Source organism: Sarcophilus harrisii, chromosome 4 (assembly GCF_902635505.1).
Source record: "Sarcophilus harrisii chromosome 4, mSarHar1.11, whole genome shotgun sequence".
Lineage (NCBI taxonomy): Eukaryota > Metazoa > Chordata > Mammalia > Dasyuromorphia > Dasyuridae > Sarcophilus > Sarcophilus harrisii.
In genome coordinates this window covers 169971987-170116165 of record NC_045429.1, presented here as the reverse complement: position 1 = coordinate 170116165, position 144179 = coordinate 169971987, and the positions used below count along the sequence as shown (strand labels likewise).

At 35.0% G+C, this 144179-nt stretch overlaps 3 protein-coding genes across 11 annotated transcripts; 1 reads left to right on the top strand and 2 right to left on the bottom strand.

The window, feature by feature from the left end:
* Positions 1-35788: 35788 nt before the first annotated feature.
* Positions 35789-38953, bottom strand: LOC116423595 (collagen alpha-1(I) chain-like). The gene is made up of 3 exons (XM_031968595.1): positions 38945-38953; positions 36656-37297; positions 35789-36282 (listed from the first exon to the last, which is right to left on the bottom strand). The coding sequence occupies exons 1-3, from the start codon at positions 38951-38953 to the stop codon at positions 36154-36156; spliced, it is 780 nt and encodes a 259-aa protein (XP_031824455.1). The 3' UTR covers positions 35789-36153.
* Positions 36667-53895, top strand: RNF146 (ring finger protein 146). Of its 7 annotated transcripts, XM_031964303.1 has the most exons (5): positions 36708-36752; positions 37939-38027; positions 39708-39794; positions 44983-45132; positions 52107-53895. In XM_031964303.1, the coding sequence occupies exons 4-5, from the start codon at positions 45122-45124 to the stop codon at positions 53164-53166; spliced, it is 1071 nt and encodes a 356-aa protein (XP_031820163.1). In that variant the 5' UTR covers positions 36708-36752; positions 37939-38027; positions 39708-39794; positions 44983-45121; the 3' UTR covers positions 53167-53895. The 7 variants fall into 7 exon arrangements, with proteins under 7 accessions (XP_031820161.1, XP_031820164.1, XP_031820166.1 ...); XM_031964301.1 differs by lacking the exon at positions 37939-38027 and having other exon boundaries at positions 36667-36752; XM_031964304.1 differs by lacking the exon at positions 37939-38027 and having other exon boundaries at positions 36671-36752; positions 39728-39794.
* Positions 53896-56943: 3048 nt separating this feature from the next.
* Positions 56944-110253, bottom strand: ECHDC1 (ethylmalonyl-CoA decarboxylase 1). 3 transcript variants are annotated; one of them, XM_031964307.1, is made up of 7 exons: positions 110166-110253; positions 109767-109878; positions 102128-102349; positions 99986-100128; positions 87763-87815; positions 86372-86452; positions 56944-57902 (listed from the first exon to the last, which is right to left on the bottom strand). In XM_031964307.1, exons 2-7 carry the CDS (start codon positions 109876-109878, stop codon positions 57494-57496), a joined length of 1020 nt encoding a protein of 339 aa, XP_031820167.1. In that variant the 5' UTR covers positions 110166-110253; the 3' UTR covers positions 56944-57493. The 3 variants fall into 3 exon arrangements, with proteins under 3 accessions (XP_031820167.1, XP_012404777.1, XP_031820169.1); XM_012549323.3 differs by lacking the exon at positions 109767-109878 and having other exon boundaries at positions 110166-110229; XM_031964309.1 differs by lacking the exons at positions 109767-109878; positions 110166-110253 and adding an exon at positions 107114-107137.
* Between the last annotated feature and the right edge of the window lie 33926 nt (positions 110254-144179).

Sequence of the window (144179 nt, the reverse complement as noted above, 5' to 3'; positions counted from 1 at the left end):
ATTGGTATTAGTACCCCAGCGCATAGCACAGTCTTTGGCAGGTGGCTCTTAATAATATTTATTAATTAATTGACTTCTAAAAGGATGACCTTTATAGAGATTCAAACTACTCAGAATAAGGTAAAATATCTTGTCAAATAGAACTCTTCCAAAGGCAAATGACCTGAAACAACTTTGAAAATAGTTGTTTCCTTATACCCTATGAGGTCTTCAGATAGAAGCTGGATAGCCATGTATTGTGGATATTGTAAAGGATTCAGATATAGGTTGAACTAGTTCAGTAATTGGGTCATTTCCAACTGTGAAAGACTATGATTTTGTGAAAAATTGGAGACATTCCTATTCAGAATAAACTTTTTGTATGAATCTGATATAGTCACATAAACACAAAGATAAACCAGTTCTTCAGCTTACTAAGTTCAAAGGGTTAATTACATGAGTGAAGTCAAGCATTATTTAAATGCTTACTTTATGCAAGTGTTGAGAATACAAAGAAAAGGAAAAAGAATTTCTTCTTTCTAGAAGTACAGAGTCAAGCCGAAATGCAATTATGTGCAGATGAATTATATACATTGTAAATTAGAGATTCTTTCAGGGAGAGAGTACTAGCATTAAGGAAGACCAAGAAAGGCTTCTTTACAGAAGTGGGATTATAGCTGAGATGTAGAGAGAGCACCAAGGAATCCTGCTGAGATGAGAAGGGTAAATATTCTAGGTATGGAATTCAAGATAGTGAAAATATTTGAAGTAGATAAAACATATTGTATTAAGAACAACAAGGAGGTTATCACCAGACTGTAGAGTATGGAGGAGAGTAAAGTGTAAGAAGGTAGGAAATGGAGAACAGAACAAGGTGAGAAGTGACTATTCTCTCTCATCTATTCCTGATCATCAGGTAGTAAATGTTCTTCTCTAAGTGGATTGCTATGTGGTTACTGTGATCATTGTGCCATTAAAAAAATCAATTCAAGTCACAGCAGTCAAATAAACCAGTGGTTAATTAAAGGCCTCCAGGAACTATTTTGTATACCTAGTATCTCCTGAAAGGTTTTGAAACTATTTCAGAAAACTAGTGAGAAGAGCCATCAGAGTAGACAAGCTAGGAACTTAGCATCAATAGTTTCTTCAAACTTAAGAAATAATGTGAGAATTTCATGGAGGCCAAAGATCACCTGTAGAGGGCCACAAATGGTGGGGGAGCTCTGGGTAAGATATAACCTTCACCCCAGAAGGACCATGCTGACAATGTCTGGTTTGACTCCCCATCTCCCCTAAGGGCTCTCGGCCTTCCTGAGAAATCAAGGAAGGCATGACAACCTGTGTTTTACTTGAAGCAAAGGATACTCACAGTAAAGAGAGGCATTTACACATCAATAGCAGAGTGTTTATAGTTATGCCTTGATCAGTGGGATATGGTGATGTAATGGTTCTACAACTGGCACATGCTCAGTGTGCTATAGTGATGTAATTGTTCTAAGGTATTTAAGGGCTGAGAGGACTTGAAATAAATGTACTCCATCTTTGACCATCTTTGTGGTGGCTCTCCTGCTTTCATCACTCCTCCACCTAAGACCAAGACTTTTCCAGAGATCCTCCAGAGACCTATTCCAGACATTACAATCACCCATGGAAGTATAGAATACACCTGATATGAATCTAGGTCCTAATGTCCTACTTTAATGGGACCAGGTGAAGATTTCTCTAAAAGTCAATGAGATGGAGAAGACCAAATCCTAAGCCTAAATTTCAGGAAGTCATGTGATGCCTATTCTCAGAGGGCTGCAGGACAGAAAAGATCAGACCTTTGGCCTAAGCTTCAGAAAGTAACATAATCCACAGGAAATAGCATTACTGACCATTGGTCAATTGTTACTTCTTTTTCAATCTATCCAATGAACCCAAGTCTTTTGCTATTTAACTAATTCACTATTTCCAACTTGCTAGGCCAGGCACAATGCTGGAACATGGGAGCTGAAAGGTTCTCTGTCTGTTCAGCTGGTGTGCTTGGACCTGTACTTGAAAGGACTTTCAAGGACAAACAAATGCTTGCTGTTTCTATCTGAAGATGCCTCTGAGTAGTCAGTTTGGGTAAGGAGGCCTAGCATCCATCCCATACAGTTTATGGGGGCTCGTATGGGATCTGTGACTACCCAGAGAGATGGTTGGTGTTCTGATTCAAGAGAGGTGCCAGGTTGGGTTTTCTTTAACCATCCTTGAGATCAGACTTTCAGCCTCCTTCTCTATGAAGTATGGGCTTGATGAGAGGCATCCACATACAAACAGGAGCACAAGTCTTGCAAGAAGAAGAAGCCCGAGAACAAGTGGCCAGTCAGGTAATTTGTGTGTGTATAATCCAGAGGGAAAGAGGAAGGGATAATCCAGAGATTTGAGTTGCTAAACTAGAACTGTGTCTCCAGGGGACTGCCTGTGTCCTTGTGCTGTCTTTAGGCTGAGGGGAACTCTGGGATCATCAAGGCTTGGTGATCCAAGACTAAGTAAGATAGAAGTCCTGATAAATGGCACAGAGCAAGGACACTCTGGATGACTGCTGAATGGGGCAATCCCTCCAAGACTAGGGATCCGAATGGAGAGGTTGGCTCTGTGTACTTACAGGATCTCAAGCCATGAGATTAGAGCTGCTCTCCTCAGAAGGAGAGGGAAAGAAATAGTTAAACCAAATCTTGGGAGCAAAAGTATACCTGATGAGATATTGCTGCTTTGTGTGTGGGGAAGCAACAATACTCTTCCATGTAATTTTTGTCTTGAGTCTGTTTTTTGTATTTTTATGCAGAATGTCTGTCATATCTGTTCTGTGAGCAAAATTTTGTTTAACAACAACAACAAAAAAAAAAGCCCGACTTTTTCCTGTAGATTTTAGCTCTGGCCAAGCTGGGGGCTGCAGAAAAAAGTTAGCTAATTTTTGAGAGCAATGATTGGGGAGTTTGGCAATTGGTCATTTCAAGATTGCAAAAGCCCATAACATAAAACAAATTCTATATGAGTGTTAACTATTTCATTGTATTTAAATGCTTCATATTTGGTAGCTTTATATGGGATTTTAGATGTGACCAACATATAATACCAATGTTGAAAAAATGAATTTTTTGTGTGTGTAAAATAATTTGTAAGCAAATTCAACTAAATTAAGGCCTCCATGAGGAGTAGAATACATAGAATAAAGGGACACAGGGGAGGAGGGATGAGTGAAAGAGAGAAAGAAAATATACTCAATCAGTTCAATGAAATTTGTTATTTGAGATAAGATAGCAAAAGCAGTTTTTGATATAAATTGAGATTTGGGTACTTTGGGGGAAACAGAAAAGCACTTGGCTGCTTTTAAAACCTAGAAGCAAATAACCTAGTTTGCAATCCTTTTCTGATTCATAGGGGAAAAAAAAAGAGTAAAACCCTATCTGGATCAGATTTGCATTGACCTGAGAGTATGCAGCTCTGAATGGGAGGAAGTAAAAGAGAACAAAGAAAGTTAATGTCAATCAAAGAAAGTAAACAGATAGGAAGTGAAGAAGAGTCTTATTCTGGAATTCCTCTTAAATTGTAAATTTGTTAAGTTTCTTAATACTATTTTGTAAGGTTATCTCTGAGAAATAACTTGAGTTACATAGATCCCAATGAAGGAATGATTTACTGATAATCCACAACTTTGTTTAGTAGGAACAACTTATAATGATTGGCTTTTACATCAAGAATGTTGAACTTAAGACTATCTCCTCAGATATCAACATGAATTGTAAGTTTTATATGATGAATCTCTATTACAATTATATGAGGTGATCACTATTAAGTAGTATGTGCTAGAATTGTGAGTTTGTTTACTTCAAGCACAAGATCTTAGAAATGTGTATGCAAACATTGAAACGTTACTACTGGAATTTTAAATCTGTATTTGATTTGATTTTAAGTTTAAAAAATAGGTATGAAAACAACATTCTGGTAGCTTACTTTAGAGGGTCACATGTTTGTATTTCCTAATTAGGTGAAGTATGTTGCTTTCTAAAATTATTTTAGTAATTTGTAAAAATTATGAACTATGCTTTAAAATTTTGTCAGCTCTGCTGGATATATGTATAAGTTTTATGAAATTTGGTCCACGCTAACAAAATCCAACAGTCAGAGTTACAAAGAGAAATTCCATTTAAAGTAACTACTGATAATATAAAATATTTAGGAATCTATCTGCCAAGAGAAAATCAGAAACTTTATGAGCAAAATTACAGACCACTTTTCACACAAATTAAGTCTGATCTAACCAATTGGAAAAATATTAAATGCTCTTGGATAGGGCGAGCAAATATAATAAAGATGACAATATTACCTAAACTAATCTATTTATTTAGCGCTATACCAATCAGACTCAAAAAACTATTTTAATGACCTAGAAAAATAACAACAAAGTTCATATGGAAAACAAAAGGTCAAGAATTTCAAGGGAATTAATGAAAAAATCAAATGATGGTGGCTTAGCTGTACCAGATCTAAAATTATATTATAGAGCAGCAGTTACCAAAACTATTTGGTATTGGCTAAGAATAGATTAGTTGATCAGTGGAATAGATTAGGTTCAAGGATAAAACAGTCAACAAATATAGCAATCTAGTCTTTGATTTGAACCCAAAGATCCCAGCTTTTGGGATAAGAACTTACTGTTTGATAAAAATTGCTGGAAAATTGGAAACTAATATGGCAGAAAACTAGGCATTGATCCATACTTAACGCCATACACCAAGATAAGGTCAAAATGGGTTCATGACCTAGCATAAAGAATGAAATTATTAATAAATTAGAGGAACACAGGATAGTTTACCTCTCAGACCTGTGGAAGGGGAAGGTCTTTATGACCAAAGCAGAACTAGAGATCATTACTGATCACAAAATAGAAAATTTCGATTATACCAAACTGAAAAGTTTTTGTACAAACAAAACTAATGCAGACAAGATTAGAAGAGAAGCAATAAACTGGGAAAATATTTTTACAATCAAAGGTTCTGATAAAGGCCTCATTTCCAAAATATATAGAGAATTAACTCTAATTTATAAAAATCAAGCCATTCTCCAATTGAAAATGGTCAAAGGATATGAACAGACAATTTCAGATGAAGAAATTGAAACTATTTCTAGTCATATGAAAAGATGCTCCAAGTCATTATTAATCAGAGAAATGCAAATTAAGACAACTCTAAGATATCTCACTATACACCTGTCAGATTGGCTAAGATGACAGGAAAAATAATGATGATTGTTGGAGGGGATGGAAAACTGGGACATTGATGCATTGTTGGTGGAGTTGTGAACGAATCCAACCATTTTGGAGAGTAGTTTGAACTATGCTCAAAAAGTTATCAAACGTGCATACCCTTTGATCCAGCAGTGTTACTACTGGGATTATATCCCAAAGAGATTATAAAGAAGGGAAAGGGACCTGTATGTGCACGAATGTTTGTAGCAGCCCTTTTGTAGTGGCTAAAACTGAAACTGAATGGATGTCCATCAGTTGGAGAATGGTTGAATAAATTGTGGTATATGAAAATTATGGAATATTACTTGTTCTGTAAGAAATGACCAACAGGATAATTCTCAGAAAGGCCTGGAGAGACTTACATGAACTGATGCTGAGTGAAATGAGCAGGACCAGGAGATCATTATATACTTCAACAACAATACTATATGATGACCAGTTCTGATGGATCAGGCCATCCTCAGCAACGAGATCAACCAAATCATTTCTAATGAAGGAGTAATGAACTGAACTAGCTAAGAAATGACCAACAGGATAATTTCAGAAAGGCCTGGAGAGACTTACATGAACTGATGCTGAGTGAAATGAGCAGGACCAGGAGATCATTATATACTTCAACAACAATACTATATGATGACCAGTTCTGATGGATCAGGCCATCCTCAGCAACGAGATCAACCAAATCATTTCTAATGAAGCAGTAATGAACTGAACTAGCTATGCCCAGAAAAAGAACTCTGGGAGATGACTAAAACCATTACATTGAATTCTAATCCCTATATTTATGCACACCTGCATTTTTGATTTCCTTCACAAGCTAATTGTACAATATTTCAGAGTCTGATTCTTTTTGTACAGCAAAATAACGCTTTTGGTCAGGTATACTTATTGTGTATCTAATTTATATTTTAATATATTTAACATCTACTGGTCATCCTGCCATCTAGGGAGAGGGGGGGGGTAAGAGGTGAAAATTGGAACAAGAGGCTTGGCAATTGTTAATGCTGTAAAGTTACCCATGTATATATCCTGTAAATAAAAGGCTATTAAATAAAAAATAAATAAATAAAAAAATAAAAAAAGAAGGAAAAAAAAAAAAAGAAATTTGGTCCAAAGTTATTTAGATATTAGCTATATTGTGAATCTTAAAGTTTTTTTTTTCTTTTTTAAAAAAAGGAGATGATTTTTAAAAATAAAGGACAGGAAAGATTGATTTGCAAAAGCAATTGATAATTTGAATGGAACATCTAATTAGAATATCACAAGGTAAAGTAGGTTTTTAAAGTAACTTTAATTAGTATATATGTTATAATTCAAATGACTGCAAATTGCATGAGATTCCTATACATTTTTGTGATAAGCTATGTTATGTTTATTTGGCTATTACTTATGAAAAATTGTAAAATTGCTAATTAAATTATTTGGGATTATTGTAAATTGTTAGATATTATGTGGATTATGTAGACACCAGATGACAATAGGCACCAAATTTGGGGTTCAGTCATGTAGGAAATTCACACTGGCCACTGTTTTTGGCAAAAGTTGGATTTATTATAGAAACAGGCAAGTATCTAATAAAAATTCCCATTTGCCAGGAAAAAGAAGACACCTCATGAGGTTGGGGCATGTCCTTGGCTGGCAGGCTGGGTCCTGTGGGGAGGCTTGGCACCCTAAAAGAGTTAGCTATAAGGAGAAGTGGAATAGAAAACATAGTGCAGTTAGGGAAAAGGAAAAGGAAAGATCTGTCAACTTGGAAAGATGAAGATTTAACCCACCCTTCTCCCATGGGGTATGACTGCTTCTTAGAGGTAAGAAGGGGCAGCTAATTGGTGTAGTGGATAAAGCACCAGCCCTGAAATCAGGAGGATCTGAGTTCAAATCTGATCTCAGACACGTAACACTGTAGCTGTGTGATCCTGGACAAGTCACTTAACTTCAATTGCCTCAGCAGGGTAAAAAAAAAGTGAGAAAGCAAACCCATTCGCAGTAGCTCACCCCCCCCCCCACACACACACACAACACACACTTTGCTAGTTAAATGAAATTATTTTTACATTAATTATTTTTATTGTTTATATGAATAGCTTACATTTATATGGTGTTAATAACTGAATGCTTTTTTTATTTTTCAAGCATATTTTTGATGCTGTATCAAAAATTCTACTGCTTAACAATTCAAGAAACATTTTAAAGGTTTGTTAGAACTCAAAGGTCTCTGAAAATGATTATTTCTACCAAGGTCTCCATGTGACTTCAGCAAATTATTTAATATTTATTTAAATGCATAATGGTCTCCTTGTTTAATGAATATAACAAATATGAACTATAGCTTTCTAGAAGTATCTAGAGCAGAATTTTAACCCAATATCCCTGCACTAGCTTTGATTGTGTTTTGCAGGGGCATTTGATAGGTTATGCAAAATGGTTGACAAGATTTGGTTTCGTTTTTATATAGGCCTGAAATCTTCAAACATATGGAAAAGAGGAGGAACTGAATGAGAGCAGGTGAAGATTTCTCTAAAAATCTATGGGATGGAGCAGATCCAACCTTAGGCCTAAGTCATGTGATACCTATTTTCAGAGGGCTGTAGGACAAAAAAGATCAGAACCAAGGCCCAAGCTTCAGGAAATTACATGACCCACAGGAAGTAGACAGCATTGCTGACCATTGGAACATTCTCTACTAATAGACCAGGAACAAAATATCAGAGTAAAGATTTTAATAAGTTAAGAATAGCAAAGTAAATGACAAAGGGAAACCTCTTATATAACATACACACACACACACACACACACACACACACACACATCCCAAACCCAAACAAAACAAAAAATCTTAGACAATTCTCTAATTTGTGCCCCAAATGGAATACTTCTCATATTTCTATCTTCCAGAAATATTTTATTATGCCATTTCTATCTGTATCTGCCATTTTGGGCTTCTCTTCTAAGATCTTGTCATCTGATACAGACATTTTTCTTCCTTAAAATAAATTTAATTGTTTTCTATTTCATGGAACTGCCAGGACAACATGCCTGAGATTTAATCAAAAATTTGCAATTCATTTGTAGGTTCCTAACTAGCATTCAAAAGGGCCCCTCTGGGGGCTAACTTTTTTCTTATTAAAACCACGATCCTCTTCTCTTCACCCCAGACTCACTAAGGCTATTAGATTAGAGTAATAAATTCTTTTCTTTTTTTTTTTTTTTTTTTAATACACCCCTGGAAGCTTAGGTCACACAAATTGCTTTTAAACTTTAATAAACTTAAAGGAAGCAACTAGCAATAGTGACTATGGGTATGATGGCCTTTGTCCCTCACTATTTGTTAGAGGAAGTTCCTGGTGTCTAATTATGTAGTATGCAAATGGATATATTAACTACTAACAGCCTCCCAAATATCCAGGAAATCAAGAAGAGGTATATAAGGATAGATACAGAATAGCTTGACATACAAACAATTCTTTGCAGTGACCAAGAGTAGAGGGATATGCAGACAATCAAAACTCTGAAGCCAATTACTCATATCAGCCTCAAAGGAGCCCCTGAGACATTTAATGGTTTTATCAACTTTCAAGAGACATCTTTGTTTCAGAGACTCCCCAAACTTGATCATGGGCTCTCATGTTTCATGTTTTTTGAAGACATTTCCTTATCTTATTGTTTGTGCTCAGGATTTTACAGTTTTCAATCTGAAATAGGTAGTCCTTATATCTTAATTAGGTAAATGGACATTTGACCCTCTCTGTTACTAGATGTATATGTATGTATGAGTAAGGTCCTTAAAGGTTTCAAAATAATGTAAGAACAATTGATACAATTACCTGTGAAATCTGTTATTCTTTCTGATTATTTAAACTAAAGCTGAAACTCTTTCCTATGGTTTAGAGAAGAGAATTTTAGTGTTTTCAAGTTTTTTTAGAGGAATGTAACTTATTGCATGTTTTGTTACATCATTGGGTGTTATGGGCCAGAACTTGAAACAAAGTGTTAACTCATTAGAGTTGATGGAAACAGTGCTTGTGTGCTTAGGATTTACACCTTTGGGAGAATTCACACATTAGAGCTCACACCTTTGAGAGTTCACACATTAGCTCACACATTGGTGTTCACAAATTCAGGAGATTCACAAGTCAGAAACCCACAATCCCACTCTCTCAGAGGAGGAGTCAACCTTTGGGTTCACACCTTTAAGAGATCATATACAAGACGTTCTTAGAGCTTCAGTCAGTCAGTCAGTCAGTTTAGAAGATTGCCAGGAGTCGGAGTTGAGCTACAGGCAGAAGTTGGCAGAGGCAAAAGACAAGCTGCAAGAGCTCTTGGAACCAAGGAGGGAGAGAGGCCTCTAAGAAAGCTAACTGGACCCAAGGAAAGAGATAAGACTTGGAAGGAGAAAACAAAATTTTGAATTTTATGAGCTGGCTGCATTTGAGATGATTATTACACGGAACCAAAATTAAGGGTGCCTCCAGAAAACCTCCCCAAGAAACCTGCTCCCAGAGAGAAAGTATATTATATTATATGTATTATATTATAAAAAATATATTATATTTTATATATTATATATAATATATATATTATATATTTCATATATTATAAAAAAGAAGAGAACACCACAACTGGGAAGGTTAATTTTATTTAAGTTTATTCCTAATATGGAAATGATTGTACTGTGTGTCCTGTAGTACAAACATATTTTCTTATAAACAACTTATTTTATATGAAAAGCTTCTGGCCAATCTATATTAGTTTCTTCAATCTATCTTATAGCAGTTCATTGTGGACTGGTATTTCCATCTCAGACTACCCTAATCCCTGCTTATTAGGTTTGTTTTATTCTAAGTTTTGGGCAATTACAGCTGCTTCGACTAACTTCAGAGATATGATTTAACCCATTGGATCTTCAATCAGCTCAAACTCTTCCAAAATGGCCTGTAGGATGACCCAAGCTCAATACCCATTCTCAGCTGGAAATAGTTTTAGAGGATGAGATTACCCTCCACTCCAAAGGACTTTTGGCCCCATTTGTTTGAGAAGGAATTGGAACTAGTGGCGAATAGACACAAACTATCCAATGTCTGAGTAGGTCTCTGTAAGGAGTTATTGACCTTGTGAAAAGGAGAGATTATATGGTATTAATGCTCCTCCTCTGCTAAAATAGTATTTGGGATTTAGAATGGGGTTTATCAAGTTAAGGTTTGGGTAAATATTACTGAAAAAAATACCCACAAATGATTCAATTTGAGGCTTGTCTAATTATATAATGTAGAAGCTTGACTAGTCATGGAGAAGTAACTACAAGTACAGTACAATAAGTGATGTAATGGAGAAAGAGGATTTTATGGAACTGCCCATCAGAATTTGGAATAAAGTTTGGTTTGCTACAAGGACCAGACATTTAGAAAATGTAGATCGAAGTGTAAGTCGAACATATGGAATAGATGTAATAGGTATAGATCTCTTAAGAAGATTTGGAACCAAGCCAAGGACTTAAGGCAAATGATAGACACCATTGCCTGGGTAGAATTGGTAAAGTATTCTATAAAGAATCTGAGTAAAAAGCAATTTCTTTGCCTGTGCTATAAATTGCCCCATGCCCAGATAGTACCATTCCCTTTAGGTATGGAAAAACATGAGAATGAATTCAAATGCATGATCTTATTCCCAAAATAATACCCCTGGAGAGAAATGACCTATTCCCTTCTATGAAGGAATCAACCAACCTATGCCAGTCCTTTATCCCAGCTCTGGAAATCATTCTGTCATGGCAGAGTGAAAGATTCCAAAGCCTAAAGACTGTAGTGCCATGTACAAGATAGCTCTGACAATTTCTCAGAAATAAGCATATGGAGGCAGCACTCTCAAACCTGCTTTGCCTGGGAACTGAGTGGACACCTGGGCACTGATCCAGTTGGCCATTCCTTTTACCCTGACATTTGAAAAACACCAAAAATGAAGGGGATGTCAGGGGCCTCTCAGGACAAATTAGACTAAATTCCTTACTAAATATAAAATGACCAGAAAGGATCATTTTGTCTTTGCTTGAAATTCTCTATTGAAGAGGAACCCACTACTTTCTGAGACAGTCCATTATACTTTCAGATACCTCAATTTGTTGGAAAGTATTTTCATGTATCAAGTATAATCTGCCCCCCTGAAACTTTAACCTACAATTTATTGGTGCTGACTTTTGGGACTTAACAGAACAAGTATAATCTCTCTTCCACGGGACAAGTGCTCAAATACTTAAAGATAACTATCATTTCTCCCCTAAGTTTTCTCTTCTTTAGATTAAATATCTTTTTACTTGAATCAAGTTTCATTTGTCATGTTCTTAAACAAAAGAGAAAGTTATTCTACTTGATCAATCTTGGTTTTTTCTCTAACAGAGAGTGGCACCTTCTGACAATTTTTCTTCAAGGTACCAACTTCTGGTAGTTACAGAAAAACAATATATAGCAAATGGTATAAATTTTAAATTCAGAATTCCAAGAAAATTCTTTCATTGTTATTCTTTTTTTACCTCACTTTCAAAAACAAAACAAAACAAAACAAAACCTGATGACAAAGGAAAAAGGAATGTATTGGCAACATAGAATACGTGAATTATATGTATATGTATTTGCATGTTGTAGACTTATTCATCAATGCAATACAATGAAGGTTTGTCTGGTTCTGTGACTTTGGGCAAATCATGTAATTTCTCTAGCCTCAACTTTCTTATCTGTAAAATTAAATAATAGATCAGACGCTTTGTAAAGTCCTTCCCAGCAATAAAATTCTATGATTCGAAGTGTCCATTGGAGTCATGCTTATATATTCATAGATAATATCCTCTCTATATTATGGGGGGGAAATATTCTATACATTTTGGCATGTTAGTGTGAAAATGAAATGGCCAATCATCCCTGCTCTATGTCAAGTATTGTGCTAAATAATGGGAATACACATTTTTATTGAATTAAATAATCATTTACTTACTGTGTGTATATTATTGTGTTAAGCTGATAATTAAAAGGTAAAATAAAACTGAGACCTTTCCCTCTGGTGGGTTACAGACTGAAGCGAGAACTCATAAATACAATTAATCAATAAACATTCTTTAAGCACCTATTATTATATATTATGTACTTTATGTACTCTATTATATGCTGGTGTTTGAGAAATTTTCACATTACATAGATACCTAGCCTGTAAATTGGCAAGAACACAACTTCCTGTTAGAATACCCCCTTCTAGGTGAATGAACCCATGTCTCTGCTAAGTTGTATGTTGGGTCCCTTTTCCTCTTTCCTCATTTTAAACTCTCCACACCCCACCTCCCTGCCTTCCCCATCACTTACCAAAAACTTTGCACTGAACTGAATCCCGTTATTTTGCATGTTATTCTCAGCACCTGATCCTGACCCTGATATAGTGGCAAGAAAAACAAGCATTCTGCTCTCTCACTTTTCTAAAGGGAAGCAAACATCTTGGACTTATCTAAAGAATAGCAAACAAACAAACAATAACCAAAAAAAAAAAAAAAATAGAGCAGAAAAAAAAATGAACAGGCGAAAAAGAACCCAACCATAGGAACTTACTATGGGAATAGGGAAGACCGGGATTTATCTTCAAAGGAGAATAGTGAAGTTTTTTTTTTAAAAAAAAAAAGCCTCTTTTATCAAAAAAGTAATATCAAATAGCTACCTATTGAGAAAGAATTTATGGAAGAACTCAAAAGACTTCAAAAAAATCAAATGAGAAAGATTGAGAAAAAAATTAAACAAATAAATAAGAACTAGTCAAGAAAAACAAGATTATGAAAAAAAAAAAGGTAACTAGAAAAGGAGATACAGAATCTTAAAGAAGAATATAATTTTTTGAAAATTAGAATTGGGCAAAGGGAATCCAGTGATGCTGTAAGAGACCCAAAAATAACAAAACAATTTTTTTTAATGAAAAAATAAAAGAGGATGTGAAATATAAGAAAAACAACAGATCTGGAGAACAGATCAAGAAAACTTAAGAATAATTGGATTATGAAAAATAATGCTATAAATCACTATTGATTAGAGAAATGCAAATTAAAAAAAAAACAACAACAACTCTGAGCTACCACTTCACAGTTCTCAGATTGGCTAAGGAAAAGATAATAATAAACAGTGGAGGGGTTGTGGAAAAAGCAGGGACACTAATATATTGGTTGTGAACTGATCCAACCATTCTGGAGAACAATTTGAAGCTATGCCCAAAGGATTATTGAACTGCTTACCCTTTAATCCAATAATGTCTCTACAGGGTTTATATCTCCAAGAAATCATAAGAAAGGGAAAAGAATCCACGTGTGGAAAAATGTTTGTAGCAGCCCTTTTTGTAGTGGCAAGGAACTAGAAACTGAGTCCATCACTTGAGGGATAGCTGAATAAGTTATGGTATATGAATATAATGGAATATTATTGTTTTATAAAAAATGATCAGCAGGGTGATTTCAGAAAGGCCTAGGGAGACTTACATGAACTGATGCTAAGTGAAGAATAGAACCAAAAGAACATTGTACACAACAGCAATAAGATTATATGATAATCAACTGTGATGAGCTTGTCTCTTCAACAGTGAGGTGATTCAGGACAATTCGAACAGATTTGCGATGGAGAGAGCTATCTGCATCCAGAGAAACTATGGGGACTTAATGTGAATCCTAACATAGTATTTTCACTTTTTTGTTGTTGTTTGCTTTTTTTTTAATTTAATTTGTCTTGCAGAAATATTTTTAGAAGAATAGCACATGGTTAATCTATATTGAATTGCTTGCTATCTAGGGAAGAGGGGAGGTAGGGAGAGAGCAAGATAAATTTAGATGCAAGATTTTGCAGGGATGAATGTTGAAAACTATCTTTGTATATGTTTTGAAAAATAAAAAGCTATTATTATATAAAGAAAAAATAACTGAACTACCTAAAAACTGTGATTCTCCCCCACCCTCAAAAAAAAAAAAAAAAAAGAATCAACACAATAATTCAAAAAATAATCAAAGAAAATTATCCTGGAGTGATATAATATAAGGGGAAAGTAAAAATAGGAAAAATATGCCATTTACCACCTCAAAGAAATCCTGCATGAAAAACAAATAGGAATATTATTGCTAAATTTCAAAAACTCCAATTCAAAAAGAAATTTCTATAAGAAACAAATAAAAATAATTCAAATATGCTGAAGCTACAATTAAAATTGTACAAAATTTATAAGTAGCTACAATAAAAGACCACAGGTCATAGAATAATATATATCAACAATTTAAAGAACTAGGTCTGCAGCCAAAAATATCATAGTTAACAAAACTAACTGTAATATTGAATGAAAAATAAAATGAATATTTGACAAACTTGCAGATTGTCTCAACCAAACATATACTCAATAAAAAATTTAATATCTAAGAGCCAACATCAAAGATTAATTTCAAGGACCTCAACAAGGACATAATTTCAAGGACCTCAACAAAGACAAACTGTATTTTTTACATGGAAATGTATAACATATGTTTAAGAATGACATCAGTAATTGGGTAGCTCAAAAGAAAAACTGGGTCAGAGCTGAGTATGATCTGACTCCAAAAAGCAAAACTGTGTCGGCATAGGTAAAAATACTAATTATACTATATGAATGAGGTACAGAGGAAGAATTAACACAAAAGCATCAAAGGGGCGAGAAGGGCTGGTAGTTCTGAAAACCTATTCACATCAAGAATGGATTAAATAGAGAATATTTATATACACCATGAAGGGTATAGCATCCTTAAAAATCTATAAAGAAATAAAGGGGGAGGGAAAAGGATAGAGATATAGAAGGGCATATAGATTTATGGCAGTAGAACAAAGAGTGTAAATTCATGGGAAAGGGATAAGAATGGGATAGAATAAAGTGAGGCACAGAATAATGTTTAGATTAAGGGAGAGGGATAAAATCTATAGATTAATGGGAATGAGATAAAGAAGAAGGGAAAAGATAAAGGAGGGATCCTTGGGTGGGGGTAGGTTAAGTAATAGCAAGGCAAATTAAGGAGGAGAATTAAAGTAGAAGAATTAGCAGGAATAGGCAATGAAAAATATGTACACATACTCTATAACAAGAATCAGGAATAAAATTCATTAGAAAAAAAAGTAGGGCTGGTAATTACTGATCTCAAACAAAGTCAAACTTAAAGATTCAATCAAGAGAGAAATCTATATCGTATTTCAGTCATATTAATATTGTTTTAGATGTATATCTACATATATAAATGCACAAGTATATGTGTACATGTGCATGTGTACACATGTAGGTATGTGTGTAGATATGTGGGTACCTATGTGTATGTATATGCATATGTATATGTATCTATATGTATGTATGTGTATGTGGTATGTATGTATAAATATACCTATGCTTAACTGGAATCCATTTGGGGGAGGCAGAGGATTTGAAAAGGGGAAAAAAAGAATAAATTATAAAGTACAAAGCAGAGAACAAAAGAATAATCTACACAATAGCAAAGAAAAGATGAATAGTCAGGAATATATAATCTCTTCTATTACTATATATTCTTTCTTGAAGTGAATTGTTACTTATTTTGAATCCTCCCTGATGTTCTGCTGGGTACGTGACAATGTTTTGTTTGTTTTTAAATTTTTTTTCTGTCTTTTATTTTTTCTTATTTTCTATTTAGTTTTAAATTTTAAAAAGAGCAGCAACATCTTACTTTCTGAGTTATTATATTTACTTGACTTTTCAACTTACTGTGTTTCTCCTTTGGCCCTAACAGCTATAAATACCTCAAATATATATAAATACCTTACTCTTTCCCACTTCCCTTTGAGCGGATGAGAACACTACCTAATTGCTCAAGTTAGCAAACTGCTTTTTCTCAGGCAATAAATGCAGTTATAATCTTGGAAATTGTGATCTGCTTCATTCCAGGTTCCCCTTTTGGACCTGGAGTTTCTTCTGTTTTAGCAATTCACAAGGGTTTTTATTTAACAGTAATTAATAAAATAATAAATTAAGCTCTAGTGTGCAGCAACTGATTTCTGAAATGCTCATGTTGAAAATTTAACAATAGACTAGCAAGCCAGCTAGAGATGGCTCCAGCATATCCCTGTACCATATCTTTATTTTTCAAATTTTTGACAGCTATTCCTTTCCTACACATAAAAACAATGCTAAACTATTCAAAAGACTCCTGGCATACATAAGTAATCAACAATCTATGACATAATTACTATTACAATTTTCTGAGAGTTTTGACTCATAAACAATAGAAAATAAACTAGTTTGTGGTATTTTAGCAATAATCCCTATCATCAACAAGTTTTTTGTTAAGTGCCTACAGTAAGGATTGTTATATTTCTTGGCCAGAGTTGTAAAAGCAACTTTTGTTATCAAGTATTTTTTTATTATCATGGCCCGAGCTTGGGTCTTGCAAATGTCTGTTTTACAAGGGGACCTTCAAACCTGGATCTGCCATTTTAGGACTGATACTTACTCACCTAAAATCAGGAAAGAAGCAAGTCCAACTAAACAGAACATGGATTGGTTAACACATTTTTACTGTTTGTCTCTAAACTGAATAGCTGGAGCTGTACAAAGCAGACCTAGAGACAGGTTTTTAGAGATTAAGTGATTTAATTAATCACTTTCAGAGTAAGGAATACAGTATGAAAACTAGAAGCTCTCCTGCACAAGAAACTCTTGCCTATTGCAGTAAAAGTAGAAATTTTATACACAAATCATAAAGGGGAATAGAGGGGAAAGGGGATTTACACTACATACATTATCTGAACATGAATGGTTTCCCATGATAAGTCTTGGAGTGTAGGACAATATTGGTGTTCTCCAGTCCTCTTTTCTTTGCTTCTGTATAGGTTATTCTTTTGTTCTCTGCTTTGTACTTTTTATTTTATTCTTTTTTTCCCCTTTCAGCCCTCGCACCTCCTCCAAGCAGATTACAGTTAAGCATATTTATACATACACAAATACACACACATATATATACATACACACAGATATATAAATATATATACGCACACACAGAGCTTTCTGATAAAGTGGTAGTTCTGAAAAAATCTAGATTGTTAATATATTTATTATACATATATCAATAATTATAAAAGTTATAATTTTTTTCACAGATTTTAGTTGCAATGCACTCACAGAGATTGTTAGCCAGGGTAAGAGATGGGGAGAACTGTCTTTAACACCATTGTATTTAAATAGTTTAAAAGGACTAACTTGTCTTTCAGTAACTTTTAAGATCCTTTGTACACTATAATTGTACCTCAATTAGGTTTTTAAACTGCCTTTACCTCACAAAGAGTTCACCTTACAGTGGGGTTAGGTGGGATTATTTTCAATGGCTTTAGGAAATAAAAATACAAATGAACTGAGCTGGAATCTAGTAAGTATAGCAGGAATTTAATACCTTTGGCTTTCTTAGATTTATAAAATATACTATATAAACAATTGTTCAAATACTATTATTGTTTTTATATTTTAGAGGATTTTTCTTTCCTCATGATAAAAAATAAAAATAAAATGGCCCAAGATCCATTGATTAGGTATTGCTGTCAATCACACAATCTACAATGAAGAGATAGAGGGAAAACTAAAGTTTATAATGCTTACAGTACAGGCTTCACTGAACAAAATTCAGTGAACCTTGACTATCAATTTTAAACTATATTATGTAATTTTTTGGTTATATAAGCAGAATGGGTACAATGGAATTTCAAAGGATAAATGATTTGTAGATAAAAGAACAGGTGTTAGATGTATAACAGATAACACAGGAAATTAACTGAGTCTGTCTGTAGTTGATTGCTCAAGCTTGATTTTACTAAGGTTAGTTAACTAGTGACTTTATCTTAAGAAAATGGCAGTAAGAAAGTTGAGACAGAAATGCTTTTAGCATCCCTCCGTTGAAGTCTAATTTGCAAGTGTTTGAGAATTCATTAGCTAAAGAGCCTAGGGAAAATTTCACCCACTTGCAGACTAGTCAAATAAAGACTGTTGCTAAATTGAGAGGAAAAATTGGGGAAGCTTGCGTGCTGGTAGCAGCTTCAGTTTCAAGAATATAGATATGGCTTGTTCAGACCTGCTTAGAATGCAGTCAATTGGCAACATTTGCCACATTTCAATGTGCCCATATACTACCAACTGACTTTGTCTGAAAAGTAGGCAACTGAGTATTGAGTGCAATTTTGTGGGGTCAAAGACAGATAAGGAGCATTGTGTGCAGCAGGGATGGGTGTATGTAAGAAACTTAAGCAAGATAGAAGTAGTTGAACCAGGCTGTTGTTGTGCTTGTTTTAATTTAACTTATAAAAGAATACAATTTCATTAGGTTTAGTGTATTTAGTCTGCAGCAGAATTTTTTTGGGGTGGAAATTCAGTAAAATTGTACATTTCAATAACAAAGTTATTTTTTTCCTCCACACAGGGGTTCAGTCACCTTCTACTACCAAATAGTGTGAATATAGGTATAAGATAGTTGTTTGGTATAATTCTACTTTCAGTAGGTATGCTAAATAACAACACCCTGCCATCTCCAATGCAAACATGAAGTAATAGGTGTTATGGGCCAGAACTCTGAACTTCTTACAAGGTACTAAGTGGAACTGATGAGACAATGGTTAGTTTAGCATGGTGCTTAATAGTTCTCTAAATTCAGTATTGAAAAGGACTGGGAAACTCTGGAAATCTTTGAAGGATCTCCTTCAACTCTGCCTCAGTGAGGAACTCTGCCCCAAGGGATAAACAGTTTCACTCTTGTTATCTGGGTGGGGTGGCTCTGTCCTGAAACTCATTGAATTCAATTCAAATTCTAGCTCAAGTTGAAACCCAGTCAGGAGCCAACTTGGGACTCCACCCACAGGCCCCCTTCAAGTAAATCTCTCATTATAAAAAGAGCCAAACTAAAACCCTCTCTTTGCAGAGGTTCGGAACATGCCAGCTCCATGCTTGGCATGCTAAGGGCCTCTGTCCACTAGAATACTCTTTCCAGTGCCATCCTCTCTTTACCCTCACCTATTTCCCTAACCAGACTTTATGCCTCTCTGTCAGGATTTCTAACTTTACTCCCAATCCCCATAATAAACCCTTTTATCAATCTAAATTTTCAGGTCTGTAAATTCCTTTTCAGGGAGTCTCTGTGCTACCAGAAAAGAGTCCTCAAAACTCCCTATCCTTGCGTCGACTCTGAAGGGCTTGCAGGGGAGCCAAACCTCTCCATTTGGTTCCCTGAACCCCGAACCTGCCACTAGACCTTATCATTTAACTTCTTGACCACCAGAAACCCTAATTTCATTTTGGTTCCCTAAATATAAACCTCATCAATATGATTGATTTAATCTTACAACAAATAATGGTTTCCTAGAGATACAATGATTGGTTTATACTCAGTGTGGAGCATATAAGCAGGGACTGAGAGCAACAGAAGAGAAGCTCTCGGAGCCAAGGAGACAGAAATTCATTTCTACCTTTGGTCAGGCTGCTGGCGGCAGGTTCTCCTCCTGCATTTCTCCACTGAGACCAAGGCCAGATTGAAAGGCTTTCCAGAAAGCTGCCCAGCATCAGGAAGGAGATAATAAAGAATCTGGACTTTAACACCTGTGTGTTTTTGTGGTGATTACTGAACTGAAATGAAGGCTGCCCCAGAGACCCCAAGAAAACCAAACCAGAGTACACTCAAAATAGGAATTGTCAATAGCATATTTTACAAAGTACTCATAGATAGTAGCTTTCAGTGGCATATCTGAATATTGAACTGGTCTCAAGTTTAACATCAGAGAGTGATAAGGATAACATGAACAAGCAACCCCATGAATAGTGGTTAGATTCTTATTAGCTATACATAACTCAAAAACCAAAAAAGATTATAGAAACTAGATCTGTAGAGGGCTAGAGATAGTGGGGAATCCTGAGTGAGATAAGACCCTTAATCCAGTAAGGAACTTTGTTTGGTTTGGCTCCCCATCACCCTTAATGGTGTCTCAACCTTCCTGAGAAGTCAGGGAGCATGACAACCTGTGTTGTACTTGAAGCAGACTTATGCTAGAGTGGCAAGGAAACATCTGCACACAATAGCAAGTTGTTTATGTGGTCCTGCATGCACAGTCTCCTATAGTTATATAAGTGTATTATGTAAGCATAGGGTATATAAGGCTGAGGATTTTTTGAATAAACGTACTCTTGTTTGACCACCCTCATGAGTTCCACCTTATCACTCCTTACCCAAGATCAGGACTTGGGTTGGTACTGAAGTCCTCCTGTGAGCAGGTCCATAAATCCAATATGATAAATATAAAATGTATAGGGAAACTTCCAGAAGTCCTTGAACAAAATAGAAGTGAGAAAATATAAACTAAGTTTGATATGTTTTATGATGGGGTACTACCCTTCTCTCCACTGTCCCTTGCCTCACAATTGTACATACTGTTCTTAAGTATTCTGTAATTGATTATGAATATCATGATCCTTCTGAGGTCTATTCATACCTATGGCTCTTAAATCTGATGAATGTATAAATACTATACTAAAGGAATTTTTTGGGACTTTTAAAAAATGGCATTTGAAAAACCATTGAGAAATTGTGTTACTGGGTCATAACCTTTTGATTTTCTTTTCTTTTTTTTAATTAATTTTTATTTTTTTATTATAGCATTTTATTTATAAAACATATGCATGGGTAGTTTTTCAACAGGGATCCTTGCAAAAACTTCTGTTCCAACTTTTCCCCTCCTACTCTCCACCCTCTCCCCTAGATGGCAGACAGTCCCATACATGTTGAATATGTTAAAGTATATGTTAAATACAATATATGTATACATATTTATACAGTTGTCTTGCTACACAAGAAAAATCCAATTTAGAAAGAAGATAAAAATAACGTGGGAAGAAAAACAAAAATGCAAACAAACAATAACAGAAAGAGTGTAAATGCTATGTTGTGATCTACAGTCATGTCCCAGTGTTGTTTCGCTAGGTGTAGCTGATTCTATTCATTACTGATCAATTGGAACTGATTTGGATCCTCTCATTGTTGAAGATAGCCACTTCCATCAGAACTGATCGTCCTATAGTATTGTTGTTGAAGTGTATAATGATCTCCTGGTTCTGCTCATTTCACTCAGTATCAGTTCATGTAAGTCTCTCTAAGCCTCTCTGTATTCATCCTGCTGGTCATTTCTTACAGAACAATAATATTCCATAACATTCATATACAACAATTTACCCAACCATTCTCCAATTGATGGGTATCCATTCATTTTCCAGTTTCTAGCCACTACAAAAAGGGCTGCCACAAATATTTTTGCTCATGTGGGTCATGAGGGAAACCTCCTTTAAGATCTCTTTGGGATATAAGTCCAGTAGTGACACTGCTGGATCAAAGGGTATGCACATTTGACAACTTTTTGAGCATAGTTCCAAATTGCTCTCCAGAATGGTTGGATCTTTTCACAACTCCACCAACAATGCATCAATGTCCCAGTTTCCCCACATCCCCTCCAACATTCGTTATTATTTTTTCCTGTCATTTTAGCCAATTTGACAAGTGTGTAGGGTATCTCAGAGTTATCTTAATTTGCATTTCTCTGATCACTAATGATTTGGAACACTTTTTCATGGGGGGAGAAATAGTTTCAATTTCATGACCTGAAAATTGCCTGTTCATATCCTTTGACCATTTATCAATTGGAGAATGGCTTGATTTCTTATAAATATGAGTCAATTCTCCATATATTTTGGAAATGAGATCTTTATCAGAACCTTTAACTGTAAAGATGTTTTCCCAGTTTATTGCTTCTCTTGTAATCTTGTCTGCATTAGTTTTGTTTATACAAAAGCTTTTTAACATGATATAATAAAAGTTTTCTATTTTGTGATCAATAATGATCTCTAGTTCTTCTTTGGTCACAAATTCCTTCCTCCTCCACAGGTCTAAGAGGTAAACCATCCTATGTTCTTCTGATTTATTTATAATCTCATTCTTTATGCCTAGATCATGAACTCATTTTGATCTTATCTTGGTGTACGGTGTTAAGTGTGGGTCAATGCCTAATTTCTGCCATACTAACTTCCAATTTTCCCAGCAGTTTTTGTCAAATAGTGAATTCTTATCCCAAAAGTTGGGGTTTGGGGTTTTTTCAAACACTAGATCTCTATAGTTATTAACTATTTTGTCCTGTGAACCTAACCTATTCCACTGATCAACTAGTCTATTTCTTAGCCAATACCAAATGGTTTTGGTGACTAGTTTATAATATAGTTTTAGATCTGGTACAGCTAAGCCACCTTCATTTGATTTTTTTTTTCATTAGTTCCCTTGAAATTCTTGACCTTTTGTTCTTCCAGAAGAATTTTGATGTTATTTATTTCTAGGTCATTAAAATAGTTTCTTGGGAGTCTGATTGGTATAGCACTAAATAAATAAATTAGTTTAGATAGTATTGACATCTTTATTATATTCGCTCAACCTATCCAAGAGCACTTAATATTTTTCCAGTTGTTTAGATCTGACTTTATTTGTGTGGAAAGTGTTTTGTAGTTTTGCTCATATAGTTCCTGATTTTCCCTTGGCAGATAGATTTCCAAATAATTTATACTATCGACAGTTATTTTAAATGGAATTTCTCTTTGTATCTCTTGCTGCTGGATTTTGTTAAGTGATGTATAAAAATGCTGATGATTTATGTGGACTTATTTTGTATACTGCAACTTTGCTAAAGTTGTGGATTATTTCTAATAGCTTTTTAATAGAATCTCTCGGGTTCTCTAAGTACACCATCATATCATCTGCAGACAGTGCAAAGGAAACCAAATTACCTCATTACCTAAACCTTTAATTCCTTTTTCATCTCTTATTGCCAAAACTAGCATTTCTAATATAATATCGAATAATAATGGTGATAATGGGCAACCTTGTTTCACTTCTGATTTTATTGGGAATGGTTCCAGTTTATCACCATTACATATGATGCTTACTGATGGGTTTAAATAGATGCTACTGACTATTTTAAGGAAAAGTCCATTTATTCCTATACTCTCTAGTGTTTTTAATAGGAATGGGTGTTGGATTTTATTAAATGCTTTTTCTGCATCTATTGAGATGATCATATGGTTTTTGCTAATTTGGTTATTGATATAGTCAATTATGTTAATAATTTTCCTGATATTGAACCAAACCCTGCATTCCTGGTATAAATCCTACTTGGTCATAGTATATTATCCTGGGGATGATTTTCTGTAATTTTTTTGCTAATTTTTTATTTAAGATTTTTGCATCAATGTTCATTAGGGAGATTGGTCTATAATTTTTTTTTTTTCTGTTTTTGTCCAACTGGTTTAGGTATCAGTACCATGTCTGTGTCATAAAAGGAATTTGGTAGGACTCCTTCATTCCCTATTTTTTCAAATAGTTTATATAGCATTGGAGTTAATTGTTCTTTAAATGTTTGGTAGAATTCAGATGTAAATCCATCTGGTTCTGGGGATTTTTTCTTAGGGAGTTGATTAATAGCTTGTTCTATTTCTTTTTCTAAAATGGGACTATTTCATTGTTGGTGGAATTGTGAATACATCCAGCCATTCTGGAGAGCAATTTGGAACTATGCCCAAAAAGTTATCAAACTGTGCATACCCTTTGATCCAGCAGTGTCTCTACTGGGCTTATACCCCAAAGAGATACTAAGAAAGGGAAAGGGACCTGTATGTGCCAAAATGTTTGTGGCAGCTCTGTTTGTAGTGGCCAGAAGCTGGAAAATGAATGGATGCCCATCAATTGGAGAATGGTTGAGTAAATTGTGTTATATGAATGTTATGGAATATTATTGTTCTGTAAGAAATGACCAACAGGACGAATACAGAGAGGATTGGTGAGACTTACATGAACTGATGCTGAGCGAAATGAGCAGAACCAGGAAATCATTATATATCTCAACAGCGATACTGTATGAGGATGTATTCTGATGGAAGTGGATTTCTTCAACAAAGACAAGATCTAACTGAGTTTCAATTGATCAAGGATGGACAGAAGCAGCTACACCCAAAGAAAGAACACTAGGAAATGAATGTAAACTGCTTGCATTTTTGTTCTTCTTCCCAGGTTATTTATACCTTCTAAATCCAATTCTCCTTGAGCAACAAAAAAACTGTTCGGTTCTGCACACATATATTATATACAAGATTCACTGCAATCTATTTAACATGCATAGGACTGCTTGCCATCTTTAGGGAGAGGGCGGAGGGAGGGAGGGGAAAAATTGGAACAGAAGTGAGTGCAAGGGATAATGTTGTAAAAAACTACCCTGGTATAGGTTCTGTCAATAAAAAGTTATTTTAAAAAATAAAATAAAATAAAATAAAATGGGACTATTTAACCAATTTACTTCTTCCTCTGTAAATCTAGGTAACCTATATTTTTGAAGGTATCCATCCATTTCATTTAAGTTATCAAATTTACTGGCATAAAGTTGGGCAAAGTAACTACAAATTATTGTTCTAATTTCCTCTTCATTGGTGGAAAATTCTCCCTTTTCATTTTTAAGACTAACAATTTGATTTTCCTCTTTCCTTTTTCTAATCAAATTTACCAAGGGTTTATCTATTTTGTTAGTTTTTTCATAGAACCAACTCTTAGTTTTATTTATTAATTCAATAATTCTTTTTACTTTCAATTTTATTAATCTTTCCTTTTATTTTTAGAATTTCAAGTTTAGTTTTTGATTGTGGGTTTCTAATTTGCTCTTTTCCTAGCTTTTTTAGTTGCATAAACATTTGATTTTCAATAATGCCATTGAGAAAATGGCATAATCTCTTCATAGACCTTAAACCTTTCCAGAATTTGGGATATGGATAAATGTACTCTACTTACAGGTTTGAAAAGTAACAGGTTAGCATTTACATAGTGTTAGAAGATTTGAAAAGTGTTTTACAATGCTATTTTATTTAATTCTTACAAAACCCTATGGCAAAAATGCTATTGTTGTTCCCATTTTACAGATGAGGAAACTGAAACCGACTTAGATTAAGTGACTTGTCCAGGGTCACAAAGCTTTTAAGTGTTAGAGCAGGGATTTGACTTAAAATATAATGCCTATCTTCTATGACATTTAGCAGCTGATATAGTATGTGTTATTGTAATATACAAATTAAGTATTATTGTAATACATGAGAGTATTGCTGTAATACACAAGTATTTTTTAATTAATCACATACTATGTGCCAGGCACTGTGCTGAGCTGGGGACACAAAATCTTTTCTCTTAAGGAACTCACAGTCTAATTGGGAAGACAACACACAAACAACTACATACAAATAAAATATTGACAGGATAAATCAAGAGTATTTTCAGAAAGAAGACTCTAAGATTCAAGATTGGTAGGCTAATGGGAAGTCATTCTCTAACACTAATACACTATTTGTGAAGTTCCGAATTGATCCAACTATTCTCAAAAACAATTTGAAATTATGTGAAAAAAGTTACTTAAACAATCTTTTTATATAATAACTGGTTATTGACAAAGTAAAGTCCCAAATGTAATAAAATATTCATAGCATCACTATGTGGAAGCAAAAAAATGGAAACAAGACAAGTAGCCATGTCCTGGGAAATGGTTGAACAAACAGAATTATATGAATCAAATAGACCTTTATTGTTTCACAAAGAAACTATGAGTGTGAGGAATTCAGAGAAACATGGGAAGATTTGTATGATGAAGTGATACAAAAAAAAGAGAACAATATACATATAATAACTGCAATAAAGTAAATATAAAAAAGACTAATAGGCAGCTGAATTCAGTTTACTTAGAATGAATTCTTTTTGTTCTGGACAGCAAATGATGAAACATTTCTCCTCTTAGAGAAGTTCTGGGGAACTATGATTGCAGAATGTCATATACACTGTCAAATGAGGTTTTTGTCAAGTAGTTTTGCTCAATTGGTTTCTTTAGCACAAGCTCAGAAGGGGATCAGAGCATAGGGGAAGGGCTATATGCCAAGAACTGATTGTTATTTAAAAAATAAAAGGTACCAGTAAAACAAGTAAGTCATTGCTTACTTCTAAAGATAACTTAAAAAAAATAAATAAAAAGAGAGAACCTGCAATCTTTCTTTGGAACCATGAATTCTCTCTGTCTCCCTGTCTCTGTCTCTGACTCTCTTTCTCTTTGCCTTTTATCTCTGTCTGTGTGTGTTTCTCTTTCCATTTCTTCCCAGCTTCCTCCTCTTACTCAGTTCCAATAAGAGCATCCTGGAGATCTCAGGCCACAGATTTCTCACCCTACCCTCCCACCTCTGGTAGAAATACCTATTTGACTAGTACTTACATAAAACATAGTACATTGGTCTTGTAGAGTCTTTGTTGTATTTTTTTGTTTTTGCTTTGTATCTGCCTTTGAATATTAGGTGGGCAATTCTGAATTTCCTAATTTTGATGGCAGCCTTGAGAGTCCAGATATCAAGAGCTTTAGGTCATCTCTCTGTTGAGAGTTGATATCAAAAGAAATTTTCTACGTCAAAAAGGGTGACAAAGGAGAACAAATCCAAGCTCTGGGTTTATTGCCAGGAGCAATGATTCCCTGACCTGTGGCACCAGAAATGTGTAGTGAAGCTCAGAAAAATAGGGCAGCACAAAGTCCATAACAAAAGATTATCTCTAGATCTTTGCATGGGGAAAAGAGGAAAGACTTGCACTGGCAATAGCAATGCTCATGTCCCTAAACCAGGAGATTAATATCCATAAAACAGCAGCTAGGTCCATAGCAACACTGCACTTCTCCTTGCAGAGGGGAGTAAATCCAGGCCTCTACATGGTAGGAGATGGTATGGAGGCTAGGGGAGGGGGAGAAGAAACAGAGGGGCAGAGTGAGCCCCTTTATTGGCAGTACTCAGCACAGGATGGGACAGTGGCAATATCTGAAACAACTCTCAGGGATAGGGAGGAAACAACTCCACACAGCTTTATTAGTACAGTCATTAACAACAAGAAGAAGCATTTATTAAGCACATATTATATGTTGGGCACTGTACAGGTTTCAGTGGCAGTAGAAGTGGGTAGTGGCTTGAGTCAAATAGTGACAAAGACCCATTGTATTCTTTTGCTTACTGTAACCTAGAATTCTTGGCATCTGTACATTGCTATTAATACACATCCAGTAGTCATTGTACCATTTCTTCCCCCAAAGAGCTTGGAAGACCATGGAGTAGCTATGTTGGGAAGTAGCCTGCTTTCGATGACAGAGAGGAAGTAAAATAGCCCTCCACAGAAGAGGGACAATACAGAAGAGGCTTCTAATGGGACAAAACTCTGATATCACTCATCCATGAAGTATCAGGGAGGGTGATTTCTTAACTTCTAGGCCACCTAACAGATGACAGGTGATTTTTGACAGATATCTTGACTTTAGGACAGGCAACAAGAAAAAGGGTCTTTTAACTACCTGACTGTTGTGATGAGGTTAGATGACAACAAGTGCCACCACTTGCACTGTAGCCCTAATATTTCTGCTGCTGCTCCTACTGGTACTGCTTCAGTTGATCTTTCCCAAAATGGGAGGCAAGGCTTGGGATTTTAGATCTATGATTTCCCATATCCTATGTGTCTGTACTCTTTCTGTTTTTGTTTTCCTATTTCAGTACTGCCTATGTTAGTAGATGTCTCAGATATCAGGATTGCTTTGTAATATCTCTAACATCATTCAAGTGATGAAAAGTTTATTAGAAGATCATTTAAACCTTAGCACCAAGGGATAAAATGTGATAGAAGCAATATCCCAAAATTTTTAACCTTCCCTTCACTTTCTACTCCCTTCCAACCATGCAGGTCAGGCTAGTTTTTGCTTGTTTGTTTGTTAGACACTGATACTGTCTTTGAGATTTTACTGGATCAGGAGACTAAGGCTTAGACTACTGGCATACTTGCTTGTCATTTTGATCTAAAACAACCAGGATGTCATGGTCTAAGGCTACTCTCTAAGATGTTTGATTATAGAACAGCAAGATAATCAGCACTGTTTCTCAGTCTTCACTCTACTCTCTGGCTAAGTAGACTTCTTTTGTTAGTTGTTAGGAAGTCTCCAATTTCATTACAGAATCTAAAATACCAAGATACTCACCTGAATAAGGCCCTATCCAGGACCTGTTTATAGGCCAAGAACAACTAGGTTAGTTTGGTCTAAGTAAGCTAGGAGAGTGCCTCAGAATTAGAATCCAAGAGAGGAGCTCTAGCTTCCCATTTTTCAGTGGTGGTGGGGGTTATTTTTAAACCCAGGTGACCAAGAAGCTATACCAACAGCCTGAGCCCTAATGACCTGAACCAATTAAATATCAAGGACAATCTCTATGCCTTTAAAGGAAAACTATCTTCATTTGCATGGGGTGAGATCTTGGGATTTTACTCTCATTAGACCCCCATCCTTTGGTGCTGTTTTTAAGGTCTTCTAGCAGATATCTTTTGGTCACTTTAATTGGTTTATGAATGAAAAGACTGAGAGACAAAGTTTCTGGATAATTAATAATTAATTTATCAATTGGATTAGCTGATAACAAATTGATGGCTAATGGTTTCTTTTGCTAAGCAAAGACAAAAACCATGAAGATTCATGAATGCTTACATACCTTTGGAAAAGGAGGTGCCTCTAACAAATAAAAATCAACACTAATTGATGAATAATTAATGAAGGGGTAGACTTTCAAATGAAGAAGTGGGCTGAATGCTGCTGAGAATGTTTCTTGATCAAGAAACTTAGCCATCTCTAGCAGTCTGGACAAAGGAATCCATCTCTACTCAGAAGCCTGCGGTTAATTTTCTCCTTCAAAAACTGGATTGGTTATCTTAAACTTCAATGGAGAGGTGCAAGGACATGGATTTAGTGCTTTGGGGTTAGAATTAACCTAGATTAGGTTCTGTTTACACTCTAAATAAAATTAAGGTCTTCTAGTTGAGTGGGATCCTATCCAAAATCTAGGAGCCTGCTCCAAACCATGATGTAGGCAATTTCCTCTACCAACAATGTCTTTCAGAGACTGACTGATTTACAGTTTGGTCCCTACATGAGGACATGAAGAGAAAAAGCCTTGATATAATTTAGTGGTTTTTAAAATAATAGAAAAATAATCACTTTTCTTGTGGATTGTTATTGGATAACTCTGACATCATGGATGTAAGGATCCTGACTTAGAAGGCATTGAAGATAGAGAAAAATAAGCCAGTAAACTAACAAAAATAAAATATGAAAAAAATTTGTAATAGCCTCTTGAAGGAATAATTGAATAGTGAGAACAAAAACTAGAAATCTGAGGCCTCACCTCCCATTTTGAAAAGGACAGAATAATGGATTTAAATGATATGGTACATATGATATCAAATAATTGCAATTCACAGTAGGTCTCCTAATATGAAAAAGTCACTATGAATAAAATCTGAACTAAGCACATAAAGACTTTGACATTTGCTGATATCACTGATTTTCAATCACACTTTCTATGCAGAGGAACTATCCAAAAAAACAATACTAGTAGAGCCATAAAGGGATTCTTTCAGTTCTAGATTATAGTAAAATAAAAGGAGGAGGGGAGAAACTAGTGTCCATACTACTGTCCGGTGGTATAAGATTTGAGTCTTTGCCGTGCTGTTACCACAAGGCCCTGCTTTCATGGGGTTTAAGCAGACAGTTTCACCTCCTTGCTGTTACCAGAAAGCAAGTCTTCTCCCAACAATGACCCCTTGGGTTCTCTAAATTCTTTCTGGGAAGGAGTTCTCCAGTGACCATTGGATATTGTATTTGAAACAGTGTAGAAAAGTCAATCACTTCCAGATTATAGGAAACAAAGGACTACATTGGATCTGCTTTTGCTACTGTTCATGCCCATGTCCATTTTCTTGGGGTGGATGCCTTAGTTCATTTTTCTGCTGGGGTCTGAATCGTTGCTTGCTGCCACTACTGCTACTACTACTATAGCCTTTTTTGTTTCTACTATCATTGCCATTATACCTCCTGCAGCCACTCAGTCTCCTACCTGTTGCTACAAGGGTAAGGGAAGCTGTCTCCTGCCACTTCACTGGGTCCATAACTATGGCTCACTGCCCTTGGAATAAAGTATTGCTTCCTTGTGCCAAGACCTGAATGGAGTCATGGCTCCTTATGCCAAAGCAAAAATACTGTCCCAAGTAAAGGTACTGCTGGACTCTGACCCTATTCCCTTAAACAGGAGCCAAGAATTGTCCCATATGTCAAGACTTTATTTTGGGGATCAAGTATTGTCCTAAGTATCTAGTATTGGAGGACTAAGCACTCATTTTTTTTTTTTTTTTACTACAGCCTTGATCTTCCTATGCTGCTCCTGGTTATCTCTGTGCATCAGAAATGAATTTTGCATCATAGGGAAGAGAAGTGTAACCACCAGATAGACCAGATCTTTTAGTTCCAGTCTTTCTCAAGGGGCAATAGGGAAGGGAAGCCTGAGATTCTTGGATTTCATCCTTTCATCTTAGATCATTCCTTCAGGTAGTTTGTTACTTGTTTTGTTTTACTTTTTCTAACTTCATGATTTGTTTTTCTATTCCTCTTCTAATATGAGCAATGCCAGGTTTATCATATCCCTGAGGTTAAGTTTATATAGTGAAAGCTCTAAAGCTATTTGAAAGGTGAATAGTCCTCTAAAAGACCTTTGGGACCTTTCCACAAAGGATATGGTATAGTAGAAGATATTTATTAACATTTGGAGTCATGTGAGCAGATCTGTTTTTTTCTTAAGAGGAACTGAAATTATGTAGTTAGTGGGGGAAATGCAACTAGATGGCTACTTGGAGAGAGCACTGGTCTTGGAATCAGGAAGGCTCATTTATGAATTTAAATCCAGGCTCAGAACTTAATTAGCTGTTTGACCATGAGCAAACTCAGTTTTTCATTTATAAAATGATCTAAAGAAGGAAACGGCAAACCACTTCAGTGTCTTTACCAAGAAAATCCCAAATGGGATCATGAACTGAGTAACACTTAAAATTATCCTTGAGTTTTGTTTGGTTCAGAGAATTAAATCCATGATGTGGCTTCTTAGTTGCCTGGGTATAAAACAAAACAACTATAACAACAATAACAACAACAAAAAAACCATGAAGTCTTCTAGCAGACCTTAACAAAAGACAGATACAAAAAACACAGTCAACATAGGGAAACTTAATGGAATGAAATCAAGTTTCTTGATTAATATACTTGTTGAATATATTTCTCCTTCTATAGCTAAAATAAATCAATTTGCTAACTATCAAATGTTCCATGAATATAATTTCATTCAAAACCTAAATTGTGAAGGCATTGGCCCAAATCCGACTTCCAACAATATCCCCAAGGTATACCAACTCTCTACTGTGCAACTGATAAGCCGAATAGGAAGTCAATGAAATACCAATTAATCAGTGACAAGTATTAATGTAGCTCATATTTTATGTATTATGCTACCTAAAAAGACAAAATCTGAATCATTCCTGTACTCAAAAGACCTAAGAGTCTATGGGGAAAACAGCATATACATGTTTATGTAATGGGGTGTGGTTCCTGGGGATGTTTTGTTGAGGAATAGCCTTTTATGGGAGGAGTCACTTGAACTAAACTTTGGAAGTAGTTAAGAGTTTCTAAGAAGCCAGCCAAGGACTGAGTATTTTGAATATATCGGGAACAGCATTGTAAAAAATGGGAAATAGAATGTTGGATGTGGAGAGTATCAAGTAGTCCAGTTTGGCTAAAATGTAGTTTAAGAAAGGGAGGAATAGTTTAATGAGCCCAGAAACCCTGACTATGCAAATTTTCAATGTTAAAGTTTTAATTTTATCTTAGAGGAATTAAAAAATTAGCAAAACTTTCTGAGTAGTGGAATGACATGATCTGTATCATAATTATGAATAGAGAAAAACTGGGTATATCAAGAGGCTATTGTAGGCTGTTTATCTCAGTGAGCTAGTCTGATGCTTTAAGTCTGAAACTGAAATAATATGAGATACCCATGGGATATCCAACAGTTAATAAAAGGAAGTTTATCTAGCTATAGCATGGAAAGGATATATATCTAGGCTATAATTCTGAATTACATAAATTTATCAGGGGCTTTTTCCAGGGGGCCAAGAAGATGTCTCCTATTATTTTTGAGGACAGGTGAGTTAATTCATGTGGGATATAGTGAAATAGCAGTTTTCTTTTCGTGCCCTAGAGGTTTCACTCTACTTTGTTATCTAAGCTTCCAGAATAGACAAGGGTTAAGATGTTGGGGTGGTTCTTCACTTTAAAATTCTACTAATAAGTGAGACAGTTCTAGTCATGATAGTATACTGTGTACTTTGAAAGACTGTTTTTAAAAAGGCATCATAATGGTCTCTTCTATTTCTTCTGTTTGCAAACCTGGAAACATGAAAACACCTCTTGTCAGCAATGTTGAATATAAGTCTTATAGCACTTTAAACTATATCTGAAAGGCACTAATTACTCATGGACTAGCTTCTTTTATGCCTTTAGATTACCAGAAACTCCCATTACCCACTGGAATCTTAGGCCTCCAGACAAATCAAATTTCAATGATAGTTTATCTTCCTTTTAGGAAAAAAAGTCCTAACCTAATCCACATAGCAGTTTACTACTCCTACCTCATATAGAAGAGGTGGGGAACATCTGGCCTGCAGTCTGCATAAGGCCCTAGCTATCATTTAGTAAGGTAAGCTCAAGTGATGATGAGCTGAAAGCTACATAAAACCTCTTCCAACTGCTTGAGTTCTATAAGCTGTTAATTTTTATATCCCTCAAATGATGCTTAAATATCCAAATGGTCTTTGGCAAGAAAAAAAAAAAGTTCCTTAGCTTTCTGCCAGATAGACTATATGAACTAAGAGACTAATAGTTCTCCTGCCATATATAAGATAGCATAGTTCAGTGAAAAAACCACTGGCATGGGGAGAGAGAGGACCTTAGTTTATATCTTATGTCTGATGCCTACTACTTATTTGACTTTAAGCAAGACATTTTACCTCCTTATAGCTGTTTCCTTAACTGAACAATGAAAGTTTTAGGTTATTTGGCTTTCTTTCAGCTTAGAGTTCAGACTTTTCTATCCTCTATTTCTTTATTTGCAAAATGAAAGTAAAGCAGATGATTACTAAAGTCCTTTGTTATGCTGAAACAGATTGAGATAAGACCCAACAGAAATTTGGAAATTTATTGAAAAGGTCCTCCTGCAAAGGGGAAGGGCCCCAAATCTGAGCAGTTCTTAATGGAGAGAGGGTGAAGTTTATTAGGAGCAAAAACCTATTTAAAAAATTTGAGGATCCTTGTACCTAGAGGCTTAAGAGAAGGGGGAGCTTGCTGCCGTTTCCCAGTGTGGGGCTAACAGGTGTGCCTGCAAGGAGATTAAGCAAGGGATGTTGAGTTTGTGCTTATCCATTGTGCACAAGGAGTGCACGAGGCAGGTAGAGGTCTATCAGGGATTTTTACTAGGAGCCAAGAGGATGTCTCCTGTTGTCCTTGAGGACAGGTGAGTTAAGTACCTTGGGCTTTGATGAAATAGAAGTTTTCTTTGGAGCCAGGGGTTTTGTTGTACTTTTAAGTTATCTATGCTTCCAGCGTTAGGCAAGGGTTAGTTTAGATGTTGGGGTGGCATTTCATCTTAAAGTTCTAATAGTAAGTGAGACAATTCTAGTCATGATGATGTACTGTGCACTTAGACAGACTTCTTAAAAAAGGCATCATACTGGTCTCTTCTATTTCTTCTGTTTGCAAACCAGGAAATGATTAAAATTCACTTTTGGCAACATTTACTTTTAAAAGAAATGTAGGCATATTCAATTCACTGAAAAAAGCTAACATTTTTATCTTCAGGAATAGGTGATTCTCCTTCCATAAATGCCATTTACTTTGATGATTAACATCTTCACTCAGGGTCACCCCTACCCCTTTCCACTGCTGTGGGAATTACAAACTAGTGTCCTCCCTGGTCAAAGCCCTATTGACAGTGCTTTACTTCTTATGTTACTGTGGGAAAGAGCTACTCAGCTACCACAGCCTCCATGCTAATATCTTACTTCTTACTTTCCTTATGGTTCAGAAGGAACTTGGGACTCAGAACTCAAAGGTACAATTAGTACTATTTCAGTTACATTATGAGTAAAAAGTTTTGTGCGCTTGCTTGGACACTGAATAATACTTTTATAACATTGTTTCTATGGGAAAATCTTTCAAAGTACAAATAACTCATTAGCATACTGTATTTAATACCCATAATTATAATCCACTCTTTGCCTATGTTCAAGTGGGTTTGGGACCTAAAATGTCTACCTTGAATATTTACTCTTAACAAAATAATTTTCAAATAAAGACCGGTCTAGATTACTGGACTCATCTTTCCCTAAGCTATATTTTATTCTACAGACTTTATTATTTAGGACAACCATTTATTTTTGGAATTTTGTAAAAATAAAAATAGCTAAAAGCCAACATGTTATGAATTATTTTAACAAGCAGTACAATAAGGATATTTGGAAAACATTTAGATACACTTTTAAAAAAATCAAATGTTGAAGTTTGGAAAATATATCAAGGGAAAATAAATTAATGCAAAAGCAAAAAAATGAAAGATTAAAGCTCAGTTATATAATCTAATTTATTTCTAAGGCATTATATATTTGCCCAACTTTGGGATGTGATTTGAGAGCAATATGAAATGTTTCAAAATATTTCTTAAAATTACCTTCAATCAGAATTACTGAATATCTTGATATAAAATTTCTCATTTTTGAACATCGGGAATTAGATGATCATTTTACTAAAGATGAAAGTGCATCAGTCATTAAGTTGTATATGATATTTAAATTAACCTTTTTTGAGGGGATAAACCTGATTTTATGTAGTTTACAAAAATCAATAGGACTATCTTTTTTTGAAAATAAAATTTTCAGGTGTTACTAAACCAAAGTGTCTGAATGCTGAAGCCTGCTAGTATCTTTAAAAAAAAAAAAAAAAAAAAAAAGTTAAGATTTAAAAAACAAATCCTCATTGTTTTCAGTAAAGTTTAGGTACCCTCACATTTTTAGTAAATATGAGAAAAATTAGCAATGTTGTCGGAAAGTTGGGGAAACTTTTATGAGTTCATAACTAGCATTTAAAATAGGAAACTAAACATATCTTACAGAATATGTATCTTTTCATTTTTATTTGTAATCGAAATTATGTCAATTTTGCCATTAATTTACAGAATTCAGGATGGGAAAATAGAACCATTAAAGCAAGCACCTTTATATGAGCCAGCAAACTTCTGAAATATTATATAGTGATTTAACTCCATCTCAAATAAGATAATAAAAGTGCTTTGCAAATCTTAAAAGTACTAATATAAATGTTAAAATGTAAGCAAATCACAGCTTAGGGGGAAAATTGTCCTCTAAGATGAAAATAACAGTATTGATGACACAATTGGGAAGAATCACTGAACAAAAAAGTAAACGAAACTTTAAAATGAAAATAGAATTCATTGGAAATGAGCTGTTCTTGAAAGTTATTTATTTGTAGTTTGATATGCTTTTCTAAGACTGCTTAGAAGACACTAACCCCAATTTCACTCTTTTCTTGCCTTTTTTTTTTTTTAATACAATAAGATTACATTTAGTTTCAGCAAAAAGATTTAAATGTCTATTACAATGAATGCAGAATAATGGAATGGTCTGAGTATTAATAATTCTTCAGCTTATTTGCTTTTTGCTAGCAGCATTGATAAAAATGGTTACTCTTGAAGTATCAAAAATCACTGTTGGGCTGCATTCATACGAAGGGAAACCAAGCACCGGGGTCCCCACTTTCCGGGCCTAGTAGAGAACTCCAGGGTTAGCCTGGGCCCGAGGCGTGACCAGTTCAGCTCCCACCAGCCGCAAGGGGCGTCCGGACGGGTTCTCTAGCCTTGGAGCCCCAGCGCGGGTCTTCTGGGAGACCAAGATGGCCTGCAGGATGGACATCCGTAACCATCGCACTCGGCCTGTTGAACTAAAGCATTACAAAAATTCAGTCGGTGAAATGATTTTCTGGAAGGGGGGAGGAGTGGAAGCGAGTTTCTGAGACACCACGCAAGGCAATAAAGTCACGCGCGGGCGGCGGCGAAGGCGAAGCCATAGGCCAACAACCCGCCTTCGGTCCGTTCCCACCAGGCCGAAGTGTAGGATGGAGGGGGGGGAGGGGCGGGACCGAAAGAATCAGGGAGGGTAACCGGCGCGGGAGGCACGCGGGACTGCGCAACCGTTCCCCCTCCCCCCCCTCCCCCTCCCCCCCCCCCCCCCCGGTTCTCGCGCGGCACCGCCTCCGACACGCCCTCTTTCCCTTCCCCCCTCCCTTTCTTTCCGGGCGCGCCGGCGCGCCGTACCGTCACGTGACGTCTCCGCGCGTCCACGGGTTCCGCGCTGCGGGGTTGTTGGCCGGAGAGAAAAGACTGCGAAGTGGCTTCGGCTGCAGCCCGGAAGGTGGGGGCCTGGGAGAAGTCGGCGTGGCTTTTGGCGGGCGGGCAGTGGCGCGAGGGGTCGGTGAAGGAGCATAGGAGCAAACTTCCCCAAGTGTCACCTCTTTTCCCCCTCGCCTCCCCTTTCCGCACCCTTCCTTGTCCCGTTCGCCTCCATGACGTGCCGGGATTCGGGCGCTCGAGGCCGAAGTGGCCGGGTGGCTGGGGGCAGGGGGTGTGGGTGCGTAAGCCCGACGTCCCCGATGTGTCGCGGGCTTTGCCCGGCCGACCGGCAGGGGGGAGGATGGGAATAGAGCTGGGCGGTCTCTGGCCCCTGGCTTCTTTCTTTCCTTCCTGCTTCAGCGGGTTCCGAGGGCCAGAAGCCGGTGGCGACCGTGGCCTTGGCCTATGTATCGTCCCTCGCCGTCTCTTCAGACGTAGGGAAGACGCCGGCAGCTGTGGTCCCCAGTACGAGAGGCGGAGCAGCGGCCATACTGCCCCACGGGGGGCACCGCAGCCGGGGCGGTGTCGGGCCTCGGCCTGGGAGGACTTATTGGTGGGGGGGATACGCTATCTCATCCTGGGCTGTTGGGGTAGGGCGCGATCGGCGTCTTTGGGGAGGTCACACACCTCCCCTCCCCCCATCCCCCCAGCCCGAGGCTCGTTTCCGTCCCGGCTCAGGGTCTGTGGGTATTGTAACCGAGGCCCGGAATATGGTTCCGGTCGCGATCTTGTCAGTGATTTGGAGAAACTATTGCTTATTACCTCCTTCCCTGCTCTTCTCCTCCCTCCTCCCCAGCCTTTGCTACTCTGTGCTCTGCATCCACCCCAGGAGTAGAACTGCTCACCCGCCCACTTGCCTTTCCCGGTTAATCTGGCCTGCGGACTGGCAGACCTTTGTTTTGGTGGGAGTTGAAGCAAACAGCTGATAAGTCTTTGAGAAAACTACCGGAATATAGAATTCACTCGATGCTTCAAAATACAGTGTTTTTGAAGCCGAGGCGTTCACTAGGTGCTTTGCCGGGGATAGAGTTCTAGTTCTCTCATTTTTTTTCTCCCTCTCTCCGTTTCTCGCTCTCTCCTCCCTCTTGCTCTCTCCTCTTCGTTCTTTCTTCCACTCCCTCCCCTTTTCCCTCCCTCTCCTCTCCCTCTCTCCGTCTCCTCTCTCCACCTTTCTTACAAAAGAGTGTTGTTTTCTTCCATTGTTGTAGCTTATTTTGTTCTCTGAAGGCTTCTGGAGAGGCAGATTTTGAGGGTGCGGGGAGATGAAACAGTCTTCATGGGTAAAATCTGGAGATGTGTAAGTTTTTTCACGTACTTACGAAATGGATTTGAAATTCACTCAGTTTTGGCGATGCTTTCCTCCCCCCAGTATTCTTCTGGCTTTGTTAAAGTGGCCCCTTAAATCTTCTCTTTTGGAAGTGCATACGTGTTACTTTGTCTAGATCCTCATTTAAGCAGCATATGAATTATTGAGATGAAAAGGAATTGAGTAAAAACGTTAAACAATCAAAACTAAAAAAAATCTATCTCCCATATGTGATTCAGGAAATAGGCATTTTTCCTCTACATTTGTGAATGTATCTGTCCCTTTAAAAAAAAAAATAGAGCACTGAAATTGTGAGAAGTTGGCTCTGTGTTTGGTTATTGAAACTAGCTGGTTTATGAAGATTGCTTTTTAAATGGAATTATTGTTTCGGTAACAGTAGATAAATATATGTACTTTTCCCTCCTAAGTGGTATAGAAAATAGCTGCTATTGATATTTGATGAAAATAGGTCAAGCAAATCATTAAAAAATAAAAATTTGATGTTGATGGTACTTTTAAAAATGTAGTTTTAAACTTATTGATGCTAGTATTAAATGTTTTCATGTTGCTAAATCTGCTCCATGTTTTACTAGAGCATTTGAAATTGGCTAAAGTCTGAATTGTAGCTGAAGTAAACATAAATGAAAAAAACTAAATTTTATCTTTATGTTTTTTGTTATATTTGATGCCTTGGATGTTAATCGGTTTAATTGGATTGTGTTGATCAAAAAAGAACTTATAAATGAACTATTTTCTTCTTATGTTAACTAGGGGAATACAGTATTTTCCAGTGGATTAATCAGTTATAACTTTTTTTCTATGTACTCCAAATTAATTTCTTGTTAACTTTCGTTTAGTCTGACTCCTTTTTTTATATATTGATTTAGAATTGTTCTTCCTTTTCTTACAGGTGACATTAGTCTTTCAGAGGTCAATCTTTTTGCCCAAGGTTACACAGCTAGTTGTAGGAGGAGCCTTTCATATTTATAAAAATATCATCAAATTTTTTTTTTTTTTTTTTTGTGAAATAGGATATATAGCATTGACATTTTTGAGAGAATTCAAACCCTTAATGTCCCTTTCATTAGAAAGATTAAGATTGCAAGTAGAATGTCAAACTATAATGAAGAATTTTTTTTTTACTTGTTAATTGAAGTTGTGGCCTATTGTTGAGAAGTGGAATTGAAATTAGTTTTAATGCAAGATTTTTGCTGCAAAACATAATTTGTACATTAGCAAATGATAGTAAGCCAGTATTGTAGTAGAGCTAAAAAGGTAAACATTAGGCCATTCATTTCCATGTAAGAGGGGAGAATGAGAGAAATTTCAGGTTTACTTACCAGCCAACACTTTTGCTTCCTTAACCCTCTGTTAAAAAAAATAATAATAATAATCTTTGTTAATTATATCGGGTTACTCAAGATTGAAAGGCTAAATTTTGTTCGCATAATTTGCTTCATTTTTTAAACAATTAAAATTTGGAGGATGGGATATTTTTGGAAGTTGGGGGGGAACAAAACTTTTCCATTAGAGAAGTCAGGGGAAAGTTTTACAAATTACGTTCATTCATTTGGAAAATCAGATAATTTTACACCTGTCCATTAATTAGTAACATTTTAGAATAAAAGTAGTAATTATTTCTCTTATGAATACATTTAATTTTTCTGACAGAAATATCCTGAATTTTTTAGAGCTTTGATGGAAACGACAACATTATCATCTTTAAGTTAACTGGTGATATACAGTCAATAATGCTAGGTAAGTAATTAATCTTAAGTGGTTTGCTTTAGATATGACAGAGAGAGAGAGAGAGCGCTTTAGATATGACAGAGAGAGAGAGAGAGATTGATTTTTAAGGCAGAGAGAGATTAATTTTTAAGGCAGAGGCCAATTTACATATATTTTACTGTCTTCCCATTTGTTTTGTGTGTGTGTGTGTGTGTGATTCTATGTCAAGGAAAAAAGAAATCTAATTTTAATTTTCTCTTCTACTCTTCTATCAGCTTTCCTAATGATTCTATCTTAATATAGATGTAAACAGGCAAGAAAAGAACAGAAAAGAGATCGGGGAGCAGGAGTTGTCATATATAGCTTACAGATTTCTAATTAGTCCCTAAATCAAAATATTTATAATTCTGCTTTAGTAATTAAATCCAATTTAGCATTTTGAAATAGCATTAATGCACAAATGCTTTGGTTTGAGTTTATATTAGATAATCCTTCAAGTTCAAAGATCCATTCCTCTTCTAAGGTCATTTGTGGTATACTTAATTACTAAATTAATTTCCACCTTCTAGTTCTATATTTGTACTATTAATAGTTTTATTTATAAATGAATTTGTATATCAAAAGTAAATAAATCATTTTTGATCAAATAGTAAAAGGTAATTTTCCCCCTTAGTAAAGGGGTGGGATTTTGTTAATGTTTTCTATTTTTAATGATAGTGGCTTTACAGTGTAATCTTCACACTTGGCTCTAATTACTGACTTGTGACTTCCAATGAATCACTTGATTTCACTAGATTTTAGTTTTTCCATCTAAAAAATGTTGGTTGGACTAGATAATCTCATTGACCTCTTAAGATTGATTCTTCCCTTGATTAATTGACCTGCTTGGCAACTTCATGGCTTAGCATATTGAGTTCATTTTATAAATCACTTCATTTTTAAGGAGGTATTTTTAAGGGGTTTCAGCTTTTGATTTTTATGTAGTTTGTGTCATTAGATTGCATTATGAAATTAGATTGTATTATGAAATTAGATTGTATTATGAAAAATTGCATTATGAAATTAGATTGTATTATGAAAAAAATCTTACATTTAAATTCCACTTGTTCTGCGCTTCACTGGATTTCTGAAATCTTTATTCTATATCTGAATTATAACCTGGGATATGGATGTTGGAGAAAACAAGATTTGATAATATATAGGAGATTGAAATATTCTTGATAACAGATTGTGAATTGTGAACACAGATTTTTTTTAGTTCAGGGATTTGGCAAGGTCTTTATTCATTCATTTTTTTTTTTTTTTTCCCCTCAAATATGATTTCATCTATATGGAGAAATTCACATAAAAAAACTTCTACCAGTACAAATTGATAATTTTTCTATAACTTAAAAGAGTTTTAGGAGAATCCCTGGGGTATTAATAAAAGATTAGGTGATTTTAATCAGTCATACAGTCAGTATTTACCAGAAGTAGGACTTGAGCCCAAGTCTTCCTAAAACTGTACTGTGTCTTTTAAGTATAGTCTGTAGGTTTATATAAGCTGTGTTTTAGACTGCTAAAAATTTATTGGAACAAAAGCAATAAAGATCAAGTTAATGATGACCCTAAAAGGTATTTTGGGAAAGATAAATTAGATATGAAATAATTTTAAGAATGTGTCCAACCCTCTGTGACTATTGTAAGATTGTCCTAAATGATCTTGCCCTATGAAAAGAAAACTTCAGAACCACTAGCATTTGTTATAAGTCTAGCAATTACCTTGCTTTCCTCACTGAAATTGATAGTAGGCAAGTAAATTAGTTTCAGCTTCAGTTTCCTTATCTGTAAAATAATATTAGTATCGTTCATAGGTTGTTATGAAGACAAAATGTGATAATATGTGAAAAGAAAGTACTTTTCAAATTTTATATAAATGTTAGTGGCTGTTTCTGACTCTTGGTGGGGGATGTCTCTAAACAATGGTGGTTTATCTTGGTAAATCACTGCCCTTTGTTTTATAGATCTTAAAAAGAGGAATATCATCCCTTGCAATCTGAATTAGGTAGAAGTTGATTTGATTTTTTTTAATCTTCATTCTCATGTGCTGGATTTTACCCATTTGTTTTTAGAATGCGAGACAAAGTATTCATATGACCTTTTTTAGAAATATTCTGTGATAGTAATACTTTGAGCTAAATTGAAGATCTCAAGATTTGTGGACCTCCTAAGGTTCCTTTAAAGCCCAGCTTCATTTGTGGTTGGTGATCTCATATGGGATCTTGTAACTGAATGTGTGGGTCACAAAATTAAAATTTATCAGTAAATGTTTGATTTGTGTATACTAATTTTATGTGCCTTTATACCTGGGGTCACTAAAAATTTCTCAGATGAAAGAAGATCAGGAGTGGAAAAAAACTTAAGAAGCCCTTCTCTAAAGAATATTTAGAAATTTAAGAAAGCCACTTGATCATGGAAGTGTTCATCAGATTAGAAAATCTCATTAAATACCAAGAACATACTTAGTTTCAGTTTTTAAAGAACTTTTCTCCAGAAATGGTTAAGTATGGATCATTAGAAGTAGAGTAATTGAGTTAAGAAGTTTGGAAATAAGGACAAGGAATGCACAATTTGAAATACCATCAGTCTTTTGAAGATAGCCTTCACAAATTGTTGCTTTTGTGTATGATCAAAAAAAAAAATCTTGAAAATTAAATGTTAAAATTTTATCAATGAAAATGTGCTGCTTTAGGAGGGAAATGTTAGGGTATATCTGATAGCATTCATGGTTTCAATTTTTTTAAAAAAAGTGTTTTTTAAGGAAACCTTCTGCCTTTAATAAAATTGTTAAGGAAAGAGAATAGGGCTATCATTATTAACAAAACACTTAAAGCATTATGATATTAATCTGATATTGTGCAAAAACGAAAAGAATCCTACATAAGTTTTCAAACATTTTATCTATTTGATGCATATTTCCTTTAAGTGACCTAATGACCCATAGCCATTTGATTACTATACTAAACATAATTGAACTTTTTAACAATGACCTCAACTTTAGAGACATTAAATACTCTGCTTGATTTGTAATTCAGTAATGACCTTGAAGGGCTGTTGACATGTTTAAAAAAGAGTTGTTTGTTCACTAATGGTTCCATACTGTCATGCTCTTTTCATTCCTGTCCTTTAAAAAATAGTTTTTGGTCTGTTGACGTTACTGTGTCCTTACTTGTCTCACTTTCCATTCTTCCTCCCCTCTCCCAGTTTCTAAGGTGTTGTTGATTTCTTGCCAGCTGAGGAATGCGGTAATTGTTCTTCAGAATTTTGTGAAAAATAAGAGTGAATAGATAGTGAGAGATGGTTTATGTGGGCTCCACTATGAGTTAAGAGGAGGATTTTAGTACGCATCGTAAAAGCTCAAGTTTGCCTATTTTCTTTTGCTTCCAAGTTCTTTTGAAAGATTTTCAGATAAATAGTCTTTGGTTAATTAAGGTATTGCTGTATTACTACTGTATTATATATAGCCTCAGTAGAAATATAACAACAACGATGATTGTATTTTACTGATTTGCATGTATGTTTGTGTTATTTTCTCTACTAAGTTGGGAACTCCTTCAGGCCAAGAATTGTTTTTTGGTTTGTTTTTGATTTTGTGTATTTGTCTGTTTTGGAGTTCTTAGCCTAGGACTTCGTAAATAGTTGGTCTCAGCTTTTTTTTTTTTTAATCTAAGTAAACAACACTAATTCTTTTGAAATTTTCTTCTCTCAACCAGAAAAAATGGAAATATTTGTGAGACTTTTAAATATAACTTTTTTTTAGCCAGCAAAAATCAGTTTTCCCTTCTCATGCTTCTCTATTCCCTAATTGAAAATGAAACAATGGGTGTGAAAGAATGCTACAAATGTATCTAGTCAAACAAAACCATTGACCTTGTTTAAAAGAGAAAAACTGTACATAAATAAGTATGTATTCTTTTGATTCTGTATATTCTGAATATGTTCTTACAAGTCTCACATTTCTTAAAGCCATTATTTCTTATGGCATAGTAATATCCCATCACATTTATATGCCATATATAATTTGAAGATCCCTGAACATCCCTCCCCACAATAACATTGACATGAAATCAATTCACATAGTGAAAAACATATACCACATTCTATATTTGAAGTCCTTCCATCTCCTGAGAGACAGGAATTTTGTTTCATTGTCATTTTCCTGGATTGTGATTGGTTATCTTAATCATTAATCAATTAATCAAAGGATTTTTATCTATTCTAGTTCTGCTTGTTTTGCTTTGTAATTCCATATTTTTCTGAGTTTTTCATTTAAAGCACGATGATCTATTAAATTCATAAGCCACCATTTTTCTACTCATTCCCTATTTTATGGACACATTGTTTCTAGTTTTTATTATCAATAAAAATGCTGCTGTGGATATATTTTCTGCTTTCAACATTCTCAAATAGTATCCTAAGTAATGAGATCCCTTTGTGAAAGAGTATGAAGAGTTTAGTCATACTTCTTAATTTCAAATTTTTTTTTCCTAAAACAATTGGACCAATTCACGTGTCCACCTACAGTGTATTAGCATGACTTGTCTTTCCATATCTTCCAGTGTCTTTTCAATCTTTTATCCTCTTTGTCAGCTTATTGGGCATGAATCAATACTGCAAGAGTTTAATTTTCATTTCCAGTTATTAGTGAATTGGAGCAAACTTTTATATGGTTTTTGGTGGCTAACAATATTCTTGAAAACCATAGTCTTTGATCACTTTACTGGTGGAGAATAGCTTAATCTTTTGTGTCAGTTCCCTATAGGTCTGACTCATCAGAGATGATTAATGCCAAGACTTTTCCCCTCATTTGACATATTTGCTTATTCTATCTGTATCAAGTTTTTGTTACGCAAAAACTTTTGAACATTTGAAATTGTCTACTTTAAATTTTATAGTTCACTTTTTATCTCTTGTTTGCCTAAGAGTTTTCACTTTAAATAGGGTTGTCTGGAGAGTATTTCCTACATTTAAGTCACTTATCCATTTGAAGGCAAGTTTTTCAAATGTAAACATTATTTACAAGCAATGTCAGAAAGGAGCTACATTGTTTTTTATTGCCATTTTGTTTTTTGAAAAATTAATTTTTAAGGTGTTTTTGTTTGTTTGATTGGAATGTGCTAATGATGTTTTTTGTAAACGATCTTACATATTTCACTAATTTAATCTTTATTTCCTTTAGTTCACAGAGAAGTTAATCCAAGTAGGGTCTCCCTTTGCAACACAAAGAATGAACCAGTGGTGAGGAAAAAAGTACTTTAACTTAACTAACTGCCTGTGAAGAGGATGTTATATTCTTATAATAGACATCAGTGGAATCTATGATAGGAATGTAAGTATAATATCACTTTTTGTCTAAAACTAAACTTATACTTATTGAAATATATATGTGAGCTAGATTATTTACAATGAGAAACAGAATGACTAGCTGATGCTTTATTCTTTTATTTATGCATAATTATAACGTTTTATTGACAGAACCCATGCCAGGGTAATTTTTTACATTATACCTTGCACTCACTTCTGTTCCGACTTTTCCCCTCCCTCCCTCCACTCCATCCCCCAGATGGAATCAGTCCTATACATGTTAAATATGTCACAGTATATCCTAGATACAATATATGCATGCAGAATCAAACAGTTCTCTTGTTGCACAGGAAGAATTGGATTCAGAAGGTAAAAATAACCTGGGGAGAAAAACAAAAATTCAAACAGTTTACATTCATTTCCCAGTGTTCTTTCTTTGGGTGTAGCTGCTTCTATCCATCATTGATAATTGAAACCGAGTTAGATCTTCTCTTTGTCAAAGAAATCCACTTCTTTCAGAATACATCCTCATACAGTATTGTTGAAGTATATAATGATGTCCTGGTTCTGCTCATTTCACTTAGCATTAGTTCATGTAAGTCTCTCCAAGCCTCTCTGTATTTATCCTGCATTTCTTATAGAATAGTAATTTCTTATAGAATTATTTCTTATAGAATAGTAATATTCCATAACATGCATATACCACAATTTACCCAACCATTCTCCAATTGATGGGTGATGCTTTATTCTTATGATTTCTGTTGAGAAACTTTAGAGGTTTAAATATTTTACCAACACTAAATCTTGGAAATAACCTCTTATTTAAGATAGGTGGTAGTTTTTTTCATCCATTTACATAGAAGGTATGATTAGGACCCAGGAATTTTCCTAGAACTGAAAGTGATCTAATTTAGTTAACTCTTTAGGCAGTAACATTTATTCAAATAGGAATAGGTTTTTACAGTCTCTCTCGATAGTTTATATTTAAACTACTGGTTTGGTTTGGGGAAAGTTGAGGGTAATCTTTTTTTGTGGGGAGGAGGGGAAGGTTGGTTATCAGTCGTTCAAAGAAATTCAATGTCTTAACAGCAATATAATTGATCTTTTGTATTTGCTGAGTTGTATATTACTAGCTTTATTAGTGACACATTATGGCCTTTGGATTTCTTTTTAAACTTGTGCTGTTGGTTATTTCCTATTACTCAGTTTGGGGTCATAAGTGTGTTCCTTGCAATTGGAAGAGAGATGTCAGTGAGAGATTTTTTTTGTTCTTAATATAACTATTGAGTGTCTTGTGATTTATCTACCTTCAACTCTTGTAGAAATTAAGTGAATTTGAGTTTTGCACAAATGTGACTTGTTATTCCTGTGGCTATAGAAGGAAAACCAAGTGGGGCAGCTAGGTGGCGCAGTGGATATAGCACCAGCTGTGAAGTCAGGAGGACCTGAGTTCAAATCTAATCTCAGACACTTAACAATTCCTAGCTGTGTACTGAGCAAGCCACTTAACCCCAATTGCCTTAGCAAAAGAAAAAGAAAAAAAAAAGGAAAACCAAATTAGAGGAATGTCAAACCAAAGGAGAAGAGGGAGATCAAGAAGAATGAGAATTGATAAAATTGTTATTAGATTTGTCAATTAAGAGATGATTAGTAATAGAAGAGAAAGGAATGGTTTTGAGGTTGAAGTGAGGAAAGAACATATTGACTAATTATTCTCAGTTTAGTTGTCATAAATTTAGAGCTGGAAGGAAGCTTGGACGTCAAGTGGTCCGACCCCCTCATTTTACATATGAGGAAACATAAGTGAAATGACTTGATCAAGGTAAGGAATAGGGTTTTAATTTGAGCTCAAGTCCTCTGATTCTATATCTAACACTCTTTCTACTGTACCATTAGAAATATAGAAAGATAGCATGAAGGATAACTGAAGATCAGGTGAAGGATTTTTGAGGACGGGAGAAATTCAGTCATTATTTGTACTAGGAAAAGGGACTACTTTTCACATTTATATATTTTTTTATTTTTATACTATCATGAAGTTGTTTTTTCCCTCTCCCTTCCCTTTTGTATTATTTACTTCATTTAGTCAAGGGTCATGAGGAAATTATTTTGAAAATAATCAGTGGTTGCTTGTCTTCTTGATGAGGAGGGGAGGGAAGGGAAAGAATCTGAAACCAAAATTTTAAAAAATGGATATTTTAAAAATTGTTTTTACATGTAATTGGAAGAAAATATTAAATTTAAAAAGGGGGAAAATCAGTCAGTTTCTTGAATTAAATCTTTAAAAATGTTGAAAATTATTAGACTTTGACTAGCCATATCTGTAAGGGAATAATAATAGTATGATGGATTATTTAAAATGACCAGTGGAAAAAATACCTGACTTTAAAACCGTTTTGTCCAGTATATCTTAAGGATTTGTTTAATATGATAATTTGCCACCAGGAGTTTCTCATCATCTCTGCCAGCAGATGAGAGTAAAGGCATAGACAATGCCAGAGTTATTTTTATTTAACTTAGTTGTTTATTGCATCATAGGTAATGCCAAAGTTATTTATATTTGACTGACTTTCATTACAGCAAGTAGCTTTCCTAATTCTAATTTCTGATACTCAGTACAATTCATAATTTAAAATTTTTGTGGGTAATAGTCATTTGTATAAATAACTCATTCTTTTTGATCTTTGCAACATTTGACACTATTACCCAGTTAACTGCTTTCTCCTTTTACTTTTTTCTTTTTTTGTGGGTGGGGTGGAGAGAAGGATCACTGCTCTTTTCCTGTCTGACCATTTCTTAAGTCTTGTTTCCTGAATCATCATCTGTGGCTACCTTTTATGTACTCTCTCTTGGTCACAATATATGTTCACATGCATTTAATTATCATGATTATGTACATAACTCCCAAACCCACATAGATAGCCCCTATTTGTAACTCCAATTCTGCATAACCAGCTGTCTGTAAGATATTTTAAACTGAATATCCCTTAAGAATATAAAAATTAAATTCTCACATCCATTCTTGTCTCTCCATTCACATGACTACAATCCTAATTTATTTTCTACACTTCTACATAGGACCATTGAAATAATCACCTTAAAGTATCTGTTCCTTAAGTCTCTATTCTCTCCAATCCAGTACCATGCTTGGTAAATTCAAGTGGCTTGTTATTTCCTCTCTTTCAAATACAGACTTTTCTATTCAACATTTAAAGCCCTTCATAACTTAGTTCCAGACTGATTTTCAGGGCTTTTTATGCATCATTCTATTTCCTGCACTCTACACTTAAGCCAAACTGTCCTTGCTGTTCCTCTCACAAGATACTCCATCTGTTGCCTCTGTACTTTTGGGTAGGCTGCTCCTCATATTTGGAATGCACACCCTCCTCATTTCTGCCTCTTTAAAATGTTGATTTCCTTTTAAAGCTCTTAGTGCCATTTTCTAAGTGAAATCTTTACTTATGTATTAAGCTGCTAGTATCTTCCCTCTCAGTTTTGTTTCTTGCCCAAGTCATTTCATTTTCTTATCAAAACACGAGACAGCATTCTCTACAGATAGATAACAGCTATCTTAAAAACAAAAAAAAAACCACTATCCTTAACTCAGAGCTGCTTAATTTTCTAGCTAGAACCATTTCTCAAAGTGAAGAGTCAGAAAATGGAAAAAAAATTATTAGAAATTTGAAAATATATTGAGAAGCATGCTTGAAAATACGCTACATGAAGTATGAGGCATATAGGTGGCACAGTGTCAGAGAGACTTGAATTCAAATTTTACCTCAGATACTTAATAGCTATTTGACCTTGGGCAATTCACTTTGCCTTTGTTTGCTTTAATTTCTTCAACTGTAAAATGGGGGTAATAATGGTTAACTGGCAAGGTTCTTGTGAGGTTCCAGTGAGATAATATTTCCTAGCTCTTAGCATAGTTCCTGACACAGAGCAGGTGGATATTTACTGCTGTTAATTGTCATCATGATAAGCATGTATATTTGCCATTCTCCTTTTTTTAAACTCAGTATCAACAGCTCAAAAAAAATCAGACAAGTTTTTAAAGCATTTTTTCTATCCTTCTTTGCTTAATCTTGATTTTATTTGTTGTTGTTTACTATTACAGTCTTAAGTATTTATATAGTTGTAACCTCTTCTGTTACCCACTTAAAGTAATTCTTAAGGCAGAGATTCTTAATCTTTTTTTGTGTGCCTTGGACCTTTTTGATAGTCTACTGAAACTTATGGACTTCTTAAAACAAAGTTTTTAGGTCTAAAATATGTGGTATTGAAAAGTAATCAATTATATCGCAATACTTTGTCCAAAATTTTAAAAAATGTATGCATCCCAACATAAGTTCTGCTTTAGAGCAACCGACAAAATGCTACTTTTCTTTTAGACACTGCATGTGGCACATTAGACAAAAGTCTGTTTGCTGAGGCATTTTTGGTTTGAAATATAATATGGTCTTTGGGGGAAAAAAGGGACAATGTGGTATTGTGTTCTCAAGACCATAGTTCAGATTCTACTTTGACACATATTGGTACTGTGACCTTAGACAAGTTAGTTTATTTCTCAGTGCTTCAGATGAATCTCTAGTATTATAAATTTCAGAGCTGGGTTTTGAAGGATGTGTTAGATATTAAAGGGCATTGAAGGGGGGGAAAGATGAAGCAAGACGCTATTTAGTGTATAGAAATTGATATATGTGTCAAACACGATAGATGGGAAAATGTATGATAGATTTAATTATGCTTTGGCCAAAATAAACCCAAAATACTTGAAAGAAAATAATAAAAGATTAAACTACTAAAAGAATGTAGGCATATTTTAGAGAATCTTTTAAGTGTTGAACTGAGGAATATGAACTTTATTTAATAGACCATAGACAATCATTAAAAAAAATGTTTTTAGCATAGATTAACAATCAGATCTGTGCATTATTAAAAAAAGATTTATCTGGCAACAGTGTATTCAGAATAATTAAGTTTGCTGCTGTAGTTTTTAAAAAATGTAAACATCTGGTTGTTTTCTGTGTGATTGTTTTCTTAATATATCCTGGCTGAAGTATCCCCTAAATATCCATAATCTAATAGAAAATAGGTCACTTCCATTTAACTTTGCAACTTAATGGTTCATTTGCCCCTGGTTTGGAAAAATAATTATTGATCTTAAGAGTTTTCTTAGAGAGTCGCAGAATTAATCTTGGGCAGAGGGGTGGGGATCATGGCTCTAAAATGTATTGCATACTTTCTAAAAATAAAATAGGGGTGAGACTCCTTGTAGTCTATCTGTAACTATTTGATTAACATCATATATATGCTCAATGGCTAGAACTAACGTCCATCTCAAATAGTATCTGATCTGGACTTCCAATTTTTTCAGATAAGTATTGGGAGCTCCCACAGAGGAAACTCCTATCAATGTCTCTTACAATCTTAGAAATTTGGGCATTGAGAGGTTGTTACTTTCCCAGGATTATAGACATTATGTGTCAGAGACTGGCCTTGATTCCTGAGTGAGGTGAGCTTTCTCTATCCACTCTGCCATACTTACCTCAAATTTTGAAAATTTTTCTAATAGAAATAAATTGAATAAACTGTGTTTTGGAATGAATTTTAAGTCTAAATGATTGTCTACCCCACTATTTACATTTTGTTTTTGAATTGTGTTAAGAAAAAGATTCTAGGTCTCTTCAGAATCTGTATTCAGCCATGTTCCATCTCTTTTCCTCTTTCAGATATAATTTATTCAGTATTACTTTAAAATAGAAATATCCCGTATTACTCAGCTTGAATACTCAGGTAGCCTTCAAAATGTGCCTTTTTCTTTTTGATTGGGAAAAGAAACTAATTAACCTATATAACCAGGTTTATATTGTGGAACTTAAGCCCCCAAAGTCAAAACTTGATGTGTATGTACCTGTCTTTTATCTTATTTCATTTGCTATCTTATTGTTAAACTCACTTCATCCCCAGGCCAATTTCATTGGTTTAGGTCCTTTTGTGTATTGGAGCTCTACCTCTGCTGTCTGTCAACTTGGCTTTTTCTTCTGCTTCTTGTCTTAGAGGGTTGCCTGGGACATAATCTCTTAAATGACTTCTCCTGGGTCATTCTGTAGGATTTATCAGATAGGAATTAACCATTTCCGATTCACTCACTAGGTCTTGCCTCTTTATTTCAAGGATTCTAAATTTTTTTTAAATCATGGACCCTTTTGTCAATCTGAAGCTCATGAACCCCTCAGGATGTTTTTTAATATTTAATAAATATATTTATGATGTTTTAAAATACAATACACAGGATTAAGAAGGAAACCAATATTGTTGAAATTCAGTTAGCAAAATACTTTAAAAAAAAACTTCAGACGTATTTATCACCATTCTCCTCCTGCCTTATCACCTCTTTGCTTATAAGCTTCTTCAAAGTTAGTGCTGTCATAACTATTTTCAGTGCTATGTACATCTTAGGTATTCAATAGCCTGTGGGATAGTTACTGACAGATAACTATATTTATACCAGCAGTTATAAAAGTGGTCCTATTTTCCATGATCTTTAGCTGCTAGTCTCTGCTCTTTTAAAAAGTGCCCTTTGTATTTCTCCCATAGGTATTTTGTATACCTATTAAAGTACATTTTGTATACCTGTTAATGTACTCTCCACTTACCATTAGCCCGTTGTCTAAAAATTAAATACTTGGTGATTCATTTAATTGATTTAAAAGGTCATAAGATTGAAAAACTTGATTAGCAACCTATATGCATTTAAGTTTAGTTACTTTTCTTTCCCTTTCTCCCCCTTTTCATGTTAAATTACTTTATATATTTGTGCTCTTGGGTTTGGGGTGTGTGTGTGTATACACAATGTTTTGAACATGGAATGGGGAAATTCATTGATCTCAGTCGATTATAATGCATATAAGACTTTTTTGGTAGTTTTTATGACTGAATGATTTTGAAAGCAATTATTAATATACTATGATAATGAATAACTTTTCTCTTTTTTAGGATGGCTGGCTGTGGTGAAATTGATCACACAATAAACATGCTTCCCACGAACAGAAAGGCAAATGAGTCCTGTTCTAATGCTGGACCTTCTCTTACTGTCCCTGAATGTGCCATCTGTCTGCAAACATGTGTTCACCCAGTCAGTCTTCCTTGTAAGCATGTTTTCTGCTATTTGTGTGTAAAAGGAGCTTCATGGCTTGGAAAACGATGTGCACTTTGTCGTCAGGAGATTCCTGAGGACTTTCTGGACAAGCCAACCTTGTTATCACCAGAGGAACTAAAAGCAGCAAGTAGAGGTAATGGAGAATATGCCTGGTATTATGAAGGAAGAAATGGGTGGTGGCAGTATGATGAACGCACCAGCAGGGAATTGGAAGATGCTTTCTCCAAAGGTAAAAAGAGCACTGAAATGTTAATTGCTGGTTTTCTGTATGTTGCTGATCTCGAAAACATGGTTCAATACAGGAGAAACGAACATGGACGACGTAGGAAAATTAAACGGGATATAATAGATATACCAAAGAAGGGAGTGGCTGGACTTAGGCTGGATTGTGACTCTACTGCGGTTAACTTAGCAAGAGAGAGCTCTGCAGATGGAGCGGACAATATATCAGCCCAGGCTGGGGCTTCGGTGCTGCCTCTAGTGTCTACTTCTGTTAGACCTTTAACTTCACTAGATGGTCAGTTAACAAGCCCTGCAACACCTTCACCTGATGCAAGCACTTCTCTAGAGGACTCTTTTACTCACTTGCAAATCAGTGGAGACAGCGTGGCTGAAAGGAGTCACAGGGGAGAGGGAGAGGAAGACCATGAATTACTCTCTTCAGGCAGGGTACCAGCACCAGATACCTCCGTTGAGGAAACAGAATCAGATGCTAGTAGTGATAGTGAGGATGTATCTGCTCACCTTGCACAGCACTTATCTTCAACTCAGCAGAGACATTTGGTTCCAAATGTAAATCAGATAGCAACTGATAGACCTACAGCAGGGGGTGGAGCAGTGAGTGCCAGTGTCAGGTCTAGAAGACCTGATGGACAGTGCACAGTAACTGAAGTTTAAAGATGTCGTCAGCCACATGTTCAAGAATACAAATACATCTGTAATGATATCTGTAAATTTCTGCCTATGAGACATTACACTCATCCCCTAGTAGTGTATTTTGGGATTAGAGGGTGGGAAAAGGGAATGGGAAGAATTGGCCTTTAACTAAAACGTCTAATGTGTCTGGAAAATTTATTTAAAAGTCAGGAACTTTGGGTGTTGATAGTTGAAAGATACTTAGCAATACCCAATTTTTCTCCTAAAAGTCTTTTTATTTTATAGTGGGTTTTTTTTTTTGTTTGTTTGTTTGTTTTTGAGATCCTCAATCCTTTTGGCCACTGTGTATTTTTCTGTGCATTAACTGTCTTCATTACCTAACTGTTGCATTGTGTCTTATTTCTCTGCATGGATCGACGTATGGAAAGAACACTAAATTTGGGAGCAATATGAGATATTGGTTATTGATAAGAGCAGGATATTTAATGTGAAAATAGATTATGTTTGGAAATTATGAGGGATACTTTAAATAGACAAACAGCAACCATTTTATCTTCAAGTTCTCAAAATGCAAATGTAAACAGCTAATAACTTCTGTTCCAAAATCCTGACTGTAACATACATTGTAGTGTTCTCATAAGCTTTGCTGTCTAGTCCTTGTAGTTTGAGGGTTCTCCTAATCTGTCTCATCTTTTTTCTTTCCTTTTTTTTTTGGTTAGAAAATTTATAATTTAATAAATACTACAGTTTGTCAAAATAACCTGTGGCTGCTTGTCCTTTGTTTGAATCTGAGGGAGGGGTTGGGAGGGAAAGGAATTTTTCCTCTCAGAATTTGTTTCTCCTAAAGGTTGGTCTATGGAACATTGTGCAATAATAGGAATCTGTTTTAAGACTTGTAACAGAGCAATGTATAGTTTCTTTGTTGCTGTATTAGAAAATTTACTACATGAAAATGAAACCATTGTTTTTTGGAAGCTTTGATTTCAGAAAAAAACTTTTTATTAGGTGAAGTTTCTTGATGTAATGAAAGCACTGAAATAGGAATTAGACAGCTAAATCTTCATTCTATTTGCTGGATAAACTCAGTTGAGCAAGTTACTGAACTTCAGTTTTTTTGTCTATAAAATGAGAATGACAATACTTGTACAATCTCTCACAAGCTCATAATAATGAGGAAGTTATTTTGTAAATTATTTTTATTTGATTTCAACGTGATCAGAGATCATGATATAGCAGTCACATAAGAAAATCCAAACCTGGACAGATTCTGTTAGCCTAAAGTGTGTTTTTTACACATGAACTCTAATTTTGAATAAGCCACATTATTTCCATTATTTCCCCACCCCCTTGCCCATAATGGATGTATATAATTAATTAGGTTGGTAATCTTGGATCTTGTACTGCAGAGCCATTCTGATAGCTTTAAATAGTTCTGAATTTGTTTTTGTATTTTACCAACTCACATATTTAGGTCTTTGACTTGGCATTTTACATGGATATGAGATTTTTCATTACCTTTACGTATAAATAACTTTGGAAGTCCTCTTATTGTCAATCATGAGTCTTTCTGACTAACAATTTTTTATTACTACTAGAACTTTATTATATTTGACACAGACTTAGGAGTAATACTCCAGCAACAATTGAATCAAACCACAGAGGAGCTCCTACCAGTCTTTGGGGAAACTTCTCAGCCTTTTTCATGGGATAGAGGCAAGCCTTTTACAATCAAGTATCAAGAATTCTTCATGGACTATTAAATCCTGGTTCTGTTACTTAACTACTTTTGACATTTTACCTCTCTGGTTTTTAGTTTCTACATCTATTAAATGATATTGGAGTAATTGATCTCAATTTGCTTCCAGTTCTGTATCTATGATCTTGTGACCTTCCCTCACAGGATTTCTGCCTAGATAATATAGAGTGGTTTGCTGTATCTTATCTGATGTGCCCTATTTCCACTACTGAATGATACCCAATGACTTGGTGCCAGTGGAGACTTGTGGTGATTCCTTGTGCTCCAAACAATTACAGCATTTTCTGGATCAGACATAGATCAAAGCATTGTGATGTACTATTCCAACTCCTTTAGGATTCCTAGATTTCGAATGGACCTGCTTACCTTTGTAGATTACTTCTAGATTACTTTTTAGAAGGTCTGGTGGATCCTATCTGAGATGAATTAATGTTGGTGAAAGTTAATACAGACATATCAGCACTCCCAATAGGATTAATACAGGATGATATCTAGTAAATGTGATGGTGTGGAATATTTGGATGCCAGCAAGATATTTGTTAGTGTTTCTCTTAATAGCACTGTGGAGAAGATGAAGATGTATAAGATGGCTTACAGTAAAAAATTGTCTGCAAATTGATTATTGGGTCCCATATCAACCAAGAAAGAGGTTTTCTCAGGCACAGTACCTCGAACATGTATCTTGACCTGAAGTATCAATTGCCATCTTTCTCCTTTTGATCCCATTCTGTTCAACATTTTTATAAATAATATGGATAAAAACATGGTACTGCTTTCATGTTGGAAACGGCTGATAGCACTGTGAATATAATCACTGGTTATAGAGTCAAGAGACCGGAGTTCAAATCTACCTCAGACACCAACAGTACAAACAAGGCACCTAACTTGGCATGCCTCAGTTTCTTCAATTATAAAATGGAGAAAATAATTATACCTACCTTTTTATGGTTGTAAGAATCAAAAGACATTTGTTGCTTATTCAAAAGAAAAATAAGGAAGATAGCTAAAATATTGAATAAAAAATTAGGATTTGAAAAGATCTTGACAAGTTAGCACAATGAGGACAAAAAATTGAGGAACAAATGCTAAAATCTGTATTATGTTACAGGTTTTACTAGATAAAAATTCATATTAAAAAAGACCGAGGGGATTATTGACTGATTTTAAGCAGTCAAGTTTGACATGATAGACAAAATATTTAAATTTAGCTTATATTGCATTAATAGGAAACTAGGTTTGACATGAAAGTTGTGGTCCTATTATAATCTATACTAAACAGGCTAAATAGAGTTTTATTTCTGGGTATCATTTTAGGATGGGTATTGACAAGTAGAAGCATATTCAGAGGATGATGAGGAATTCAAAGCTATGCCATGCTATGCAAGTACTTAGTTGAAGGATCTGGGGAATTTCCATCATGGAGTTGTTTAATTAAAAAAAAAGGTTTATTGGGAGTGAGAATGGGAATATCATTAAATTTTTGAAAGGTAAAGGAAGGTGGGATTAGTCTTGGTTTAATATAGTGGTAGGGAGGGTATAAAAAGGAACACTTGGTAAAAAATTGCAGACAAGTCAGATTACAACTCAATTTAGTGAAAACTTCCAGATTCTTCCAGAAATAACATGGGCTGCTAGAGCCTATTCTCCATTTTTGAGTGAATGAAAACTTGGTAGGATGTACTCTAGCAGGTAGATAATATTCCTTTATGATTTGGGCTTAAATCATCTGAGTTTCCTTCCAGCATAGTTTTTAAGTTTATTCCTTGATTTCTCTTACATGAAGGCTAAAGTTTTTAGTCTTGCATACACTGTGGTTAATGGGATAGACACTGATGTAGCAACAAGCAAAAATACTCCAGCAGTGTGAAACTAGCATTTTATTTTTCAATAGGTTGACGAGATCAATGTAATTGTAGAGAATTTTTTTTTCCCTTATTAATCACTGGATCATAGAAATAGAGCTAGAAAGGATCTTAAAGGCCAGCATGTAGCCCCCTCTTTTTACAAGTTGACGCTGAGGTAATGGTTAAGAGACTGCAGGGTTATGGAAGTCACAGTTCTAATGGGATTTAGATTCTAATTCTAAAATTCAGTTTCCTATCTGTTCACAATGCTGATCTTTTTGACCAGATTTCTAAAAAGCTTTATTCATGCCCCTTGTTTGTTACACCAGTTATTAACCAATATGCCTCATCTAACTATTCCTTTGTAAAAACAAAACAAAAAGCAAAACTAACAAAATCTAATTTTCTAGTATAAACAGAAGATATTTGGCACATATAGCCAACCTATATTCTTCTAAGAGGAAAGGAATGAACATAATATTAATAGATAAGAAAGAATCGAAAACAGCTTTTAGTGTTCTCATCTTGGTTATTTAATGAAAAATAAAACAATTTCTCGACAACTTTCAGGATAAGTATAGTTTTCTGTTTTAAGATGTACTTTTAATCAGATTAGAGTAACAAATGATAATTTCCTCCCAATATAGAAAAATTGCTACGGCTTATGTTTAATACAATATAAATGTTATACTTAAGTTTTTAAAACATTTTTTAGTAGGAAGTGTTTATAAAATATGGTCTCTACAAACTACTTGTTAAATTTTTTGTTTTTAGCAACAGCTTCCAAATTAGCAGGTCCACCCCAAAGTGTGCTTAAAATGTCTCTTTCAGTCTCTAATGCCTCTTCTAAAGCAAGTTCTCTCCCTGATGAAACCACAGTCTTCAAAGCTCTAATTACTTCTGGTGGACCACTGATAAACTGTTGTAGCCATCTTCGTGCTTCTTCTAAAGATTGACTTTCATCAGATGATTGTAGAATTTCATCAGCTATTCCTATTTTCAGGGCTACTGTAGACTCCAATTTGAGAGCCCCACTCAATATTTTGAGAGTTTGTCTGCTGCCAACAATTTCAATCAGTCGGGCAGTTCCACCCCAACTTGGTATTATGCCCATTTCTTTATGGACAAATCTGATCTCACTTGATGGAGTCATAAGTCTATAAAAGGGAGAAAATAAATGACTAGTTAAATGTCTAAATCTAAAATGATTTTCATTTTTTAATTTTAAAAACAGGTTACTTTAAATTCTACCTTTGAATATGAGTCAAATTCTTTTTTGCAATATATAGATGAATGAGTCAAAAAAATTTGATTATGAAATCTGTCTTCATTAACTATGGATTCAGTATATACACACAGTATTACACAGTATTTTATCCTAGAAATACAATCCCTTTGAAAACAGTGCTAAATTTTTTAAGAAGAGCCTAATTTTTTTGCAGTGGTAGAGCTTTTGTGACTGCTACATTATTTTCATTTAGTTTTAAGAGTGTAATGGAGAGATTATATCCCAAAGAGATTATAAAGGGAAAGGGACCTGTATGTGCACGAATGTTTGTGGCAGCCCTTTTTGTAGTGGCTAAAAACTGGAAACTGAATGGATGTCCATCAGTTGGAGAATGGCTGAATAAATTGTGGTATATGAATATTATGGAATATTACTCTTATGTAAGAAATGACCACAGGATGATTTCAGAAAGGCCTGGAGAGACTTACACGAACTGATGCTGAGTGAAATGAGCAGGACCAGGAGATCATTATATACTTCAACAACAATACTATATGATGACCAGTTCTGATGGACCAGGCCATCCTCAGCAACGAGATCAACCAAATCATTTCCAATGGAGCAGTAATGAACTGAACCAGCTATGCCCAGAAAAAGAACTCTGGGAGATGACTAAAAACCATTACATTGAATTCCCAATCCCTATATTTATGCACACCTGCATTTTTGATTTCCTTCACAAGCTAATTGTACAATATTTCAGAGTCTGATTCTTTTTGTACAGCAAAATAACGTTTTGGTCATGTATACTTATTGTGTATCTAATTTATATTTTAATATATTTAACATCTACTGATCATCCTGCCATCTAGGGGAGGGGGTGGGGGGGTAAGAGGTAAAAAATTGGAACAAGAGGTTTGGCAATTGTTAATGCTGTAAAGTTACCCATGCATATATCCTGTAAATAAAAGGCTATTAAATAAAAACAAACAAAAAAACAAAACAAAACAAAAAAAGAAAAAAAAAAGTGTAATGGAGAAATGTAGAATAATTTTATAAATGTTTTGATTACACAAGGAATGTTAAGTATATATAAGAAGGGAAAAACTAGCATTGTTACTAGTCAGGACACAAAAAACATGACATAATAGACCTTATTTTTCTTTCCACCCCTACATTCACAATGATAGTATAACATGATTTCCAAGAACAGGGGTAAATCACATTTTGATAAGGAGCCATTTATTTTTAAAAAATCACTTGGGGAAGGTGGGCAAAAGGAAGAAAGGTATGCTATGCCAAAAAATAAGAATACCACGAACAGGAAATTGACTATGTGAGCCTGCCATGCCCCTTTTCACCTTAGAATTTATATTTCCATAAACAATTTTCTCACAGTATTGTTGATCCATCTTTGTTGGAACAGCTGATCGCCACCAAGAATCTCTACTTCAGACAATCTGATGCTTATAATTGGACTAATTCACTCAAATAGACTACCTCAAGGAAATGCATTTAATAATAAAACAAAATATGCACTCTACTCTCTTGGGCTTTCTTTGCTAGACTTATCTCCAGTAACGACGAATTTCAAGCTGTAATATAATATCTTAGTGTTATAATAAAAAGAAATAAGACAGGCAGCTAGGTGGCACAGTGGATAGAACACCAGCCCTTAAGCCAGGAGGACCTGAGTTCAAATTTGGCCTCAGACACAACACTTCCTAGCTGTGTGACCTTAGGCAAGTCACTTAACCCCAATTGCCTTAGCAAAAACAAAAACACGTAAAAAGAAACACTTGGAGATACTCATTTATGGGGAGTCTCTTCAATTTTGTTTCTGTACCCAGTGCACCCTTCATTTCTGTAGCAATCATTTCAATTGATATTGTAAATCAGAACTGTGGTTTTGTCAGTGAATCTTTTTATGACTACCATATTACAAAGAAACACTATCAGAAGAAAGACTTTTAAAACTAAGTATATGATTCAGTAAAATAGTACAGTTTTAAAATTGAGTCAACAGATTTCTGTTGTATATCAGGAACTATTAAATACTGTGGATTAAAAAAAAAAAAAAAAAAAAAGGGAAAAACTAGGCCCTGTCCTCAAAGACCTCAACTGTCTAATGGAAAGACAATACACAAATAACTCTGCACTGAGGCAAAGGATAAATTGAAGACAATTTTGAAAGGGAAGGCTTTTGGCAGAAGGTAAGAAATTTTACCTTAAAGGAAGTAAGGAAAATTGGGAGTCACTATACTTTTCAGTACATTTTATGATTAAGAAAACATGGTTTATAGAAAACTGCAGAAGTTTGCCTTTTTCTAATTTTCAAAGAAACCTTTGAGACAGATTTTGGCTATCAAAGTTTTAGCAGAAAGGGGAAAGGCAGGTACATGGATTGGTAGCCCCTTTGGGGGAATGTGTTTTTTTTTTTTTTTTTAATTGGTAGCAATTTTCCATCCTAAAATATTTAAAATTTAATCTTTATGAACCTTTGGAATTATAGGAACTCTGGCACTGATTTCTTTGATTTGTATTTGTCAGGTCTGCTGCTTTGATTTTATCATCCCATTTTCCACTTACTAAGATGGCAGAATCCACACATGGTGTTTTCCACCATCGATAATTAAAGCTCAGTAAGAATGCTGGCAAACATCTTTTTCATTTTCTCCAGTTCAGTTTTTAAGCATTTATCAGGTACCAGTTTAAGGGTGATCCAAATGCAAAAGAGTTTTACCCTATGGAAGGTCAAATCCATTGTAGTGTTAATTAAGGGAAGCAGGAGTACTACCAGACTTTCACTGATCATAATGGGTATATTCAAATTAAATTACTCATATTTGGGGGAGAGTTCTAAAAAGTCTGGATTTTCAGAAAGACTTTGTAGGAGATACAAATGATTGTAGCTGGGGTTAAAGGAATGCTTTATTCAGAAAAGGGCTAGCAAGCTCTAAGGAAGTGCAGGTATAATCATGGAATGCAGCAAGTTAACTGGTAAAGGGATTTAAATGATAAACAGAATTTTTACATTTTATCCCAGAGGCAACTGAGAGCTTCTGAAGCTTGAACTGGAGGATGAGAAATAGACTTCTATCAATTTGATAAGCTGTATGGAGGATGACTTCGAGAAAGGAGAGGCTTGAGGCAGGGAGACTGATAGGCAATTATTGCAATAGTCCAGGTAAGAAATGAAGAGAGCTGGAGCTAGCATGGTGGTAGTGTGACATAGAGACCAAAGTAGCTAAGAGGAGAGAGATCCACGACTATTTGTCACCATCATGTGATGTAACCTATATATATCTCCAGTTAATTGGAAAAGTAAATTGAAAAAACAATAACACCAACGACCTGATTCACAATCAGAACTGAGAAACACCTCTAAACTTGTCAAATATCTGAGGTTCTCCTTCTGCTCTAAACACTCAAAACTGCCCCAAAATATCTTTTAAATAGATTTTCTTGTAGAAAAATAAGAGGAAATTGAAATGACAAAAGATAGAAAATCATTTTTTCCTGAATTTTTGAGTTAGTATTCCTAACTTCTAATCAAATGATGCTTTAATCCCATCACCAAAAACAAACAACTTTTTCTCAGTTCCCAATTTAATCTAACAAATTCTTCCAACCTGAGAATTTAGAATAGTAAATTCAGCCACCTAGAAGAATAGAAACTTTGTCTTAAACATGTGTGAATGCCCAGCTGAGTATTAAACTACCACTCACAAAGAAAAATAGCTATTAAAACCACTTCAAAATTAATTTTTCCCTTTTTGTCTTCCTGTTTCCAGAATAGATATACTTACTGTTCAGAAAGATAGAGACATTACTTTTATGTAAAAGCAGAAAATATATAACTTAACTTGCTAGTTGATTAAAAAAATTAAATAATAATGGAAATGAAAGACCTAAGTGATATATTTTTTTAAAAACAGGATTCATGAGAGCATTTTTTAAAATAGCTTACTGTTCTAAATCACTTAAGTAAAAGATTATCCTTATATAATATGGCATCCTTATATGATACAAATTAATGAGGCTTAATAGTCTTGAACATTTTATCAAGTTCATTAAATCTATCCTTATACTATTGTAGCGTAGTCTGCAATTGATGACTACAGGAAGATGCAACAAAAAATACATAGTGATATGCCAATTAGGAAAATCACATGGATTATGATAAACATATAATGAAAGCTGTAGATTTTAAATTGCAGGGCAAGAAATTATTCTCATATGTATAATTAAAGGCACTCACAGAAAGGCAATATTCGTTGTTTTAACTATTTGCTAATGGCTAAGATGGACTTCGTTGCCCTCTGATATTTTCCATTTTTGAAAGCTAGGCTTTTCTGAACTAAAACCTGAATACAGAGATGAAATCTTTTAAAATTAAAAAAAAAAGTGTCTAGACAGCTTGAATATTTGTCCATTAGCACAACTGCTTAAAAGTTGACATTATATTCAAAGCTGGTCTCAGACACTTAACTAGCTGTGTGACCATAGACAAGATATTTAACCCTGTTTATCTCAGTTCCTCATCCATAAAATGAGACCAAGAAAATCTAAATAGGGACATGAAGAATCAGTCATAACTGAAATGACTGAACAACAAATTACTAATTTTTTTTTAAACGGCATCATTGCATTGATTTTTTTGTTTTGTTTTGTGAATAGATTGATTCTAAAAACTGGGATGAAAGTGTTCCTTTTAGGGGCAGTTAGGTAGTGCAATGGTTAGAGCACCAGCCCTGAAGTCAGGAGGACCTGAATTCAAATCTGGTCTCAGATACTTAATATCGCCTAGTTGTGTGACCCTGGGCAAGTCACTTAATCCCAATTGCCTGAGCAAAAAAAAAAAAAAAAAAGTCTTCCTTTAAAAAACTGGCTATTAAGGAATAAGGAAACTAATTTTTTGATTTAAAAATGTCCAGATGTAACATTTTGAATAACATTTCTTTGTCACTGAGGAGATTGGACTCTAATATATGAAATATCTTGCATATGGAATAATTGAATATAAGAGATGGAAGAAGCCATATAGAACACCTCATCCAATCCTCTTATTTTATAGATGATGTAATTGAAGCCCAGGTAGGTATTATGATTTACCCAAGGTCATAGAAGCCATAAAAAGTGTACAAAAGTGTAAGAGCTAGACTGGAGCCTGAGCATTCTCTTGATCCAGTCCTTTTTCTAGTTTGCAGCATTTATAATAAGTTATGGATAATTTTTTTGAGGGGAAAGATGGTGTCAAACAGTGACTTTTTCCTGCTTTTTTTTTGGGGGGGGGGGGTGGGGAAGTTGATTAGAGGCTAGGAAACAAAGCCAAATCCAATGTCTACCTATAGGAATGATCACATCTCAAATGCCTGGTAAAAATTTTTCCTTCTGTTCTTTTAAGTGTCTTTGTCCAGCTTTTATTCTTAATTAACACATTTACTTTTTATAAACTTCCTCAATGCCTTTTGGAGTTTAGGTGTATTAGAAATCCTATTTTTGAAAAAAACAACATTTAAAATCATGATTTGCTGATGTGGGGAAATAGATATTTCTGCATTGCCTTACTATACTAATCAAGAAGATTTAATTTAGATGCATTCATTTTTTATTTTAAAATTTATTTTTAGGTATGTGTATATATATGTATGTATATATATACACACTAATACACGTATACACATTCTTTTTATTACATTTATTACCATGTGCCAGGCACTGTGTACTAGGCATTACAAAGAAAAAACCAAAACAAAAACGATTCCTATTCTCAAATACCTTGCATTATATTTGTGTGAAAAGAACACTGACATCATAGTTATATATAAGAACAAATAAAATATAAGATAATTTTTGATAGGGAAGTCAGGTCTTATGTAGGAGGTAGCCCTAGATCTGAGTACTGAATGAAGGTAGAGATTTTGTGGGGTGGAGATGAGACAATACATTTCTATGGGAAACAGACTATTCAGTGTCATGAAGGCAGGCATTGGTTTGTTGTGTGAGGAAATGGAATTAAGTCTATTTGAATTGTAGAGAGTATCAGGGATATCAAAGTATAATTAATGAGCCTAGAAAGGTTCTAGTAGAGTCAGAGTGAAGTACCTTAAATGCCAAACTTGGGGATTTGTATGTGATCATAAAGGTAACTGAGAATATTTGTAACTTGAGTAGGGAGCAACATATTTGTGCTCTAGGAAAATCAACGTGGCAGCTCTGAAGATTGTATGGTCTGGGAGATGACTAGAAGCAAGATCACATAGGCAACTTGCAGCTAATCTGAGGAACTCGATCAGAGATGTGGTTGTGTGAGTGGAAAAAGGACAAATTTTAGAAAGTGGAGAAAAATGATTAGATGGAGGAGGGGGAGGCTGGAGGAAACAGCTGAAGACAAAATAGCAAAGTCAACCAAAGCAGAGGGTTTAGAGTAGAAAGAGAAATGATGAGTTCTGTTTTAATCTCTAAATTATCTCTAAATCTCTAAAAGGTACAGTGATAATTTATCCCAAATACTTAACTTTAACCTGAGCATAATTTATGTATTAAACTAAGAATGTCTCTCTGAATTCTTACTGGTATACTACCTAATCTTGATTTTATAAAGTTGCATGACAATTATAGTTATATATATATATATATATTTATATATAATTATACTATAATTCATTATCATTTTAACAAATAGAAAGAATCTTCCAGCTATAAACTATTTCTGAAATTAGTAGTTTTTTATTTTTTATTTTTTTATCTTTTTTTTATTTAATAGCCTTTTATTTACAGGTTATATGTATGGGTAACTTTACAGCATTGACAATTGCCAAACCTCTTGTTCCAATTTTTCCCCTCTTTCCCCCTACCCCCTCCCCCAGATGGCAAGATGACCAGTAGATATTAAATATATTAAAATATAAATTAGATACACAATAACTATACATGACCAAACCGTTATTTTGCTGTACAAAAAGAATCAGACTCTGAAATATTGTACAATTAGTCTGTGAAGGAAATCGAAAATGCAGGAGGGCAAAAATATAGGGATTGGGAATTCAATGTAAAGGTTTTTAGTCATCACCCAGAGTTCTTTCGCTGGGCGTAGCTGGTTCAGTTCATTACTGCTCCATTGGAAATGATTTGGTTGATCTCATTGCTGAGGATGGCCAAGTCCATCAGAATTGGTCATCATATAGTATTGTTGTTGAAGTATATAATGATCTCCTGGCCCTGCTCATTTCACTCAGCATCAGTTAAGTCTCTCCAGGTCTTTCTGAAATCATCCTGTTGGTCATTTCTTACCGAACAATAATATTCCATAATATTCATATACCACAATTTATTCAGCCATTCTCCAGTTGATGGGCATCCACTCAGTTTCCAGTTTCTAGCCACTACAAAGAGGGCTGCCACAAATATTCGTGTACATACAGGTCCCTTTCCCTTCTTTATGATCTCTTTGGGATATAAGCCCAGTAGTAACACTGCTGGATCAAAGGGTATGCACAGTTTGATAACTTTTTGAGCATAGTTCCAGATTGCTCTCCAGAATGGTTGGATGTATTCACAGTTCCACCAATAATGTATTAGTGTCCCGTTTTCCCACGTCCCTTCCAACATTCAGCATTATCTTTCCCTGTCATTCTTGAAATTAGTAGTTTAAATTTATTACACCATATTGAAGGAAAGAAGTTTGTTGAAGATGTCAGACAAATTTCGCACACTCTAATAATATGCCTGTGCCATTATTTATAGGTAGACAACCATCTAGAATTGTTGAAATGGAAATCTCAAGTAGTAAAAGGAGACTGGGATGAGAGAGAGGGAGAGGGGAAGCTAAGCATTTATATAGTTGGGATCCTTCTGTTGAGAGGGAAGGTGAAAGGGATGTGGAAAAATTGGAGATTTTAGGGGAGGGAAAGGACAAAATGTTTGACAGCATACACAGTCCTTTGCCAGTTGCTGGTGGGGGGAGAGGGGAGAATATGACATTTGTGCAAGATCGTGATTCTTTTTATAGATTAATCACAGGAGGACATTTCAGCCTTTGTAGTGAAGGATGAGAAGTAGGTAACTTATTGGAACTATAAAGCCATGATGTTTGTACTGTAGAGTTAGGATTATGTTGTTTCTAGGCTTGAATTAAAGGGTTTCGAAATCCAAGTGGTGTTAGGTGATAGAACTACATACACCCAGATTGTATAGCCTGGCATATAGTTCTAAAGCTTTTATATAATTATTATACTACCTCTTCAAGATCTATACAAGACATAATAGATAATGCTTTAAAAAAATTTTTTTATTGCTATCTTACATTTTTTACATTACCCTTACATGTGCCCCTGTATTCAACCCACTCTCTTAGAAAGCCATTTTCTTCCTCTCAGTGTTCATATCATTAAAATGAGGGATATATACTACAACCAAAAATCAACTACCCAGCAAAATTAAGCATTGTGTTTCGGGGAAAAGATGGACATTTAATGAAATAGGGAATTTTTGATCATTTTTGATAAGACGTAAACATAAAAAAGGTAAAAAGGGAAGGAAAAAAAAACATTTTTTAAATGTTAAAATGCTTATATCCCTACATGGGAAGATGATACATGTAAGTCTTGAGAACTTTATGTTTGGGCATTTAGAAGGGGAATATTTGGAGGGTATAAATTGAGTTTAACATGACGATATAAAAAAGAAATTAGGGATGGAAAAGGGATTCTACTAGCAGAAGAGGAAAGGGGAGGTAAAATGTGGTAAATTACATCAAATGGCAAGGCATAAAAGACCTATTACAGTTGAGGGAAAGAAAAGGGGGAATGAGCAGCATCTGAATGTTAATCTCATCCGATTTAGTTCAAAGAGGGAATGAGATACATATTTAGTATAAAAATTTGTCTATAAGGAAGTAGAAGGAGGTAAGGAGAAGGGAAGGCTTAAAGGAGAGTATACAGAGATAAAGGAGAGAACTAAAAAAAGGCAGATTGAGGGAGGTGGTGGTCAGAAGCATCTTAAGTACAGCATCATTGACTAAAATAATCTCTTATTCTCAATCCCAATTAACTGCAAAACCACAGAATATTAGAAGTGATTTTTTAAGCACATTCTACATAGGATATTCTGTTTACAGTTAGAGATACAAATGAATACAGTTTCTGTTCTTGAGGAGTTTACAATTTAATAAAAGGAAAGAGATTTTAGTTCCTTAAATCAAAGCATGAGGAAACAAACCCTCAGAAGTTAAGTAATTTGTCCAAGATTAAACAAGAATCTTGTCCTATTCCTCTATAGAATTTTTAATTCTACATAATGATTATTAGTGTGAGGATTTGGGAAGATTTTCTTGGGGGGGAGGAAGGACTGATCATGAGAGAAAGTTTAATTGTATTGATTTAATAAGCATTTATAATCATAGTGCTACTGTATATTGATTTTCATGATTTCTACACAACCTTCCTGAGGTAAAAGACCATATTTGTTAAATGGGAATAACTAAGCAGAGGTCAAAATAAAGGCAAGACAAACTGACTGTTGCTTCCCGGATAGGTGTAGTCTTTTAGATTCAGCAATGTATCCAAATACAGGCTCAAAGAATGGAATAAAGGCCCAGTTGAGCTGTTTGAGCTCAACATCATAGGGAGTTCTACTAATATAAGGAGAATCTGTGAAATAACTTCCATCAGCAGAATCATACCAGATCACAAGTGACCTAAAACTTAAATATTCATATTAAGCACCCACCAAAAATGTTGAAGAAATTGGGAATATTTTACCTGGTGAAGAGAAAACTAAGGATAGACATTTTAAGTTTTCAAAAATTTAAAGGGCTATTAGATGGAAGAAGGTTTAGAATTGATTTTGCTTAGCTCCAAAAGACAAAATCAATAGGCAAAAGTTTTAATAAGATTTTAACTAAATAAAAGGAACAATTTCATAGCAATAAGAGCTCTTTGGAAACTGCATGAGCTGTCCTGGAAGTCTTAAAGTGTCCATGATGTGCAAGGCATTATGCTAAGCATTTAACAAGTATCTCATTTGAGCCTCACAACAACCTTGTAAGGTAGATGCTGTTTTTTCATCCCCATTTTACAGTTGAAGAAACTGAAGCAGAAGAAGTTAAGTGACTTGTCTATGATCACAAGTTTATTTAAGTGTCTTATGACTCCAGGCCAAGGGTGCTATGTTGCCTTGTGTAATTTAGTTCTCATTTAGTGAAGAACTTTACACACAAGCTGGCTGATGATTACTGCATTGCAGAGGAAGTCATACTTTAGCTATGGTTTAAACTAGAAGATCTCTTGAGTTCTCATTCAAACCTGAGAATCTTTGAGCTTTGGAAATGAGGGGGAGGGTAACTAGTTCCTTTTCTCTCTTCTAAATGATCCTGTGTACCACACTTTCTACAGAAAACCATTATCGAAATAAATTCTAATGTATATCCAAAACTTTTATTTTATATATTTGCCTATTTTTATGTTTATTCCCCTCTATCTTCCCCACAACTCCCAAACACACATGAATGTAAGCTTGATGCCAGGAACTTTTTTTCTTTGTATCTCTATAATCTATCACAGTGTCTTTTTTTTTTTTTTTTTTTTTTTTTTTTAATAGCCTTTTATTTACAGGTTATATGTATGGGTAACTTTACAGTATTAACAATTGCCAAACCTCTTGTTCCAATTTTTCACCTCTTACCCCCCACCCCCTCCTCCAGATGGCAGGATGACCAGTAGATGTTAAATATATTAAAACATAAATTAGATACACAATAAGTATACATGACCAAACCGTTATTTTGCTGTATAAAAAGAATCAGACTCTGACATATTGTACAATTAGCTTGTGAAGAAAATAAAAAATGCAGATGGGCATAAATATAGGGATTGGAAATTCAATGTAATGGTTTTTAGTCATCACCCAGAGTTCTTTCGCTGGGCGTAGCTGGTTCAGTTCATTACTGCTCCATTGGAAATGATTTGGTTGATCTCATTGCTGAGGATGTATCACAGTGTCTTACACGTGGTATGTACTTAATAATATTGAGTTGAACTAAAGATATTTCCTCTAAAGATCAGTCACTTTTTTTCTACATTTAGAATGCAAAATGGAATAAATGTAGTATACTAATTTAAAAAAAAAACTTTTTGTTTCAATGGAATATAACATCATCACCATTTTCAGGAGTGGTTAAGAATAAGGGAGAATGAAAGGGGAAGCATATGTTCTAATTGAAAACTGATCATTAAATGAAAACAATGACTATATGTAGATCAGCATCATTTTAGAAAATCTGAGGAAAAATCATGTTTCTGGAATTTAGGGGAAAAAAAGTCCTGGAACTCTTTCCTCATTAAAAGAAAAAAAAAAAGGGGCAAGTGCCATACCTGCCTAATTGGAAAAATGTTTATAAGATATATGTTCATTGCTTTTTTATTTTTATTAAAGCTTTTTATTTTTCAAAATATATCTGTGGACAATTCTTCAACATTACCCTTTGCAAAACCCTGTGTTCCAATTTTTCCCTCCTTCCCTTACTCCCTCCCCTAGATGGAAAGTAGTCCAGTACATGATAAACATAGTAGAAATATATGTTGAATCCAATATATGCATACAATATTTGTATAACTATCATGCTGCACCAGAAAAATCAAATCAAACCAGTAAAAAAAAAGAGAGAAGCAAAATAAAATACAAGCAAACAACAACAAAAAGTGTTCGTTGCTTTTTTAGAAATATGTAATCTTTGACATATTTCATAAAGGAAAATGTAAAGCAAATCAATTCCTATTTATTGGCAGTCCCTAAAATGTTAATTATAACATCATGTTTTTGGTTGTACCTACTCTATTAAGGTATAATTTTGGAGCTACAAAATTGTATTTTTATTCAGAACAGGACATACTTAGGAGATTTTATCATGATCACAAAGGGGCTAAAGTTAAAGAGTCAAAGAAAAAAATCACTGGAGAGCCATGACTATTGACATTTAGGCATAAGTATGAAACTGAGTAACTTTTAAGGCTCCTGGGTTAGGTACCAGCCTAGAAATCACATTCTCAAAAAAAGCTTAAAATGTTTTTAATAGTTGAGCCTTTGTCTTCTACCAGTAACTTAGTATTTATAGAAATTGGCAAATATTTTGCAGGGGGGAAGGTGGTAAAAAAGGGGAGGGGAGGACAGCAGTAAGGCAATCAGAATTAAGTGATTTGCCCAAGGTCATACAGCTAGTATGTGGCCAGTGTCTCAGGCCAAATTTGAACTCGGGACCTCCTGACTTCAGGACTGGTGCTCTATCCACTACACCACCTCGCTCCCCCCCCCCCCCCCTTATTTTGGTTGAGGCAACTGGAATTAAGTGACTTGCCCAGGATCACACAGCTAGAAAGTATTAAGTATCTGAGTCTGGATTTGAACTCAGGTCCTCCTGACTTCGGGGCCAATACTCTAGCCACTGAACCAAATAGCTGTCCAACTGCCTAATATTTTTAAAAATACCTCTTTGAGAGTTGAAAAAATAAAAATACTGATTACAAAATTTTAAGTAGTTACAAAACTAGAAAAGAATACTGGCATTCTTCACTGATTATTTAGGATATATAAATCAAATTACATTCATAAACTTTTTTACCACAAGGGCTAACTTTATCATCAATTGTATGATATTCTGAATATGTTAAAAAGTATGACTGAAAAAATGGGAAAGAAATTATTGGAAATTAGTCACATTTTTCTGTTTCTTTTAGTCACTTGAATTTTTTCAGATGAAAGGAAGTCTATTACCTGTGATGAAAAGGATTCTAAGCAGCTAGGGATACTAGTTTTCAAATCATATGAATCATCTGAGTTTAAAAAGTATCAAGTTGTCTTACTAAAAACTAATTTCCTCATGGAATATTTTATATTAAAAATGGTCATGGAGTATATAACCTAATTTAGTATGCCAGAGTCTGATTTACCCTCAGTCTGATATATCTTATCAACTAGAGTTTGTATGTAGTTGGGAAAATATAAAATGTTTTAAGTTCCTGTTCTTTTTGGCTTCAGACATTAATTATATCTTATATAATGAATTTATCTCACAACTCTGTCAGTCACTAATGAAATAGAATGACACTGAATGGATGAGTGTGCCAATCAAGTAAGCACTTTTCAGCATTAAGTCAAAGCTGTACTCCAAGGAAGACATGCTAAACACTAAAAAAGGAGCCCGCAATATGCCTGAAAAAGATGCCAGAATGCTGCAGATGAAAACCTTTCTAGTGTTCTTTTGCAGCAACTATATCTTTATATAGACACATATGATATATAGATACACATATACACATATATAAACGAATAAATTAAAACATTTTTGAATGTATAATAATATATGTGCCAAGCACTGGGAATAAAATATGAGCAAAACAACCCTTGCTCTCAAGAAGCTTACATTCTAATAGGGGAAGACTAACCACATAAAGAATAGAAGATTAGGGGAGAAAATATGGCAACATGATTTAGAAATGGCCAGAAAGTGATGTGGAGGCCTGATTTCATGCAAGTGAAAGCTAAAAATCCCCTGTCAGAACCCACCATTCAAGGGGCAGAGCAGGTTCCCATGAGCGAAATGAAGATGGCCAGAGTATATGTGTAGCATGGTTTGGAAATGGGCAGTGAAATTCTGTATACTGTACATACATACACATGGGTGTACATTTGGAAGCTGACTTTCAAGATTGATTCAAAGTATCAGAGAAGATCAAGTGGAGCTAGGCTATTTGGAGACCCCACAACAAAAATAATTGTTATTTCTGAGAATAAAAGGATAGAAAATCTTCAGAGAACTCAGTGGGGCTTTATGAACTAAATCACCACAAATTTTAAAAGGTTTAATATTTTGGATGAGAGACAGCATGCTGCATAGTTGATACAGTTGAGACTTGAGGAAAAGATCTGGATTCAAGACCTTCCTCTGACACAAATTGGCTATGTTACCCTACATAAGTTACTTTACTACACATAATCCACAAGGAACACAAAGTATAAATTGCAGAAATTTCCTTTCCGGGGAGTTCTCTACACACTAAATTAAAAAAAAAAAAAAAAAAAAACCCTCAAATTCTTGATTTATCTTTATCATGTTTTGTATGTGTGTAAATACTTATGTACATTAATCAGAAACATACATACACAAACATCTTTCTAGACTTTATGTAATCTGTTATAGGATATATTTTAAAGAAAAAATGAAAAGCAAAATTTAAGTATCTTAAAAATCATTTTCTTGGGTTTTGGACTCAATTTATAGTCCTCTGGATTTTAATTATTATAATATAATAAGAGGCATAACTAATGGAGAGTGATCACAATAATCATTAAAAATGACAGTAGCAAGTACGGTTTAAGTACAATGTCTTCAGTTAGAAATTTTGAAGAACCAGCTATTAATGGAGAACCTATCTTTGAATTTTATGTAGAACATCTTCCTTGACAATAGTAAACACATCTCCCTGTTTCACATCTCAATAGATGGTGAATACAAAGCTGGCCTTGTACTACTGGACATTTTTTACCAATAAATTTGATGATTATATTGAAGATGTGTTATCTGTCTTAATTAGATCTGCAGTTGACACAAAACTTCACAGAGAAAAAAAACTATGTTAAATAACAATCACATTTGCAGAATATATGAGTATTAGGTCATGTACATACACACACATGGGTGTACACTTGGAAGCTAGCTTTCAAGATTGATTCAAAGTATCAGAGAAGATCATAGGTCAAAATTGACAATCACAGGTATTCAATAAACATTTATATTCAATATATTTACTATGATGTACTTGCTATTCAATACACTTAACATTCAATGCATTGTACTAGGAATGAAAAAATACTACTGTAAACTTTTTTATAATGTTTTATAATTTTTAAAAAAATACAGTGCTTCATAAAATAAAAAACCTAAAAAATAAACAGAGCACAGTATTATCTTCATTTTAGAAGAAAAGTTTAATGAGGTTAATGCTAATAACGTAGTTGACAAAGCCAAGACTAAACCTAGGCTAGGGCTTCTAATGTCTAACTAACTTAATTCTTTTTATTATATCATGTTACTTTTCAGATTAATATAAAGTATTGCATTTAGGAGAAAAAACAATCTACAGAACATGTTATATGATTAAAAATTAAAATCTGAGGATAAATTTTTACAAATTCCATGTTAAAATAATACATTTTCTCAGAATTATCGATCCTATATTGTTAAATGTGCCTCTAGCCTATTTCGTTACATGAGTCTTTCCAAGGAGCTCTATTTTCAAGCCACCTGCCTTTTGTGTCTTTGGTACAGAGCCTTCCAAAGGGAGATCTATGTCATCTCTGGAAAAAAGCCATTTGGCTCTTGGCCTCAGGAAACACTGCAGGGACTGCTCTGAAAGTCCTCCCAGGACCAGACCCACCTCAAACTACCAGGTCCTGATTCTTTCTAGACTTTGCCAAGTCATAGCTTCAGCTGTCTTGCTACCTGTGAGGTGTGTGCCTTCTAGGCCTTCATATAAGATCACCACCTGCTACAAGATTGGGCCTGAAGGAAAGGGCCTTGAAGTACCTAATCATCTGCCTCCCTCAAAAGACCTTCCTCAAGCCACCAATTCTCTACCTCAACTTATTTTATAATGATTAGCATAAATCCACCCCCAAATTCTTCACAGTGTAATGCCGGAGAAACTGAGGCAGGAGAGAGATTAGAGAGTTTTCAATATTTTACTAATTGGAGAGTATAATTGACTGGACAGGACTCTCGTCTCAAATTATCCAGTCAGATAAAGATATACTGGGACCACGGAATCCATGTTGGTCCCAGGGCTGGAGGAGACTGTCATAACCAGTAGCCAGCCTCCAGCAATGAATAGGAGAAACCCAATTTCTTAAATACCTTTTAGAAACAAAGAATAAAAAGGGCGTGAAAGTTTCTTGTCAGGATAGGGGAGGCCATAAATCCTAAAAACCTAGAGACAGGATGTCTGAATACCCAGAGATAAAGATGTCAGTGAGCTATCTTGGAATATTTTAGAAGGATATTGTAAATTCTTGAGGACAGGGAAGAGTCAGAAGGTCTGCTCTCTTGTTTATCTTGCTAACAATTTATAACCTTAGAGTAAACGGTTCCCAATCTTAATGGATCAGAAGGGGGTTATAACTAAAGGAATTTACTGAAACAAGGGAAACTAGTGCAGGGAAACTGAGTCAGAACAGTTAAAGAGAACTGTGGCAAAACAACAGCCTAGTGATTTTAAACTCCTGGATATCAAACAAAATCCATTTACCAAGCCCAATTCCCTTACCCTTATCTTGCAAATCCCACTCTTAAATCTATGTGACCCTTTCACTCTATCCTCTGTAATGACTGCTCTAAAATAAACAAATTTCCTTTCATATTAAACTATTTCCTAATGATATCACATCCTTGGCAACCTTTTACATACTAGTGGTATTTTCTGGTGGTATTTTCACTCATAATTCCCAATGTATGAGTTATATTGGGAGAATTGGATTACTGTTAAGTTTCTCACAGCCATTTCTAGACTTTCTACTATCAGTCAGTAATCTCTCCTTCTTTGAGATTTATTTAATGTATTTGGACACAACACCCATTCTATTTCAGAGGCTATTTATATAACAATTCCCCTAGGATATTCTCTTTCCTTTCTTAATGAGTTAAATGCCAGGCTCCAAGTCTCTCTCCCCTCCAACTCCTGCCTTCACACTAGAGAACTTAAATGTATATACTGATGCTCCCTTAGTCCAACTTGCCAGTTCCTTAAACCTAATTAATTTCTAAAACTATTACTCTACTCTACCTTCAAGGTCACATCCTTGAAATTGCCATCACTCACAAGTGTTCCTTCTCCATGTTCACGAAGTTTGAAATTCCTTTATCTGATTATCATTCCATCTTTCCCTCTACCTTGCTTAACTTTGCTCTTTCTCCTCACTGAGGAGAGAGAAAAAGAGGGAGAGGGAGGGAGGAAAAGAGAGAGTTTTTGTAAATAAGTCTGAATAGGCTTTTTTTTTTTTTCTTTTGGTCAGAAAACTAGGCAGGGCAGTCTTGAACTATAGCCCCACTTACTGAGGAGGAAAGTACCTTGTTAAAGAAACTTCTATGGTTTGAGGCTTAAAAGTATTTTGTAATCTTTGGATACATGCAAGAGAAAAGTGTCATCCTACACTTTGATACTAGCATTAAGGCAAGGTAATGAACCATTAATTGGTTGTATTAATGGGCTGCCTCTCCTAGGAGCTATTAGGAAACACTGCTGATCCAGGATTTCTGGAGGGGTTTAAGTGCTATCTCATTCATCAGTTAGCTCAGCATGTGGAATCACAGTAATTATTTGGACCTAAAAATACAACTAAATGATTGATTGGAGAATGGAAGAGGAGTTGGATCTTTACCAAAAAGGCCAGAAGTCAGTCAAGGAAAAGTGAGAAAGCCTTAAGCTAATGTAACTGACATCTAGCCAAAAGCCTCAGTCACCCAGTTTGCTAGATAATAGATTTTGAAATCACTCACTTGGCTTGGCACTTCAGCTAAAACAGACATAGATAGAAATCATCAATACAAAGACAAGAAAATAAATCTGGCTGAGAATGAGGTGGGAATTTTTAACTAGGGACAAGGGAAAATGAAGGAAAGGAAAGACCAGAGGTAATCAGAAACTGAAAGAGAAAGTTGGGGTAGGGGGTTGTATGGAATAGAGAGAGGTAAGGTGAAGAACTTACAGGGATGTATGAATTCTTTTTCTGTATTTTATTTTCATTATTTCTATGTTTCCCCTATGACCTGTATAATATGTTCAGGCTCATATCTACTTGAGCTTTGGCCAGCTAGAAACACATTTGCTTAACTTGAGCTGATGACATTTATTGGTATTTGACATTTATTGAAATTTAGTCTATTAGCTGGACCACTGTCTGCTTGATTAAGCCTGAAGGCCTGACTTTCTGTTTCCTTGAAATCAGAAGATTTCGGGGAAACAGAAACCTTCTATTCCAATCTCCCCAAATAGCAACAACCAATTAGATACCTCCCCCTCCCCTTCTCAATGCTCTCTTACTTGTGATGTAATTTCTTGTATAAAAGCTATGTATCTTTACTACTTTTTTAGCCCTCCTACAGTGAGCTTTCTCTTTTTTTTCTTTTATCTCGCGATGGGATGGCTCATCCTCCGGAGGTTTTCAATAAACAACTTTTCTGCCTTCTACTGAGTGATCTCTGAGTAGTCATTTTGGGTAAGGGTCTTCAACATCCCTCACAGGATTGACAAAAGAATCATTGTACCATATTTAATCACTTAGGAGAAATGCTTTAGAACCTTAGGTAGGGGGCAATTAAAACAAGTAAAGTAATAAAACACTAAGGCTCCAGAGAGGTTGAGATCCTGGTATGAAAACAACAGTAGGGAACATAGGAGTATCATTAAAAGAGTTATGTTGCCAACACTTACATAGTATTTTCAGGTTTGCAAACTGTTTTATTTATAAATTATGTGTGTCTGGTGTTTGATTATCATGACAACCCTAAGAGGTAAGTTCCATTATGTGATCCTCATTTTTACAGATGAACTAGATTAAGGGACTTATCCAGGGTCACATGCCTCGGTAGTGTTTTTGGTAGTATTTGAATGGAGGTCTTTCTGACTTCATTTACCCATTGATAGTCCTTGACAAACATAAATTTTTATTATGTTTTAAAGAAGCATCTATGTTGTCTGAGCATCAGTGTGATAGTTGTTTCTCTTCTCCCATTTCTTCTAGGTAAGTCAGATAATGTGGCCTAGAATAGGAAAATCTCTGCAAGAGGCAAACAGATTACATTTGCACTACAATTTGTGCAGGGATGTAGTAAAGTTTCAACAGTAAGGTGACTGGGATGTTATGGAATGGGAAAAACTGCTATTCACAGTGTAGGAAATCCTCTCCATTGTATTGACTTCTGTGGAAGAAGCTGGGAGTTGGGCAGAGAAGAGTATCAGTAGTTACAGATCTGAGAAACGGATTGCTGATGTATGGCATACTGAGGAGAACATGGAATCTAGCTTTGGTTTGGAGATAGCAGAATATAAACAGAGTGAATAGATGGTATAGTGCAAGGCATAATGTATTATTAGTTGTGAGTAGATCCACTGAGTGTAATGCAGGAGTAGGAGAAGCTGGGAGGGACAGAAGTAGTAAAGCTGAAGTGAAGAGGTGTGAGAATTGGGATGGGAATCCCCTCTGGTCTGCGCAGGTCCAATGGGGAAGAATTGGAAAGAATTTGCAAATCCGAAATCTGTTGTGGCAAGAAAAGGGAAGTTTATAGTTTACCAAGAAGAAGCTCTCTTAGTGGGCAAAAATCCTCATTAGGAATTTGGCAAAGGAATTTGCCCTGGTGATATGGGCAAATGTTGGCTTGGGGCTGGGAGCTGTTTGGGCTAATCAATAAAGGACCATAAAACAGAGATCTCCAATTAAATAAAATCACTTAATTGGGAGTTTGAAGGCTTCTTCCCAGAGTTTGGGAATTCCCTGAAGGGATCTGGGCCACTCCCAAAAGATGTTTCAATGGAGATCTCCCATTGAATGAAACCACTTAACCTGGGAGTTGTAGGCCTTTCCCAGGGGAGAGCCTGAGACACCAAATCTCCCTTTTACACATTTATTAAAGGGGACACAGTTTCAGGGTTCATCCCCATCAGAAGAATTGGTTTATCTTCTTTCCCTGTTCCTCAACATCACAATGTTAGGCATGGTGTCCAAGATATATTTTTCTTCTGTTTTTTTTTTTTTTTTTTTTTTAATTTGGTTTTATTAGATTGGTGAGGATTTATGACTTGGGTACTCAGCTCTCACTGAGTACACTCTAGTGTAAAATCGAGAAATGGTGACAGTTCTAAGAACAGTACAGGATAGTATTACTAAAAAATAGTATTACTAACAAAAGTTAGGGAAGATTGCTTCTAATTTCTATCTAAAAACAAGTCTTAACAGAAGCACGATGAGTCTGTTATTTCATTAGATGAATGATATTGTCTTGATAAGGTAAAGTAGTCATGTATCACATCAAGGCAGTGAATATACAGGGAAAAGTTAAGAAACAGAATGAATCTAGTTTTACAGACTAGCTACATAACATCCATTTGGCATTAAATGAAAGGCTGTGATAAATGCCAGCAAACTGAAGCCCCAATGAAAGCTCCTGCCAGTTTCCTCACAAATGATTCTGAACAGGACTAGTATAAGAATTTTTTTAAAGTTTGTTTTTTTTTTTTTTTTTTTTAAAGACTGGACTTAATAGGTTATATTATACTTCAAATTACATTAGAAGAATTAAGATACACATTAATGGTCAACTGGTAGTTGAGACAAAATAGCTATCAGGCTAGATTTGACAAAATCCTGTATAGAAAAGTTTCTTTGTTTATTAGGGAAGCTGGATGAAACCAAAGTCTTTATAAGTGAGGCACAATTAAAAGAGTCTGTAGAAATGTTTCTACAAGGCCTACTGGTAAAGCATGAAATGACCCTTAACTTGTAGAGTGGTATCCCTATATCTCCCAAAAGGAAAAAAGCACATTCAAACAAAACATTGGAATGTATTAGAAAATCATTAGAAAATTTGGGATATACTGGTACATGTAAAGGTTTTTTGCTCAGCTACTGTTACATTTGGATATTTGTAGACTAGATTCACTTTATGTACTGGTTCTTGTTAATAGTCTGGCTGATTCTTTTTTATGCTCTTCCACTCCCCTCAACCACATATCAGGTTATAGAGAGAACATGAAAAAAGGGAGATTCAAAATATTAAATGGCAGCTAGGATAAGGATATTGTTACTACCAAATAGCATGATCCATGGATCAGACATGAAGATTAGTAGAGGTAGAGGATGTACTTGCACTTGCACTGTTTAACATTTGCTGATTAATTATTTTTACTAATATGTTTAAAGTTCAAGAACACGTGAAAATGTCAGGAAATACATAGCATTTTTCAAGGATATGAACAGGAAGTTTTCAAGAGAAGAAATTCAAGGTATCAATAATCACTAATAAAAAGAGAAAGGCAAATCAAAACAACTCCAATGTTATATGTCACAACCACCAGATTGACAAATATGGAAAAAACGAAAATTACAGATGTTAGAGGGGTTATGGGGAAGACTTGTCCACTAATAATGGAGCTGCAAATTGGTACAATTATTGCATAAAATAACTTAGAAATACATCCTTAAACAACTAAAGTGAGCAAATTCTTTGAGTCATGATATTGCTGCTGGATAGATACTGTAATGAGATTAAAGAAAGTGAAAAAGGATTCATATGTATAACATTTATAGCAGTACTTTTTTTATAGCAAAGAACTAGAAACAAGGGAGGTACAGAATACAGCAAAAGTACTGGCATCTAGGTGATGTAGTAGAAAGATTGTTGGACCTATACTCAAGAAGACTCAAGTTCAAAATCTGCCTCAGATACTTCCTTAGCTCTATTATGTAATTCTAAGCAAATCACTTCATATTTCTAGTTTCTTATTTTTGTTTTTGTTTGTTTTTGAGGCAATTGGGATTAAGTGACTTGCCCAAGATCACACAGCTAGGACATATTAGGTGTCTGACACCAGATTTGAATCAGGTCCTCCTGAATTCAGGGCCAGCACTCTATACACTGTGCCACCTAGATGCTTTCCACCCCCCCACCTCCACAAAAAAGGGTATAAAAGTAATAGGATCTCCATTATAGGGTTGTTGTGGAGCTCACATGAATTAACATATGTAATGCACTATGCAAACCTTAAACAAAGCTAACTATTATTACTATGTAATATAGTAATACATATTATACATATGGAAAAAACAAGAAATCTGGAAAGACTTTTATAAACTAATGAAGACTGAAGTGGACAGAAGTAGGTCACAATTACGTATACAAAGACCACAGTATTATAATGAAAATCAACTTTGAAAGTCCTAAGACCTCTGACCAATGTAATGATCAATCATAACTCTAGAACCTCCTGTATGTTTTCAGGCACAAACATCATAACACAAATTTATTTTGCTTGACTACTTTTGTTACATGGATACAATTATTATTTAACTTTTATTTGTGAATGAAACATTTAAAAACCACATAGAAAAGAACATTAGGAAGTTTAGAGGGGAACATAGACAAGCAGGTTAATGCTGGTGTATGACAGTTAAATTTAATAGTAAGAGGGATGGGACTAGTGATTTCACAAATATAAGAAAGGTAAAGAAACTCCAGATATGAATGCAATCAGCCCCTTTTTCTTCAACCTGGCTTTAGAAAGCTGCCTAGGGCATTGAAGTAATTTGCCTAGGGTCACGTAGCCAGTATATGTCAAATATAGGAAATCAATGCAGGTCTTCTGGTCTCCAAGAACAACTTTTCATCCACTGTGACACTACCTTTCTTCTTTGTATTCTGGGAATCTTTATGTATGGAAATATTTATGTTCATTTAATGATTTTCTATTTCATGATGATATTTTATAAAAAATATGGCTTCGTTTCCTATTTGGAAGAATTGGAGATGGTACTTAAATGGAAAGGGTGTTAACAACAGGTTCAAGCAAACAAAAAAGGCTATAGCTTTGGAGATATTTCCTGTATGAAGTATAAAGAAAAGGAGGTATTTAAAATAAACTCCCAAAGTATTCAGTATCAATTGTCTAGCCATTCTGTCTTCTGAGTGGTTTATGTCTTAGTGTGTGGGGAACAGAGAGTTAATAACTAGCTAGGTAAGGCTTTGGAATGCTTGCACCTCAGTTGTGGTGGTATAGGATTTTTCCCCTATTTTCTTCTGTGTTTGTCTTGTAGCACTAGCTACCAAATCTTTAGAGAATGGAATAAAGAAGTTTTGTGGTACCTCTGTATTCCACTGAGAATGAGGATGTGGTCCAAAGTCAATCCCTTTACTGATTTTGTCAATAAAGGGAATACATAAGTGATGTCTGAATAATGATGATATATCCTGAAAATATGATCTGCTAGGTATCTGATCTTCAGCAAGGAAGTTCCTTCCCCCATCACTGGGCAAGGCTGCCAAGCAGTGAATGTGTACCATAAAGTACTATATTCCACACTACCTCCTCTAATTAAAAGGAGGAAAAAAAAGGGGGGGGGGGATTGGATTCTTATGTAAAATAAGTGCATATAAAAATTCTAGAGAGAGAACTATGAATGAATGAAGATGGAAGCTTACTATTTTGATCTTTTTTTGTTGTTGTATGCTTTCCCTTTCTTGAGGTTTTTCCCTTTTGTTCCAATTTTTTCTTTCATGATTAATATGGAAAAATTGAAACTAAAAATCTTACAAAAATGAATGCTGAAAACTATCTTTACATGTAATTAGAAAAATAAAATACTACTGAAATAAAAATTTAAAAGAGGTTGGTGTTTTTTTTAAATGTATAATATAAAACTGTTTTGTAACGGTCATGTGATTTACATTCAAAACAATGCATACAATTATACTGATTTTATGAAATGTGAATATACAAAAAGCTAAAATACTAAAAACTACTTAAACATGAAGGTTTTAAGCTGGAAGATAGGCCTCTGGTTAAAATAAAATAACATTATTTTGAAAAAAAATAAAATACTTTTTTCGTCCCTCACCTTCCACACACTATTCCCTCTGTTTTATATTATCTCAGTTGCCATTTTAGGGAAATAAAAGCTCATTTTATAGAGCACTTAAGATTTACAAAGTGTTTTCTCATAATAATTTTGTGCAGGTTAAAACAAGTATTATTATCCCAATTTTATAGATAAAGAAATTGAACCTTGGTTCACTTGGCCAGTTACAATTAAAAAGTATTATGGCCAAGGTTTAAACAAAGACCACTGGATTCCAAAACCCATGACTCTTATCACTATACCATTATGTCTCTTAAGTTTCTAAAAGATGTACGATCTTCCCCCATGGGAAAACTGAAGCACAATAGGATCACAAATTTGGGAACGCTTCCTACCTTGATATTTGAAAGAAGTTCATTACTTTTTACCTCCCTATACCTTCTACAAACTTGTCCTGCTTCCCTAAAATTTTCTGAGTCCATAATAGCATAGTTATAAAGTATGACTTGGATAAGAATCTAGCAGTGTCAGAATTTGGTGATTACAGATGTTAAAGATTATGGATTAGGCAGAACCACAAGGGGGAATAACGGAGATGTGTCCATGGAGGCAAATTTCCCTCTTATGGCTGAATTTTACTGGTTAGCCACTACTATTAGTGGCTGGCTTACAAATAATATAATTACAGATAGTCTGCCATTCATTGAATTTTCTTTGCCAATGTGAGCCAAAATGAAGCTTCCTTAAACAGAGTAAGTTCTGCACCTATCCCTAGGATAAGCAAGAACATGAGATATATCAGCTAATCTTCAAACTAAATTTACATATTATGTTAGGTAAAATCAAAACTAACTGCTAACTGAGCTTATTTAACACTATATGGGACTGAGTAGCCAGTGTGTGTTCATTTCCAAAGTATGCCCTAGACTAGAAGCCCAGAATAAGCTATTACAATCTAAGATGTCCCCATACTTTTGTGGATCCTTGATCCACCAGTCAAGCCTTTTTAAGACTCTTTACCTTTGGTGTCCAACTGCCGCCCAACTCTCTCACCTGTATAGCATGTGCAGTAGTTATACTTCCTGTAAAACCATCTCAACAAGAAGGCTAACCCAGGTCAAGGCAGGCCTCAAACCTATCAATGAGTTAAGGGAGGGGTATCTACCCCAATCATGTGAAGATTTTCCTGGTAGAATAGGCAGATGTGAATAATTTTTCCAACAGGCCATTAAGACAGCAGAAGCAAGTTCTATGGAACATGATAAATGCCAAGGTTATCCCAAGCCATTGGGATCATCTTGACTTTTGTCTTTATTTTATTTTATTTTATTTTTTTTAATTTAATAGCCTTTTATTTACAGGTTATATGCATGGGTAACTTTACAGCATTAACAATTGCCAAACCTCTTGTTCCAATTTTTCACCTCTTACCCCCCCCACCCCCTCCCCCAGATGGCAGGATGCCCAGTAGATGTTAAATATATTAAAATATAAATTAGATACACAATAAGTATACATGACCAAATCGTTATTTTGCTGTACAAAAAGAATCAGACTCTGAAATATTGTACAATTAGCTTGTGAAGGAAATCAAAAATGCAGGTGGGCATAAATATAGGGATTGGGAATTCAATGTAATGGTTTTTATTGACTTTTGTCTTTAATGATTTTGTAAGACAGAGTGAGGCCAACCAATAGGGCAATTTTACCTCACTTAAATCCAATCTCTGAGCAAGTCAGAAGACATCACCCATATTATTTTACCATCTTATATTTTTACTACTTGATTATTTTATTATTGTACTCCTATTTAAAGTCCAGTGATGACAAGCAAGTGTTGAAGCAGCAGGTACAAATACACTGGAAGCTATAGTCACAACCCTACACACAGGCAGCCCTCTGGGAATCCGAGTAGCCTTTTTTAAGAACCATAATGCTCACCTTCTAATATAAGGGGCAAGAAAAAGTGCCCTAAAAATTGTTTCATGTAACCTAACCCTGACCTACCTGCTGCAGTAGGTAAGGATCCTATCCTGTACTTGAAATACAAAAATGTATAAAAACTTTTGCAAAGATGATTCTACTAAATCACTGACTGGTACATAGAATATGTGTGTGCTTACGGACAACAATAAAACCTAGACCTAAAAGACAAAAGGCTTTAATTATGAGAGAACACAGCAGGTATTGCATCCAAATAGCAGCCCTTGAGTTAAACAAAGCTGACAAATGAAGTACAGCTTACTGAAGTCAGAGCTGAAAACATTTTTCTGGAGTAACCTGAGTGCCACACTAACATCATCAGTGTGTATGCTCCCACCATTACAAAGCTTGAAGAGATCAAAGAAAAATTTTATGAAGATGAGGAAGACCCTCATCACCAATGGCTGAAAGAGGACAAGCCTGTATTTCTGGGTGATTATATACATTACATTGAAATCAATCCCTCTCTAGCCAAATTTGTAACTGAAGATGAGATTTGAATGCCATTAGGTTCTTCCCATGTGGGCAAGTGCCTGATGCTGATTCCATTCTAACCAAGATTTATAAGGCAGGGGCTACTGCTCACAAAAACTTACTGAAGTCTTTTGGGTTATATGGCAAGAGGAAGTTATTCCCCCAGGAAATCAAGGATGCTTCCACTATCCATCTCTATAAAGAAAAAGGAAATAGGTTGTATTGTGATAATCACAGAGGAGTCTTTCTCTTAGTCACAACTGACAAGATTCGTGCCAAATATCCTCTTTAATAGGTTGATCTTTCACCTAGAAAATGGTCAACTCCTTGAAAGCCAATGTGAATTCTGAAAGGGCTGGAGAATGATTGATAAACCGTTTGCTGCCCAACTCCACAAGAGATGAAAGAGCAGAACAAAGATCTAAACACAATGTTTGTCAATCTGGCCAAGGCTTCTGACACTGTTGATCATAAAAGTTTGTGGAAGATAACATCAAAATTTGGTTGCCCAAAGAAGTTGATCAATATTGTATACCACATTTATGGAATGACATTATTAAATGGGATCTGGATAAAGGATTATATAGTTATAAACATGCTATTTTAACATAATGTTTTTAGTAATGTTCTAGGGAGCATTTAATGGCAAAGAAAACAGCACCAAGGTGAGCTATTGCACTGAGGGTAAATTATTTAACTTAAAAAGCCTACAAATGTCAAGGCTACAGGGGAGGGAGAATTAGTGTGTGATTTTTTTTTTTTTTTTTTTTTTGCCTATGACTGTGCACTCAATCCACCTCTAAAGCTGAAATGCAATAAAACGTGGATCAATTCTCTGTAGTAATTTTGGTTTAACAAAAAAACACATGTTCTTTACTAGCTATCACCAAACCATCCCAATATGAAACCATCAGTTGTAGCAAATGGAGAAATTCTGAATACTGTAGATAAATTCACTTGGCAGTATAGTTTCCATGGATATACACATAGACAACGAGGTTGATTCACACAGTGCCAGAGCTAGCTCAGTGTATGGGACAGTCCAAAGGAAGGTGGGAGAGAAAAGATATTAGACTGCCTACCAAACCAATGGCCTACAGAGCTGCTATGCTGACCTCATTATTATATGCCTGTGAAACCTTGATAGTATAGCAAAGTCATGCCAGAAAACTCATTTCCATTTGAATTATGTTAGGAAGATTCTGAAGATCTTTGGACAAAATAAAGTATCAAATACCAAGGTCCTTTCTCCAGCTAAACTGCCAAGCATTCACACTACTGCAGTTATGCAACTTCAAAGGGCTGGCCATCTTGTTTGAATTCCAAATGTACATTTGTTTAAAAGATTACTTTATGGAGAACTTATGCAATGAAGATGCTTACATGAAAGTCAGGAGAAATAATAAAAGGACAGTTTCAAGATCTCTCTGAAGAACTTTGAAATTGATTATGTGATATAAGAGACATAGGCATAAGACCATCCAGCATGGTATGCCCATGTCAAATAAGGTGCTGTGCTCAATGAATAAAGCAATATTGTAGTAGCTCAAAAGAAATGTAAGATACACAAATTTAGTAGCATCTCCACTCCATATGTTCATATGGTCTATTTGAGCCTGACCTGAGCATTCTAAGCTCATATTTGTCTAATTAGCCACAACCAGACATATTATATGCTGACATTAACATGGTGATGTCATTTTGGTCCACTTCAAAAATGAAAAACAACCATTATTCAGCCCTAAGGGATCCTTATATATGGTTTAATGGCTTATTTTTTGAGTTTGTTCTAGAACCACTTTCCCATGTCTGAACAGATGTATATTCTTATCCAACTTCTTTGTCTCCCTAAAATAAACTTTGAAGTCATTTACCATGAGATATGATAGTACTGAGAAAACCCAAAAGTCCCAGCGCACATTATTCTTGTTAGCAAGATGTTTGTTTCTGCTAATTTTTATCTTATTTTGCTTCTCTATAAGTTATGGTGTATATCTTATTTGTACAATATAATTGACCTGTAAGTTGGTCTTCACATCTTTATTCAGCATCCTTCCTCAAGGGCTACTTGCTTTTGTGCTGAGATGGAACAGAATTTATCCAAAATAATTCTGTTTCTGTACCAAAGCCATACAAATAATAAAATTGATTATTAAAGATATATGATTAATAATGTACCAAAAATCTTCAAGTGATATATGACAAAATAAAACTGTTCACTGATACATAACTCTGCTCAGTAATATATAAGACATTGCCAATCATCTCAGAGTGAACGATAGATATATATTTGTTTAAGAGCTAACACAATTTCCACTGTACCTGAAATCACATGCTGTGGTAAATTCTGCTCCTCCACCCATTGCTCTTCCTTGAACCAAAGCAACACTTATTAAAGGCAGCCTACATAATAAAGAAAAACAACAAAATATTATTAACTTGTTTTATATCTGTGAATGTCAATTTAATAAAGCTTGTGTCAATATCTGAGAAGATTTAATGGGAGAGCTAAATTATTACAGTACATTATAATTAGAAATAACCTCCAAAAGACAATGAAACATTGGGCTTTCATTTCAGATGGGAAGAGAGAGGAAAAAAGGGGAGTAAGAGAGAAAATGCAACTTATAATTCATATTAAAATTACTGTAATCATTCTCCCTAAATAGATTGATAATCTATAACTAAGCATTTGGAGTAACACTTTAACTGGACATATGGAGCAACAATGAAACTTAGTTCCAGAAATATTTGAGTCCTGGAATATCAAACTGGAGGAAGACACATAAGGAACTTAGAAAGAAAAATTCATTCTACAAATAGTAGGAAATTCTTTTACAAAATGCTCATCTTTTATAGACTGCTTCCCAATATTATTAATCATTCGACTCAGAACTCAATTGAATAGAACTTTTCCAACTCAAATGTCCAGGGCAACAATGAGCGCAAATGAAGACTTAGTCTCAGCTGTCCCTAAAACTTCTCTTCAGTCACTCAGGGGAAATTCCATATGGATTATAAAGGAGTACCACTATCCCTGTCTACATTCTGTAATCTCAAACTGAGACCAGGAAAAATCAATCAGTATTTAAGAATCTGAATGGGATTGTGCAAGTGTGAGCTTCATAAGTAAAAAAGAGTAATCAGTTCAGGCAGAGTGTGCCCCTCAATTAATGCTAGATTACACAACCCTCTCCACCCCAACTCCCAACCTATCCCTACATCTTCCTCTTCACTGATGCAAATTCTTGCCAAGGCTTTGCTCAATTAAGTCTTTTCTCTTTGCAAAGCATTTTCTACCCACCATAGCCCACAGACATCGCTTCTTCCTTCAGTCTCACAGCATTCACCTGTACAACTGGCAATTAATTCTGGAATTACTTTGTGGTAGCTTTTGTATGATATTTACTTATCTTTACTTAGTAAATTTTCCTGATATCATCTATAAAGATTTTGAGGTTCAGAATAAGTATACCTTATATTTATTTTCCTCATTCTCTAAGCTCCTTGTTTGTACACAACAGGTGTGTAAACATTTGCTGATTACTCTTTATTTGTTCATAACCCTGAGTCTTTTTAAATGATAGTCAAAGTTGCCAAAAGAGAAGTGTTCATCACCTCCCTCAGCATTTTCAATGATTGATATGTTTACAGTTACAACAACAGTGGAGTTATAAAGTGGAGCAATCCCTTAATAAAGAAAGGGACACTACCTCATAAATCTTGTTAAGGTGTTTTGCATAAACATGCACAATTGAACTCCATCCTGCAAATAAAAAGAAAAATAAATAAATAAACACACGCACACACAATTAATATAATTACATTACAGAGTGAAAACTGTTTTTCTGAATTTGAGAATTTCCAAGTTGTAGAGCTCAAAAGTAAACCTGAGTTTCCTCTTTTTTGCAGATTTTGTGTAGCTTGTACAACAAGGTGTATTGTGCCCAAATGATTGCTTTCATGTTTTCTAAAGCCGAATTACAACTGAAAACCTAAAACCAAAATAATAAATGTTTATAAGATAGCTTAGGATAACAATTCTTATTTAACAATTCACAATTAAAGCAATTATTCTAATTAACATAAAGAATAAATTCTTCTTAATCATCTAATCAACACACATTTCTCAAACATCTAATAGGCAGTGGAGATAAAATACAAAAACAAGATATTCCTTACCTTCAAGACTTTAAATTATAATGGGGAAACAACAAAAGAAGGAAACAACTACTATGTGGCACTCATTTCTGGTCTGACTGTACAAAGGAAACTAATTCTGATATGTCACACATCCATATTGTATTACTTATATAATGACTATAGTCATATATATATATATATATATACACACACATATATATATTATATATATATAATTTTGATACCTGCTATATCCAATAACTTTTGACTCTTTTCTTGAAGAAAGTTCTCTTGAACTATAGATATGAATCTATGTATTATATTGTGATCTATGTATGTATTGTGAAAAAAAAAAGGTTAAACCTCTTTGGTTTTTTAGTCTTGAATAAAACGTTTCACATGTACTTAATGGTAGTCTTTTTGCTCATACCTTATCTATCATGCGCATTCCAAGACAAGATTACTATGTCACATAAAATTATATTATTCATTCTCAGTTTAAACTAAAAATAAAAAAAAATGGAAGTAACAACAAGTAGAAAGATAAAACCACCAGGATAATAACAATCATTAAATCTATAAAAGATCAAGGTATCATAGGTTAGCAAAAAGTTAATCAAGAAGGCAAAGAAACACAATATCCTCCAGGTAAGTATATGTACATTTCAGAATTGACTGATTCCCTTCTATGTCATCGAAAATTGAAAAATTGTATATTACCCTCTCCACCTTGCATTTTTCCAAACTGTTCAATCCACCAAAGAACTATATACATCTTGATGGTCTATATGACATCACTAGTATCAAAACAGTATTTATTTAGGCAGGCAAGCTGCCACATGGCTCATCAAAGATGGATCCTGGACTCTGGAGTCTGGAGCCTGAAGACTTCCCTGCTGAGCGAGCTACAGCAGAGAGACTCTCTCCCTCAGCCCTCCAATCCTTCCCTATGATTACCTAACCACAACAGATTCTGCAGGCACCAATCATGAGGAGAGCCATCACATCACCATATGTTTATAGAACCATTATCTCACACTGAGTAGGTATTTAGCCTTAAGTACTCTGCTATCTTAGATTCAAGTACACCTTTTCAGAGTTCCAGCCCTCTGCAATCCTTTCAGTTCTTTACAATTTAGGATTATGGATAAAATCAAAACAGTCCAATCAATATTTTTTCTAATTCTTTCTCTATGCCCTGTCTAAAACCTTTTCAAGATTAATCCTTGCACTCCATTGACTATTTTGCCTTTTCAATTGAGGATTATCTACTTTCTATACTACTCTTTAAACAAGTAGTATTAGAACTGTCAAGATATTAGGATATTTTTCCTTTTTTTTTTTTTTTTTAATTTATTTAATAGCCTTTTATTTACAGGTTATATGCATGGGTAACTTTACAGCATTAACAATTGCCAAACCTCTTGTTCCAATTTTTCACCTCTTACCCCCCACCCCCCTCCCCTAGATGGCAGGATGACCAGTAGATGTTGAATACATTAAAATATAAATTAGATACACAATAAGTATACATGACCAAAACATTATTTTGCTGTATAAAAAGAATCAGACTCTGAAATATTGTACAATTAGCTTGTGAAGGAACAAAAATGCAGGTGTGCATAAATATAGGGATTGGGAATTCAATGTAATGGTTTTTAGTCATCTCCCAGAGTTCTTTTTCTGGGCATAGCTAGTTCAGTTCATTACTGCTCCATTAGAAATGATTTGGTTGATCTCGTTGCTGAGGATGGCCTGGTCCATCAGAACTGGTCATCATATAGTATTGTTGTTGAAGTATATAATGATCTCCTGGTCCTGCTCATTTCACTCAGCATCAGTTCGTGTAAGTCTCTCCAGGCCTTTCTGAAATCATCCTGTTGGTCATTTCTTACAGAACAGTAATATTCCATAATATTCATATACCACAATTTATTCAGCCATTCTCCAACTGATGGACATCCATTCAATTTCCAGTTTCTAGCCACTACAAAGAGGGCTGCCACAAACATTCGTGCACATATAGGTCCTTTTCCCTTCTTTATAATCTCTTTGGGATATAAGCCCAGTAGTAACACTGCTGGATCAAAGGGTATGCAGTTTGATAACTTTTTGAGCATAATTCCAAACCACTCTCCAAAATGGTTGGATTCGTTCACAACTCCACCAACAATGCATCAATGTCCCAGTTTTCCCGCATCCCCTCCAACAATCATCATTATTTTTTCCTGTCATCTTAGCCAATCTGACAGGTGTGTAGTGGTATCTTAGAGTTGTCTTAATTTGCATTTCTCTGATTAATAATGACTTGGAGCATCTTTTCATATGACTAGAAATAGTTTCAATTTCTTCATCTGAGAATTGTCTGTTCATATCCTTTGACCATTTTTCAATTGGAGAATGGCTTGATTTTTTATAAATTAGTTAATTCTCTATATATTTTGGAAATGGGGCCTTTATCAGAACCTTTGACTTTAAAAATATTTTCCCAGTTTATTGCTTCCCTTCTAATCTTGTCTGCATTAGTTTTGTTTGTACAAAAACTTTTCAGTTTGGTATAGTCGAAATTTTCTATTTTGTGATCAGTAATGATCTCTAGTTCTGCTTTGGTCATAAAGTCCTTCCCCTTCCACAGGTCTGAGAGGTAAACTATCCTGTGTTAGGATATTTTTCCAAAGCTAAGGCCCAACAAGCAGGCTGGAATAGCAACAATCCTTTGTCCTTACCCTCTGGATGATCTCGGCCATTGTAAAATTCCACAATTGTTTCTGGTTATGAAACCTTTCTGTGAATCAATATTGTCACCCCTCATTATCAGAGCTCCAGTTCAATGAGTAACCATAGATATATGTATTGAGATCTCACCACTCACCATTCTGTAAAAAAAAAAAAAAACTCCAGTCTCTTGCCATGATTCAGTTCATCCTGGATCATTCTGGTAAGGATATCCTTTCTAAACTGCACACCTCTTATTAACTGGCCTCTCTATGTGCCTCCACTCTTTTACCATACATCCCTATTAAATTTGCAATTGTGTACACTTTTATACCTCAGCCAAACCAGATGTGATTAGAATTGTCTTTGGTGTGCTTTGTTAAAACTATCTATATCATGCTTGTGTTGTAAGCTAGCCTGCTGTTTATATGTGTTTTTAACATTTTGGTTTTGTCTGTGCCTTTGTAAAATAAAATGACTAGGTCACGTTTGTGTTGTGAGATAATGTTACTTTGAAAGATTTAAAATGCAGTCAGACTGATAAACCGTATCTAGAGAGTTTTGAACACTGAGAAATGAACTTTTATTGTTGAAACAATTGTCCCAATAAATATAACTTACTCCGACTTTAGGCCTTCCATGGGAAATTTGGTTATAAGAAAAAAAAATCAGTAAGACACTTTCCTCTCTTATCTCAGATCAGATTTCTAAATATTGTGTTGAAAAAAAAATTCTGGAAAAATAGAGAAACTTGAATTACATTCTCAGGCATGTAATCCCATTGCCTAGGGCCCATGTGATAGAGGAGAAGGCAATAGATGCAACAGGAACACTCTCCCTCCTCCAGTAGCCCCAATGATCCCAGATATCTTGCAGCCCACTCTTCTAGGCAAGCTTGGGGGGTATTACCCAAGTGAAGTACGATCTGTCTATTCTGTCCCCAGCAGCTGCAAGTGGCCCCAGTCCTAGCAGCCCCCAAAACTGCAGCTGTAATAGGGCTGAAGTAGGAGAGTGGGGAGAGGAGGTAGGTCCCACTTCCAGCATCTGCTTTGCCCTGCCACCAAAAACCACTATCAATGGGGAAGTCCTGGGACAGTCATCCCAACCCCTGCGATTTCCATTCAGTAGCTAGTTCCTTATGCCCCATCTTCTAAATCCCAGTCCGTATCTGCAGTGCAGGCCCAGCCCTCAGCATGTCCTGCCTAGCTACTGCCTGAGAAGGTCCTGGCCAGCACCTAGCATGGTAATATAAAGTATGGGAGCCAGTTAGTCTCTGTCCTTGGTGAGCCCACCCTTCTCTGTTTCAGTTGCAGAAATTTAGAAACTATGTAATCTTAAACAAGTTCTTTAATCTCTATTTGCCCCAGTTTCCTGATCTGTAAAGAGGAAAAAAGTTAATGGTACCTACCTCTCAGGGTTGTGAAAATCAAAATAATATAATGATTATAATGTGCTAAACATGGTGATTGGCATATATCTGTTATTATTTCTTTAATTGAATATAATTTTTCCATGTCTGACAACTCTACAGTAGTTTTAAAATGTCAAAGGTAATAAAATCAATCATTATGATAATTTGGAAATGCAACTGATGTCATCTGGTTTCATATTTTAGGTGCAAGATATCGTTTGTGATATTATTATATTTCTAAATTCTCTTGTATAGTGAAATTTGAGATACCATTTATAACAAAATTTTTGTAAGGCAAAACAACTTTTTAATTTGGATGCTGTTACACATGAATTGGGTTTTTGAAAGGATGTAATTAAAAAATAGATATTTGAAAGCTGTTAAATATTTACTGAGGCATTTTTGTTATAAAAACAATACTAATATATAATAGCAGTTTTTCATTTGAATTTCTTGGCTATTATTAATTTTGAGTCAACTACCAGGTATTTGCTCTATGTCTGAAGCCCCAGAATATGTGTAGTTTAAATTTATAAGTAAGGAAATGTTAACTGTAAAGGGAAACATCAGGAAAGATATTAAAGCTCTAAGTTGTAGTTAGTGAAATTTTACAATTTAAGGTAAAAATTCCTGGGATTGTAATTTACTATTATTTGGAGATTTTATTACAGGAATAGCTGTCAGAATTGTCACTGAAAAAAAATAGAAAATGGCTTATGCTGAAGACTAGGAACTCCTAAAGGTGGATTGTTATGCCTGGGGAAAGTTTAGGGATGACCTCAGATATGGATTAGCTATAAAATTTCCTGACTCTATTTCCCTATATGCTATTTCCTTGCTATAAAGGAAAAATCCCACCTGGTTAATCATGAGTCTTGCTTTTAACACTGTGACTACTTGATTGTCTGTCAAATATGACTTGTACCTGGAATCAAAAAGAGTTAAGGGAGCTTTTCCACCATTATACTGTTAAAATTATGCCCTTCTTTTTCCTTTTACAGAAAATTTCTACAATCAAGATTGGTGAGTACAGTACTATATTAAATAATATATTGAAACTGGAATATTTCTGAGTTACCATAATAAAATGCAAGTATGAACATCTTACAATTTTAATCTATATTTGTGGTCAAATTATAATATAAGGATAAAGTCCTCCTAAGGAGGAAATGATCACATAAGGTAATAAGACAAAGATGTAATGTGAAACTTTTCTAACTAAATGGAATAGTAAATTTTGAGACAGTAACAGGATTATATGCTTGGCTTCCAAATTTATTTATCATGAAAATGCAGGAAATCAAAATTAGATTGAGAATTTTACACATAAATTGTATTGATAATAATAGCAAATAAAGTTAAATTATTTTAAAGTATCTGTCTGATGGTTTTAAAAGGCAAAAGAGTTCATTTTGCAGTTAGAACCTCCAAATTGTTTAAAAAAGATTTTTATATCAGGTACAGGACTTAAGGTAGGATAGAAACAACAAATGGTATTTAAACTAAAATACTTTGAAGTTTCACAACTGGAAAACCAAATATAAATGATATTATTAGCAGAAATATCTAGGAACCTCTATATTTGGAACTAGAGAAGCAGAGCCCCTTTTAGAAATGAACTGAGAATAAGTATATTGTCTAAGAAAAGATATTAAGGGACCAGATTACTACCAGAAATATCTGGAATTCAAAATGTGTTCATTAAATGTTTACTGAGAATGGGTTACTAGGATACAAAGAATCTTTATATCAGGAAATATTGGTGATAACTATTATACTGCTTTGGTCTTTAGTTTCAAGATGTTCAAGTTTTCTTAGGTATCTTGGTGGCATGAAAATCTCACTTTTCAGAATTAATCCACTGAAAGCCCTCTAAGTAATTTGATCTGTATCTGACAATGCAATTATGAAAATTCTGAGAAAACTTTACTGCATTATTTGAACCTATCCTTGCATAGCTGGGAAACTGAATCATCTCTTTGTGCTGTTTAGTGACTCTTAACTAAGGATTTATACTATGCTGACCAGAAACTCAGATCCAAAGATGGATAAAAGGAGTTTTCTCATACTTATCAACCCATTTGTCTTCTAAAGAGTCCTTACTAGTCCTTCTGACTATTTTCTCAGTTGCCAAAGTTGTGAGTATGTACTTCCGAATCACCTAAAGAAAACACCCACTCCTAAGTAGACAGTAGAACCCTCCAAGGACCTCAAGGCTTGTCTAATACAGACCCAAAAACAGTCAACAAGTAGATGAGACTGCTGTCCCACAATTTCATATGAGGGCTGAGCATACTTTTCTAATTGGTTTTTTCCCCCCTTTCCCTTTTATTATTATGCCCAATCACCAAGGTTACCATTCAAGCGTATGTTGATATTTTCTCCCTCCACATTCTTGGGCCCTCCTCTCTTTTTGCTTGCAAGCAAATAATGGCTAGCAATGATACTTGGGACATACTTCCTAAAAAAGTTCAAGCCACTAATAAACTCGAACAATATCTTGTTCTGCACCAAGTGGCTTTTTGTGGCATCTTGGCTTATATCTGCTTCTTCTTTATTGGCCATAAGGAAATGAGTTCTTTCAATGCTCTTTTCTTTGGCCAAAAAGTGAAACTGAAGATATTAAGAGATACCTTGTTTTTCAGGGCTAAGGCCTAACAAGCAGGCTGTGCCCTGAGCAACAATCCTTTGTACCTCACCCTCTGGACAATCTCAGCCACAGAAAAATCCCAGAATTATTTCTGGTAATGAAATTCTGCTATTATAAATCAAACTTGTCACATTGTTACTGTTACCCCTTATTGTTGGGGCTACAATGTACTAAGTAGTCATAGGTATAAATACTGAGATTTCCCATATTGCCTCAGGCCCCCCACTAGGAGGAGGGCTCCAGCACATGTGTCCTTGCTTGCAAGCTATCTCCCTCATTTTGAAAATAAACTTCTGTTTGATTCTTGACTCTCCTGTCTCTAGCCTGTTTTGTTCGACTTAAAACACCCACAAGTTAGAGGCCAGTTACATTCAGTTGACAGAACTAATTCAACTCTTTCTTAAACTTAATTTTTTAAAGCTTCTGTAAAAGAAATAAATTTATACAGTGTTCTTCAAACACATAGTATTAAAACTGAACCAATTATTTCTTGTTTAAATAATCGGGGGGGGGGTATCTTTGTAAATTAAAGAAAGTTATAAGCTTAATAAAAACTATGTTAGAGATTTATTTACTTCTCTATTAAAAACTTTAAAATGTAATGGAAAAATAGCAGCATGATCAACAATATAATCATAATCAAAAAATATTTAAATAAGGATATTAGGGCATTTTAATTTGGGCATTTTATCTAAACTATAATCTATGCAAGCTATCTCGTTATCTTGAGCACAGAGAATTTAAGGCAATTTCACCAGATAAGCAGATATTTCAATAATGTATTTGAGATTATAAAAGGCAGAGTGTTTGCTACAGAAAGAAAAGCCTCTTTTACAGAGAGACTATTCATAAGACCATGTTAACAATTTCAGAGCCTCTTAGTTGGGACAGAACAGTCTTATTCAGATCTTACAGCTGCAAATTATAAACATTTTTGAATCTTGAGAGTCATGAAACTATTTTAAATTAAGTATTCTATACATTTATGCTTATCACTTTGACACAATTATACTAGGAAAATGACATTCACATTAATATTTTAACACATGCTGCTTTATATGATTTGTTATACTTTAAACCTCTTCCAATAGATTCCTTATCACACCCTCCAAAAAAGCCATCCTTTTTTGACCGTCAAGCCTTTTACATCACCATCCATCTACCTTTAAAGGTGAAGACCCTGACTCTTATTTAACTTATAAAACTGAGACCATTATTCAGGTATTCCCTTTATTTCTATTCTTTTATTATAAAACTCCTTGACATCATCATCAGCTACTTTTTCCTCCTTTCCCTGTCTTTGACAAAGAGGTAGTTTTCCCCTTGCAAAGGCCAATCCTTCTGCATGTGTATTTGATTTCAATCCATTTTCTTCAGTATACTGCATCTTTAATCATCCCCATATCCCCATGTCAAATTTTCAACCATTCCCTGCTTTCAAATATGTTCAAATCTCCCTCCATATTTAAAAAACACCTTCACTATACTCTACTATCCCCTTTATCTATGACTATACATACACACACACACAAATAAATCTACATACAGTTACCTATATTTTTCTTTTTCTGCCAAATTCATTACTTCCTCACCTCTTCCTCATTCAATCTATTGCAACTTACTTTCTAGCTTCATTACTTAACTGAAATTGCTCTTTCCAAAGTGACTCATCATCCCTTAATTGACAAATCTGTTGGTCTTTTCTCAGTACTCACCCTACCTACTGTATTTAATTCAGTTGACCACCTACTTCTGGATACTCTCAGTTTTTGGGATACCACTCTTCCCTTCTTCTCCTCATACCAACCCGACTATTTACCTTCTGTCTTCTTTGCTGATCATCATTCAAATCATGCCTCTAAATGTGGATGTATCCTAAGATTCTTTAATATATCTTCTCTTCTCCCTTAATCTTTGTGTGGGTGACCTCATTAGTTCCTATGGGTTTACCTTTTCTATGTAGAATATCTATATATTCAACCTCAGTTTATTCTCTGAACTTCACCTCTCTCTCTAGTTGCTTATTGGAAGTATCTTTCCCTATGATAGGATGGTTCCTCCCAGAACCTCAATTTAAGAAGGATGCCTAGGCCAGCCATGTTTTATTCTTCTTCAGGCTGTATTCCAGACATTTTCTACTATAGTCTAGCCATACCCCACTCCATTTCAGCCTTTTTTTAGGTGTCTTAGAATGAAAGCTCCTTGAGAACTGGAACTGTCCCTTCTTACTTGTATTAGTATACCCATCTTTAGCACAATGGCTGGTAAGAGCTTAACAAATGATTACAGAGTATTATAGCCACTGCAGCCAAAGTTATTTTCCTTAAATGGAAATATGATCTTATTACTCCCTACTGAATAAACTCTAATGCCTCTAGGATAAATGATAAACTCTATTTAACGTTTAAAGTTCTTCACAACCTAGTCCTAAGCTATCTTTCTAGTCTCCCTTTCATATTCTGCAATACAGCAAAACTGGCTTCTCTATTATTTACATATGATTCTCCATCTTCAAACTCATGCCTTTGAACCAGGTGTTCTCCACTGCTTCTTCATCTCTACTTCATAGTGTTCTTCTCTTACAAGACACAGTTCAAGCTTCATCTTTTGCAAGAAGCCTTTACTGAGTCTTCCTTTTCTGACCCCCCCCCCCACCAACAAACTATCTTATAGTTAATGATTTTGTACTTATTTATATTTATTTTGTGTGTGTACATAAATATACATTGTGTATATCATATAAAATATCATACATATATGTATATTTCTTGTCTTCCCATTACAATGTAAAATTTCTTTTAAGTAGGAATTATTTATTGTATCCAGAGCCTAGCATATCTGGCACATAGTATTCACTTAATAAATGCTTATTGAATGAAACATTAATCGAGTCCTGGAAAGTTTTTGCACAAAGGGAAGCTTGTTAAATCACAGATTTCCCATTAATTTACATTATAATCAAAATTTAAATTTATAATGTGTAGATAAAAAGCAATATGGTAAAATAGAAAGCATCTAAATGTGTAGTTAGAGGTGGTGACCAAATAGCAGGTCTACTCCTTAATTCTTTTGTGACCTTGCATAAGTCATAACCTCTCTGGAATATAGTTTCCTCAACTATAAAATCAGAAGATTGTGCTATATGATCACTGAAAGTCCCTTCTAGCTCTAAACTTTGATCCTATGAAACTTGTTCTAAGACAAACTCAGTAGATGCCAGAAATTTTGCTCGTTCTAAAAATTTCTATTCCCTGGAAAATATATTTTTTTTATTAAAAAAGACATTGAAACCTGTTTCAGAGCTAATTAAAAATTATTTTTGGAGAGAGAAGAGAGAAAGCAATCATGGTTAAGTGAATTGCCCAATCTCACACAGTAAGAGGTCAGAGGCTGGATTGGAACTTAGGTACTCCTAACTCCAGGGTCAGTGCTCTATCTACTGAGACAACTAGCTGCCCCAATAAAAAATATTTTAAAAAGAATCAAGAGCTTGATTATAAATTATTTTCTAAACTATTATTTCATTTTATTTTCACATCTCAATAAGGTCATATCTCAGTGATCTCATTTTAGAGACAAGCAAACAGAAAGTTAGGTGACTTGCCTAAAGTCACAGAGCTAATTGAATTATTATTATTATACTGAATGATTCCTTAGTCTACTAGTTCATTGCTCCATTCACTTAAACATAAAGAAACATGCAGAATGAGAGGTGATGAAAAACAATAACAACAAAGACAATTTATATTTACATGGCACTTCCAAGATTTGCAGAATGCTACATCTGTAAAGCCAGGAAAGCCAAACTACTGCCACTACCTTCATGAACCACAATATTCCCTTTGTCCCTGGTGGATGCAGCTTGAGAACCAATGAAATAACTTCTTTTTTGAAGCTTTCAATTCTTTTTGTACTACTACACTAAACTGCTTTCCCAATCTAAGGCACTTCTGATAGTTTTCATGAACAAGAAAGCAAAAAGAAACTTCTGTAGTCTACTGGCAGATCCATTAATCTTCAAAAGGAAGATGGTAGCATTGGCATTCTCATTCTTAACAAACCCATGTAAAATTAATATATTCTCAGATATTAGTGACTTCCCCCCACTAGATGAAATTAAAGGAAGAATATGAGGCACCACAATAAAGTGGAAAGAACACTACTTACTCCCCTTCATATGTAATATGCATACAAAACACATCATATTTATGTTTATGATAGACAAATAACTACCAATCATTATTCCTTTAGGGAAAAGAGGATGAATGCAAGGGAAGTGAGGCTAGGAGAATTAAAGAGGGTAGATGATGAAAGTAGTTGTCCTTGGGTAACTAAGGAAAGAAACAATTCCTTATTGATATTTACAGAAGTCCTATCTCCTAAATAGTTCATACTTTTTGCTGCCTCTTTAAAAGCTAGCTATACTCCTTTTAATACTTCCCACTACTTATGCTAGTTTCTAATTAAATATTTGAAAAAATGAAACAAATACTTTAAACAGTTTCTAGAGGAATATATAAGAACAAATAAATCTAGAAAGCCAATAATCAAGTAGTTGAATCTTATTATCCTTACATAAGCAAGGACAGGATAAAGTCAGTTGAAGAATGTGTTCTATTACTATAGAACTATAAAAAGCTGCTTGTTTCCCTTATATCAGTCTCATCATTCAAGGTAAAATATAAATTTCTGAAAAGAGATTAATCAGGAATTGCCTTCTTAAAAGCCTTAGAAATATAACATAATAAACAATACTAATTTCCTCCTAAAGGAAAAATTTAAGGAAGAAAATTTAAGCCAAGAGTGAGAAGTGTGCTGGTTTTGAAGTCTGAGGATCTGGGTTCAAATTTTGCCTCTATCTCTTGCTACTTTGTGACTCTGGACAAAGCACTTACCACTGTTAAGTCAGTTTTCCGAAATGTAAAATGATAGACTATATTTTTTATTCCAGTGCCAAATCAATGATTTTATGTTTCAACAGGTATAACAAGATGTAGAAATTTACATGACCACTGACCTTTGAGGTTCCTATACTTTTTACAGTATTCAAATCGGATCCTGAGCAAAAAGTGTTTTTTGCCCCACAGACAATAAGACCTTTTCCTTCTTTCCAATTTTCTAGTTCAATCACCTTCTCCAGAAGCTGTAGCATCATAACTCCTGTTATTGAAAAAAAAACAAAACAAAAAAAACTAGGAAAATAGAAACAAAACTCCAAGGTCAGTAAGTACATTCCAAGTCTCTCTTGTCTATGAGTATAGCACTGCACTGGATTTTGGGAAAAATAGAAAAGACACAAAAGCCTTAATGTAATTTATGTATCATGTGAAACAGTTACAAAACAATGCAAGGCAGCATATGATTTAAGTGTTAAGCTGAGCTGAGCATCAACACAATGTTCATTCATAAAAGGGAAAGATTATGTTTAAGGCAGTGGTTAAAAAAAGAAACTAAGCTAAGGAGAAGATTCAATTAGACCAAAACTTCTTCCTTGGTCTCTAAAGGAATGTAAAGGGAATTGTAGAAAGAGGAAAAAATTAAAACTTCTTTAAAAAAAAAATCTTCCAATGTTTATCTTTTGGATAGGCTTATGCTAACATTTTTGGTAACTTTTCAAGTTCACAGTGTTCTCAGTGTGATATTCTTATTTTTTCTTTCCGAAGAAACTGCCTTAGAAACCAAAAAAAATTTTAACACAGTGATAAATTAAGACAAAGATTTGGATTAAAACATACTAAAGTTTACTCTGGCCATTACTTAATCCATTAAATTATAAACTTTTCCATTAGAATGTAAGCCACCTTTCAAGATCAGAATATATTCTGGTTATTTTCTCTATTACTTTTCATACCACTACCAGGATATACTACATTAAGGATGTTGACTCTCTCTGCTTAATTAGTTCACTTTATTCCACTGAAATTTTGGAAGTTTTCTTTTTGTTGATTAAAATTTTATCTTACAGTTAAAAGTCAGTCAGAACAGATATTTGCTGAATTTTTCCTAAGGATGAATATTTCTATGTAGGTTCTTAGTATGATATAATATATGGAATAGTGGACATGGAGTCCAGAAAATTTCAGTTTAAATCCTTTCTATGGCATTAGTGACCAGTAAAAAGTTAATTAACGTATCTAAGACTTAGTTTCTTTCTTCACTTATAAAATGAGGAAGTTGGATTAGATGGCCTCTAAAGTCCCAATATAAGTTCCTCTATTCCCCTATTCTTTGTAAAGGATGAAGGAATTAAAAAAAATTAAAGTGGACATAGCCTAAGTGATACACTGGATTTGTCAATACTTTTGTGATCTTGGACAATTCACTTAACCTCTCTGGGCCTCAACTTTTTTATATGTAAAATAATTAAACTAGATGGTCTCTAAATTCCTTTCCATTTCTAAGTCTAACATCCTATGAACACAATCTCTGGTCTTAAAAGTTGTTATATTCTGATAGTTTTAATGAAATAAACATTTGATCAAAATACATATGACTAAATCAACCAGCAAATGCAAAACAGAAAAATATATCATTCAGAACAGGAGATAATATTAGAATCATCTCTTCTTGCCCCCAAAAGTATAATGTGGTTCTTTTGCTATAGACTCACTTTTTCTATTATGTTTTTCTTAGTCTATTATAGTCTATTAACATGACTTTTCATTCCCTCAACATACACTAAAGTATGCAAAGTCAGTTCTGAAATATATTCCATGATACAAAGAAGCCAATGTAAGTTTTTAAAAAAATCATCATGGAAAAACAAGCCCACAAAATGTGTAACCCTTTGTATGTCATTGATTTAGGAGTATAATGTGTTTATCAGAACTAATGTAAGAAAAACTCAAAAAACATGGTGTAAGGTTGGCTCATTCAATCAACTGATTGGCACTTATTTATTAGATCATAAGACTATAAAGGTAGAGTTAAAGAAAGGGAACTTCATTTAGTCTAACTTTCTCATTTTGCATATGAAGAAACTGAAGTCCAGAGAGGAATCTGCTTAAAGTTACATAGGTAGTAACAGGCAGAATTTAAACTGTGGTTCAGTGACTCCAAAACCAGTAGTGCTCTTTCTATTTGAATGTGGTAACTCAAATTCTTCCATTAATCTTCAACAAGTCTGGGGGTTGTGGGCACAGCAGGGAATCATTAGTACCTGATAATGCATTCTTTTTACTTGGATTGTTAAGAGTGAGAATGCCAATGCCATCATCTTCCTTCTGAAGGTCAATAGATCCACCAGTAAATTGCTGAAGTTTCTTTTTGACATCTTCCTCATAAAAACCATGAGAAGTGCAGTATACTGGAAAGCCAGTTTGTTGGAATAGTTTTTTCCTTACAGAAAGAGTTGAAGTCTTCAAAAAAGAAGCAGCCATTTCTAGGGATAAAAAAAAAAAGAATAAAATGTGGTACGAAACCCAATTATACTGGTACCTTTTATTTGACTGTTAATATCACAATGTCCTGGGGATGGAATTTTGCATTTTTTCAAGGACACATCCCAATACTTGCACATACTATTGGTAGCAGCAATACCTTCTTGGCCTTCCCAACAAAGAATTTCCCCTTTTCTCTCCTATACCTACAATTTGATAACTCAAAAAATACATAATCTAGTTCCCTATAAAAAGTAATTTATATTACTTCAATTATAATACATTCATTATTAGGCTATAAGATATATGATAAAGTAAAGGAATATCCTAGTGTTGTATTAGTCACCATATTTTACTATTAAGATCACAAAACCATGTTTTCCATAGTTTCAGAAATCCCCTTCAATCTGGCAACAAATTTTTAGGGTGAACACTCTTGTCAATATACAAATCTTCACATCATAATGCTCTAATGATTCTTATCCTCTTCATTCTTTGGGATGCCTGCTATTGATTTAAAAGATAAATGATGTAAAAAGACATGTGTATGGCTTTTATTGGTGGAGGAAGAATTTCAAAATGATCAAGTGCATTTCCAATGTGGTTTTCTATAGTTTTAAAGAAGTCTCCATTATGAGAGTTCCCAGAAAGAATTAAGAAAAGATAGAAAACAAGAGATTATAAAGGTTACAACATAAACTTAATTCCTTCCTAGGAAAAGGTGTATATTTGTTAAAGTGCTGTAGTGGAGAAGTTAATGGCATATATTTAATAAATAATTACACAAAGAGGAATGGGTATTTATTATGGGGCAGCTAAGTGTCAGAGTGGATAAAGTGCTAGCCTAGAGTCAGGAGGACCTGAGTTCAAATCCAATCTCAGATACATATTATCTGTGTGACCCAAATGACAGAAAGTGAAATAAAAGAAAAACAATAGCTCTAGAGAACAGATCAAAAAGAAAAAATATAAGAATTAGACTACCTGAAAGATGTGACCAAAAAAAGCCTTCACAAAATAATGGAAGAAATAATCCAAGAAAATTTTACTGAGTGATAGAACAAAAGTGGAAAATAGAGAGAGAAAAAAAATCCACCAATCACCATCTCAAAGAGATATTTTGTGGAAAATACACAGATATATTATTGCCAAATTTTGAAACTCCCAGATCAAAGAGAAAATTTTACAAGAAACAAGAAAAAAACAATTCAAATACCCTGGAACTACAACTAGAATTGTACAGGACTTATCAACAGCCAGAAAAGACTACAGGTCCTGAAATCATATATACTGGTAATCAAAAGAACTAAGCTTGCACCAAAAATATCATATCCAGCAAAATTATCCATAATATTGAATGAGGAAAAATGGACATTCAACTAAACTTGCAGATTTTCAGAACTATCAACCAAACCTAAACTTAATAGAAAATTAACATGTTAGAGCCAATAGCAAAGATCAATTTCAAGGAACTTAACATGGACAAATTGCTTATGTTTCTTACATGGAAATGTATATGATATGTTTAAGATTGATATGAGCAATAATGTTACCCAAATGAGGTGCAGAGGAAAAACAGATACAGAGGCATTAAAGTGGGGAGGAGGGTTCATAGTTCTAAAAACCTACTCACTTCAGGAATGGGTTAAATAGACTAGACTTACATAAATACCATAAAGAGTTTAGCTCCCTGCAAAATCTATAAAGAAATAAGGGGTGAGAGATTGGTGGAGGGGGAAGCAAAGAGTAGGGGAAGAAGACAAGGGAGGTATCCATGAATGGGGGAAAGTTAAGTAATAGCAAAGTAAATTAAGGAATAGAATTAAAGCAATGAGTTAGCAGGGATGGGAAAGGTGTGTGTGTGTGTGTGTGTGTGTGTGAGAGAGAGAGAGAGAGAGAGAGAGAGAGAGAGAGAGAGTGTCTGAGTCTGTGTGTATGTGTGTGGAAATATATATGTATGTGTATATAATTTATATAGGTATACATAAATATATCCTTGCTTAACTTGATTGAGGGAGGTGGGAAGAGAGAATGAAAGGGGAAAAAAATAAACTAAAAAAAAAAAAAGTGTACAGCAGACAACAAAAGAACAACCTAGAGGGAGAAAAGATAGACACCCATGAATATGATTTCTTCTACTATTATATATCCTTTCTTGAACTGGTAATTTATTGTTATATATTTTGAATCCTCCCTGATGTGCTGGGCACATGACAATCTTCTGTTTTGCTTTGTTTTCCTTTTCTTTTTTTCTTTAAATAATTTAAAAAAAAAGAAAAAAGAAAATTCCAAATAATGGTCATGAAGTCAGACACAACCAAACAACACAACAAACACAAAAAGGTTATCATAATCTGTATATAGCCATGCAGCTCCCAAAGAGGCTTCCAGATTTCATGAACAAATTTAAGAAAAAATATCAAAAAATCTTGTTACCTGCTGAAATTATTTATAAATGTGATACTTGTAAAAGTAATTTCTAATCCTTTTCACAAAGATTAGAATGGCTCATAAATCTCATCAAGGACACTTTAAAAATAAACAAACTTTGATTTAATGATAACATATTAGAAGTAACAAGGGCTATGATCTTGGAGTCTGGAAAAGAGAGAGTAGTATAAATATACTGTGTCTTAAATCATATTTTATTCTTCATCTTGGTGCAGTTGAACACTTAAATAGGTCTATGGATTTGTGATCCTCTGTTCTTCTTTACAAACACTAATACCAGAGTAACCTTGACTGCATCTAGGATTTTCTTAGAAGAGTTACTGGAATAGTTTGCCATTTCCTTCTCCAGCTCATTTTACAGATGACAGGGTTAAATGACTTACCTAAGGTCAAATAGTTATTAAGTGTCTGAAATCAGATTTTAACTCACACATACACACCATGATTACATGCCAAAGTGACACAATACATTTATCATTTAATTGTAATTGTTGTTTTTCAATTCAATTCAATAAAAATTTGAAACATAGTCCCAGTTAGTTCCTTTAGGGATAGATATTCCATTTATCAGAAAGGTATGCTATTGGTTCGTGTTATATGACACAAAATTAAGTTATCCACCCCCTAAAAATAATAAAATAAACTAAAAAATTTATCCCAGATTTAGGAATTTCTTTTCATCAGATTCTACCTTTCTATAGAGAGATTATGTTCCTCTAAGAGTAGAGATTGGGAGAGCAGTGTTCTAAGTAAACAAGAGTACACTTCAGTAGTGCTATTAAGTAACATAAACTTCTAGACATCAACCACCAGATTAAAAAAATGTAAGCCACCCTACTTGTCATAACATAATATTGCCAGAAGCTCAGAGATGACATGTACTCTCAGAGAATACAGTAATAGGGAAAAATTCCTGAGTGAATGAATCCTAGAAGAGAAGCTGGTAAGTGTGTTTGGATACCCTGTGAGATCCTGGAAGCTAGTGGTAGGAAGGGTGCTGAAAGAGCTGTAGGAATTGATTTTCACAATTGTTAATTCATAAAGCTCTCACCTGGTTAGGGTTCCTAATTTCGTGGTGTGTGTAGACAGCTATAAGCATTCTACCTCTGGTGCATAATTCCTCTTTTGTGGGTTTTTCAAGTTAGTGAAAAAATGTCTATTTTTCACCTTGTTGGTTACATATACAAATGACATCTTATTTCTTACTAAAGTGCATGGCCTTTTCTCAGTGATTAAAGTATTCCTTGACCTTTTCTGCCACACTGAAAAATGTGAGAATTTTCCCCACTCTTCAGTTTCTTCATTCCATATCTATTACTTTCCATAAGAGTACACTACCTTTCCATTATATCCAGAATAATTAAATCACAGCTCCTTTAAAATAGTCAGACCTTGATTTTTCTTTTTTCCCTTTTTTGCTGACGCAGTTGGGGTTAAGTGACTTGCCCAGGATCACACAGCTAGGAAGTGTTAAGTAGCTGAGACCAGATTTGAACTCAGGTCCTCTTGACCTCGGGGCTGGTGCTCTATTCACTGTACCACCTAGCTGCCTCCCATCTTGATTTTTCTTGTGTAGCATGATAATTGTAGAAATATGTATAGAAGAATTAAACATGTTTAACATATATTGGATTACTTGCCATCTAGGGGAGGGGGGGGGAAATTTGGAACACAAGATTTTGCAAGGGTCAATGTTGAAAAATTATCCATGCCTATATTTTGAAAATAAAAAACTTTAATAAAAAAATAAAAAATAGTAGCAGTTGGGACTCAAAAAAAATAGATCTATTTCTGTGGAAAATGCCTTTTTTTTGCACTCCTATTCATCTCAATTGTTTTAATTTTCTAAATTCAGCTTTCCAAGTATTCCAACTCAATATTTACTAAGCTTGGTAAATAACTCAAGTATTAAATAACTCAAATATTTCACTAGTCCCAAATAACAGTGTAACCTCAGTTTTTTCTGACTCCTAACCTTTGCTCTTACCAAAATCAATGATATTTTCTTTTACTTGTTAAGTTTTTGCGTAATTAAATGACCTAGGAAAAAATAACAACAAAGTTCATATGGAAAAACAAAAGGTCAAGAATTTCAAGGGAATTAATAAAAAAAAAATCAAATGATGGTGGCTTAGCTGTACCAGATCTAAAACTATACTATAGAGCAGCAGTTACCAAAACTATTTGGTATTGGCTAAGGAATAGATTAGTTGATCAGTGGAATAGATTAGGTTCAAGGGATAAAACAATCAACAAATATAGCAACCTAGTCTTTGACAAACCCAAAGATCCCAGCTTTTGGGATAAGAACTTACTGTTTGATAAAAATTGCTGGGAAAATTGGAAACTAATATGGCAGAAACTAGGCATTGATCCATACTTAACGCCGTACACCAAGATAAGGTCAAAATGGGTTCATGACCTAGGCATAAAGAATGAAATTATTAATAAATTAGAGGAACATAGGATAGTTTACCTCTCAGACCTGTGGAAGGGGAAGGTTTTTATGACCAAAGCAGAACTAGAGATCATTACTGATCACAAAATAGAAAATTTCGATTATACCAAACTGAAAAGTTTTTGTACAAACAAAACTAATGCAGACAAGATTAGAAGGGAAGCAATAAACTGGGAAAATATTTTTACAGTCAAAGGTTCTGATAAAGGCCTCATTTCCAAAATATATAGAGAATTAACTCTAATTTATAAAAAATCAAGCCATTCTCCAATTGAAAAATGGTCAAAGGATATGAACAGACAATTCTCAGATGAAGAAATTGAAACTATTTCTAGTCATATGAAAAGATGCTCCAAGTCATTATTAATCAGAGAAATGCAAATTAAGACAACTCTAAGATACCACTACACACCTGTCAGATTGGCTAAGATGACAGGAAAAAATAATGATGATTGTTGGAGGGGATGTGGGAAAACTGGGACATTGATTCATTGTTGGTGGAGTTGTGAACGAATCCAACCATTTTGGAGAGTAGTTTGGAACTATGCTCAAAAAGTTATCAAACTGTGCATACCCTTTGATCCAGCAGTGTTACTACTGGGATTATATCCCAAAGAGATTATAAAGAAGGGAAAGGGACCTGTATGTGCACGAATGTTTGTGGCAGCCCTTTTTGTAGTGGCTAGAAACTGGAAACTGAATGGATGTCCATCAGTTGGAGAATGGCTGAATAAATTGTGGTATATGAAAATTATGGAATATTACTGTTCTGTAAGAAATGACCAACAGGATGATTTCAGAAAGGCCTGGAGAGACTTACACGAACTGATGCTGAGTGAAATGAGCAGGACCAGGAGATCATTATATACTTCAACAACAATACTAGATGATGACCAGTTCTGATGGATCAGGCCATCCTCAGCAACGAGATCAACCAAATCATTTCTAATGGAGCAGTAATGAACTGAACTAGCTATACCCAGAAAAAGAACTCTGGGAGATGACTAAAAACCATTACATTGAATTCCCAGTCCCTATATTTATGCACACCTGCATCTTTGATTTCCTTCACAAGCTAATTGTACAATAATTCAGAGTCTGATTCTTTTTGTACAGCAAAATAATGTTTTGGTCATGTATACTTATTGTGTATCTAAGTTATATTTTAATATATTTAACATCTACTGGTCATCCTGCCATTTAGGGGAGGGGGTGGGGGGTGGGTAAGAGGTGAAAAATTGGAACAAGAGGTTTGGCAATTGTTAATGCTGTAAAGTTACCCATGTATATATCCTGTAAATTAAAGGCTATTAAATAAAAAAAAAAAAAAAAAGTTTTTGCGTAATTAGATAAGAAATGAGAGCACAAGGGAAAGAAGGTAAGAGTTAAAAGTGATATTCAGGAATCAAATCATGCTCCTGAATATGAATATTACTGATACAGCTTTTGATTACTTCTTCTCAAGATAAAATTACGAAAAGACCCAAGTTTCGATAACCGAGAAATTTTGTTGAACTGTCCTTTTGCTGAACAGTGAAATTAGGGATGTGTGTACAGGCACAAGCAATGATTATTTAGTAAGTCAAATGGCATTTATTAAATATCTACTGTGTGTCAGACACTTTCAATGAGGACCCAATAAAGCATCAAGATCAACTGCTGTAATGATGATAAATTATTTAACTTGAAAAGGCTAAAAGTCAAGGCTAGAGTTGAAGGAGAATTGATACAAAGAGATTTTTGTTCACAAATGATTGTGTACTCAATGCAGCCTCTAAAGCTGAAACACAACAAAATGTGGATTGATTCTCTGCTGCTTGTGTTAATTTTGGCCTACCAATTAACACCAAGAAAAAAAACCTCTTCACCATATGCCTGTGAAATCTGGACAGTACACCTGAATCTTGTGTGTATACTTATATGTATGTAATATGTTTACCTGAACATATATACCCCTTCTATATACACAAATATGTAATTATGTATACACGCTATAATTATATATAACAAATTACATGTGTGCATGTCTATATACATATACACATAAATACATATGTGTACACACGTATATATATATATATATATATATATATATATATATATATATCTCCAACTTACATATATTTACACACATATATACCTTTGGTCCCAGAAGCCGTTATTCAAATTCAGCCTCAGAGTCTTACAAGCTGTGTGACCCTGGGCAAGTCACTTAACCTGTTTGTCTCAGTTTCCTCATCTGTAAAATGGAGAGAATACCAGCACCCCAGAGATAACATTTGTAAAGCACTCAGTACGGTGCCTGGCACACAGGTAACATAAATGTCAGCTATTACAGAAGGGGTAGGGCACGATGTAGTGGCTAGAACCGAACAAGGAATGCAGGTTGAATCCTCCCTTAAAAATTATGTAACCTCCTCTCTCTGTCTCAACTTGTTCATCTGTAAAATGCAGGAGTTGTACTACACGCTCTTCCAGCTTTCGATCCGGGATCCTGCATTCTGGATTACCTTGGGAAGCGGCGGGGTTCCCCTCGTTGGGCTGGTCAGGCCGCAAGCCCTCCTGCTGAGAAGGCGGTAGAAGGGATTGCTTTTCACCGGTGGCCGCGGACGCCCCGTCCATCTGCAGTAGGGGAGAGAGCACGCCAGACAGTCGAAGGACACTCTCAGAAGGAGCGATGAACAGACGGACGTTCTGTCTTCGCCGTATCGCTCCTTCGGCCGCCACCAAAGCTTCCTCCGCAGTTCCAGCAGTGGTTAAAAGCCTCCGCTATAAACTGTCCAGCCCGTCTACCTTTTTCCCGACCCCGTGCGAAAGCGCGGGGAGGGTTCCTCCAATTAGCCTCCGGAGCCCCGCCCCCGCTCCCCGAACGCGACAGCCTCCCCTTCTCTGTGGCAGTCGAAGCTTACCTTCCGGCTTGGACACGCCCTCTCAGCTCCTACTCTCGGCGACCTTCTAAACTCGGCTTCCGCTTACCTCCCGGGACAGGAAGTTCCGCCTTCAGATATAATTAACCTTCCCCGCGCCCTCTGGGCGCAGAGGCGGAAGGGGCTAGTGCTCCCAAACTTCAATCCCCTGACATCTCTTCTTTCCTACTTCGCCACCGCTGCGGAGCCTCGCCTGTTGCCTCCAGGGCAACTGTGGCGCCCCCTGACGCTCTGTTTTACTTTTCTGTTCCAAACCCCAGCTGGGATCAGAATGTCCTTGGGTACCAGAAGCAAGGTCGGTAACTTGCCCTCCCTGGAAAGATGCACACAAAACTCCCCACCCCCCTGAGTTTCCCGGGCTTTTTGACGTGATACGTGATTGGATTAGACTCCTGGAATGTTGTTTTTATTTTCTCGCCTTTAAAATGGGCCCATTTATTAAAGATAAAAGAGTTCTTGGAAGAAAGGACTCTGGAGCCAGAAACCCTCTGATTCCATTGCTTTAGGGAGCTCGGATGAAGAAACTGCATCTACCAACAGAGCTCTGCAATTTAGCGTTAGTTCTTGGAGCGCTGAAAGATTAAGCAATCCCGCTTAAATCCAGAATGAAGCTAGCTGTAGCAGAGTCTCCAGCTCTTAAGTCTTCCTGAGATCTTAAACCAGTGTGCTATCTAGTAAGACCGTGTTGTGCTTCTCAGTGTAAAATCTCCCTTACTGTACAACCGCTGTCGGGGGCTTTAAAAAAAAAAACTGTCCCTCACTGATGCATTGTTGATGGAGTTATGAATGAATCCAGCCATTCTGGAGAGTAGTTTGGAACTATGCTCCAAAAGTTATCAAACTGTGCATACCCTTTGATCCAGCAGTGTTACTACTGGGATTATATCCCAAAGAGATTATAAAGAAGGGAAAGGGACCTGTATGTGCACGAATGTTTGTGGCAGCCCTGTTTGTAGTGGCTAGAAGCTGGAAACTGAGTGGATGCCCATCAATGGGTAAATTGTGGTATATAAATGTTATGGAATATTATTGTTCTGTAAGAAATGACCAGCAGGATGAATACAGAGAGGCTTGGAGAAACTTACATGAACTGATGCTAAGTGAAATGAGCAAAACCAGGAGATCATTATATATGTCAACAACAATACTGTATGAGGATGTCCTTTGATGGAAGTGGATTTCTTTGACATAGAGACCTAACTCAGTTTCAATTGATCAAGGATGGGCAGAAGCAGCTACACCCAAAGAAAGAACACTGGGAAATGAATGTAAACTGTTTGCATTTTTGTTTTTCTTCCCCGTTATTGATACCTTCTGAATCCAATTCTTCTTGTGCAACAAGAGAACTATTTGGTTCTGCACACATATATTGTATCTAGGACATACTGTGACCTATTTAACATGTATAGGACTGCTTGCCATCTAGAAGAGAGGGTGGAGGAAGGGAGGGGGAAAATAGGAACAGAAGTGAGTGCAAGGGATAATGTAAAAAATACCATGGCATGGGTTCTGACAATAAAAAGTTATTTTAAAAAATAAATAAATAAAAATAAAAAGACTATCCCTGTGATTTTAGCTGAATAGGGAACTCCTGGTAACAGAAACTAGCAATGTAGGTTGACACCTTTGCATCTTTTAAGTGTCTGAGAGTTGCCTAAAGTACTAAGATTTTAAGTGATTTACTCAGGGTCACACAGCCAATATCTCTTAGAGATAGGGTTTGAATGAAGTTCTTTCTAGCTTACTGTGGACCTGCTATAAATCACATCTCTCATCAAATTCCATCTCTTACTGTTGCTTTCTTTATTTTTTAGGCAAGTTACTTACTTGCGGGAACCCAAGTATCCTCTTCTAAGAAATGAGGACTGGACTAAATAAACTCTAAGATTCCTCCTAGCTTCAAAGCTATTTGTTCTGTGGTCTCCAGCTTATGTGGTTCATACCCCATGAAAGGGTCTTGTAATTGAATGTGGGGATTGTGAAATTATGATTTATTGTCTGTGTTTGATTTGTATCAGCTATTTTTCATATTTATATACCAGGATCATGAAAAAATTTCTCATTTTTTCATGGGGTGGAAAAAGTTTAAGAAGCCATGCTATATAGTCCAGCCTACATACCCTCTTCTAGACAGCTGCCAATATAACCTGTTCCAGGGAGTCTTGCATATAGTAGAAAGGTTATAATTACTATTCACATCCCTGTCTTCTGAAGTGGCAGCTGAAAAAACAATTCAGTCTGAACCTATAAATGTAATAGCAATAAGGCAAAGCCATATATAAGGTATTATTTTCTTTGATCCTCTTCCTTTGAAGCAGGCCCAAGTTGGGTAAGCTTAGCATGTTATTTATCCTTAATTGCCTCAGTCATATTTATACATAAATCATACATTCCCTATCCTAATTTGGCTTGTAAAATCTGGCTACTTCGAGATAAATGCTGGAAAAATATTTGAGAAAGCTATAAAATAGTGAAAGAACCATGATATAGTGGAAAGGAAAATGGACAATTGATCAGAAGACTTAGGTGAAGCTGTGGCTGTGTTACTAACTCTGGATAGGTCATTAAACTTTCATCAAGCTGTTTCCTCATTTATAAAATGAGAAAAATAATACCAACTGCAATTAGGTGGTTCAATGGATAAAATACTGGACCTGGAATTTGAGTTCAAGTTTGGCCAATGACACTTTAGTAGCTGTATGACCCTGGAGAAGTCACTTAATTCTGCTGGCCTCAGTTTCTTTATCTGTAAAATGAGCTGAGGAAACAGCAAACCACTGTTCAGTAGCTTTCCAAGAAAGGAGAACGATCACAAATATCATGCAGAGTTAGACACAACTGAAAACAATTAAAAATATAGGTTGTAAAGATCAAGAGAAATGATAAAGCACTTCACTGATCTTAAAAGTCCCTAGTCTTGAAGGGCTCATAATTTAATGGGGGAAACAATAAGAAATCTGTTGTTTATCATTGAGTCTTGAAGAGAACCCTGACATCATGTTAATAAATTGAATTTAAGTGAAGGCTGGGTAAAGTCACCAGCTTCACTTTGTACTCTGGAGCCACTTGGGTCCAGTGGCACGTTATAGATAAGGATGACTGGCAATAGCCAAATAATCTATAGGTAGGATGAATAAGATCAGAGTGGAAAAGCATTAGAATTAAATGGGGTTGGAAAAGACCTCCAGTGTAGATGATAGAATTTTTTTTGACGCTTAAAAGAGGCTGGAGATGAGGCTGAGATGAGGAAGGGAGAGTATTTTAAACCTGGAAAATACAAAGAGAAAATGTCTTGAGCCAAGAGATGGAAAGTCTTATTTCTGCAACAGCAAAGGGATCAAGGATTACTAGATCAAAGAAAATCTATTTGAGAGTAGGGTGTAAAAAGACTGCTAAGATTAGGAGGGGATAAATTATGAATAGCTTTGAACAGTTAAAATAGTAGATGCAATAAGGAGTCACTGGAATTTATTGAGGGGAAGGAGAGGATGGCATGGTCAAACTTGTATTTCTGGAAAAATCACTTTAGTGGTGAAATGGAGGATGGATTAGAGAGAGAAGAGACTTGAAACAGGCTATTGCAATAATCCAGTCACCAAGCGAAAAGGGCGAGATATGTTGCAATATCAGGAGATGTTGTGAATGTAAATGGGACAGGTCCAACAAATTAGATATGAGGGGTGAAAGATTGAGAAATCAAAGATCACACTTAAATTTTGAGCCTGTAAAATTAGGAAGATGGAGTTATCCTCTACAATGATAGGAGGGTGAGAAGGATTAGGAAGGAAAAATAATGAGTTCAGTTTTAGACTTGTTGAGTTTAAGATGTCTACTGGGACATTCAGTTTGAGATGTCTTGAAAGGCAGTTGGAGATGTAAGATGGGAGGTCAGAAGAAAGACTGGGACAGAATAGTGAATCCTCAACAAAGAAATAGCAATTAAATCCGTGGGAACTGATAAGATCATCACGCCATGGACAAAAACTTATGGGACCTGTAATTAGTGGGTATGACCTGGATGCAGATTCAACAAAAGAAACTAAGAAGGAGTGGTCAGATGTATCAAAGGAGTGGTGTCCCACATATCTAGGGAAAAGAGTATCAAGGAGAAGAGGATGATTAACTGTTTCAAAAACTACAGAAAGATTAAGAAGAATGAGCATTGAGAAAAGGCCATTGGATTTGGCTTCTATGTGGTAGTTGGCTCTGTGGTGATAGCCAAACAATTTAATATCCTTAAGGGTTCAATTTCCTTATCTATAAAAAGATAAGATAAAAGATCTTTAAAGTTTCTTCCAACCCTGAAGTGATACAGTTCTATCCTAAAGAAGTAAGAGAGGGGCCAGGATAAAAAAGTACATGTTCAAGTGTCTTGGCACTTAGAAATTCCTACTTTTAAACATTCAAACAAGAAAAAGTTTTAAATTATTTTATTTTATTTTTCACCAATTATATGTCAAAATAATTTTAAGCATTCACTTTTACAAGATTTGAGTTCTAGATTTTTCTTCTTCCCGCCTTCCCCCCCCCTTCTTCCAAAAATGGTAAACACTTTGATATGGATTATATATTTGCTATCATGATTTCCATATTAATCACAGTTTTTAAAAGAAGAAACAAAAAGAGGGAAAAAAGAAAAAGAATAAAATAAACAGAAAAATATGCTTTGATGTGTATTCTGAGTCCATCAGTTCTTTATCTGAATGTGTATCGCATTTTCCTTGAGGAGTCCTTTGTACTTGTTTTGGATCATTGTGTTGCTGAGGAGAGTTTTATCTTCATAATTAGTGATCACACAGTGTTGCTAATACTGGATATAATGTTTTATGATTCTTCTCATTTCACATTGCATCAGTTTAAACAAGTCTTTCCATGTTAGTTGTTGTTTTGAAATCTGCCTGTTTATCATTTCTTACTGTATAATAAATTATATTACATTCATATATCACAGCTTGTTCACTCATTCCCTAATTGATGGGCAGCCTCTGTTCTGTTAATTTAAGAATAGGTTTGGAACGCTCCTTAAAACAAAAATGGAACAGTTCCCGACCTCAAGGACTTTACCTTTAATGGACTGGACAATATATACAAAGCATATTAAAAATAGAAAATCAAGATAGGGATGAGAATAGACAGGGAACTGAGAGAGAACAGTGCTGAGAAGTTCAGGAAAGGCTTCACAAAGTTGCCACTTTTGCTAAGCTCTAAAAGAATCTAGAGGATTCGAAAAGACAGAAGAGGGAGTAGTTTCAAGGTATGGGGGTGGATAGGTACTAGATAAGAATGTCATATTTGAAAGTAAAGTTTAATTTAACCACAAAAGTATGGAGATTAAAGTGAGATAAGGCTGGAAATGCAAGTTGGAACCAAGTTATAAAGGGCTTTAAATCCCAGAGGGCTTTGTATTTAATTCAGAGATAACAAAGAGCCATGGGATTTTTTTTTGTTTTGAGTAGGGGAGTGATGTGATCAGAAATGTGATTTAGGAATATCATTTTGACAACTGAGTAAAGGTTAGTGTAATGGGCTGAGGTTTGAGTTGATGCACTGAGGTCCCAAGTACATGAGGCTAAATAGTAATTGGGCTGTACTCTATTAATATACATGATTGAATAAAGAATGGTCCCTGCCCACTCTCCGTGCAAGTCCTGATGTGTTGTATAGGAAATGACGATTTTGGTGGGTGGAGGCAGAGAGAGAGAGACAGGAAGAGAAGCTGGGAGAGATTGGGCCTGGGTTCTATTCTCCTAGCTGCTGGTCATGTGGCTGCTGATCTAGCTAGCTTCTTGACTCAGCTGCACACATTGCTATCTCCGATTCTCTTCCACCTCCAATCCTTCTTCACTGAGAATAAAAACTGACGATTTTCCCCTAATCTGAATTCCTGACTCCTGCTGATTTAAAAATACACGGTCTTCACAGGTTAAGATAGACTGGAGAGGAAATTGTGAAACAGGGGAACCAATTTTGAGAGTATTACAACAGTCCAGATTAGATATGCTCAAGGAATTAAGTAGAGAGATTGGGATGAATGCGAAAGATGTTATAGAAGTAGAATTGACAACATTTAGCAACTATTTGAATATGGACTGGGGGGAGGGGCAGTAATTGAGAGTGAAGAGCTGAGACTGATTCCAAAGTTTTAGACCTTGGTGTTTCGATGGGTACTGGTGTGCTTAATAGAAATAGGGAAATTCAGAAAAAGGAATGGTTTGGGGGAAGGAGAAGGGATAATGAGTTTCTTTGCACATGCTAAATTTGAGATGCCAATGGGATGACCAATTTAACATATTCAATAGACAATTATATGTTTATACTTTATTTGTATCAGATCCAAAGATTTCTTTGGACAACAAATATTTATTGAAATTCATGGCAAATGGCATGGTTTTTCTTCACTTCTATCATCCTTAATAAATTTAATATTAATTTTGATGATGCTTCTAAAATCCTGGTCTGTCAATTTCTTAATTCCAATGAGCCCCGGATTACTTCACCCATTAAAGGAAGGATGGGAAAGCTTTCCTTAACCTAGAATGTCTCACCCATCTTTTCACTTAACTAATTAATTAACTTAATTAATTGTTGAGGCAATTGGGATTAAGTGACTTGCCCAGGGTCATACAGCCAGGATGTGTTAAGTGTCTGAGGCCAGTTTTGAAATGAGGTCCTCCTGACTTCAGGGCTGGTGCTCAATCCACTACACTAACTCCCTACTCCTTTCACTTAACATTTCAACCTGGATAATTCTACTTGTATCAACAGGTATCTTTAAATATGTATTATGTTCCAGGAGCTGTGATATATAGAGAAAAACAAAAAACAGTCCCTAGTCTCAAAGAATTCACGTCCTAATGGAACAACAACATATAAATTACTATGTACAAACAACAGACATATAGAATAAATTGAAATAATCAATAGAAGGGACATTCTTTTCACATTTCCCATTAGGTATCTTTTTCAGGATATACATTCATTGTTCTTTCATCTGATTCTCATGCCCTCACTATTCTGCTCTTCTAGAGTCAACCTAGCTTGTCACTTTCTTTCTTATATATATAGATAGTGCCTAACATGAGCTTGGAATAGTATTAAATACTCTTTCTTTCTTTCTTTTTTTAAAGAAATACCTCATTTTGATCCTTACAATAACCCCTAAAAGTAGGTGCTATTAATATCTTCATTTTAAAATTGAGGAAATGGAATCAAACAAGTTAAATGACTTGTTTAGGGTCACATAGCTAATACATACCTACAGCTGGTTTCTTATTTCTCATTAATCTTTTTTGCTCACTATATGTTCCAGGCAAGGTAGATGCTCACTGTTCACTGTAAATGACTTCATTTCCTGCCTTTCTGCCTTCTTATAAGTAAGTTTTCCATGTTCAGATTCCTTAGTCTAATTCAAAACACTGATCATGTGAGATATACACACATGTGTATATGTGTATATATCTATGAATATTTGTATATATACATATGTGTATAGTTTGTGTTTAGGTTGTGTGTGTATCTATATGTATATTTACATATATGTGTGTGTATGTATACAGGTTTTCTTGATCCCTTCAGGTGTTAACATTCTATCCTTCTTAAAATTTACTTTTTTTTATTTGTACATACTTTACATTTACTTATCTGGGTATAAGTATCATACATCCCTCACACCCATGAAATATAGGCCCTTTGAGATAAGGGGACCCATCTCCGCTGGTACATGCAGATCCATATCACCATTCCTTTAAATATAAGAAGCTGCTTCCTTCTCAGAGAATCCACTTCTACCTTCTAAGGAAAGAACTTCATGTTTAGCATTCCTTCTTTTTTCTGCTCTTTCTTTAGATCACAGTCCTCTACTCCCTAATTTCTTCATACAGATTATGATTTCTTTTTACCTCTTAAGATTCTTTTTTTTTTAATTTGAAATGCTTCTTGCATTTTTTTCAGAGGACAAAAGTTTTTCTGATAACCAAGGAAAGGGCTGAGGAAAATCTCCACTTTTGGTAATTCCTGCCATGGCCAATGATCTCTGACTTTTCCTGAAGAAAGTATTTACAGTATGCAAACATGAGGTTTTTTTGTAACCTATAATCTCTTTCATTTCTTAATCTCTAATAATATGTTCTAATGTATTTTTCATTTTCCCATGTGCCCAATTTTACAGTTATGTCACCAATTATTAAGACATATGTGGATTTGATTTGGGGGTTCTTTATATGTTTTGATAGAATTTATATACTTCCTCTTCTATGACAGATATTGGTATACAAACTGTAAGTATAATCAGATTGGTGACCTGGCCTACTTTCATCATAAGAACTACAATATAAGATGTTCAGCTATCTCATTTGTTAACTTTGAAGGTATGATATAACCAACTACTTTTAATTCTTTTAAAGAAAATTGTGCCTTCATGGGAATTAATAAACCATTCTTCCATGTAACTAAAACTTATGTTTTCAGATTTCATTTATACTAAGAAAGTCAATGTTGATGATTTAGTTCCTTAACCATTTTGTCAACTCATTAGCTTTCAGACTTGGATGTTATATTATGTACTTTGATGTCTGAAAACACTCCCAATTCCTTAAATTGATCCTTATATGGTATAAATGTAAAGTCTTTTGGCATCCAAAGTCCTCATCAGTTTTATATTTCTGCCCTGTTGATTCACATTTAATTTGTAGACCACTAAATCTTTCTCTTCCCAGCCTTTTTTTTTTTTTTTTTTTTTTTGGAAATAAACTACTGTTAAGCCATGCCTTTCCTGATTTATTACTTGTGAACTTAATTTTTTTAGAGCCCACATTTGACTTAATAGTATTAAAATTTATATTTATCACTATGGTGTGAATAGAAGTTAGGGGATGAATGTAAAGGATGTCATGGAGATAGGATAGACAAGATTTAGCAACTGATTAGTTCTAAGGGGATGAAGGACAGTGAGAATCTGAGCATGACTGAGATTTTGTGAACCTGTATATCTAGAAGGAGGATAGTACTTTTGACAAAAAATGACAAAATCCAAAGACAGTTTGCATTGTAGGGAAAAGATAATGTATTCTGTTTTGAACATGCTGAGTTTCAGATGCCTATGGGACATTCTGTTCAAAATGTCCGATGAATAATTGATGATGTAAAGCTGAAATTTGGAAGAATGATTGAGGTTGGAGATATACATACTCACATATACACATATATATATACATATACATTTGTACTTATACATAAATTTATCATGTTTGTTTATATGTATGTATATACACATACATGTATATAGACACAACTGAGAACTGTTCTGTTTCTTTTAGCATTCACTGCAATGGAAGTTATTATGGAAGCTTAATTTTTCTTATATACAGTCAACCATCTTTTTTTTTTTTTTTTTTTTTTTTTAACCATGCTCTTAATTTGGGAGCTCTCCCCTAACAGAGTTTCTGGGGGGAAAAAGACAAAGTAATTAATTAGCAGAGTACACAGAATTCACAATTTTTAAACATTGTTTAAATGTAGACCATTTTAACTTTTGCATTCCAAACTGACAACTTTGTAATGTTAAGTTTACAGTTTAGTGAGTAAATATTTTTGACTCCTTGCCCAGTAAGATGGTATTTGCTTGGGTGGTATTGTCTGAACATGTGTAGCAAGTACCTTGTCTATGGACATGGCCAACTGCTAATATTTTCAGCTAGAAAAAAAACAAAACTATCTAGAAGCTTAAGTTCATCTAGGGTCAGAGCTGGCCTCATTGGCATAAGCAACACAATTTAGGGAACCCTGTTATGCATGTCTTAAATAACTAGCTTGTCTGATTTGTTTGTCCAGCTAGTCTGAATCAAGCAGTGAAAGATGGGCTCTCTAGCATGGTAAGTATTAATTAGTCTGGTAGCACTCTACCCCTGTCTGCATTGAACTGTGTTCATGATTACAGTGGAAAGAGTAATGGCTGTGGGATTTGTGGACCAAGATTCAAATGAGAAGGTTACTTGTGTAACCTTGGATAGGTGGTCCAATTTCTCTGATCCTCAGTTTCTTTATCTATAAAATTCCAAAATTCTTTTCCAGCTTTGAATAAATGATCTACAAAGAGAAGACCTCCTCTGTTTCTCTTTATATTAACAAGAATTTGGTGAGAGTGAGTGATGAATCCTGGAGCAGTCTAAAGATTCTTATTGTACCCAAATATGGAAGTTCCAGTCTATATCTCACAATTTGACATAGGAGTGGGATGGGGGCAGATCCAAAATAGTGGAGAAAAGGCAGAGATTTATCTGAGAGCTTCCCAAAACCCCTCCAAAGACTTTTAACTTATACCCAAGACAAATTGTGAAGAGGCAGAACTCATCTCACAAATATATAGGTAAATGAATCAAATTTATAAAATGAGTCATTCTTCATTTGTTAGGAGATAAAAATAGAAACAGTACATTTTCAAATGAAATAATCAAAGTTATATATAGCCATAATAAAAAAGCCCTAACTCACTATTGATTGGAGAAATGCTAATTAAAATAATTCTGAGGTACTATCTCATGCTATTAAATTGGCAAATAGGATAGGAAAGGAAAATGACAAATGCTGAAGGGTATGGGAAAATTGAGACACTAATGAATTGTTAGTAGAGTTGTGAACCTATTCATTTTTATGTAGAACAGTTTGAAACTATGGTCAAATATTTATAGCAGTTCTTTTATGGTGGCAATCAATTAGAAACTGAGAGGATGCCCATCAATTGGGGAATGTCTGAATAAAATGTGGTATGTGATTATGATGGAATACTATCATGTTGTAAGAAATGATAAGCTAGATACTCTCAGAAAAACTTATAAAGACTTACATGAATCGATGCAAAGTGAAATGAGTAGAATCAAGAAAACACTATACATAATAACCACGATATTGTAAGATGATCAACTGTGAAAGACTTACCTCTTCTCAGAATTGTAATAATTTAAGACAACTCTGAAAGTCATGATCAAAAATGCTATCCACCCTCAGGAAAAAAAAAAAAACTAATGAGGTCTGAATACAGATCATATGTTTCTTACTTTCTTTATTTTTCATGAGTTTTTATTTTGGTCTATATTTTCTTTTGCAACATGACTAAATATGTTAGTTTGACTATACCTGTATAACCTATATCAAATTGCTTGCCTCCTCAATGAGGAGAATGGGGAGGGTCCCACTTAGAATTCAATTTTTAAAATGAATGTTGAAAATTATTTTTACATCTAATTGGGGAGAATAAAATACTAATTAAAAAAAAAAAAGAAAAAACAAGTAGACAAAAAAAACCCTCCAAAACAATTTGACATTTCCCTTCTTATTCCCTCTCTTATCTATATTCTCCATTCTCATTTCATAGGTGCTCTAATTGGGAAAGTACTTGACCAAATTGTCTACCTCCCTCCATACCTTTTTCCTTATCCAGTTGTTCAGAGAGCCTATGACAATGTCTCTTCAGATAGAAAACATTTGAAAGTTAGGGAAGCACATGAAAATTAGTTGCCCAAAGCCCAAGTCTCTATGGCTCTTTGTTTAGGTTTTAATGAGTCCTGGCTGCTCTGATTCTGTATCAATATACTATAAACTTTTGCCTGAACTCTGGCTTCCAGTTCTCTGGACACTTGCTCTCCCGACCTTTTTCAAGTCAGAAAAGCAAGACAGAATATGGAAAGAGAAGTCTCTCTCTCCTTCTCTTTCTCCCTTCTTCTTCTTCTCCCTTTCTCTCTCTTTCTCTCCTCTCTCCTTCCTTGTTCCCCCTCTCATTTCCTGTCACTTATAGTTCTGTAACATGAACACTATCTCTAACAGTTATTTATCTGAACTACATTGTAGTGAGTATCTAGAATCTAATCTTTAAATGCTAAATATTTAATGCAAAATGAAGCCAAAATCTTGCAGAATCCTCTTTTCTTCTCGTTGCTACTTCTCTTTTCCTTATGTCCCTTTTCCTTCATTCACTTCTCTCTCAATCTTTTAAATAACCATCTTCATGCATATCCCTGGGCTCAGATAAACTCATGTTCTCAGTCAGATGGGAAAAGAAGAGAGAAATGATAGATAAAATATTTCTATTTATATTCAATATATTTTCTTTTTTACTTTTTTAATGTTTTGAGAGAGAGCAACATTTTACACAATCCTTCAGTTATCTCTTTTGTCATGTGACTGGCTTAAATAATTTATTAGTATTTGATTTTATCTTTTATGTTATGTATGAAGTTCAAGTTATTATCGATAATTTAATATACTGCAGATTCTACCCATGTAACAATGACAGGAATCAATATGCAGTATGATTCTGCTATGTTTTACCTGCATGATTTTGAGCAAGTTACTCCATTTATATGAGCTTGTTTGTGAAACAAAAACAAAATTAAAAACCTTTCTATGTTGCTTTCTAGCTCTATATCATGTGATTTGAAGTTACAAGGATTTAACAGGGTCTTTAACAATCTGTTATGGTTTTTCAATGCAAAGGAAATGGTCCTTTCCATAGTTCCATGAAATATGGCAGCACTGACTCTCTCTTTGCTCTTCATCTAGGATCTGTAGCCTGCCCTCTATTAAGCTTGGTGTCTGTTTTGAGAATTCCTCTACCATGCTCATTTCATAACCTTGGGTTTTAAAGGTTACTAGAAGTATGGCTGATTTTTCAGCTAGCAAGTAGTTAGCTACCCTGTAGTCCCATCATTTGATTGAGGAACTTCTTAATAAGTCCTAAAGGAGATTCAATTGGTCACTAAGCATTTATTAAGTGCCTATTAAATTCTAGATATAATGGATAAAAAAGAGGCAAAAATTGCCCTGTCTAAAGGAGTTCCCATTCTAATGGGAAACAACATATAAGTAATATGTAAATAAGAAGTGTTGTCATTTATGGTCTCTTGGGATCTTGTCAATCAGTCAGCAATCAATAAGGATTTATTCCTACAACATTCCAGGTACTGTGCTAAGTAGTAGAGCTACAAAAAGAAGCAAAAAGTCTCGTCTTCAAGAAGTTAAGAATTTAATGAAGGAATCAATAAATAAATGAATATGTATGAACAAGCTGTATATTAGGCAGGAGAAAAAGGGAAATAATTAAGAAGACACCAGAATTTTTTAAGCCTCTATTTAGTATTTTATTTTTCTCAAGCTACATGTACAAATTATTTTAAACATTCATTTTAAAACTTTGAGTTCCAAATTCTTTTCTTTTCTCCCTCTTCACCTCCCTCATTGTGAAAACAAGCAAATCAATATAAGTTATCCATGTGTAGTCATGCAAAACATTTCCATATTAGTCATGCTGGGAAAGAAAACATAGGGAAAAAACACAAGAAAAATAAAGAAAGCTAAAAAAGAAAGTATGCTTCAATATGTATTCAGACACCATCAGTTCTTTCTCTAGGGATGGATAGCATTTTTCATTAAGTCCCTCAGACTTTCCTCTGAATACAATGTATTGAATCTGATTACATTGTATCTGAATGCATTCTATTGCTGAGAATAGCTAAGTCATTCACAGCACAATGTCACTATTACTTTGTATACAGTACAATTCCCTTTGAATCAGCTCATGTAAGTCTTTCCAGGTTTTTCTAAGAGCATCCTGCTCATTTCTTCTAGCACAACAGTATTCTATCATAATTACATACCACAGTTTCCCATGCCATTCCTCAGTTGGTGGACATGCCCTAAATTTCCAATTTTTTTTTTTGCCACCAGAAAAGAGCTCTATAAATATTTTGTACATATATATCCTTTTCCTTTTATTTTTAAATCTCTTTTGGGATGCAGACTTAGAAGCGATATTGCTAGGTTGAAAGATATGCATGGTTTTATAGCCCTTTGGACATAGTTCCAAATTACTTTACAGAATGGTTACTCCATCAATACTGCATTAATGTCTCATTTTTCCCACATTCCCTCCAATGTTTGTCATTTTGTCCTGTCCTATTAGTCAATCTAATAGGTGTGAAATAGTATCTCATAATTATTTTAATTTGCATTTCTCTAATCAATAATGAATTAGAGCATTTTTTTCTTTATAGTTATAAATAGCATTAATTATTTCATCTGAAAACTGTTCATATTTTTCATTATTTATCAGAAAGGCTCTTATTTTTTATAAATTTGATTCATCTTCTCTATATGTTTGAAAAATAAGGCTTTCATCAGAGAAACTTTCTTCAATTTTTTTCCACAGTTAACTATTTTTAACTATATTTCCTTTTACCCTGTTCCCTTCCCTGTTTATTCTATTTTCTCTTCACCTTGTCACTCCTCCAAAGTGTTTTGCTTCTGATTACCCTTTCTGTTTGGCCGTCTTTAAAAGCTCAAAGCATATGAGCCCTTTGATCTCAGAGGCTAGATGAATGAGATGGGAGACTCATAGAGTGTAAAAAAAGCTCCAGTTTATTATGCTGTACAACCTTGTTATATACATTTATTGTAAGCATGATCAGTGTGTGAACAGTAGACAATCCCCAACCATCATTCAGAAAAGCAATTCGTGGGCTTTGTGTATGCATGATATCTGCCAATAAGAGGACAGCCGATCTAGCAATTCAGCAACTCACTCACAGGTGAGAGGCCCTGTTAAGGCATCCCTCTTCACAGAGCCACTGACTGTGACTTTCTAGGTTACTCGTTCCCATGATTACAATCATTGCTCTTTGCTCAATAAGGGCATTCCTGCAACATGGCAGAAAACTTATTGTGCACCAAAGATCGAAGTGGCCTTGGTACTCCCTCTTGGTAGAGTCTCATAGCTTAGCAATTCCCCCTTTTTTATCTTTTAGATAAAAAGTCCTTTCTTGAGCTGAAACCTCTGAAAGGATGATGGAGAAAGATCAATAAAAGTGTCCTAATATTATAGGGCAATAACAAAGCAGTAACAACATAACAACACACAAGGCAATTCATGACTCTAATTTTAATCACCATGAAGAGGTATTATCAAACAATGGATGATTTTTTCAGCATTTTTATCCAGATTCAAATCTTCATGAAAAGTTTTCTCTATATCAGATGCTAACTTATATAAGCTTTCTATGTCACCTTCCATTGTGTTATTGAGAAATAAACCATTCAAATGCCTCTTGATACTGTCCCAATCATAATCTTGGACTGTATGGCTATATATGCATACAGCAAAAAGTTACACAAACCTTCCTATATCTGTAATCACATTGTAGAGTCTGGAGTTTCAATAACTTTACTTCTGCTTTTATTTCCAATGATATTTCTCTTAAATCTTTTATCATCTGATATAATTGTTCATCTATCTTAGAAAAACCCACTGAGGCATTCCTAGCTAGTTCCTATATATATGTAGCTTGAACTAAACTGTTTTACACATTAGATATGGACATTGCAAGAGAGACTGATGAAACTATAAGTGAAACCAAACATAGTGATACCTAATATGATACAACTGTTACATCTTTTTTTTTTTTCTAATGGGATTAAGGTCTGTTTCCTCCTTTTCTATTATGGTATTTAACACAGGATCAGTCTTAGTACATTACTATTTCTCACTTTTGACAAGAAGCATTGATACATGACTTCTAGTGATAACAAATACAGTCTGATTTTCAATTTCAGCATAAGAGCAATCACTAACTGTATAATTCCAACAAGTAACATTGTAAAAATCTAATGTTTCTTTGATAGCAGTTGCAGAGTCTCCGCACATAAATGCATATTTCCCTCCCAGATAGGGTTTCATATAGAACTGGTATTCAATTCTCATAATATTTGTCCAAAAACCAGGGCCCAGGATATTTTTCCAGGTGCCAAATTGCCGGCCCAATTCTTGAGTGACAAGAATGTGTCCCATGGCAGCTTGTGCTTTCCATAAACTTTTCTAGGCATTGCCTTTGTAAGGTACCCAAATTGCTACTGGAAAACTGACATAAATCATCTTTTTAGCCTCATGCCACAATTGTAATGTTCAGTTTGCAATCATATAACGAGTATAAGTATGGGCATGGCACACAGATATGAGGGGCCACCTTGATGACACCTTTATGTAGACATACTTCTATAACCCTCCCATGCAGATGAGAGTATCACTATTACAGGGCATCCCCAGCATACCCAGAATGTATGTTACATGATACCCCATACCTGAAGCTGGCATTTATAAAATCAAATTCTTCACTTGTGCACAGTAGGTACTATTCTTTCCCAACCAACACAAAGGAAGCCTATTCACAAGTCCAGCAAAGTTGTAATTTACTTTTGCCATAATTCCATTGTATTTCTCAAGGTGAAATTTGTCCCCAATTATTCAGGATGCATTTCCTGTGAGCACTACATCTGGTATATGTTCCCTCCAGGAGACAATCCTAGTCCATGGTGAGTCTATCATGATAGCCCACCTTTTGGCCTTTGTTGCCAATCCTGAGTATAAGTAATATAAATATATATATATATATATATATATAAAACATCTTGCTAATGGTCTTGGGGGCACATCTTTTCCTCCTGTTGGACAGTTGCCTCTTCTTCCTTTTTTTCCTCTTCTGCTTTATGGACAACTTTGAGATGTCTGGTGGGAATTTACTGCTGAAGGTTTTCTCCTGTGGAGATACAAACCACATTAGAACCCTATAAGGTTCCTCCCATCTTTCAGGACTCTTTTTCATTATCATGGTCTTGTTCTTTGGGGGCCTTCTTAATGAAGATGTGGTATTATCTTTGAGTAAATCTCTATGTTCACCAAAGAATATTTCATAGCTGGACTTAAATCATTTGAATCAAATTTTAAGTAATTTATTGTGTACACTGCTTTATCTATATCTTTCTGACCCTACCTCCATCTCCCTTTTTTTGTTTTTTGATAAATCTCTGGAGGATCTGATTAGTCCTTTCTACAATGGCCAGCCCAGTAGTATTTTAAGGAATACCAAAAATATGATGCATGGAAAATTCCTGTAAGAACTGTTTTAATATTTTGAGGTATATGAGGGTCCATTATCAGTCTTAATGTTGTGTGGGATACCCACAGAGGCAAAACAGTGAGATAGGCAATTTATTACATGTGAAGCAGCTTCCCCTCATTGAGAGAATACAGATACAAAGCCTGAATAAGTGTCAACTGTAATTTGAATACATGTTTTTCCCATATGTGTAACATCCATTTTCCATATATCATTTATCTTGTCACCTCTGGGGTTAGTCCCCAGCCCTATGGGTCTTTGAGAATATGGTACACAAGCTATACATCTTTTTACTATGCTTGCTGCTTCTTGCCAGGATACCCCATACAATCTCTGGAGAGATGTGGCAGACAGATGCGAATGTTCATGAGTTTTTATTACTTGTTCTAGAGGGCAGAGAAGAATACATTGTAAGCAGACCATCCACTATTTTGTTCCCTTTGAATATAAGTCCCAGCCCATCCATATGAGAGTGCATGTGCATTATGTAAAAAGGGTGGACTCTCATTAAAATCACTCTTGTACCTCCTGAAACAATAAGGAGATAGGTCCATTTTGAGTCTTTATATATGCTGTTTTTATTCTCTGGACCACCCCAACTGCATAGTGACTATCTGAAATGATATTGATGGGTTTGTCTATTTTCAATGCTTGTATATGACATACAACTCATTTTGCTGTGTTGAGGTGTAAGGTGTAGTAAATACATTAGAGATGCCCTATTGTGGGGAATATATGGCTGTTTTATTTTGTTTGGTGGCATCAATGAACAAAGTAGGGTCTTTAAGTGGATATATTTTTGTTTTTATGGGAAATATCCATTGCCATTGTTCATAGAATGGCAACTGGGTCAGGATTTTTCCTGCTCTTACTTCTCCTAACCCTAACAAAATGGCCCAGATTTCCTGAGTCGCTATTAAGCAATCTAACCTATCCTTGTCTATGTTAATCTATATAATTCCTGTTTCTCCTGTTAATTGGATAATTCTGAGCAATATTTTCCTTGCTATTTCAGTGTCATGTCTAATTGTGGTTCTAGTGATCTTTTTGTCTTTTCTTTATAACAAATACAGGGGAGTTCCATGGGTTCTTTGTTTCCTCAATATGTCCTAATTCTAATTGTTCTTGTACTAATTGATGTAAAGCTATTGTTTTTTCTTTGGTCAGGGGCCATTGCTCCACACATATTGGTATGTTGGTAATCCAAGTCATTTTGGAGTGATGGAAGCTGAAGCACAATGATCCCTCCTAAAATCTGTGGCGATTTCCATCCCTAATTGATGTAATATATCCCTATCCCATAAGTTAGTATGTAAGCCATCTATTATTAAAGGAAAAATGATTCCTGTCTTTCCATCTTTTTGCCAATTTACAGTTCAGTGGACATCAAAGCCTCCTTACTGCTTCCTACCCCTGCCACTCTATTGTTAGCTAAAGTCATAGGCCACGAAGAGGGCCATTGAGAAGCAGCCATCATAGTCCTGTCAGCTCCAGTGTCTATTAATCCTTCAAACTGTTGTTTATTCAAACTAAGGGTCAATATCAGCCAAGTGAGTGTGATAGCTTTTGTAAAATATGTTTCTACAGTGGCCTCTGAATTTGGATCCATCTGTGGGGCTAATTCACAATTATTATCTTCTGTTTTAACTGTAAGTTCAGAACTTACAAGGAATCCTTATCAAGGAATAATAACTATTCCTTGAACTATACATTGTCTCTTGTTAAGATATGTTTCAATAATGTCAGTGTTAATCATAGTTACAGACACAGGCACTTCCTCATATATTTGTATGACTGGGATAGCTAATGAATACTGGGGTAGTGGAGGATTTATAACAACGATTTTTAGTTATTTTCCTCCTTGATACTGTTGAATGGGCACTTCACAAATAACATGAGAGGGTAGGCAGTAATAATCATTGCTCCTGAGTTTTATTATTGTGAGTGTCCCTTGTCATGTAAAGCTGCATACCTCCATTCCTGATTTATATCTATCCCTACCTGAACTGTCATTCCCCAGACTGGTTTTGGGGCCCCTGAGCGCTCCTGACCCCATTTCCCATGGCTTTAGCTACAACATCCTGTAACCGAACAACAAAATCAGTGAAGGGCTCTCCAGTTTTGTTTTTTTTTTTCTTATTTGGGCAAAGCTTTTTTTTTTTTTTCCACCTTTTATTACAGGAATCCTACTCCATGCTGTTCTGGAACATTGAGATATTAGGAGATATGTCTCTTCAGTAAAATGAATTTGATCTCCAGTGTCTGCATGAGCCTCAGTGCTGCTAAGTTGTTCAAAGCAAAACTTTATGCTGGCTCCTGGAGCAACCTAAGTGGCAATCAACCAAGTCTGTTCTAAAAATTCTGTCATCCAGAACACTGCCTGGACTGGAGTCAACACTGCCCATGAGAGTGCTTTCTAATCATTGGGGCACAAAATTGCCCCTGACATTGTTTCAAGTTGTAACAAAACAAAAGATGCTATGGGCCCATATTTATGAACTGAGTCCTTAAGCTGGGTTAGAACTTTAATGGGAAGTGGTTCATGTCTGCGTCTTCTTTGCCCTGGATTAAAAGGGTCATCCTACTCTATAACAGGATATGATTTTTCCCACCCCTCTGTGTCTTCTCCTTGATTTCTAGCCTGTTGAAAAACTTTTTGAAGTGAAGATAAAGAATATAACTCATTACCTTTTGCTTTTTGTCCACTAAGTGTCCCTGTGGTCTTTGTTTTATATTTCTGGTGCTGCTTTTCCTCAGTTCTTATTTCATTTTTTTACATTAGGAGAGCCTTTGAAAGGCTGTAGGTCCAGATAGACACAAACATAGAGCAGGGCTAAAGGTGGTGGAGCTGGGGGAAGCCATTTAATATCATCCTGCTCAGGCTCAGGAGAGGGACATCTACTGCTAAGAGATGGGCCTGTCTGTGTTCCAACTGTAAATAACCTCCTTTTCTGGTTCTGATTTCAGCCTTTATTTAATAAGATTATATACAGTAAAATGAGTTTTTTGTATTTCTCTTGGGCATTGCTTATCATAAGTGGTAAGCTGTTCACCAAAAACAATCCATCTATCCCAGTTATAACAGCCCTCCTCAGGTAGCCATGGAGAAATTTTGTAAGCAATGTCCACAATTTCCTAATGTCTCCTAATTGAACTGTGCACCCTCCTCTTTTGTACATTTATATATAGTCCTAACATATGCTTCTCTGTCTGAAGAGAGTAGGGTGCCTATTTTCTGCCTCATTAGGTTATTTAACCATCTCTGCCACACTCTGCCTGTCCGGAAACAGTCCCTCTGGAGTCCTCTTAGAAGTTGTCTTGACCACGTAGCAAGTGCTTGACCATGAAGTGGTCACTCTGGCACAGTTCTAAATTCTTGTTTGGGCATCAGTTGTTGAGGACATCTTTAAGAGTTCTCAAAGCCTATGAACCCTTTGATTTCAGAGGCTAGATGAATGAGATGGGAGACTCATAGAGTGTGAAAAAAAGCTCCAGTTTATTATGCTGTACAGCCTTTTTAATATACATTTTTTGCAAGCGTGATCAGTGTGTGAACAGTAGACAATCCCCAACCACCATTCAGAAAAGCAGCTCATGGGCTTTGTGTATGCATGGTATCTGCCAATGGGAGGAGAGCCACTTCAGCAGTTCAGCAACTCACTCAGAGGTGATAGCCCCTGTTAAGGCATCCCTCTTTATAGAATCACTAGTTGTGACCTTCTGACTTACCCGTTCCCATGATTACAAATCATTGTTTCTTGCTCAATAAGGGCATTTCTGCAACATGGCAGAAAACTTATTGTGCACCAAAGATCAAGGTGGCCTTGGTACTCCTTCTTGGTCAAATCCCATAGTTTAGCACCCTTCCCCCAATCTTTCATTCTATAACCCCCTCCTTCTTCTTTTATCCCTTCCCCTTCTACTTTCCTATAAAATAATATAGATTTCTATACCCAATTGACTGTGCATATAATTTTCCTTTGAACCAATTCTGATAAGAATAAGGTTCACTCACTCCTTATCTCTCCATCTTCTCCTGTACTGTAAAAGCTTTCTTTTGCCTGTTTTAGGTCAGATAATTTACCATATTACACCTCTCCCTTTCCCTTTTGCCCAGTACATTCCTCTTACATCCCTTAATTATATTGTTAAGAAATCATACCTTATATTTAATTCATATCTGTGTCCTCTTCTATATAAACTCTTATTAGAACCCCTAATAATGAGAGAGTTCTTATAAGTTACAAGTATCACCTTCCCATGTAGAAATGTAAATAGTTTAATTTTATTAAATCCCTTATGATTTTCCTTTTCCATTTACTTTTTTATGCTTCTCTTGCATTCTATATTTGGAAGTCAGTTTTCTATTCAGCTCTGATCAGGAATGCTTGAAAGTTCTATTTCATTGAGTGTCAATTTTTTCCCCTAAGAATTATACCCATTTTTTTCTGGGTAGGTAATTCTTATTTGTAATCCTAACTTCTTTATCCCCCAGAATATCATATTCTAAGCCCTTTCTGATCCTTTCATGTGGAAACTGCTAAATCTTGTGTTATCTTGATTGTGGCTCCATAGTACTAGGATTGTTTCTTTCTGGCTACTTACAATATTATCTGTTTGACCTGGGAGTTCTGGAATTTGGCTAAAATATTTTGGGGAGTCTTCATTTGGGATCTGTTTCAGAAGGTGATTGGTAGATTTTTTTCAATTTCTATTTTGCCCTCTGATTCTAGAACAGTGGGGCAGATCTTAGGTGAGCTTTCATATATTTTTTTCTTTGGCTAAGGTGTGCCTTTTTTTCCCATTTGTTCAATTCTGCTTTTAAAGGTATTTCTCTTTTTATTACTTTTTTTTTTTTACTTCTTTTACCATTTGGTCTGTTTTGATTATATTTTTTCAATTTTTATGTGTCCATTAGTAAGCTCATTTTTCATGATTTTCTTGTATTTTTCTCATTTCTCTTTCAAATTTTTCTTTTACCACTCTTACTTGATTTTCAAAAGCCTTTTTGAGCTCTTCCATGGCCTGAGACCAATTAATATTTTTCTTGTAGGCTTTGAATGGAGGATCTTCGACTTTGTTGTCTTCTGCTGAGTGTGTATTTTGATCTACTTTGTCACTATAGTAACTTTCTGTGGTCAGAATTTTTTTTTCTGTTGTTTGCTTATTTTTCTAGCCTATTTTTTTTTTTTTTTACTTTTAACCCTTTGCTAAGGTGAGACTCTGCTTCCAGCATGGAGAACACACAGGGTGTTTTATGCAGCTTTCAGAGATATTTTTAGAGAGTTTTAAGTTCAATTTTTCCAAGGTGGTATAATCCAAGGAGAAGTATGTTCTGCTTTGTGAGCAACCACAAGTATTCTTTTCTTCCTTGGAACTGTGGAAAAAAATTCCTGTTCCACTGTGGCTACAATTCTGTTATGCTATTGATCCTTCTTACCTTGAGATTCCTGCCCTGGGATAACCACTCAGGACTTTTATCCTGATCTGAGTATGGGCAAAGCAACATAGTCCTGCTCCCAGTGTCATCAAAGAGGCTCCTTTAATCTTTTTCTGATCTCGTTAGACTTCTTTATTGTTTGTGGGCTGAGTTCTTGCATTAATAGCTGCTGCTGATTCAATCAGCCCCAAGGCCTGCTTCTAATTTGCTGGGTTTGGGTCTGCACAGGCCCAGCCTGTGGTGGATTGAGCTCTGCTGTTTCCCAGGTGGGACAGATTTTCTAGTGGATCTTCCAAGTTATCTTTGACTGGAAATTTATTTTACCCTGTCCTTTTGTGGGTTCTACTACTCCAGGATTTGTTTTATGGCATTTTTTAAAAAAGAATTTGGAGGATTTTGAGGAAGAGCTCAAGTAAGTCTTTTCTTGACCATCTTGGCTTCATGCCCACTGCCCCACTCCCTTCCTCACATGACACTGAATTAAGTTAGGAAAGGCTTCCTGTAGAAGATGAGATTTTAGTTGGGACTTGAAGATATCAGAAAAGTTAAGAGGTAAAGATGGAGGGGAAAGAATATCCCAAGCATGGGGAACAGTAAGAGAAAATGAACTGAGAGATGGAGTATCAATATTGCTATATGGAACAGTCAAGGAATGGAAAGAGAGTGGGGAGAATGCTAATTTATATGAGATTTTTGAACACCTGAGGGTTTTGTATTTAAAGGAGTGGATAAGTATAAACATTTCTTTACAAAGTATTTCATTTCCTTGGTAGGTGTTAAATTAGAGGCAGAAAGGTGATATATTCATGAAATCAGAAAGCCCTAAAGTCCCAATCTGACCTTAGACATTTGTTCTGTGACTCTGGGAAAGTGCCTTAACCTCTGTGTCAGTTTCTTAATTGTAAAATGGAAAACATAATAGCATCTATCTCTTAGGATTGTTATGCGGATCAAATGAGATAATATTTGTAAAGTATTAGGCACAGTGCCTGGTATATAGCAGATGTTTAATTAATGCTCACTCCCTCATTAACCTATTCAATACTAGCAAGAATTTTAATTTTTTCTTAACTACTTCTCTATTACAGTTGAAGGCACTATTATACTTTCAGTAATACAGATTTTTGCAATCTTGGAATTTTTCATTGATTTTTAAAACTTTTTATTCCCATATAATCAGTTGCTGTCTTTTCTGCTCTGTTCATAATACTTAGCACATCATCCCCTTTTCTTTCCTTCCAGAAAGAAACCACTAACCTACTTTATTTCTTTATGTTCCCTCACCTGGGAATATTTTAGTGATCTCCTAGTTGGTATGCTTAATTCCAGACTTTTCCTCTAATCCATTTTTTACATAGCTGTCAAAATAATCTTTCTAAAGCAGTTGGAACATAGAACTACTTTGTTCAAGAGTCTTCAGTGGTTTCATAATGCCACTAAGGATAAAATATAAATCCCTCAACTCGCAGGATTTTTTTTTTTTTGGTTGTTGTTATTTTGTTTTGCTTTGTTTTTTTGCAATCTGGTTTTTTCCCAGATATGATTCAAATGATTCTCTTTCCTGTCCTCTGTTCCAGCTCAATTGACTTGATTGCTATTCTTTATATTTATTATGGCAAAGCTGCACTACCTGTTTGTGTAATAGTATTTACTTTTGCCCTAACTACCTAAAGGTTATGTCTGTTACATTTCACTCCTTTCCCAGGGTTTTCTACTACCCTTAAAATACTTTGAGATTATCTTAGCTTTTTGCCATTAACTCCAGTTCAGAAAATATTTCTCCTTCAATTGTAAGTTTTATTTAATCACTGAAGATTCAGATTAACTTTTACAAAAGAATATTTACTTCAAAGTAAGTTCAAGATAAAAACACATATACAAACATTTCTCACTCATCCATCCTTCTTGCCATATCTCCTTCCCTCACTTACTCTCAAGTCATTGATACTGTTTTCTTGCAGTCTCTCTTCTGGGTGAACCCTGGCCTTGAATCCTGGCTCCAGGTTTGGCATGGCTCATATGGGTCCAGTGAAGTTTCCCTTGTCTGTTACGAGAACTGAACAGAACAAACAAAACAGATCAAACAAAGACAAAATTCCAAACCCAAGTCACTTTCTGGAACCACATGATTAAAGTGGGGGAAAAAGGCAAAGCAGTCTTTCTTCTACTACCAGTCAGTTTATGGCACCAAAATTGTATGTAGATATAAGAATTCTAGTCTTAATTTTAGAGACAACCTGTTCCAGCTACAAAACCAATTAAAAAGACTGTTTCTACCCATATAGTAGAAGAACAAAGAATGTCTTTCCTTAAAAACAGATTCTTGGCATTTCTCATGTGGGTACTTGCATTTTTGGTGATTTAGAAACATACAAAACAAAGTAACGGTTACAGTTGGAAGATGCTTTTTGTAGGTTGTTTTCAACTTTTGCATTTTATGATCCAATTTTACAGGGATCTAAACACTCAGTTGGGGGTTTCCACTACAAAAATAAAAGCAAGTAGTCTTCTGCCCAGTTCAACTTCAAATTTTCAGGCTGGACTTTTAATTTTCCAGCTGGACTCTGGGTTTGTTCTCTGTTTATAGGAGAACTCAAAACTTCCTTCAAAGCTCACCTCAAATACTTCCCTTTCCGAACCCCTTTCTTTAGTGCTCTCTTCCATCTCCAATTTGTGTGTGTGTGTGTGTGTGTGTGTGTGTGTGTGTGTGTGTTGTATTTCTTCAGGAGAATGTAAGCCCCTTGAAGACAGGAAGTATTTTTTTTGGTATAATTTGTCTTGGAATCTTCAGTATCTAACATAGTCCTTACTCATAGCTAATGTTTAATGAGTTTGTTAATTTTTGTTTAATGTTAATGAGAGTTTGTCTAAGTGTTCCTGTTTTAGTTATTTGCTTCATTTCCCTTTTTTTGTATCAATACTCTAAGAATGAATAAAATAGAATGACCCAGACCTGTATTTTTTGGGGGAAAGATAATTATATTAATATTCACGCATAAAAAATCCTTTTAAGTAGATTGCTTTAGGAGAAGTCTTGGCCTAGAATTGATTTTCTAAGGGAGAGTGTTACCTTCTTTAAACTGTCCTTCTAGGAATTGGGAAAGATTAAATTTTTGCTATAGAAATTCCATTTTTGCAATTTAATTCAGAAGGCAGTTTTGCCTTTGTAAATCACTAATTTATTTCCCATTACTTTCTTGAAACTAGTTTAAAAATAGAAGGCAATTAAAATTTAATTAGAAAGAGAAAAATTCTAAAACATCTCAAGATAGCAACAGAAATAATTTTTTACCACTGTAGAGTAAGAAAAAATAGTTGTATAAAACAAAGCATAGACTGGTATGTAAAACCCTCCATAGTCTGATTTCCATGAACTTTTCCAGACTTATTTCGTATTGTTTCCTTTTGTACACTCAAGGAAGAGAAGGATATGCCATCACCCATCTTTCTGCCTTTGCACAGATTGTTCATCAGTGCCAGGAAGGCAATTCTTTCTCACCTCTATTTCTTAAAATCCTAAGGAGTCCTTCCTTCAAGGCTCGACTCAACTACCATTTTCCATGTCAATAATTTCTTGGTCTACATCCCCTCCTTTTTATTGTCTCAGTTCAAAACAGTTTCAAGCCTCCTTCTGGGACTTGGCACAAGACAGAACATCCATCCTCTTAGCATATTTATTGACTGATTGTCCCCTGTGCCTGGAATGCCCATCTTCCTCATTTGTGCTTCCTGACTTCTTTAAATCTCAGCTAGAATCTAACCTTCATCAATAAGTTTTTCTTAGCCCTCTTTAATATGATCTAATCCTAGCTCCCCCTTTCCCTTGTGAAAGAAATCCCACCACTGGACTTTGAGTTGGACACAGTTGAATGATATGGCTACATAACTAAACAACAATAATGACTAATAAATAAGAGAAGCAGCAAACTTTAGTGGATAAAACGCTGGCTTTGGAATTAGGTATATGGACTCTGTGACACTGGACAAATCACCTTATATTTCAGTGTTCTGACATACTGAATTACTTTTGAATACACATACTTTCTAGGATTATAAATTACATTGAAGGGACTGATCTACATTGGTAGAGGAAATTTTTTTTGTTTGTTTTTCCCATTTTTGATAATTTTTTTTATTTTATTAAATGCACACAAAGATAGTTTCCAACATTTATTTTTACAAAACCTTGTGTTCCAACTTTTTCTCCTACCCCCCATGGAAAGAAGCAATTCATGTAGGTTAAACAAATGCAATTCTTTTAAACATAAGGAAATTTTTTTAGTAGCTCCCTATACTGATGAAATTATAGATCAGGTTGGGGAAAAAAAAGATGATAATCCATTCTTCACTATCAAAGGACCAACCTTTAGGAAATGAATTAAAATTTCAACCAGAGATATTTAATAAGATCATCCCAAGGTCAATGGTCATTAGAAAGTGAAATAGCATAGTCATAAACTTTTCATCTATACAATTTCAAATGTCAATTGAAAATATAAAGGCATAATTTATTCTATAATAGTCAATAATCTCCACAACATTATCATTTTATACATAACACATTTTCCTCTTTCTATCTTTTTTTTCTTTTATCTTACTCCCAGGTTCTTGAAAGCTATGCATGCTTTGGCAACACCAAGCTGAAAAGGTTATGATTAAGGCCCCAGAGTATATATTTGTTTTTCAAGGACTGGAGCAGTCTAGCTAAATTCAAGAAGACTTACTACCTACATCAGCTTTACGTTCCCCATCAGAGTAACTTTTGAAGATGGTCTACTAAATCACAGAGGACTCCCCTTGTCATAGTCAGAGTATGCCTATGGAACCTTAGGGGTCATTATATTAGGCTTATGTTTGATGAATTAGATTTTATAAAGTCTCAAGTTTGTAGTAATTACAATACTGTAAATATGGTTATCCAGTACAAGAATGGTCTCTGGTTATGATAATGTTCCCAGTTAGAAAGCAAAAACTTCCTAAAAATAGAGTGGGGGGGTATATAGAGCCAAGGTGGTGGAGAGTAGACATGTTTTTATTTAAGCTCCTCTTAGTGTCCTTCAGATCAACACCAGATCAAGCCTTTGAACTATTTTTAGAGTGAAGAACCTGTAAATATTTGGAGTATAACAAATTTTGGAAGAAGATACTTTGGAAGAACTTCAGAAAAGGTCTTTTTCAATCAAACAAAGGGAAAGGCTGCCTAGTGCAGCTTTGGTACAAGATACCCAGGGGAGGGAGCCAGAACTTTGCAATGCCCCCACCCCAGGAATGTATTCGGAAACTCTTAGGCTACTCTGGCCTGGATACAAGCCAGTGGATCAGCAGATTAACTGTGAGACACCCAAAGAAAATACAAAAAGCAAATAGTGAGCCCCTGAACCCCAGAAAAAGACAGGACTTGGCCATGCCTACTCAGCAGTCAGTCAGCAGCACCAGCCTTAGGGCAACCTAAAGCAGCTATCACCCCTTTGCTTTAAGAGCAGACCTCAACTACAAAAAAATGAGCAAAAAACCAAAAACAACTCTGACCATACATAGCTTTTATGGATAAAGAGAAGAACAGACCTCAAATCCTGAAGATCCTAAAGGCAAATCATCTGCAGATGAAGTCCCAAAGAGCGATATTGCTTGATCCCCATTTTTACAAGGCTCCCTTGGAAGAATTCAAAGAGAATCTTAAAGGAGTATTAGAAGAAAAGTGAGGAAAGAAAATGTAAACTTGGCAAGAGACTTTGGAAAAGGAAAAACAGAAATTATCTTAAGAAAACCCTTAAAAATAGATTTGATCAAATGGAAAAAGGAAATAACTCCTTACAAAGTAGATATGAAAAAGAAACCAATTCATTAAAAAACAGAATTTGTGAAATGGAATAAAAATGCAATGAACAAAACATCTCATTTAAAAGTTCAATTGGACAAATGCAAAAGGAGATAAAAAAACTAACTAAAGAAAATAATTCACTAAAAATTAGAATTTAACAAATGGAAGTGAATGACTCAATGAGACTTTAAGAATCAGTCAAAACAAAAAAACGAAATAGAAGAAAATGTAAAATACATTATTGGAAAAACAAATGACCTGGAAAATAGATCTAAGAAAGACAATCTAAGAATTATTGGACTTCCTGAAAACCATGATGAAAAAAAGAGTCTAGATGTCATCTTTCAAGAAATCAACAAGTAAAACTGCTCTGAACAGAAACAGAGGGTAAAATAGCCATTGAAAGAATTCACCAGTAACCTCCTGAAAGATACCCCAAAATGAAAACTCTAAGGAACATGATAGCTAAATTTCAGAATTATCAGATCAAGGAGAAAATATTGCAAGCAGACAGAAAGAAACAATTTAAATATTGAAGAGCCACAATCAGGATTACCTAGAACCTAGTAGCTTCCACTTTAAAGGATTGAAGGCCCTGGAATTTGATCTTCCAAAAGGCAAAAGAATCAACTATCCAGCAAAATTAAGCATTATCTTTCAAGGAAAAAGATGGACATTCAATGAAATAGGTGAATTTCATTTATTTCTGATGAAAAGACCAGAGCTGAAGAAAGAAAAGTTGATCTTCAAAAATCTTAAATAAAATATTAGCAAAAAGATTAAAGCAAGTCACCTCCAGGACTTCACCATGACCAAGCAGGATTTATACTAGGAACGCAGGGCTGGTTCAATATTAGGAAAACTATTAGTATAATTGATTATATCAATAACCAAACTAACAAAAGTAATATGATTATCTCAATAGATTCAGAAAAAGCATCTGACAAAATCCAACACTGATTCCTTTTAAAAACACTAGAGAGTATAGGAATAAATGGAGTTTTCCTTAAAGTGATCATTAGCATCTATTTGAAACCACCAGCAAGCATCATATGTAATGGGGACAAACTAGAATCATTCCCAATAAGATCAGGGGTGAAACACCATTACTATTCAATATTGTATTATAAATGTTAGCTTTAGCAATAAGAGAAGAAAAAGAGATGAAAGGAATTAGGATAGGTAATGAGGAAACCAAATCATCACTCTTCAGAGAGGATAGGATACTTAGAGAATAGTAGATAATCAACTAAAAAACTACTAGAAATAATTCACAACTTTAGCAAAGTTATAGGATACAAAATAAATCCACAGAAATTATCAGCATTCCCTGATACAAAGCAGCAAGAGATACAAAGAGAAATTCCATTTAAAATAAATGTAGATAATATAAAATATTTGGGAGTCTATCTACCAAGGCAAAGTCAGGAATTATATGAACACAACTACAAAACATTTCCCACAAAATAAAGTCAGATCTAATCAACTGGAAAAATATCAAGTGCTCATGGGTAAGCCAAACTAATATAATAAAAATGGCAATACTACCTAAATTAAAAAAAAAGAATCTGACGATAACTGGGGGCAGCTAGATGGTGCAGTAGATAGAGCACCATCCCTGAAGTTAGGAGGATCTGAGTTCAAATCTGACCTCAGACACTTAACATTTCCTAGCTGTGTGACACTGGACAAGTCACTTAACCCCAATTGCCTCAGCCAAAAAAAAAAAAAAAGGAATACTACCTAAATTAATATACTTTTTCAATGCCATGCCAATCAAACTCCCCAGAAATTATTTTACAGATCTAGATAAAACAATAACAAAGTTCATCTGGAAAAACAAAAGGTCAAGAATTTCAGGGGAATTAATGAAAAAAATTGCAAATAAAGATGGCCTATCTACACCAGAGCTAAAACTATATTACAAAGCAGTGGTCATGTCAATCATTGGAATAGATTAGGTTCACAGGACAAAATAATCAATGGCTATAAGTAATCTAATTTTGAAAAACCCAAAGACCCCAGCTTTTGGGATAAGAACTCACTATCTGACAAAAACTGCTGAAAATATTGGAAATTTGTATAGCAGAAACTAGGCATTGACCCACACCTAACACCATATACCAAGATAAGGTCAAAATGGCTTCATGATTTAGACATAAAGAGTGATATTATAAGGAAATTAGAAGAACATGGGATAGTTTACCTCTCATATCTGTGAAGAAGGAAGGAATTTGTGGCCAAAGAAGAACTGAAGTTCATTATTGAACACAGAATAAAATATTTTGATTATATTAAGCTAAAAAGTTTTTGTACAAACAAAACCAATGCAGACAAGATTAGAAGAGAAGCAATAAACTAGGAAAATTTTTTTCCATTCAAGGGTTCTGATAAAGGGCTCATTTCTAAAATATATAGACAATTGTCTCAAATTTATAAGAATTCAAACCATTCTCCAGCTGATAAATGGCCAAGGATAGAGACGATTTTCAGATGAAGAAATTGAAACCATTTCTAATCATATGAAAAGATGCTCAAAAATTGCTATTGATAGAGAAATACAAATTAAGACAATTCTGAGGTACCACCAAATACCTCTCACATTGGCTAAGATGACAGGAAAAGATAGTGACAAATGTTGGAGGGGATGTGGGAAAACTGGAACACTGATACATTGCTGATGTAATTGTGAAGTGATCCAACCATTCTGTAGAGCAATTTGGAACTATGACCAAAGGGCTATCAAAATGTTCATACCCTTTGATCCCGCAGTATTTCTACTGGGCATATATCCCAAAGAGATCATAAAAGATGGAGGAATCCACATGTGCAAAAATGTTTGTGAAAGCCCTTTTTGTAGTGGCAAGAAACTAGAAACTGAGTGGATGCTTATCAGTTAGAGAATGGCTAAATTATGGTATATGAATGTTATGGAATATTATTGTTCTATAAGAAACAGGATGATTTCAAAGAAGCCTGGAGAGACATGAACTCATGCTAAATGAAATGAGTAAAACCAGGAGATCATTGTACGTGTCAACAACAAGATTATATGATGATCAATTCTGATGAATTCTTTTCAACAATGAGATAGATGATTCAGGCCAGTTCCAGTGATCTTGAAGAGAGCTATCTACACCCTACATCTACAAGAGATCTGTGGGAACTCAGTGTGGATTACAACATAGCATCACTTTTTGTTGTTTGCTTGCATTTTGTTTTCTTTCTCATTGTTTTTTTTCCTTTTTGATCTAATTTTTCTTGTGCAGCAAGATAATCGTATAAATATGTGTACATATATTGGATTTAACATATTTTTTAAACATGTTGAACATATATTAGATTATTTGCCATCTAGGGGAGGGTGTAGGGAGACAGGGGAAATTTTGGAATACAAGGTTTTTCAGGGGTCAATGTTGAAAAATCATTCATGCATATGTTCTGAAAATAAAAAGCTTTAGTAAAAAATAGGTTAGAGTGAAGGTAATAGTGTGAGATCCCAGGCCTGCACTAGGTAAGGTCATCCTCTTCTGAGTGACTTCCAGTGTTGTTCTAAGAAAGAGGAAATGCAAAGACTGAAAGGACTGATGTTTGGGGGGGGGAGGGAATGAGTAACGTTAGATTAGTCAGATTCAGTCTTTAACAGAATAAAAGAAAATGATTAGAAACAGGTACCACTTATAGCCACCTGAAGTTAGAAAATGGTTGAGTAAGGAATGACATTTCATTTCTGTTTTTCTCTAAGTCCTCCAGCCATCTGAGCAAATGCCTGTGAAACACACAAACACGCACACACATGAGTCACATACGTCTCTTTTTATTCTATTTATTTATCATCTCTTGTGGTCTTTTTTGGAGGCTTTGCTTTGAGGAAGAGAACTGCAGGCATGACACTGTTACCAGACTCCATAGCTGAAACTCACTCTGTCTCTGTGTCCCTCTCTGTCTCTCTCTCTCTCTCTCTCTGTGTGTGTGTGTGTGTGGTCTCTCTCTGTTTCAGTCTCTCTCTCTCTTTGTCTCTTTCTCCCTCTATATGTCTCTCTTCTCTCCTTTATCTTCCTTCATTTTCTCCTTCTCCTCCTCCCCTTCTCCCTTTTCTCTTCTCTCTCTCTTATTTCTTTTTTCCTGTCCCTCTCTATCTTTTCTTCTTGTTCCCCCACTTTTTCTCTTCCTCTTTTTCTTCTTCCTTTCACTATACCTCTCTTTTTCACTTTCCATCTCTAGAATTCCTCAAAATTTCCATATCTCTCTCTCTCTCTCCTCTCTCTCTCTCTCTCTCTCTCTCTCTCTCTCTCTCTCTCTCTCTCCTCTCTCTCTCTTTTTCTCACACACACACACACACACACACACACATATATATATATATATATATATATATATAATATCTCATATTATCTTATTTTCCCAAGCTGGGAAGAAATTCAATTCCCAGGATCTTTATTTAGGTCATCTTACAGGAGCCCTGGCCAAAGTCTTACCCCAACATCTATTCTGTCACATCTATTCTGATAAAAATTATAGATTCCTGGAGGTATAAAGTAAAAAGAGTGATATGGAAAGATCGTTGCATAAGGGTTAAGACATTTTGTTATTGTTTTTTACCTCACTACATACACCATGATTAACTTCTATATAACTTGAAACAACTCACTTATGCTTTCTGGTCATTTATTGCTTCATTTGATAAATTACTATAATCATATTTTCCATACCAAAAGATAAAGGTTAGATTAGATGATTTCTGTTTCTTTTCTTTCTCACAGCTAAAATCTATGACTCATTAAAGTGATTAGGGTTCTTTAGGTTTAAAATATTCTTCTCTGATTCCCAAACCAGCCTTAAAGTAAATTCTTTTGCTGTTAATTATGTCGGTCAACAGGCATTTATTAAATGTTTATTATGTGTCAGGAACTGTGCTTAGTGTTGAGGCTACCAAAATAAAAATAAAAATCTGTCCCTATTCTCAAGGAAATCAATTTCTAATGGGGGAGACAACCTGTAAACAACTATGTACATACAATATATTCAGTGTAAGTAGGAAGTAATCTCAAAGGAAACACCCTTAGTAAGGTTTTGGGACAAGAAGCAAACATTGGAAAAGGTTTCTTTCACAAAGTGAAACTAATATTAAATCTTGATGAAGCTAAGAAATTCAGAAGATAGAGGTGAAGAGAGAGAGGATTCCAAGAATGGGAGACACTCAGTGAATTAGGGTATGCTGTGAATGCTATATATGGAAACAGCAATATGACCACTGTCAATGGATTGTAGTGTAGTGACCATGAAGGTGCTTTTTTTAGGAAGTTGATAGGCATACATACTAGTATAAAAATGCCTATAATATTTGTCAGTGATGACCAAAATATTCTTAATATTTATTAATTTCTCTGTCTCTGAAAGACAATAGTCACTCTACAAGAATTTATTAAGTGTCTGCTCTATGTCAGACACTATGATAAGTCTAGAAAATATTTTTTAAAAAATGAAAAAACCTCAAACAACAAGAAAAACAACAAAAACCCAGTTCCTGATCTCAAGGAGCTAACACTAATGGAGAAGACAACATGCAAATAATTATGCTCAAACAAGTTATTTACAGAATGAATTGGAAAAAATCAATAGCATTAAAGAACTAGAATTAAAAAGGATCAGGAAAGCCTTCTTGTAGAAGGTAGGATTCCAAGAAGGAGAGATAAAGAAGGAGAACATTTCAGGCATGGAGGACAGGCATTGAAAATGTCTGAAATTAGGAGGTACAATGTCTTGTCCCAAGAAACTGTAAGGAGACCAGTGTCACT

Excerpts from the sequence above, each read along its gene's own strand:
- LOC116423595 (XM_031968595.1), bottom strand. Across the intron at positions 36,283-36,655 it reads CGCGGAGACGTCACGTGACG|TTCAACAGGCCGAGTGCGAT; the intron begins GTACGGCGCGCC and ends GTAATGCTTTAG.
- ECHDC1 (XM_031964307.1), bottom strand. The coding sequence starts at position 109,878 with ATGGACGGGGCGTCCGCGGCCACCGGTGAAAAGCAATCCCTTCTACCG. Across the intron at positions 87,816-99,985 it reads AAAGTATAGGAACCTCAAAG|GATGGAGTTCAATTGTGCAT; the intron begins GTCAGTGGTCAT and ends TTTTATTTGCAG. Across the intron at positions 57,903-86,371 it reads ACCACAGCATGTGATTTCAG|ACTTATGACTCCATCAAGTG; the intron begins GTACAGTGGAAA and ends TCCCTTTTATAG.